The sequence below is a fragment of the Pieris napi genome, chromosome 6 (genome assembly GCF_905475465.1).
Source record: "Pieris napi chromosome 6, ilPieNapi1.2, whole genome shotgun sequence".
Classification (NCBI taxonomy): domain Eukaryota; kingdom Metazoa; phylum Arthropoda; class Insecta; order Lepidoptera; family Pieridae; genus Pieris; species Pieris napi.
In genome coordinates this window covers 1,140,759-1,262,675 of record NC_062239.1, presented here as the reverse complement: position 1 = coordinate 1,262,675, position 121,917 = coordinate 1,140,759, and the positions used below count along the sequence as shown (strand labels likewise).

General features: G+C 34.0%; 11 protein-coding genes and 2 long non-coding RNA genes across 16 annotated transcripts; 6 read left to right on the top strand and 7 right to left on the bottom strand.

Moving 5' to 3' along the window:
- Positions 1 to 9,927: 9,927 nt before the first annotated feature.
- LOC125050541 lies at positions 9,928 to 11,160 on the bottom strand. Its single transcript, XR_007117155.1, has 2 exons — positions 10,920 to 11,160; positions 9,928 to 10,756 (listed from the first exon to the last, which is right to left on the bottom strand). It is a non-coding gene; the product is annotated as an uncharacterized LOC125050541 (long non-coding RNA).
- Positions 11,161 to 11,380: 220 nt separating this feature from the next.
- LOC125050525 lies at positions 11,381 to 12,797 on the top strand. Its single transcript, XR_007117152.1, has 2 exons — positions 11,381 to 11,805; positions 11,969 to 12,797. It is a non-coding gene; the product is annotated as an uncharacterized LOC125050525 (long non-coding RNA).
- A 13,677-nt stretch (positions 12,798 to 26,474) lies between these two features.
- LOC125050443 (clotting factor G beta subunit-like) lies at positions 26,475 to 33,375 on the top strand. The gene is made up of 8 exons (XM_047650302.1): positions 26,475 to 26,699; positions 27,102 to 27,308; positions 28,221 to 28,283; positions 29,137 to 29,225; positions 30,615 to 30,800; positions 31,186 to 31,390; positions 31,756 to 31,922; positions 32,681 to 33,375. The coding sequence occupies exons 1-8, from the start codon at positions 26,645 to 26,647 to the stop codon at positions 32,858 to 32,860; spliced, it is 1,152 nt and encodes a 383-aa protein (XP_047506258.1). The 5' UTR covers positions 26,475 to 26,644; the 3' UTR covers positions 32,861 to 33,375.
- A 1,872-nt stretch (positions 33,376 to 35,247) lies between these two features.
- Positions 35,248 to 41,648, top strand: LOC125050625 (serine protease snake-like). 2 transcript variants are annotated; one of them, XM_047650583.1, is made up of 8 exons: positions 35,248 to 35,399; positions 36,516 to 36,725; positions 37,794 to 37,856; positions 38,749 to 38,840; positions 39,536 to 39,706; positions 40,089 to 40,299; positions 40,805 to 40,971; positions 41,326 to 41,648. In XM_047650583.1, exons 1-8 carry the CDS (start codon positions 35,336 to 35,338, stop codon positions 41,506 to 41,508), a joined length of 1,161 nt encoding a protein of 386 aa, XP_047506539.1. In that variant the 5' UTR covers positions 35,248 to 35,335; the 3' UTR covers positions 41,509 to 41,648. The 2 variants fall into 2 exon arrangements, with proteins under 2 accessions (XP_047506539.1, XP_047506540.1); XM_047650584.1 differs by lacking the exon at positions 36,516 to 36,725.
- Positions 41,649 to 45,749: 4,101 nt separating this feature from the next.
- Positions 45,750 to 52,319, top strand: LOC125050407 (kallikrein-11-like). Its single transcript, XM_047650251.1, has 8 exons — positions 45,750 to 45,856; positions 46,611 to 46,742; positions 47,247 to 47,309; positions 47,948 to 47,994; positions 49,255 to 49,419; positions 49,892 to 50,093; positions 51,093 to 51,247; positions 51,897 to 52,319. The coding sequence occupies exons 1-8, from the start codon at positions 45,805 to 45,807 to the stop codon at positions 52,083 to 52,085; spliced, it is 1,005 nt and encodes a 334-aa protein (XP_047506207.1). The 5' UTR covers positions 45,750 to 45,804; the 3' UTR covers positions 52,086 to 52,319.
- Positions 52,320 to 55,832: 3,513 nt separating this feature from the next.
- LOC125050360 lies at positions 55,833 to 57,609 on the top strand. The gene is made up of 4 exons (XM_047650137.1): positions 55,833 to 55,966; positions 56,584 to 56,645; positions 56,714 to 56,825; positions 57,509 to 57,609. The coding sequence occupies exons 1-4, from the start codon at positions 55,909 to 55,911 to the stop codon at positions 57,592 to 57,594; spliced, it is 318 nt and encodes a 105-aa protein (XP_047506093.1). The 5' UTR covers positions 55,833 to 55,908; the 3' UTR covers positions 57,595 to 57,609.
- Positions 57,610 to 58,959: 1,350 nt separating this feature from the next.
- Positions 58,960 to 62,446, top strand: LOC125050359 (serine protease snake-like). Its single transcript, XM_047650135.1, has 5 exons — positions 58,960 to 59,097; positions 59,457 to 59,645; positions 60,143 to 60,362; positions 61,177 to 61,334; positions 62,040 to 62,446. Exons 1-5 carry the CDS (start codon positions 59,095 to 59,097, stop codon positions 62,301 to 62,303), a joined length of 834 nt encoding a protein of 277 aa, XP_047506091.1. The 5' UTR covers positions 58,960 to 59,094; the 3' UTR covers positions 62,304 to 62,446.
- LOC125050355 (serine protease snake-like) lies at positions 62,410 to 67,177 on the bottom strand. Its single transcript, XM_047650131.1, has 9 exons — positions 67,042 to 67,177; positions 66,926 to 66,975; positions 65,996 to 66,098; positions 65,053 to 65,115; positions 64,388 to 64,482; positions 63,627 to 63,806; positions 63,263 to 63,482; positions 62,942 to 63,105; positions 62,410 to 62,647 (listed from the first exon to the last, which is right to left on the bottom strand). Exons 1-9 carry the CDS (start codon positions 67,073 to 67,075, stop codon positions 62,462 to 62,464), a joined length of 1,095 nt encoding a protein of 364 aa, XP_047506087.1. The 5' UTR covers positions 67,076 to 67,177; the 3' UTR covers positions 62,410 to 62,461.
- Positions 67,178 to 70,327: 3,150 nt separating this feature from the next.
- Positions 70,328 to 75,316, bottom strand: LOC125050353 (serine protease snake-like). 3 transcript variants are annotated; one of them, XM_047650126.1, is made up of 9 exons: positions 75,176 to 75,314; positions 75,060 to 75,109; positions 74,030 to 74,150; positions 73,490 to 73,552; positions 73,168 to 73,262; positions 71,734 to 71,913; positions 71,250 to 71,469; positions 70,927 to 71,090; positions 70,328 to 70,646 (listed from the first exon to the last, which is right to left on the bottom strand). In XM_047650126.1, the coding sequence occupies exons 1-9, from the start codon at positions 75,207 to 75,209 to the stop codon at positions 70,461 to 70,463; spliced, it is 1,113 nt and encodes a 370-aa protein (XP_047506082.1). In that variant the 5' UTR covers positions 75,210 to 75,314; the 3' UTR covers positions 70,328 to 70,460. The 3 variants fall into 3 exon arrangements, with proteins under 3 accessions (XP_047506082.1, XP_047506083.1, XP_047506085.1); XM_047650127.1 differs by having other exon boundaries at positions 74,030 to 74,132; positions 75,176 to 75,313; XM_047650129.1 differs by lacking the exon at positions 73,490 to 73,552 and having other exon boundaries at positions 75,176 to 75,316.
- A 2,895-nt stretch (positions 75,317 to 78,211) lies between these two features.
- LOC125050357 (serine protease snake-like) lies at positions 78,212 to 84,651 on the bottom strand. The gene is made up of 9 exons (XM_047650133.1): positions 84,518 to 84,651; positions 84,405 to 84,448; positions 83,910 to 84,012; positions 83,068 to 83,130; positions 81,906 to 82,000; positions 79,947 to 80,126; positions 79,456 to 79,675; positions 79,193 to 79,356; positions 78,212 to 78,447 (listed from the first exon to the last, which is right to left on the bottom strand). Exons 1-9 carry the CDS (start codon positions 84,549 to 84,551, stop codon positions 78,262 to 78,264), a joined length of 1,089 nt encoding a protein of 362 aa, XP_047506089.1. The 5' UTR covers positions 84,552 to 84,651; the 3' UTR covers positions 78,212 to 78,261.
- Positions 84,652 to 88,425: 3,774 nt separating this feature from the next.
- LOC125050358 (serine protease snake-like) lies at positions 88,426 to 93,328 on the bottom strand. The gene is made up of 9 exons (XM_047650134.1): positions 93,153 to 93,328; positions 93,037 to 93,086; positions 92,316 to 92,418; positions 91,278 to 91,340; positions 90,878 to 90,951; positions 90,050 to 90,229; positions 89,613 to 89,832; positions 89,115 to 89,278; positions 88,426 to 88,612 (listed from the first exon to the last, which is right to left on the bottom strand). Exons 1-9 carry the CDS (start codon positions 93,184 to 93,186, stop codon positions 88,427 to 88,429), a joined length of 1,074 nt encoding a protein of 357 aa, XP_047506090.1. The 5' UTR covers positions 93,187 to 93,328; the 3' UTR covers position 88,426.
- A 1,618-nt stretch (positions 93,329 to 94,946) lies between these two features.
- Positions 94,947 to 103,755, bottom strand: LOC125050354 (serine protease snake-like). The gene is made up of 9 exons (XM_047650130.1): positions 103,638 to 103,755; positions 103,534 to 103,570; positions 101,908 to 102,026; positions 101,449 to 101,511; positions 100,986 to 101,074; positions 99,177 to 99,356; positions 98,400 to 98,619; positions 96,598 to 96,761; positions 94,947 to 95,150 (listed from the first exon to the last, which is right to left on the bottom strand). The coding sequence occupies exons 1-9, from the start codon at positions 103,669 to 103,671 to the stop codon at positions 94,956 to 94,958; spliced, it is 1,101 nt and encodes a 366-aa protein (XP_047506086.1). The 5' UTR covers positions 103,672 to 103,755; the 3' UTR covers positions 94,947 to 94,955.
- A 6,358-nt stretch (positions 103,756 to 110,113) lies between these two features.
- Positions 110,114 to 120,228, bottom strand: LOC125050356 (serine protease snake-like). Its single transcript, XM_047650132.1, has 9 exons — positions 120,112 to 120,228; positions 120,010 to 120,046; positions 118,285 to 118,403; positions 117,597 to 117,659; positions 115,237 to 115,322; positions 113,865 to 114,044; positions 113,269 to 113,488; positions 111,551 to 111,714; positions 110,114 to 110,326 (listed from the first exon to the last, which is right to left on the bottom strand). The coding sequence occupies exons 1-9, from the start codon at positions 120,143 to 120,145 to the stop codon at positions 110,138 to 110,140; spliced, it is 1,092 nt and encodes a 363-aa protein (XP_047506088.1). The 5' UTR covers positions 120,146 to 120,228; the 3' UTR covers positions 110,114 to 110,137.
- Between the last annotated feature and the right edge of the window lie 1,689 nt (positions 120,229 to 121,917).

The following is a 121,917-nucleotide window of genomic DNA, read 5'->3' as shown; positions in this document are numbered from 1 at the left end:
TCGAATTGGTTCTGATATACTTCAGTGGGCAGCTGTTTCCACATAATGATGGTGCGCGGCAAAAAATTTCTTAAGAAACACTCAGTTGTGGAACGACGCAAGTCGAGGTGATACGGATGGTATTTTGCATTCTGCCTTGACGTCTGATGATGAAACTGAGCTGTAGGCATTAATCCAAACAACTCCTCTGAACACTCTTCATGATTACAGCGGTAGAAGATACAGAGGGACCTTTAAAGGTAAGGAGTATTTATATATTAGATCGTTACATATGAAATTGGCATTTTGTATGGGAAGAAAATAAAATATATTTTTTTACATAGAATATATTTACTTAATCAAAGTATGTACCATTGCTCACTAGGTAAATCATTGATCACTATACTAAAAAAAAACATTCGGACAGGAATCAATAAAATCTTTGAAGGCGGTTTCGACTGCCCCATCAGAGTAGAATTTCTAACCTTGCAAAAATTTCGAAAAAAATGGTAATCTGTTCAAGCTGAGCAAGCTTGTTCTGTTGAGCAAGGTCCGGGGAGTACGGTACGGAGTCTTAGACATACCAATTGAAGCTCCTATAATTTTGTAGCAGTCTGTTGTGCAGTGTATTATAGTGTGTGTGGTCTAGCGTTGTCGTGAGCTGCTGCACTCACACTGCACACTGCACTGGCCTAGAGGCCTTTTCCATCATGGTTTGCAGTTGCAATAGACAATAGACATCTACCGTAAGAGTCTGGCTAGATTTAAGAATGTAATAGTGAACGACCCCGGCACTAGTCCACCAAACGCTCACAAGTAGCTTTAAGCGGAGTCTTTTCGAAGAAATCTTCTAAGAATATTCTTTTTTAATCCTGTCGAGTCTAAAAGTTCTAAATTTAAATTGTAATATTTTCAAACCTTACCTCAACAAACGGTGACACCACGTCAATAGTCAATATAAAGCAAAGATGTCAAGTACTTCGAAATTCAAATACCGAAACCAAAGCCTTTATTAGACAGTATTTCATTTCTTCAAGTCTGGCCTCATCAATATTTCATTGAACGAAATGCCCAACTAGTCTAAACTCAATATAAAATACGTAGAAGGGCCAGTTGAGTTGTTTGCAGTTGCCCTGAATAATACATCGCTGACCGTTCCGTAGCAGTAACCGTGTAGACAGTTTAGCAATTCCAAAACTTTTGTACTCGCGTCGTCGCTTTTGCTCTTTTGGGGAGTGTAAAACAGATATCTATGTCATGATATGCCGGGAGCTAGGATCAAAATCAACCATTATATTTACTTAATAGTCATATAAAATCTAACATCTAAAAATATAAAAAACAAACAAAGTTAACTTCTGATAATTAAATATACTATCGTAATTGTATTAATTATTGTGACTCTGTTAAGCTTTTGATTGTATTTTAAATTTGTTGTTTCTACATATTTTTATTTATTATTATTGTTATTTTATCTTTAGATTTTAGATATAGTAACGTGTTATTTTGAGTTTTTTTTCATTACTTGTACTCTACCCTCTGTAGGTGTTTCTTTTTCATTGTTCCACTTTAGGGTTGCCTGAAAGAAATCGTTAGCGATAAGGCCGCCCATTGCCTTATAACTTTTGTGACCTGTTTTTTATTTTTGTTATGTGTATGTTTTTGATTAAGGTAATAAAGTATAAATAAATTAATAAATATACAAAATTCTCCGTTAAGTCAAATCTATAAACAAAACCTATTTATAGATTTGAGTCATTATGATTTTTCTTGATTTACTAATATTGTGGAGCAGTGTTGGCCTAGTGGTTTCGTCGTCGTAGGTTCGATCGAGGCTGATCACCTGCTTGCCTATTAAATTAACAAATGATCATGAAACAGATGCAGAAATCTGAGGCCCAGACCTAAGAAAGTTGGTACTGATACATTTTATTTTATTTTTACATTATAACTAATTGAAGGAGGTGGTAGCGGTCATGACGCAATACGTGGCCCAGGTACGCAAATTTCCGTTGTTAATGTTCTGCATAAGTTTTCTCGACATTCCAACCCGTTAAGAACCTTGTCATTAGAGACCTTGTGGATCCAGCTTACACGAAGCATGCGATGATAACACCACATCTCCAATGCTTCTAAGAGCCGGCGGGTATATTTTTCAATTGTCCAAGCTTCACAGCCGTACAGAACAATCGGCCATCTGTAAAAAATATTGAGACAGTGACATTCAAACCCGTTTTTTTAGCTACTTGCCGCGCACCACCATTATAACCATGCCTAACATTGGATATATCTCCGCAACAATTCGATTGAGGGTCTGTCATGAAAGATGCTGGTGTTTCTCTAAAGGTCTCTACCCATTACACCGTATCGTAACATGACCGTGCTATGAAAGTATGCCCACTGAACGGATCAACAGTGTCCTGTACCCGTTAGTAACGCGTATGATGACCGCATACAACCCGTACGGGACTAGTACTACGCAACAGCAGCAGTATTTATATTAAGAATGCAAAAACGCACGATATGTTAGGTACTCAATCAATTGTCGCAACCAGGCTAGTATTAAAAACGTCTAGTCTTCAAATGCAACTGTATACACGGAGCTGGCTTGGAGCCAACGCGCTCGCTTCGCAGCCTCCTCAGGTTTATGCAGACGTTTTTATTTCATCGATGTCTCTGACGTGTGATATTTATAAAAGCCTGAATATTTTTAAAACGCCTACAAACTACACAAAGTTTTATTATTTTATGACTCTTCTATCTTATCGTTGTATTTTATAGTGCTTCTCTTTTCTCTTAAAATAATTAATTTCATAAATCAGTGGTGCCTCCTCTTTTGATCGGCCTCAGATTTCTGAATCTGTTTCATGATCATTTTTAAATCTAATAGGCAAGTAGGTGATCAGCCTTCAGTGCCTGACACACGCCGTCGACTTTTGGGTCAAAGACATGTCGGTTTCCTCACGATGTTTTCCTTCACCGTTCGAGCAAATGTTAAATGCGCACATAGAAAGAAAGTTCATTGGTTCAGCCGGGGATCGAACCTACGACCTCAGGTATGAGAGTCGCGCGCTGAAGCCAGTAGACCCACACTGCTCTCTCTTTTCTCTTAAATTGCGGATAATATTTTGTTACCAGGCATACTCAGCCATATGTTGATCTATTAAGACTACCTGTTTAGTCAGATATCACAGCATTAATTGCAATTTCTATTCCATCTCTCTTATACATCGATACGATCGGGCGACCCACTTATTTAACTTTGGATTTATACAATTCAAGCGATTTTCTTACCATCCACCAATTGTTTATCTTTAAAAAATATAGTCTAGTGCACTTACGAAAGGCGTAGGAAGGACCTACCTAGTGTGTATTAAACCTCAATGAAAAACTAAATTCTCGCACCGCCAATTTTCCTATTCATCAGCTATACAATAAACGTAATGGAATCTTTAATATTTACTCTAAGTTATTAAACGAAATTAAAATAATAATTAGGTACCTAGTGGCTATGCGCACTGAACTATGAAGAAACAGAGTTACTAGTACAAGAATAATATAATCATTTTTATTTTTTTAAATTGCTAAGTACATCTCTCTTTTACACTAGAACTCGTGGAGAGTACCCATTCCATCCATCCCTTTCCAAACATTATCACAGTCATTCATTTCTTATGTCTACAAACGTTTCAAGCTATACTAACGGTCTGTTTCACAATGTACGATTAAGTTCTACATAAGTTCCAAATTAGCTATTTATTACTTATTGGTAGGATAAACACTATTGTTGCGTTTCACGACTGTCAGATAGCGCTATTCGTCACATAAAGTCCATCATAAGCTATGAGTCCGATGAATGTCAAATAGCACAATTTATCTTTCAAATAACTTATGTGTTGCATAGCTATTTGGTATTTTATCCATACATTGTGAAACAGACCCGAAAACTTTTAATTCGATTCCAGATTTGACAATTTGTGTTGCAACGTTATGACAAGTACTAAATAGTGAAGTTGCGAAATTATTCGATACGGAAATGGAATATTTTCGGATCGATTCCTCTGGTTTATAGTAGTATATCTAAACAACTACTACTTAAAAAGAAACTAAGTATATCAGAATAATTGAGTTATGACGATTAATTTTATTAAGGATCTGAGAGTTTTCTTTAATAATTGTGTGTGGAATGAATAAAAAAATGTGATCATGAAGGAACATGAAAAATATTAACTTTTTATAAAATAAAGCAGCGGTTATTAATTAATAAACAATTATGTATTTAGTTAAATAAAAATCAATAATTTAGTTTTTAATTGGCACACCAATATTATGTTTAGATAAACATAAATCGCGATTGTTTATCAATTTCTGTGTTCATCACTACACTATTATATGTGTTATCATTATTTTACAAAATTTGTTTAAGTAATGTCAAAGTCAAAATTTATTATGATTTAGACACTTATTCATATAGGTAACACAATGTACACTTATGAACGACAAAAAAGAAATACATATTAAGTGCTTCTAATTTTATATTTACTGCCAATTATTCTCAAACCAAGGGCGTAGAACGGAAGAGAAGACCTGGCGATATACTCTCCGCCATTCTTTTTTTTCTTCAGTTTTCTATTTTTCTTTATATAATATTTTAGTAACGATTGTTAAGTTACATTCCGTTGGATAAGGGGATGATGATGCACATGTCTTCCTAGACTTAGTTCAGAGGATGCACTAGCTGAAACAATGTAACTAAATTTTAAATTATAATTTAAAGAACTGTTTTAGAGAACAATATCCTGCGTAAAACACATTTTATCTTTTCAAACTACTATCTAAGATGTTCAGAGTTTACCGCTAAGGGATTTCACTTTACAACAGTCAGTTATCGCAAGATGAATCATGGAGTGACAACTATGTTGACAATCAGGAACTTCATTCCCCAAAGACCACAGTAATATTGAAATAGCTGTAGGAATAACTACAAACTCATTGAATAGTGGTCTAATAATACTTTAAGGGTCAAAGGTCACCGAAATTCAAGCGCGGTAGAATTTTTCTTTCTTCATTTTAATAATGAGTATGAATAATATGAGACAAAATGCAACGATAGGTTTAGATTTAATTGTGCTGTTACTGTTATTCAAAACGATTTTTTATATACAACAGTTTTCATAAACGGGCCGGAGGCCTGATGTTGAGTAATACCGCCGCCCATGGACACTCTCAATGCCTGGCGAGAGCGTTGCCGGCCTTTTAAGAATTGATACGCCCTTTTCTTGAACACCCTTAAATTGAATTGGTTTGGAAATATTTCAGTGGGCAGCTAGTGGTACACGGCTTACTATGGCTTGTCTTTTATTTATTTATAAAAGCTTGCCAACGCTCGGCACACTGATACATCGGTACAAGAAAAATAAAATAAAATGTTTAATGTGACAAGCACTTAAAAGCACACATTGCATACAAGAGATAATAAAAAGAAGTTGGCAAAACAATAATATAATTTATATAAATACTAAACGAAAATCGATTTTAAAGTGTGAGTCAGTGTTAACAGAATGCTCAATTTGGACATCGGTGAGTTTTCAGACAAATGTAATGATGGGATGCCTGGGATATCTACAGGGTACACGAGATTCAAAATTTGTCTTAATATATTGAATATGAATTTAAATTCATGGAACATTGCGAAAGTTTTTGTTTTTTTAATATCAAGAGTGCTTACATCACATTAGGGTAAGTCTGTAGACATCAGAGTCTGTATAATAAGTTGTATAATCTGGTAATAGATTTATAACAGAATATATTGCTATTCAACCAGCAATTAGTAACTGATCTTTGGTTAGTGTCAGATTGTCTACGTAATTCGCTAACTGAGTGACAAATTCGATAATCCCATTCAATTAAGACCTTTCCACTATTAATATTTTGTCATGAATTAAATGCATCATAAAACTTTTACAGTGAGTGTAATTATTCATACTTGTTATTCTCTGCTTCATTTAGCATCCTAAATATTTCAACTGTAACTGAACTATTTATGAAGTATCTATGTAAAGAACACACAAAACGTATAAAGGAGATAAGACTCTCTGAGAAACATTAATAGTAGCTGATTCCGCAAGAAAGGCATTTAAAATTAATGAAATATGTCTGCTACAAATACGGATAACTGAACTTCAAACAATACGTAGAACTCTATATTAGTTGCATACAATCAACGAAAAAAAAACCACCGATTTGACCAAACTTTCAATCGAAACTTGCTATTGATGCTTGAGTGTAGTGTGCGTATTCTGAAAACTTTATATAACTTCTAAAACTCTCGAAATCAGGCGCATAATGGCAATCTTAAACATGGACATAGTCAAATACCACCAAAATAGAACCTTTTACTTCTTCTTTAGTCTCCCTCTTTATTTCTGATTCTTCTTCAGTCTCGCTCTTTATTTCTGAATGTACTAATGGTGCGGTTCATCTATCTTCACTCTTCCCTATCTTCGGCAAGCCTCTACGTAGGTCTGGGTGATGGTAAGACCTGTAAGGGCGTTTTATTGATCGGTCTAGCGAGCAGCCTCGAGACGGTCATTGGTGCCCTCCACTCTGCCAGTCACAATAAGGTTTTCTGGACCTCAGCATTTAAACGCATGGAAACATGTAGAAAAAACTCAGGATCCGTTGGTAAGAAGTGTCTTAGCTGATCAGTGAATCCTAAACATGCGCCTCCACTACACCAGATCCTTAGAATTACTATTTACCAATGATATTTTTCTTAGATAAATCAATAAGAGTTTATTTTATGTTCAACGAATTGAAACAAGCTATTTAATGACCAAACTAACACAAGTAACAGAACACAGTTTATATACTCGTAATAACCGTCAGAATCTGCAGTTGAAAGTAACAAAAATATCTTTTAGGAAGTACGAAACCATAAAAATATGTTCATAAAAATGGAGTACTAAATGAGGCTTCCGAAGCAAATGTAAACAGTGCATTCGCAGCTCAAATAAAAGACCATTAGTAATATCTTCAGCGAACGTGGTCTGAATAAAAAGGTGGGGATCTTAGAGTTTTAAATGTTTGAAATGCAGCCTTTAGCTACCTTATTCCTTTTAGATAGCGAGCCATTTAGTACTTGTTTTCACTCATAATGATCCTTTTAAAGCGCGTGGTCAGTTGAATATTTTATGCGCCTTTTTACATTTCTTTTTCTGTCTAAACTAAGGATTTATGGAATTTATGGTGTCTGTATGAAATAAGTAACCTATATATGTAACGCTTTAGTCTAATTATTAAGGGAAATTAAACGATATATCATATGAGATGGACGTGTTTACTTGATTCCCTACAACGAACCTTATGTTATATCGAGGGAATTGTTGATGTATGTATTAGGTATTTTTTACGATGTAGCAAGTTTTGACAGATACTTTTTGTGTATACTGCCAAATTGTCATCAGGAAAAGCGGGTTACTGATTTTTATGTTCCATGTAAAGGATAGATTTTTTAATAGAAAAGGAAGCATACGGGCAAGAAGCATTTTAAGTAATACCACCCATGGACACTAACAAGAGAGCTCGCGGTTGCGTTGCCGGCTTTTATGAAATTGGTACGCTCTTCTCTTGAAGGACCCTGAGTAGAATTCGTTCTTAAATACTTCAGTGGGTAGATGGTTCCACATACTTCAGTGCACAGCAACAATTGGTTTAAATTACGCGCAATTGTGGAACGACGAATGTTGAGGTAATACGTACCTATAGAATTTCGTATGCCTAGACGTCCTAATGACGTAGAATGACTCTAAACACATTTAAATATCTTATGAGCTACTAGTTTAATAACTGAAGTTACCATCTTTAAAAGATTGAAGATAAATATAATTAATTAAGAAGGATACTTGCAACTTGTAACTTACATGACATATAACAAGACCAATAGACGTAAAAACTGGAAATTATTAAAACATTCGCACAACAATATCAAAGACAGAAACAGTCACCCTTAGGTACGAACAAAAACAATACAATACAGCCACCAATATTATAAAAACCCGTGCAGCGGGTTACATCTGCAATTCTAAGCGAAATTGCTCTCGACTTACCAGACATTGAATTATTCGCTAGTTATGAAATAGTCATAAACTATAACACGACAGTTTTATTAAACCGCTATCCAGTATCGCAGACTGGTGTGAAGCCGGTACATTTATTTACCTCTTAGAAGAAAGCCAATAAGGAAAAATACAAACCTATTTTTAGATCAGACACAAAAGTAACATAAAATACAACCGCAATTGAATAAACATTTAGAATACTTATAAATTAATTTTATAGCATATATCGTAACGATATAAGTCCAGAAAAAAAGAATTTAAAATCACTTATTTTCTTCGATTATGTATCTAATAATAACTATATCTTAAATAATTACTTGGAATATTTTAAATTTTATACATATATAAGACAATAGTCTGTATTTCAATAGCAAGCAAGAGGCTAAATAAAACTTTTATTTGTTTCTCTGTAAATAAAGAATGCAATTTTATTTATCGAGTAGGTTACACACTGATACAATCCTTACAAGACTAACACAATCTTACCTGTAAATAAAGAAACGACAATAAAAGTTCATTGTTATCACCTCTCGATACATATAGCTTAACTAAGTATTAAATTAATTTACAAATAAGATTAAAATACAATTCAACAATCTCAGCATATTTGTCCTTTACATCTTTGACAATGTCAGCTAGCTTGACGTGACACGACGCGGCTCACTCACGAACTAGCAGTGCGCGCGAATATTCAAATTAAAGAGATCATTCTCTTTACACATATACAATTTATTTCGTTATCGCAATAGACTATACTTAGTAATACCGGATTTCTCACAACCCCTTCAAACGCTCAATGACATACTGAGTTCGATTCTAAGATAAAAAGGAATCACCCATATAAAAAATAAAATACTTTTCAAACAACATTACTCTGTAGAAGATAATTATTCTACTATCAATAAAAGTTATGAAGTTTAAATATTAATTAAAGCCAAATAAATTATTAAACTAGCATTTAATTAAGTACACGGAATAAATTCACACTGAAATAAAACTTCACACTTCACAAGATAATAGCATAAAACTCATTATGAGATAGTTAAAATTTCATTCAAAACGGCAAAAGAATATTCAAAGAACATTACACTTAGGGTGAGATCTATAGTCCGCACTTGGACTTTACTCTGACTTAACTATCGAGCTAAGACACAGTCGGTATTTATAGAGCAAACTGCGAATCCCTCCCTAGTGTTGGCTTAGCTTAATCCCAAGTCCACGAAATCGACGACTTACCAAAAACTTTGACTATAAGCCTAACAAAAATAATGGCCTAAAATTTGCTCTACCATCATATCTTTTACTGGACTTTTTATTTTTGTCGGTTTTTAATGAACGGTGTTGCCATTTGGTATCAGAGTTCCATAGACTTTGGGAAAAATAGAATTTGAATTCAAAGAAATTTTAAATGATCTTGATAAATACCTATGAAATGCATGAAATAAAATAATTATACATTATTATGGTATCTATTGTTGTTTATTTACATTATTTATATAAGTGTTCAACCCCATTTTTGAGAGATCTTATAAATAACTGGTGTGATATCGTATCTGTCACCTGGCAGCCCTGGCATATTATAGTGACAACGAAATTCAAACTATAACCTAACCGATGACTCTCGCTTCACATCTGTTATTTTCGTTTCCCTGAATCTTCTACCATTTATTACCTGACTACCCTAAAAAATTTGAGATAGGAGTGGAACATATAAAATTAAAAAATCTGTTAGAAATAGAATTTCTTCAACAAAAATATAAATTAGTATTAGAAATATGTATTACACTCAAAAAAAGAATCAGAAAATAAATGTTTAAAATGAAACAAGTTTTGTTTTGATATTCTTTATTACCGAACAAATTACCTAGTTAAATTGTGCAATCACAGATTGCCGGAATGCTAGACCTGTAGGAGATCTTTCATTGTTTCTGTGTTACTCAACTTCTGCTGTCAGCAAGATCACCATCATCATAAGCATAGGGGATGCTTATGACTCTATATACCTATATTATGCAATACAGCACAAGCTATAATTATATATAACTAGTATATTTTGTCAATTTTGACTGTAGTCCTAGCTGTAAACATGGAAATTTCCTTTTCTACACTCCGAAAACCCTTTCAACAATATGCCTAGTTCTTATTTGAGAATAATTATAATTATTGTCAGCTCTTGTCGTTGGATATAAAAGTGTTGTTAACATGAAGTTAAGTGCCGGATAACCGCTGTCACCTACTAAAACTCCTTCTAGTTCACCATTTAGCAGCCTTGCATACGCCTGGCAGTTTCTAAATATCCTGCTGTCGTGTGAACTGCCAGGCCACCTGGTCACTATATCAAATATTTCCATATCAGGCCCTATTATTGCTTGCACATTTACAGAAAAATACCCTTTTTTATTTCTGTATGCTTCAGAGTGAGCGATACCTTTGGGTCTATTAATTTTTATATGGGTGCAGTCAATAGCTCTGATTATACTGTTTAGGTCATGGTGAGTATTAGATCTTATTAATTCTTCAAACTTCCTTTTGGCTGTGTTCATATTTCTTGGAAAATTTACAAATCTAGGAAGTAATTTACTCAACTCTGCAGAGACTTTATTTATAATTAAACAGACTGTAGATTGGCTTATTCTGTTCAGATCACCACACACCATCTGTAATGTCAATGAATTATTATTAGTTACATATATGTTATGTTTCTGAAAGTCAGAAGACAAATGTCTTCAACATATAATGTATTTAAAATCATTTGAGAATACATAGGTACCTATAATATTCAAATCGAAAAACCATACATATTTATGAACACAATATTACCTGAAAACATCCAGTTGCATTTTTATGCCTTAATGCAAAAAGTATTTGCAATTGCGGTAGGTTTGGCGATCCTCTGTTGTTATAAGGTTGCAAGTTTGTAATGATCAGTGGCAGGATCACATTTAATACCGTGTGTTTCAAAATACGGTTCCTTCTTTTGAATTCATTCTCACCGTACAGGATGGAAGGATTTTGGTTGTATTCGTTCCGAACATATACAACACTTTAGGCAAAATTTTCAATTGTTTATTAGTGTAATATATAGTGTAATTTTATTAGTGTACCCTAAGGTTAAACTATGATTTCGTATTTATAGACATTTTAACGGTTAGATTAAGCTAAGCCCAAGCTAAGACAGCAAATGTCAAAATACAAATTGATGTTTCATTTCATGCAATACTTTGTTTATTATCCTTTAAAAAAGTAAACAATAACAAATATTTAAACATCTAAAACGGTACACATATATCTTCAATTTATTGTTATTTATGTATTCATTTATTTTATTATTGCAATAACTAGAAATTTACGAGTAACCTTTAGAAAATGTATTAATTATTTAAAGATGACAATAATTTTGTTACGTAGAACGGATCGCATTGTTTTGACAACAGCAACAGAGCACTTGTATCAAATATCAACAATTGAAAATTTTGCCTAAAGTGTTGTATATGTTCGGAACGAATACAACCAAAATCCTTCCATCCTGTACGGTGAGAATGAATTCAAAAGAAGGAACCGTATTTTGAAACACACGGTATTAAATGTGATCCTGCCACTGATCATTACAAACTTGCAACCTTATAACAACAGAGGATCGCCAAACCTACCGCAATTGCAAATACTTTTTGCATTAAGGCATAAAAATGCAACTGGATGTTTTCAGGTAATATTGTGTTCATAAATATGTATGGTTTTTCGATTTGAATATTATAGGTACCTATGTATTCTCAAATGATTTTAAATACATTATATGTTGAAGACATTTGTCTTCTGACTTTCAGAAACATAACATATATGTAACTAATAATAATTCATTGACATTACAGATGGTGTGTGGTGATCTGAACAGAATAAGCCAATCTACAGTCTGTTTAATTATAAATAAAGTCTCTGCAGAGTTGAGTAAATTACTTCCTAGATTTGTAAATTTTCCAAGAAATATGAACACAGCCAAAAGGAAGTTTGAAGAATTAATAAGATCTAATACTCACCATGACCTAAACAGTATAATCAGAGCTATTGACTGCACCCATATAAAAATTAATAGACCCAAAGGTATCGCTCACTCTGAAGCATACAGAAATAAAAAAGGGTATTTTTCTGTAAATGTGCAAGCAATAATAGGGCCTGATATGGAAATATTTGATATAGTGACCAGGTGGCCTGGCAGTTCACACGACAGCAGGATATTTAGAAACTGCCAGGCGTATGCAAGGCTGCTAAATGGTGAACTAGAAGGAGTTTTAGTAGGTGACAGCGGTTATCCGGCACTTAACTTCATGTTAACAACACTTTTATATCCAACGACAAGAGCTGACAATAATTATAATTATTCTCAAATAAGAACTAGGCATATTGTTGAAAGGGTTTTCGGAGTGTAGAAAAGGAAATTTCCATGTTTACAGCTAGGACTACAGTCAAAATTGACAAAATATACTAGTTATATATAATTATAGCTTGTGCTGTATTGCATAATATAGGTATATAGAGTCATAAGCATCCCCTATGCTTATGATGATGGTGATCTTGCTGACAGCAGAAGTTGAGTAACACAGAAACAATGAAAGATCTCCTACAGGTCTAGCATTCCGGCAATCTGTGATTGCACAATTTAACTAGGTAATTTGTTCGGTAATAAAGAATATCAAAACAAAACTTGTTTCATTTTAAACATTTATTTTCTGATTCTTTTTTTGAGTGTAATACATATTTCTAATACTAATTTATATTTTTGTTGAAGAAATTCTATTTCTAACAGATTTTTTAATTTTATATGTTCCACTCCTATCTCAAATTTTTTAGGGTAGTCAGGTAATAAATGGTAGAAGATTCAGGGAAACGAAAATAACAGATGTGAAGCGAGAGTCATCGGTTAGGTTATAGTTTGAATTTCGTTGTCACTATAATATGCCAGGGCTGCCAGGTGACAGATACGATATCACACCAGTTATTTATAAGATCTCTCAAAAATGGGGTTGAACACTTATATAAATAATGTAAATAAACAACAATAGATACCATAATAATGTATAATTATTTTATTTCATGCATTTCATAGGTATTTATCAAGATCATTTAAAATTTCTTTGAATTCAAATTCTATTTTTCCCAAAGTCTATGGAACTCTGATACCAAATGGCAACACCGTTCATTAAAAACCGACAAAAATAAAAAGTCCAGTAAAAGATATGATGGTAGAGCAAATTTTAGGCCATTATTTTTGTTAGGCTTATAGTCAAAGTTTTTGGTAAGTCGTCGATTTCGTGGACTTGGGATTAAGCTAAGCCAACACTAGGGAGGGATTCGCAGTTTGCTCTATAAATACCGACTGTGTCTTAGCTCGATAGTTAAGTCAGAGTAAAGTCCAAGTGCGGACTATAGATCTCACCCTTAATGAAAGCTATTAAGTTGGCGACGGGGAAAATTACAAACCGATGTTACGAAGAAACGGCACGGAACAAACAGATACGGCCTCCTCAAATCCCAAAACTAATAAATATTCCAATGATTTGCCATCCAATTCAGGCAACGCCGAAATCTTTCCGAAGGGAATCTGATATTAGCATATGACACGGCAAAGCCGAATTTACGTTACGACCGTTTACTATGCAAATATCGTCTTTATAATGCTAATAATAGAGGTGATGATTTCAGTTTGAAGGGACAATATTTTGTAAGACAATGAGTAGCCGCAGGGCCCAATACAATGTGAGTTGTTAATGTAACATATTAAGTCTAACGTATACATTTATGTACAGCGTAGAGTTATGAAAGTGATTAGGAATTTTGTGTCAGCACAAAATAATTAATATTGGTGTACTATCTGTGGCGGTTAATAAACCACATTGCTGCTGTAATCGAATAGTAATTAGTAGGTTAATACTTATACGGACGAATTAATTTGATTAATCTAAAAGGCAAACCATTTATTTATATTATATATTATATAATAAAATTGTGTTATTAAAAAAGAGTGCGGTTGAATTATTATAACAAAACATTAATTATTTTAACGAATAATTAACGTTTTAATAAGGTAACAGTTTCGTACGATTTTTTATTAATGTAATTTAGTGTAATTAATTCTTCTAAAATATTAACATTACATTAATATTACTACTGACGAATTACAATGCCTATTAGGCAATTTGATCGTTTTCGCTAAAGTTTTGAATACTTTGGACAGGTTTAAATACTTTAATAAACTCCAACTTATATATCTTAAAATAGTCGACCTTTTCAATAGTAGAGGCGTTATGAGAGATAGACAAATATTCGTTAGCAAACCTTCTCTTATTGGAATGCTGTTTAAATAGAAACATTATCTTTGATTCTAACAAATACTATAAATACGCACAGTTCAAAAGCATTCAACATGATATTACGTAATTCCATTCACTAATCTTTCTAATCTCGTCTCATATTATAATTCCGTCCGTCTAACAATCCTTGAAAACTCAGAGCTTGTTAAATAAACTCCGTGGTAAGAAGTTTGTTCGCGACGCTTTAATTTATACGCTCGTCCTTAATTTCGTTCCGAGATCTCAATGAGACGATTTGATTAAAAATGCGAAGACAATGCAACGCTTTTCGAAGGTTCTTAGAGCCTTATATTCAATTCCTTTGGAACTGATTAATAAAATTTGATTACCGTCAGCCTGGAATGGCTTTGTTTTGCGATTGTGTTGAAATAGACAATGTTTATTGTCGATTGTTACGAAGGTTTGCTTAGTTATGTTTTATCTAATTATGTGTCTAAATTCCGTAGTTTGGTTAGCTTTCAGTCGACGCTCATTTCCTCCATCTTCTTTACTATTATTTTTAATCCTAGAACTCCCTTATCTTAAAATTTATTTAAATTCTTGGGTCATTTTAACTACATATTACACTCCTCTTATATAAGCATTTTGTAAATTCCATCTTATCCAGGGTTTAGGATAAAACTATAGCTTACTAATTTCATACCATTACCTAACACACTCTTAAAATTCATCTATACCAGCACCTCTTAACCATATCCTTTACATTTTAATGCATGTATATGATTATCAGGTTGTTTTAGAAACTAGGAATAATAATTGCGATTCGTGGACAAGATTACTTTTAAAAACAAAACTTATATTGTGTCGCGTAATGACATTTTGGTGACTATTTAATTGATAAGTTTTATTGAAATTTTTAACTTACTAACCCAATATAATTCTAGCAGAAATCGAACCCAAGACCAACCCCCTGGGTTTAATGTCATGTTTTAGCTAGTCAAAGCTTACCTTTAATTACCTTCGTTCCACAACTGAGCGTTTTAAAAGAAGTTTTTGCCACTAGCCATCACCAGCAGTATTTACGAACCAATTCGCCTTCAAGACGTACCTTTGTTTTAAGGCCGGCAACGCACTCGCGAGCCCTCTGGCATTGAGAGTGTCCATGGGATGCGGTATCACTTAACATCAGGTGAGCTTCCTGCCCGTTTGTAATAATAATATAATATGTTTTTAATTAAACTTGTTTGCCACATACAAATGTATATTTTATTTAAAAAAACATCAAATTGTTAATCTAGGTTACGACGCCACGGTCGCGGTCGGTACGTGGCAATAAAAAAATAATTCGTTATTATAACTTTATATCTTGGCATTTTGACAGATTAGCTAAAGTAAAAACCTACTTTCACCCAAATAACTTGGGAAATTGCTATGGTTTTAGCGCATCCGCGTACATACCTCAAAAGCAAGCCAAGTCTTTGAGATAAACGCACAAGAATTTTCCACATACACTAAATTTTAGACGGAATAATTCTGGCATAGTTTTCTTGACTATCTCACAGAGGGTAAGAACATAATTTGGAATTAATATCCCTTTAATTTGTCTAAATAAAATTAACTAATATATAAAATTCTCGTGTTCGTTCGTTCCCATACTCCTCCGAAGCGGCTTGACCGATTCTTATGAATTCTTTTCAGCATAGTCAGTAAGTCTAAGAATCGGCTACTATCTATCTTTCAAACCCCTAAGTGATAAGAGTTGTCACCGCCAAAAAAAAAATTTTTAAACACATTTTTTTGTTTTTATTTTTTTATGATACAGCAGGCAAAAATACATACAACCCTTAATTTTTATCTACCCTCTACGATCAACCCCTATTTTTTGTTTTAGTAGATAAGTATTTTTATTGAACTAAAAAAATGTTTCCTAGAAATATTATAGATGGCAAAACGATGTTTGCCGGGTCAGCTAGTATAAGATAAAAATTACCCAGTTAACATCGTTTCCTTATCGGGTTTTTGGGTCTGACACATTCCAGTTTCCTTACGAATTTACCCATTACTGTTCTAAATATAATTAATTACTAATTTATAATAAAACTGTGCACAGCCAGGCTTTAAAGCACGACTGATATCGATTAACTTCTAATATAAAAGAATACTGTATACGTTCTACGTAATAATACGTAGATATATTTCATCAAAATATCTTGAAGAAAAACTATGTTCTTTTTCCTTGATAAGTTCATTAGGTTGTGTGATAAAGCGGATTGCTTCAGGCGTTTCGTACCTTCGCGATATTTTATGGTCTATCAATATGAAATGTTTTTGTACGAAAGACAATCAGTGAGATGAGCAAAAAGCGTAAAATATATGAACGTTAATATTCCTTATACCTTATTCGGAAAAATCATGACTGAGAATAGTCGAAGCATTTTCGTAATTTTTTGACAAAATTTTAGATTTTTTAAATCACAAGCTTCTTTCCGCAGTTACGGACACGTGGGATTCGTATATAAATAATTTTACGCGATCACTTCAACAATAATCGTAGTTAGTCTTCAGATGACACTTTAAGTATAGATGTCAAATATCAAGTGAGTTTGACAGATGTCATGTCGGTTTACACGTCAGTGAAAGCGGTTACTCTGGAGCTACATGACCTTTATCTCATATTACAATTTACATAAGATATATAGGTCCAAATATAATAAACGTTGGTGGCGTTTGTCGTAGTAAATACCAGATTTTATACAAAAAATATCTACTACTCGCTAGCAAAAGCCATAAGATGACATTGATCTGACAATTTGTTAGAATAGAAAAACCTTCATATTTATTAACGATACTTTATATTCCAAAACACGTTCAAATAGGTTGATAGGTCCACACTAATTTAAGTATATATTATTTTTGTTGCTCATAGCAAGAAGGTTTATTTGAAAAAACGCTTTTATGATTTTTTTTAAATTCGGAAAAAGGAAAATATCGGTTTTATTAATTTAAAGCTGAACTAAGACGACAATAAAAATAAAGAAAAATATTTATAAGACTAGGAATCGGACAAGACATCTTTATACTCTTAGATAGAAAGATATACTATTTTACTAGCAGACTCGGCCAAGCGTTGCTGTGGCTAAGATTTTGTAACATTACATAGCGCCATCTGTACCAACGTACCAACGTTTGTGCCATTGTGACTGTCAAATAATAAACAAATAATTTGCAATAAAAAAATATTGCGGGTATAAATTATGATATAAGCTATCCTATCTTTTAATGTAAATATAATTGCCCACGGTGTGCCAATTTGATTGAAATCGGTTAAGTAGTTGAGGATTCCATAGCGGACAAAGAACGTGACGCGTAATCTCTATATATATAAAATTCTCGTGTCACAATGTTCGTTCCCATACTCTTCCGAAACGGCTCGACCGATTCTTACGAAATTTTTGATGCATATTCAGTAAGTCTGAGAATGGGCTACCATCTATCTTTCAAAACCCTAAGTGATAAGGGGTGTCCACCCCAAAACTTTATTTTTATTTTATAGAGAAAAAAATGTTTTTTTTTAATTTATTTATAATACACCATACAACCATTAATTTTAATCTATCATCTACGATCAACCCCTATTCTTTATTTGTTAGTTAAGAACTAAGAACTAATAACATGAGCTCTGTGCTTTATATAGAGAAAAATCACAGAAAAACCTAAAAAGTGGGTGGCATATCAAAATGTTCTATGTATGTACTAAAAAGGTAGGCTAACTAAAATCACATTAAGAAGAAACGAAGTTCTCATGGGCATCTAGTTTATATATATAATCTTTTATATAAAATTCAAAAAACGAGGACATCATAACTTGTAATATAACATTGTACATATGGATCAGCAATTTATAACGTAACTTGACGCGATCTCGTCCACAGCAAGTTAATGAAGGGACCCAAATTATGCCTGAACTGATTCCGAACAATAGAGGCAAGTCGTTAATTTACCAAGTTCGTATAATAGCGTACAAGTGTATAAGATTGATGTGCGCTGACCCCAAACTTAATATTCATCAAGTCACATACGGATTGCAAACAATGCTTGTAATAGAGGGATAAACCTATTTTATCAATGCGACAAGCAACTGTTTATTGGGTATACTCTAAATCAAAGATTGACTGTCTGTGATCAGTGTTGGCCTAGTGGCTTCAGCGTGCGACTCTCATTCCTGAAGGCGAAGGTTCGATCCCCGGCTGTGCACCAATGGACTTTCCATGTGCCCATTTAACATTCGCTCGAACGGTGAAGGAAAACATCGTGAGGAAACCGGATTGCCTTAGACCCGAAAAAGTAGACGGCGTGTGTCAGGCACAGGAGGCATATCACCTACTTGTCTATTAGATTGATTGATTGACTATTTGCTATCTCTTCGTCGGCTTAGAATGACCAAGGGTAGGCACCACCGATATTATCGCAGTGTAATACTTCAATGCCGGAAATTATACGTCGGCGTTATGCTATCAGCAAAGATATATCTTACTTGAACATTCATAAGCTGAGTGGCCCTGATGGGATCCTTGTGCTTCTTGGGTCCTGCATAAAAGCGCCTTTTTCGGTATCTGTGCTCAGTGTGCCGGAAGACCGCTTCAATTTATCGATATCGTAATAAGCGATCGCTCTAATCCGTCCTATCGCCCAATAGCCATAACTTCCTTGTTCTCCAAAATAATGAAAACCATTATTAACGGCCAGCTCCTGAGGTACTTAGAGGACCACCAGCCGATTCGCGTTTGTCAGTACAGCTTTCGGCGACCTTTTCATTTACCTTATACAGCAGACGACTACCCACTAAAGTATTTCCGAACCAATGCGACTTAGGATCCTTCAAAGAAAAGAGAGTACCAATGCGAGCCTTCTGGTAGTGAGAGTATCCATGGGCGGCGGAATTACTAAACATTGATTGTCCCCTGTTCTATTAAAAAAATACATTTCAGCGTTTTAATTACGATTCTTTAGAAAGAGTCGATTATTATACTAACACTAGCTGCACCCGCGAACTTCGTTTCTCCTTAATGTGATTTTACTTACCTCTTCAGTACATACCAACATAAATAATTTTGCTATGCTACCCCAGAGACTGTTCGGTTTTTCGGAATAAAAACTTTTTAGGTTGTTCTGTGAATTTTTCTCTAAATAAACCTCAGAGTTAAAGTCATAATTAACAAATAAAAAATAGGGGTTGATCGAAGAGGGGAGAAAATTAGGGTTGTATGTATTTTTGTATGTTGTTTCATAAAAAAATTTAAATTTAAATTTTTGTCCAAAAATAAAAATAAAATGTTAGGGGTGGAAAACCCTTACCACTTAAGGGTATGAAAAATAGAAAGTAGCTGATTCTCAGACCTACTGAATATGCATATAAAATTTGATAAAAATCGGTTAAGCCGTTTCGTAGGAGTAAGGTAAATAACATTGTGAGACGAGAATTTTATATAAAAGATAATCATTGTCCTTGTTGAAGGACTGTGTCTAAAAGTGACTGTCCTACCGGTTGCCGAACCAAATTTGGAATCGCGCTAATCAGTCAATGGTTAGATCTGTCGAGGATCCACTTAGGTACACAATCCTTAGTTCGCATCTTTGCAGCACCTAAGACTTAGATTAATTGATTGTGTATTGGTGTAATAGAGGTATATATTATTTATTTACTTTTCTTTTATTGACAGAGTTTTTTTATAACACGTGTGTGTCTGTAATAACAGAGATTAAGATATTAAATAAATGCGTAAACCGAAAACGATATTGTTTTATTCATTATGTTATAAACTGGAATTACTTGTAAGTTATGACTTATGAAACTTGAATATAATTTCTATGCTTTACGTAGGTTGCTCAAATACGTCATAGCGTTTGACGAAAGCATGGTACCGTAAACATAAAGACGCGCGAAACGTGCTACTTCGCTCGGTCAGTTTTTTATTCTGTGACGTCATCGTTACATTCATTAAAAAAAACGACCGGTTTATCATGTATAGGTCATGATTAGATGAAATCATTTTAAATAATTATGATATTTCTTTATAGTTAATCCTTCGATAATATTTGGTCATCTCAATATATTTAGTTAGTTTATTATAATATTATGGGAGTGAGAAAGGTGGAGCAAAAAAGTACTTAACTTAGCCAAAGGTAAAATTAACGCAAAAGAGGATGTCAATTTAAAAGGTAGATAGACCATATTATGGAAACAGCAGGTGCGCAGTGCGGACAGGAATGGCGGGATTTGGAGGACGCCGCACAGAATTGAAAAATAATAATTATCAAGTTTGGTAACTGTTTACTTTCCTCAAGAAAATTGTCATGGACACTTGTATCTTACCTACTCTCACAAACGGCTGCCAAACGTAGACTGGACACTACAAAAATAAAAACTAAACTAGTAGCATGCCAGAAAGTAATGGAAAGAAGCGTTCTTAAAATAAGAACAATACATAAAATTAAAAGCGAAAAAATAAGACGAAGAACAAAAGTTATAGATGCCTTACATTATGCCCTAAAACAGAAGTGGCAATGGGCGGGGCATATAGCAAGATACACCGATAACAGGTGGACCTTAAAGACAACTGTATGGAAAGGACCAAGAGGAAGAAGGAGAAGAGGTCGCGCAAAAAAAAGGTGGATAGAAGAAATAGAAGCGGTAGCAGGAAACGAATGGAGAAAGAGAGCCATAGACAGAGTCAGTTGGAAAAAGCTGGAGGAGGCCTTTACCCGTGAAGGGGTTCCGATCGACGGTACTGAAGGAAGCTATAGAATATATAATAACAAGCAAAAGGAAAGAAATATATGTATAAAAATTTAAAATAATCTAAGCTGTGTATTATAATTTGTTTTTGTCATGATTGGAAATAAAACGGGCTTTATTATTATTATTATTTATAACTGTTTACTTAAGAGCTCAGGATCGATTCATGATCCTGGTACACTGTCACAAGGGCCTAAGCCAAGTTATTATTATTATAATAGTTCATGTATTATTTGCCTATTAATTTCTTTCGTATTAATGGTCAAAGGTCGTACTTGTAGAATAACTATCCCATCTCGTGTCTCATTGAGAGGTTACAAGACTTTAAACAGTAAAAGTGATACCCACACATTTTTAAAGTTGTAATAATCACCTACACCTTAGCAGGGTATAAACAAGACTCTGGCAAATCATTAAACAAAAAGGTTTAAGAATATTTAAAAACGTTTAAGTGCTAAATCGTAGGGATTATGAATAAAAAGTTTGTTAGTCGCTAAAACTTGTCGGGCTCGCTACGCCTAAAGTTTTCTTGTTAGGTCTGACAACACTTGGAAGTTTTAACAGGGCCCTTCGCGTTTATGTGCGCCTGTTACTTTGGCAAGGGTGTATCTATTTATTGTTTGCTGATAAATTATATTTAGGGCGACCGATTTGACAAGAACACTAATACTTTTCTTTTATTTAATCTTAATATATATAAATTACGTGTCACGTTGTTTGTCCGCTATGGACTCCTAAACTACCGAACTGATATCAATCAAATTTGCACACCGTGTGCAGTGTGATCTAACTTAAAAGATAGGATAGCTTACATCTCAATTTATACCCGAAATATTATTTTATTGCAAAATATTTGTTTATTATTTGATAGTCACAATTGTAACAGATGGCGCTGTGTTGAAAGTACCAACGTTTCACATAAGCTACAATTTAATTACAAAACCACCAAAAAAGCATGGTCATGTTCCCCATGACTGGTGTTCTCCTACCGTTTCCCTTGAATAGTTTGCTACTATGTAATAATATAACAAAAACCTTAGCCACAGCAACGCTTGGCCGGTCTGCTAGTAAACATATAAAGATCAAATTTATTTTATTAAATATTCATCCTAAAATAGGAACTACAATATAACTTCAGAATAGCGTTTAATGAAGCTATTGTTTGTCAATAGTGTACGCATACAACCAATAGTTTACTAAAAATATAGTTTCTATTCTACGAGTATTAGGTACTTGTGTAAATACGTGTTTTCCAACTAAGCATGTGTATGTATCAAATTTTTCGACAGTAGATTAAGGTCAAAATAAATTAACAACATGCTCAAGAAATTCACGTAGACTCTGTAACATTATTGTTGCATTTATATAAATTACAATTTAAAGGCCGGCAATGCACACGCGAGCCCTCTGGGATTGAAAGTGTCCATGGGCGGCGGTATCACTTAACAGCAGGTGAGACTCCTGCCCGTTTGCCCGCTGTAACATAACAAAAACTTACAAGATCTTAATAATGTTGAAAATATTTCATAAAAAATGAGTCTAAATCACAATTAGAGGTGGCTGAAAATCGATGCATATATCAATATGACTAAAGATATTTTGTATAGCTGTTTACTTTCACATTTAAACATAATGTATTCGTAGATTCATGTGTTAAGCCAACACTTAACTCGAACTAATAGTTTAAAGCTTCGCACCGCGTCTGCAGTTTCAAGCTATTTCGCTCTATTAGCCAAAACTGCAACTACCTTTAGTTTAAATATACCAACATATAATAGTTTATAATGTACCGTATTGAAAAAGAGAATCACTATTAATGTCACTCTATTTACATCACAAACACAACACGATGAGCCTATTTAAATTTAATTTACAATTAGCTGAGAGCAGTTTTTCCACACAACAACATACATATTTAGGATACTCACGGGTCGGGGTTACAATCTGGATATAATGGGGAGACTGGGTTATGGGTACCAAGCAAAAGCCTGAGGCAGAAGTCTCAACTTTTGGATGTACTGCGCGCAAACTCCAACTTAGTTAGCGATGCGCTACTCACGCGAGCAATGCGTATAATAAATAGAATTTCTATCGAGGTAGACCTATTTGTTTGTACACTGGCTAAGTTCACTAGAGATGCTTGCTATATTATTAGTTACTAGCGGACCCGACAGACGTTGTCCTGTCTTAACTATGAATATTGATTTCAAATTGGTATAATGAATTAAAAAATATTTCAGAAACAAAGTGTTTATTATTCTAATGCTTTATTTTATACTTCATTCTTTGTTTGTTTTTCTGGCTCGCATATTATTATATTATCAATATAATAACTCCGATCGAAGCATTTATTTTGAATGATATTCATTTTTCTTACATTCTCTGACGATATTTGCAGCACGCATTCTGTCAATGTTGTGTTATGTCAAATGCCATAAGGTTACACCAAAAAGTTCGAATTGTATGGTGGTTAAGTATTCTTGAATTTTCTAATTTTCCGCGCAATTTTTTTCTTTTTTTCTTTTATAAGAACCTTCTCCTGGCAATTACAAACACAACAAAAAAAAATCAGACAAATCGGTCGAGCCGTTTTCATGTGATGTCGTGACAACGGAAAACGGGTTTCATTTTTATATATATAGATAACATCTAGTTATTTACATATTTACATTTTTAATAATTTTTTAATTGAAGGATTATCGGTATAGGCATTACTGTGTAGTGCTATCGCATTAGTAGTAACTTTTAAGATATAAACAATGCAGACCACATTGATGTGCGACAGCAACTTATATACGTGTTGGTCGACACGGCCGCAACAGTAGTGATTAGGGAAACAAACATAGAAATATGTATATACTGTACGGGAATTCAAACAGACGTAAATAATTATGCAACGGGTAATGTAACAATAACAATGAAAATTACCGCAAAAAGTCTAGTAATTACTGAATGCCAATGATCATGTTTTACATATTTCCGTGAAATAAAACGTCAGAAGAAGCATCAATTGACTCTGTTTAATGAGTATGTATGGTTTTATAATATTGTGAATATGTTACCGGAGTTGTATAGAAATCCTAGGAAATTTATATAATTCCGAAGCTATTTAGGAAATGTATAAAATATTGAATACATGAATGTCCTAGGAAATGTGCACAATTCCAATTAATGCTTTAATCTATACTAATAATCTAATCTATAATAATATTATAAAGAGGAAAGATTTGATTTTTTGTTTGTTTGAAATGAATAGGCTCCGAAACTACTGGACCGATTTCAAATTCTTTCACCGTTGGCAAGCTACACTATTCCTGAGTGACATAGGCTGTTTAATTTTCAAAAAAACTAAAGATGATTACTAAAACTTGAATAATCTAACCCAAGGTGTAAAAAAATAAACAAAAAACTTCCTTCAATCGCGTGCGCTGCGAAAACTACTAATGATAGAACAAAATGATGTACTACAATTTTTCAGGATACATCACTATCTATAAAAAATGTCGCGACAGCATCTCTCTATCTTTTATAGTTACGTCACAATAAGCGTCCTTTTATAATTTTTTTTTTAATACCACCGCTAGAAAAGGCTCTTTATTCGGAGGAATTGATCCTTATCAAACTAAATACCAACGTTTCACATCAACCACAATTTAATGGCATAACCACCAAAAAAGCATGGTGGATTGGTGTTCTCCTGCCTTTTCTCTTCTATATCATTTATTTTACACATTTCCGTGCGATTTTAAGAATTACACACAATTCCAAAGAATTGTATCTAATGACGGATAACATACATTTCCGTACATATACACATATATACATTGAAAATTAATTGGATCAAGTTCGTATATAAATAATTTTTATCAATTTTGTTGAGGGTAGTACATAATTGGTCATGACCAATAGCCACGTTTGATTTCACATTATCTTTTGCTTTGTCGTATCACTTAACTGGAGCCACTTGTGATTTTATTATTAATTACGCCCACAATATTATATTTTTTCGTGAGTGTTTTGTGCAGGCTGTGAACTTTTTGTGTTGTACTGAAAGAATGTATTTATAATCGGTATAACCTTTCCCATTCTACCTGCATTAATTGGTCCCTGCGACTGGCAAATATGTCTTTTTTCTTAAATTGATAAATTGTGTTTCAAGGACCACCGGCCAGTTCTTTGTGGTGCAGAGTAAATTATTAAGAGTTTACAATAATCTATTAATAATTAATATCTCTATTGATTTCAGATTACAGTATGTTTCGTTGGACATTTTTTATTTACAGAGAGCCTTGCTGTTCCTGACACTTGTCTTTTTGGGTCTAAAACGTTCTTGCTGACAACGATGTTTTCCACTACCGTACGAGCAAACACAAAAACATTGGTGACAGCTATGGTAGGTTTCATTGATGTTTGTCAATTTATTTATCGGTGACCCCAGAGCTGACACTTTCCTGGCTCAACGACCAAACTTTTTAAATTTGTTTTGATTTTCATTTTATTTATTTTTAATTATTTCTATTATTACTTTGTAGGTTAAGAAAATTGTAAATACTTGATTATAAATAAAAGGAATTTAATTATTATATATACAAGCCTTATACGTAACGTCGGATACATCCGTTATGTAATGTACGATATGTACGGAATGCTATTCTATTGTCCTTATAGGGGCATCCTATTTTTGCCCTACGATAGGAAACCAGAAATTCATTCATATTACGATGTAAGCCTAGCACGAGTCGGTACGAAAACGAACGTCAAAGTAGATCGAGAATGTGCCGCCAATTCTCAAAGTTCGTGCTGAAACGCGCGAACGAAGTTATTCCAGCCGCAAAAAATATATAGAACTTCTCGACCTACGATTCTGCCGCCTTCGGGCCGGCCCTTCACCGGTTAGACTGCTCGAAGATCCCTTTAGGTTGAGCAGTACACCATCCTTATTCCACAATGCCTTAAAGGAAATCCGGGGTTAAATTTAAGGTGACACTATATTTTTTTCAAATTAGATACATATGGCTGGCTTAAGAAATGATTAATAAAACAGAACCAGAAATGTCGGTGATTAGAGATTGACGGAACTACAAACAACTCATTTTCTTCCCTGTACATAACAAAAGGAATTCCCCGAAAACACAATAAATACTATAGATTCGGTGTAAGGTTAATCTTTGCTACGAAAGTCGACACGATAAGAAGCTCGTGCTTCGTTCGTTTAACGTCACTGCTAAACGTACACGTACGTTATACAACGCGTAAAAGGCGGGGGGGGATAAAGAGCTTTTTTTCCTTTTGAATATCCTCATACGTCATAATAATTCGTTGCCATTTCGGATAATAATACTTCCGACAAATTAGTTATATAGCGAGCAAGTTCCTTGACGATTTAGTTCCTAACAAACCACCAAAAAGATACGTTTTTCAAATTGTTATTTAAAGTGAAAGTTATGGGTGATTTTAATATGAACTTTATATGGATTTTATTATTGATTAGTTGTACAGGTGAATCTTAATTATTTCATTTTATATGTTGATTTTATTGGTTTGATGCTTTTAAATGAAATATTTTAATGAGCATTTTATCATTATAAGATATACATTAATAAAACTTAAATCAGTGTTGAGATAGAACTTACAACTTAATACTTTATAAGTTCTATAGTGTACCTCAAACTACAAGAGAACTTAAAAAAATATTCCTAAAATAAATATTTAATCTAAATACAATGTCTTCAATACAAGTTTTTTAATATCGTCATCCATATTGATTCAATAGAAAATAAGCAGGTACACGATTCCACGAACCAGAGACAAAAAATCGCTACTGTGTTTCATCAGTAATCTTCTATTTTTGTTCTATTTTAAAAGTTTCAAGCATTACCTACTACTTTTAACAAATTACAGGGTCTATGGCCGTCGTGAATAAACACCGGATCCCTTGGCTTAAAATTAGATTCAATAATAAAGAACCTTTTGAAAATTTTGCAAGTCGATATACGAACATTTTATCAGATCGAAGCCAGCTCCAGCGACCAGAAAATGGTGACCCCTGCGACAGTATCATCCCGCCACGACCAAGGTGGAATTTTGGTCAACGCATCAGTGATAAAAGTAAGATTGTTTAAAAATCTAATTAAGTATCTGTATACCAATTCTTCTCTGGATCCTGAGAGATATATAAAGCTATCTAAATATTATTGGGGGAAAAAAATCAATGGCGCTACAACCTTTTTAGGTCTGGGCCTCAGATTTCTGTATATGTTTCAAGTAATTTGTAATCTAACAGGGAAGTAGGTGATCTTCTGTGCCTGACGCACGCCGTTGACTTTTTGGGTCCAAGGCAAGCTGGTTTCCCCACGATGAATTCCTTCACCGAAAGTCAATTGGTGCACAGCTGGGGATCGAACCTACGACCTCAGGGATGAGAGTCGCACGCTGAATCCACTAGGCCAACACTGCTTCATGATTCGAAAAATATTCTCTTATAATTCCAGCTGGTGCTCGCCTTTTATGCTAGATAAGTCACATTAGTTGGACAATGCTTTAAATTATTTAAAGAATATTTTATTGATTTTTTTCCTTTCGTAAATGTTTGGTTCTTGTTATATATAATTTATGTTAACTGTAGTACGACGAAATAAATAAATGAATCTCGGTTAGATTCTCTTAACATTTATATTATTAGTTATACCATAGCGAGGTTAGGTAACTTCTTAATCAAATAAAACGCATAGTTTATCTAACAACTTTCTATTTATTTTTAGATTTAATAAGGCTTAATTGAAACTTAGATGATATTAACATTTATAGATCTCATCATCTCATCTGCAATCAGCCTCTTGGCAGTTATCAGTTTTTATAATATGATTTTGGGGTAATTAGGGAATGCAAATCCAATAATTTGTTTTGCCGCCGTAACTCGCAAACTATCACCATTCATAGATGCTGATATCATTGTATTTTTTAAAACACATCGTTGCTATGTTTACTTTTTTAATACAGTTACAAAAAAATTATTTACAGGATGCACAGAATACATGAGTGATATGATGTACCGAAATACGCTAAAAGACAGGCAAGAGAAGTGTAAGTTCCTTTATAGTAATAAACAAAAGTACGTGCGTACAAAGTACACAATATGTTAGAAGTGAAACTTCTTTGGCTAACTAATCTTTAAGTCTTGTTCATATTTATACAAATCTAAAACTTTAGATTTCCGATACTTAGAGGGAGGGAAAAAGGAAGAAATGTTAGGAATTCAATGAATTTAATTAACATTGAAATATTAAGTGTCGAAAATTAATACAAATGATTTTTTTTTTTTTAATTTTTTTTTTCGATAATAAAAACACGTGGCATAAAATAAATAATAAATAATCTTTCAAACATTAGATTAAGTTTTTACAGAATTTCATTAATTGTAATAGAATTATTACTATCATTGTTATTATGATTTATATATTTTATATATAATTATATATTTTTTGTTATTAATGGTTTCGAATCTCTTCGTTAAACCATTCAAATCAACAGGGACAAGAAAAAGATGGCGCGTAACAAATAAATGTGACGGTAAATTTTTTTCCAACGCCGATAAAGAAGTTTCACTTCAACAAGTCTATTTGCACCATTTGAAATAAAGTAGGCATGTCTCTTTTCATAACAAAAAAGAAATTCATTTTTTGGTTCTTCTCTTCCGTTCTACGCCCACGTAGAACGGTTCTACTTCAGAACTGGCATTTAATGTAAAACTAGAACCATTTAATGTACATTTCATTTTTGACGTTCACGTTGTGTTACCTATATGAATAAATGAATTTTGACTTTTAACATTTATAAATACTTCAAAGACTGCTAATTGGACTCAAAAATAAGGGGAAAAGTTCTGGACTAAGACACTATTAATTCTATTTTGTTTTTGACGTCCGAATTATTACAGGTCTGCAAAAACATGGCAAGAAACCTGGTCAAACATACATACGATTATTACACAAACATTCAACCAAACAAGGAGAATATCCACACATGGTAAGAACAAAGAATTGTATTCGCATTTTCAATGTTCTTCGTCAATTTTGATTTTTAGTCCTTAAAGTTAAGATTCTATTATGAGTTTATTAATGTAAGAGTTCATACATGTATTAATTTGCAATATTGCCGTTCAATTCGTAGAGATACAAAATGCAACTTTAGGTCTGACAAAAATATTATTAATTTATATTTCATTTGAGCTGATTGAAGGAATTATTTGAAAGTAGGTTTCTTCATCTGTTTAATATTTAATATAACACACCAAGGCATTATCCTATATTCTTTGATATGATGTAACAAGACGTTACATATCAAAGACGTCATAATGACAAAGAAATATATAAACAACAGGCCAAAACAGGAAAAACTTTAAACTATGATAAATATCATATTTTGAGTGAGTCTTTATGGAATCACCGAACAATAAAATGTTCCGTTATTCAGCTATTTAATTTTAACATATTGTAGTAACTAGTAGAGATTTCAAGATTCAGTCTTGTACGGATTTTTAAAGGTTAAGCTATGCTTTCTGTCTTATTTACCGACATTATACCTTTTTGTCGATAAAAAGTTTTACCTTCTGCGAATTATGTAGACATGTATTTGCTGGATTGCTTTATAACACTGAGGGTAATCCAATTCGACTTAGGGTCCTTCAAGAAAAGAGCGTACCAATTATTAAAAGACCGGCAACGCACTTGCGAGCCTTCTATCAGTGTGAGTGTCCATGGGCGGCGGTATCACTTAACATCCGGTGAGATTCCTGCTCATTTGCCTCCTATTACTTAAAAGCTATCACCGAATAGAACTTGACTTTAGAATAATACGATTTTAACATACGAGTGGAGAACACTTGGCTCTAAGTCGTCTAGTTTATTCACATCATCCTGAGTGCTATATTTCTCAATAACAGTACACAGACTACACTAACATTATGTAATCCAAGTTTGTTTAGATTTAGTGTTGTCTAAAACATTCTAGGCGAACTAAAAATAAATTATATGCATTCATCCTTCACATTCACGTTTATGAAGTTATACTTCTTTTGGCGCGCGGTAAAATTATGAGAGTAATTTATTACGATGCGCACACCGTCACAAAAAACCGACACCCTGAAGTTAGCATAGTCAACATTTTAACTTAAAAAATGTCCATTCTTTTAATTGTGTAGAAATAACCTTTATTGTGATATTTAAATAAACTGTATTTAACTAGATTATAGCGTTATAACTAGATAGATAGCGTTATAATAAAACTTTCAATGTATTAAATATCTTTTTTCTATTTTTAGTGTAGTTTTTTCTACAACCGTAGAATAGGGCGTAAGATAATATAAGTAAACACAATGTTTTTTTTGTACAATCAACGTGCTGTTTTGTAATATAGGCAGCTATTGGTTGGAGACGGAGGCTACGGAACAGCTGGGCATTTCTCTGCGGAGGCAGTCTCATAAGCCCGAACTTCGTCCTGACAGCAGCCCACTGTGGCTCACAATCCACCGCAGTAGTAACTAGTAAATACTTGAGGAAAGCACAACCAGATATCGTCCGATTGGGATCTACGTATATCAAGGTCAGTAAAAAGAAATACCAAAAATAATAGAGGAAACTATATAATACTGGACGTAAATAGACAACTTAATTTTTTTTTATACTATGAATCTAGTGGCTAGTTCGTAGTTGTTTTTTCACTGATATTAAAAACCTTACGAACGAAGTCCCTTTTTTTTTGATATCCGAGGTGGAAATGCATTTGCGCATCCCCTGAACAGGGGTATGTGGGACTCGACCCACGCCAAAATCTCTGCTATTCAGAGACTGGGTGAGCAATACCCACTAAAACCACCTCGAGTAGTTCCGACAAAGCCGCGTTACGGAGGCTCCGGGGTCGCTGTCGCATTCTACCGGGACCACGAACGAAGTCCCTAGATCGATTTTGACATTTGGTTTTATTACAGACACGCCGTAATCCAGAATCTGATGTAACAATCAAACAGTTCATACAACATCCGTATTGGGATCCACCCAAACATTATTACGACATAGCGCTGGTGGAGTTGGCCAAACCAGTGACGTTTTCAAAAACTGTCCAACCAGCATGTCTGCCAGGATCATTTACATCGAAATATGATGCTTATATTACTGGTTGGGGAGTTACAGATGGTACGTAGTAAATGAAAACGTCATGAATCATAAAAAATCACTTATTAATTAATTTTCTTATTAACTGACTGAATATGAAAAAAAAATTTTATCGCCTAAAAATCGTTGTTTTATAACCTATAAACATATGATGTCTACTACTTTTTATCCTTTCTTAATGATGTATTAAACATATTAGATATTTACAATCAAGTATACAGTATTTACCTACAAATTTCCTAATAAAAAGAATTAAAAAATATTAATAAGAAAATCAAAACAAATTTAAAAAGTTTGGTCCCTGTGGCAGTGTACCTTTAACGCTAGCAGCATTTCCTCGCTGTATTGCGATACTTATTCGTTTCTACATATATATTACATTTTAGAAACAGCTAAAAAACTATCACCAGTACTTCAAGCAGCAGAGGTCGACATTATAGATTCAAGTGAATGCAACACACTGCTGACTCCATTTTCAAATAGGAATTGGTGGGGTGTGATGGACCACCAGTTATGCGCAGGGAAACTCGAAGGTGGCGTTGATACTTGCCAAGTAAGTATAATCTGTAAATAATATAGTAGGTATAACTAAAAAAGGCGAATTGAAATTATTAGGTTTAGGACCAACGTATTTTTTAACCTAGGAGGAAATGCTATTTCCTCATTCCTTGCAACTCAAAGGCTTCGGGGATAAGGGACTGTACTCACACCAGGCACCCTCTATGTTCAGAGAGCCGAGTGAGCAATACCCACTACAACACTCCTTGGGTGCATTCCGCAAATGGATTTCACCTGGGTCGCTTTCGCATTCTATCGGACCTAGACCAGCCTTGCGATTCTGTAACTCACTTTTCGAATCTCACAGCGGTTTTAGCAGCGGCGGTCGCGCTCAAATCAGTCGTGAAGCAGTCCTTTTATGATTTGGCATTCTGATATACAATAAACTACAAGCTCCCTCCTTATCAGAATGCCAAATCATAAAATGACTGCTTCACGACTGATTTGAGCGCGACCGCCGCTACGAAAACCGCTGTGAGATTCGAAAAGTGAGTTACAGAATCGCAAGGCAGACACTGTTGGCGTAAACCAAAACACCTTCCTATGAAACACATATTTATTTAAGTATTGAAAATAAATGTAAAATTCGTAACAATGTTAAACAATGACAGGTATTCCCAAGAGATTATTCACGTGGAATTGGCCTAGAGGCAATACGAGTTTTGTTTTACACAACCCTGGGTGAATTTTATAAAGAATACGAGTATAATCGACGTTATCAAATATTAACCACAGCTCTATCATAATTTTTAGGGAGACTCTGGTGGACCTCTACAACTCAAGCTTCAAGAGACGAAGCATGAAGGAAGTATGCACATGGTGATTGGAGTAACATCATTCGGGTTTAAATGTGGACTCAAAGATAAGCCCGGAATATACACAAGGGTTTCTAGCTTTATGGATTGGATAGAAAGTATAGTTTGGCCACAATAACTTGGAATTAATGGTATTTCTAACTACCTTGAAATTTGTGAATTGTTAAGTGAAGTGAAGTTACTGGTTAATTTACACTCTCGAAGCCTACTTGACACTTTATTTGTTGATCGTGAAAAGATCCCTAAGTGAAGTGAGGTTATAAGATTTTTTGCGGCCATTTTGGCGAATTGTTGTCACGATGCTCAGCTTTTTTTAGGAACATGAAGTACAAACACTCAGTGTGTTAACGTTACCATACTATAGTTTTAAGGTAATATTAATCATTTATTATTGAAATTAAAATGTGATATTTATTTAAGTAATCTTGGGATAATACTTTTATTGTCTTAGCTTGAAGCAATTGCGATACACTGAATTTTGTATAAAGTAATAAATAATGATAAATTAACTGATTTAGTTTTGTTTGAACCCCGTAACCAAAGGGTTATAATAATAATAATAATATAGCCTTTAAATTCCGAAACTCTGTAATTTTATACATCTGAATTTTAATATATTTTCACTCCAGTATATCTCGGAGTTCGGTTTGCCTCTTGGCAAAGGCCTGCTCTAACCCTTTCCACTGTTCTCTATCTTTTGCGACTCTTCTCACCACGGTTGGTCGCCGCGGGAAGACCAGACCACCACCCTCTAACAAAAAAACTTAATATATATAGCATCGCTCAATACTAGGACTTTAAGAACCAAAGGGTTATTGATTTTTAAAAGTGAATTGTAAATAAAATTCATATGGTACGTGATCGACCTTCTGAATTATGGCGTCAATCTTCGGGGCTTACCAACGCAGATCTTCCTTCCCTGTACAATCCAGTGTTAACATCGTACTTAGAAAAATGAAGCTCAACCAAGCTAACATTGCTGTTAATTAGAATGTAATAAATTGCAGTTACAGTAGTCAGACCGCAAATATTTTCCTTAATGTTACCAATTTTATCTGTTAATATGATATGTGTATAATTAGTACATATGTGCATTTAATTGTTAATTACTTAAAATAAATTATATGTTACTATAAGGTAAATTAAATTATATTTGTTACAAAGGAATGTGAATATATTCAGTTAAATGTCATCAGAATTTCAACAATGGACTTGTGGTATGGCTCAATGTATGTTGTAATGTATTTTCAAAAAACTATATTATATAACCTAATCTGAACAAGAAGTAAACTTACAGTTTCTTTATCTTTTATTTGTATTTAATTTGGATACACAAAAGCATTTTCCCACGCCATTCACTATCATCCTTCCATCCGTTCCCCTTATACATTATCGTGAATATGTCATCAATATGTAATTTTTACGTATACGTTTTCCAGTACGCTTTCCGTAACGTAGGCACGATTACTTCTCCTGACAAACTCTTATAACTTCCTAGTCGCTCTAATATCCTAAGAGACGGAAGACTATTACTACTCTACTACTACTACTCAAAACTCGTGGACTTTGCACCTGACAGCTCTTTTTGTTCCGGTATATTCCTTACCACAGCTAATTACTACACTAACACAAAAACAAATTGACTTGTAATTTTCTTAAAAAGAAAATAACTTATCACTGTACGTTTGACATCTGACATAGCTTCTTAATAACTAGAAAATCTACATATATAAAAATGAAACCCGTTTTCCGTTGTCACGACATAACATGAAAACGACTTGACCGATTTGTCTGATTTTTTTTTATAATATACCTTGAAGTACGAGGATGGTTCTTACGGAGAAAAATTTAAAAAAATTGAGTGAAAAAGTCTAAAAACAACACTTTTCTATAGTCCCATACAAAATATTCGTAATAATACTTAAAAGTCAATTTGAACTTTAATACCATATCATAAAGTTCAAATGTTAGTGGAGGGGTTCCGGGAAGGTAAATTTTTATTTTTTGACATAATGTATTTGTTGTCTTTTCAATTTTCTTTTTTTTATGTTACTAGCTGGACCGGTGTCCCGAATAGCAGAATAAGTATTTTAAACAAATAAAGAATCCTGTTAGGCGGTACGATGTTCGCCAGGCCAGCTAGTAATTGATAAACAATCAGATATCGCTGCGGAAGTAACCATACATCAATAGTTAAGGCTCAGTTATAAATGTTACTGGGGCTATTGTTGAGTTGAGGTCTTATAATATTCTAATCCTAATTATTTAATGAATTGAGAATATTATGATAACATTATATTATTTAAAGCAATTTTCCCCAAACATTATGATACTTGAAATGGGATTGTTTAGAATCGATTAAAAAATAATTATGTTTTGAAATACTAGCGATAACAGTGTTTATTATTTTTTTCCGCAAACACGTTATTTATAATAGTGTAATATATGGAAATACGGACCTTAGAATTTAAACGAGTATTATTATAATTAGTCAGCCATTTTATGATAAAATGTCAGAAGAGTTACAGATGTTCAGACGACATTACGTATTAGAGCAATTTTTCCTTAATCGAATCGAATTTTTGTTAATAAAATGTTTTTGTGTTTTAGAATAAATATTGTATGGATTTTGGTGGGTGTTGTAATACATAGTACGGGTAAGCATTGGATATATAACTTATTAATAAGACATAATAAACAAATATGTTTTTATATATTTTTTTTTTCAATATCGTTCCTTTATTATGTATATGTTAAAGGTTACTGTTAGACTCGTGAGCACAAACATTTAATGTGCAAAAATTTTGTTAAGTCAATATTTGTCACCGTTATTAATAAAAAGCGCTCACTTGGTATTTCTATACTAATATAATATTATAAAGAGGAAAGATTTGATTTTTTGTTTGTTTGAAATGAATAGGCTCCGAAACTACTGAACCGATTTCAAAAATTCTTTCACCGTTGGCAAGCTACACTATTCCCGAGTGACATAGGCTTTGTTAAATTTTCAAAAAAATTAGGGATGCTTACTAAAACTTGAATAATCTAACCCAAGGTGTAAAAAATAAACAAAAAACTTCCTTCAATCGCGTGCGCTGCGAAAACTATTAATGATAGAACAAAATGGTGTATTTCAATTTTCAGGACACATCACTATCTATAAAAAACAGCATGTCTCTATCTTTTATAGTTACGTCATAATAAGCGTCCTTTTATTATTATTTTTTTATTAAAATACCACCGCTAGAAAAGGCTCTTTATTCGTACCTAGGTATTGATCCTAATCAAAATAAATACCAACGTTTCACATAAGCTACAATTTAATGGCATAACCACCAAAAAAGCATTGTGGATTGGTGTTCTCCTACCGTTTCTCTTGAATAGTTTATTACTATGTAATATAACAAAAATCTTAGCCACAGCAACGCTGGGCCGAGTTTACTAGTATAATAAAAATTGTATTACGATGACAGACATATTTAAGGCACAAATAAGACTCTTACTGCCCGGATTCCTTAAAAAAAATCCAATCATAAATTACGAATTAAGTAATGGATATAGATACGTATCAAGGAAAGGGAACTAGGTATTGTAACAAAAATAATAATATTGCCTTATAATGAAAGTGCAGTGGCCCGCGTAGCTAATAAGGGATATTCAGTTCTTATGTTTAATTTCTGGGAAAACAAAAATCATCATGGCCCAAACACACAAGAGGGTCCAAACATAAATGCTCTGGCGTCCACATTTTTAATTTATTTTTACCTACACAGGGTTATTTGGCGTTCTCCACGAATACAAGCCATTTCGGAAGAGATATTCAAACGGAACATTATCTGAGGAAGTTCAAATTACCTTTAAAGTGAATACAAATGATACCACAGATAGAAATATCAAAAAACCAGTAAATATAGACCCATGTACCACTTTCATCCCGGTAAAACCACGGTTCTCAATAAATGGTGCCAGGATCAGTGATTTGAGTAGGTTTGCTTTATTTAAATCAGTGTAAAATAATAGATTAATATTAAGCACAAATATCATATGAGCAGTGTTGGCCTAGTGGTTTAAGCGTGCGACTTTCATCCCTGAGGTCGCGGGTTCGATCCCCGGCTGTGCACCAATGGACTATCTATGATAGTAAGATATATATTACTATCTATGCGCATTTAACATTCGCTCGAACGGTGAAGGGAAATATCGTGAGGAAACCGACTTGCGTTAGACCCTAAAAGTCGACGACGTGTGTCAGGCATAGAAAGATCACCTACTTGCCTATTTGATTGACAAATGATAATGATACAGAACTCTGAGGCCTAACTTAAAAAGGTTTGATTCACTGATTTATTTTTTATTTATCATAAATTGCAATAAAAATTACAATATTGTATTGGGGCAAGAGGCAGACGGATATCTGTTGATATTTTATAAGGCATAAATAAATAAAACACTATCGGGAATCAAAACTAGGAACTCCAGGCGACGGGTTATTGGTCCGAGCTAAACTAAGCTTAGATGTAATCAGACAGTGGCGGATTTGCCTTGGGCGGCAAATTTGGGAACCCATTTTTTTGCTACCTCATAGAAATCAAAAATTCAGCAGCAAACTTTGTCCAACCCCCCAACCAGTAATCGACCTCGGTGCCATCAGTGTACTTTGTATGAGCGAGATGGCAGAAAGTGTATTTCCCTCTTCCCTCTTGCCCCTAGGTTCATACCTATACATGTCAGTCAATACTACTGCTGGGGCTGCGGACTGGATGGTTTATGTACAATTTTGTGCTAATACATCAAACCAAAAGATTATTTTACGTGCACTGAAATTTGTGGATTTAAAAATAATCCGGGACAATACAATTGTAGAGGCAAGGGCGGTAAAAATTTCACAGCCTAGTGTACCTTGTAAATTTGTAAATCCGCCACTGTAATCAGAACTAAGAACTACTAAATGCATGCATGTAATTAGATAATAGACACCGTCTTATAAAGACAATCGGATGTCATTTAAAAATGTTAAGTGATCCATTAACAATTAAAAATTATTTTGACAGAATGCGCAGAGTACATGGTAGATTTGGTTAATCGTGAAACGATTAGGGACAGAGAAGAAAGATGTAAGTATATATATTTGTATTACCCAGTGCCAATCTCAGGTGATCAGCATATCTGCCCTGCGATTCTGTAACTCACTTTTCGAACTCACACAGCGGTTTTCAGAGCGGCGGTCGCGCTCAAATCTGTCGTAAAGTAGTCATTTTACGAGTTCGAAAAGTGAGTTACAGAATCGCAAGGCAGCACTGTTTATTGATTATATTTGTGCTTAACTACAATTGAAATTTTTCAAAAATTAATATTTTTTTTTATCTTTTAAATTTAGATCAGTTTGGCCTGAATCTAAATTTTGTTTTTTGAATATTATATTTGAGTACCTTACTCGGATACTTAGCTCGTAAACTAAATTTCGTAAGTGTTTGTATGTTTGTCTACAAATTTTTGAAAGTAACTTTATGACATGGATCCAGGCATTTCTAGGCTTTTTTTAATAGAACGGGGGGCAAACGGCTAGGAGGCTAACCTGTTATTAAGTGATACCGCCGCCCATGGACACTCTCAATGCCAGAGGGCTCGCGAGTGCGTTGCCGGCCTTTTAAGAATTGGTACGCTCTTTTCTTGATACTGTACTTCCTAAGGTTCGCTCTCGCTTCCTAATGCTCTACAGCATCACATGTAAACACGTCCATCTCGTATGATATCTCGTGTAATAATTAGAATACATTTCTTCTAAAGACTAAAGCGTTACATTTACGTATGTTATATGTCATTTGTTTGTCACTGACACCATAGTAGGTATTTGAAGGCGGTTTAATTTTATAAATTAAATTTACTTTAAATAATTTTCATCAATGGAAATCGAAATAAATTGCTTTAATCTTTGAAACTGATGAACGAAGTTTTTATTCCCTCTCACTGTTTTTATTTTGTACGAAATATCTTGTCTCATTCCAGGCATGATAAAGCGAGGTCAGAAACCTTCCGAAGTACCCACTCGAGTAATAATAAGCAAGTATTCAACCAAGCAGGGTGATTATCCACACATGGTACGTAAGATTCTCTAAACTAGAAACATTTAGTTAATTATAATATTTGACACTTAGAGATAGCCTGTAATATGTGTTTTTTTTTAATTTCTTTATATGCAATTCCATGCTCAAATAGAAATATAGCTGGTGATTCGCCGCCTCTGTGGGTTTGAGAGCGCGATCCTCTCACATGACAGTTCCGGTGAAACTGTACTCTTAGGTAGAAGGCTAAAGCGAAAAGTGGTAATTTCGCCTTAGTAATTCCCTTGATAGTTGTATTCTCGGAACCTTTAGATCAGTGTTTCCCAACGTGGGGCCCACGCCCCACATGGGGGCAGTTTAGGCATTGTTAAGGGGACAATTCGATTTTTTTTTAAATAATTATTTGTAATTTCAGTTTTTCACTATACTATGTTTTATAATCTACTTACTACTTTCTTTACTTTCGCTAACCATTTTCAAGTAATTTTTTCCTAAAACCTATCATTTAAGATACTTAAGTGAGCAATTCAATTTTAAATATTAAAATTTATGTATGTTACTTAGACGCATAGGAATTTTAGGAAAGCTATGGGAATAAATATGTTGGGAAACACTCCTTTAGATTCAGTAACTAAAACAACCTGTAGACATATATTGTATTGTATTGCACAAATAGAAACAGAAAAAATACCAGAAACTTTTGTGACTCACCACAATTTATGGTCTTTCAGGCAGCAATTGGGTGGAAAATAAAAGAGATGAACCAATGGGCATTCCTCTGTGGAGGCTCTTTGATAAGCCCTAGTTTTGTATTAACTGCTGCGCATTGCTCTAAAACTATCAACAGGGAACTGGAGAGTCCAGGTCCAGACATTGTTAGACTGGGCACAAGGGATATAGAGGTATTGTAAGTTATTTTTGGATATTTGTAAAATTCTCAACAACATACAGAAATAAAAATCCAATGATGAATACATACCATCTATATCAAACAAAGAAGTCTTATGACAGCCTTATAACCTACGCATATTTCTGCTCTATGCAACAAGACGTGTTGTCAACCCTATCTCTACTTCTTGGATCACATTTTATGTGAATTATTTGTTATTTTGCTTTTTCAAATTAACGAACGCATAGTTCTACAATACTCAGATCACTGTCGGCCTGGTTTGCGACTCTCAATCTGAGCTCTATTTTTATAAATTAGTCTTCTTGGTTAAGCCTAAATTGTTCTCAAGCACTTGTCTAAAAATCGGTAGTTGATACGTAACGGTATTTTTTCAGAATTCAAAATTCGAATTACCCGTGGATATCAATATCAAGAAATTTATTACAAACCCGTATTGGAAGTCTCCTGTGAAATATTTTGATATAGCACTAGTGCAGCTTGTTGCTGAAGTGGAATTCTCTAAACTCATCCAACCTGCCTGTCTTGAGGGAAAATATTTTACGTCCCGGCATCAAGTAACCGTTTCCGGTTGGGGTATTACGAACGGTGAGGGAAATTGTTTATTGATAAAATTATTGTTTAGGCTCTATCTACCATGATCATCAAAATTAAATCAGTAACACTGTATTCACCAAAGTACTAACATATCGTCTTTCAACACAGCGTAGCACAATTTGATAGAAAGAGACGAGGATATAAATCTTGCTATAAATTAAGGAATTGTACTGGTGACCCGAACTAAATAATATAATTGGGGAATAACTCAAAGCGGATGTTTAAATTTCCTTTCTTAGTTATTATTAATGAAAGCTAGTCAATAACAATTAAAATCAATACGTAGCTCATGAAAAGCTGTTACAATAGCTAAGTTTACAGGCCATTTAAAATGCACCTTGTTCTCAGACGAATAGCCAAGAAACTTAGTTTTTTTTGTTTCCAGTGTTTACATACTCGTACAAAATCATATTGGAATTTGGTGTGGCCCTACCACAACACCACTTTAATTGAATAAACATCCTTTATTAATTAATATTTTAATTAATCATTTCAGAAAAGTCTTCAAAACCATCATCAGAAGTACAGGCAGGCAATGTGGACATAATTGAATCAAAGTACTGTGATTTCCTACTGATGGTGTATCGGGACAGGAACTGGGGTGGTCTGATGGACAACCAGATGTGTGCAGGAAATATTAATGGAGGAGTCGATACATGCCAAGTGAGAAATTAAAATAAATGTGTTCAGTTAACAATTCACCGAGGCCCTGGTAGAATGCGAGAGCGACCCCGGAGCCTCTGCAACGCAGCTTTGTAGGAACTACTCGAGGTGGTTTTAGTGGGTATTGCTCACCCAGTCTCTGAATAGCAGATATTCTGGTGTGGGTCGTGTCCTACATACCCCTTTAACTTTCGGGGGCAGGGAATACCCAAACGTATGTCCACCTCGGATACTAAAAAAAAGCCCCCCAAGTAAGAACGATATGATTTAAAAAAATTCTATTTGATCATAGACTACGGGCGTTTCATATTGCAGTACATATTTCCTTGAGTGAATATAAAATATTTATTACAGGGAGATTCGGGCGGACCACTACAAGTAAAGATAAAAGATACTAAATACGAAGGATCTATGCATATGATTATTGGTGTGACGTCATTTGGGCATAAGTGTGGAAGGAAGGACCTGCCTGGAGTATATACAAAAATCTCTCCGTTCCTTGATTGGATTGAAAGTGTTGTGTGGCCAAAATTGTAATGTTTGATCGTGTTATCATTAACATGTCTTATAATGGATATGGCTACAGCTATTATGTATCATCCAACTGTGTGATTAAATACTATGTAGTATTATGTATGTGTTGCATTAACATTTACTTATAAAAATGTATGAATAAATGTTGTTTTAAATACCACGAATTCATATCCACGACAATAACGGTGAAAACTTAATATGAGAAATATTAAGTTTAAAAAAAACAATGCCGCTACAACCTTTTTAGGTCTAGGCCTCAGATTTTTGTAGCTGTTACGTGATCGTTTGTCTATCTAATAGGCTAGTAGGTGATCAGCTACTTATACGTAGTCGACTTTTTGAGACTAAGGCAAGTCGGTTTCCTATCGATGTTTCCCTTCACCGTTCGAGCGAATGTTAAATGCGCACATAGATAGAAAGTCCATTAGTGCACAGCTTGAGGATCGAACCTACGTCCTTAGGGATGAGCGTCGCACGCTGAAGCCACTAGGCTGACACTGTATATTCCTAGATTATTACCCCTTCAAACTGCATTATCCCAAATCAATCAATAAACGAAATAACCGGATTAAGTCTTCGATATTAATATTATTAAACAATTTTGTGACGCTACAACCATTTACAGGTTCTGCAAATTTGACTCCAATTCAGGTCGGTTTTCTCACGATGTATTCCTTCACTGTAACAGCAAGAGTTATTTGCACATGAAGAGTTTAGATAGAGAGATATCCGTATAAAATGAAATTAAAAATTTACATTTACTATTTCTATAAATAACGATGGCAGTACAAAATTAATCGGATAGTAAAAATTGTATTATTTGATAGAATTTGATTTGATTATTCAATATCGCCTTCGACACCGATTCAACGATTACAGCGGTCATGTCATTCTTTGACGATACCATTTTTGGAACGAAGTTCCTTATCGCGCGTTGTGAAAGGGGGCTAGACGGAAAAAATTCTTACGAAAAGTTGTCACGACACTTTTTTGCTATTTGCTATTGCACCGGTTCTCGTCCGATCACCAAAGTTAAGCAACGCCGGGCGAGGTCAGTACTTGGATGGGTGACCGCCTGGAAACACCTCGTGATGTTGGCTTTTTCTTTTTCTTTTCGTAGGGACAAGAAATTAAAATTATATTTGGAATCTCTTAACTAAATTAGTCGTAGTAAACGTACACCAGAATCCCTGTACAATAAATTCGGGGTCCCTAGTTTCCTTGCAAAATGCAATACCTTTAAAAAATAAATTAATCGAAAGGAACTTCGTTCCGTCCGGGTGTCCCTTGACACCTCTCAAGTTTTTTATAGTACGATTGGTCTTTAACCTCAAAATAGGCTTCAGTTTCCGTAATTACCTCGTCATCAGCGCAGGCGAACAGTTAAACAATGATGTGTAATTTTGCTATATTGTCTCTTCACCATAAATGGACTTTCATTATACATATATTAGTCATAATGAAACCATGAATTATCTAAACTAATTAATTCATGACAATTTAGTATTAGGACCTTTTTAGACAAAAGTACTTATAGCTTAGAGTTTGTACGCAACTCTCAACGACAGAAGATAATTAGAGAAGATAGAAGAGTTCTAACTTACTTTGGTCATATCGCCCTTTGCCAACTAGATACTATGGACAACCTGGTTGCTTTTTTATGATATGATATATATTTATGATATGGGCCTTTACAGCTCACCTCGGGCTGTTTTTGGCTCACTGGAATGACGAAGTGCGAAGTAAAGGTCCACGCCTTCCCCGGTGAAGGCGATTGGTTACCCTAATCTGAAGGTGGTTTTTAATTTGTCGTTAGCTACGGCTACGGATCATCTGGATCCGTTAGGACATGTACAAGCTGGTTGTCGTCGGCAAGGTGGAATGCAAAAGGCCGCGTGGCTGATCGCCAACGCACTGTCACGATTCTCACGGGTCTGGTGTAGAGATATCACTAGCATATAAATACATGCCGCATTGCTGTAAAATATAAATAAATTATTGAAACAATGAAACAATGACGTATTTTGCTATATTTACCTTAATTTTGTGGCTTTAGTCGTAGTGCAACCTTGAGTAATTATCCACACCAATTAATTAGTGGCTATCTAGTATTAGAACCTTTTTTGACAAAAGTACTTCTGCCTCTTTTCATCATAGTGTTAACATAATTTAACGAAAAGAGACGAAATATTATCCGATGGAATTATACTGATTTATGTTTAAGGGCACATGTTTTGGCGTAGACATGCTGTAAAAAAATGCGTGCGTACAAAGTACACATGTCTGAAGTGAAACTTCTTTGGCAAACTGATTTTTAACTCTTGTTCATATTTATACAAATCTAAAACTTAGGATTTCCGAGACTTAGAGGGAGGGAAAAAGGAAGATATGTTATCAATTTTTATTCAAAAATAAAGTGCTGTGTGAAAATTAACATTCAATCGCTCTACGCATCCAAATTTTTGTCACAATTTCAAAATATTTCATAATACTGCAGCTATATTTAAAACAAATCTAGGCAAAGCCCAGGAGTAGGAAAACAATTGAAATATAATTTTGTTTTTAGTGTTAAGGTTTTCCTTAATTTATGCCCAAGTTGTACTAAAATATAAAGTACCAATTGATTGTATTAAACATTTTATTTATTCATTATTTATAAAAGAAACAAAAGGAATGCCCAGATTTATAAATCGAATAGATTTCTGCTTTTACATGAAAAAACAACTCTGGACTATATTTTTCTTGAATGAATAGGTTTATCTTGTAATATTGTGTTCAATCAAGTGTGTGTAAAAATGAGATAAGAATAACTTCTTTACGATGTAAAGAAGTTATGTACATGAGTACAAAGGCGACGTCGTGTCAACTTTTATCGAGATGTCAAAATATATTTTTGTAATTTTAAAACGCAACGAAACGGATTTTTCCAAAAAACTATGTACATATATTTTTGTTATATTACCTGCATTAATGTGAAACCTATTTAGGCGTGGTTTTCCAACATTATTTTCTTGTGAATTCAATGTTCATATTTTAAAAAGAAATGTTTAAAGAACTTTATTTCTCATTACAAAAATTATTTTTTATTTACATGTGAAATTTAATATTATATACGAACGAGATACATGTCGCCATCAGCTAGCCCAATTTTAGTCTAATGGGCTCATTCTGAAGTGTATCTTTATTTTTAAGTATTTGTACTTCTTTGTATAGGAGCAGAGTAGCATCTTCATCTGGCTGCCTATCTGAAAAACCTCTTAAGAAAACCCACATGATACCTAAAAATCGACGTGTGTCAGGCACAAAAGACCCGGTAAACATTTTCAGCAACTCCTTGGAGACCTTTCGGCGAGTCGTTTTAGAAACCTTGCCGTGTTTATTATTATTTTCTTGATTCCTACATAATTATGTATTTGCAGTGTATATGCGCGGATGGTTAGTGAAGCCATGCGACTTCTTCTATACTAAGTGTCCCCCTCGTGAGTTATGTACTGCAAAATTGAGGGCTACTCGATTTTGAGGGAGTTGCATGGATCTGGTTAGCGCTGCGCCTTCTTGCGAACTTAACTTCTCATGTTATTTTCACACATGTATATCCTCTCTATAAATAATAATATAATATAACATATTTTCATAAGTATCTTATTGTCCTCCTTGTTCGTGATGCATGAGATCAAATATAAAAAGACTGAGGCGATCTCCAGTCGATCGGCGAGTCTTTTGAGAAAAACTTAAATGATCACCAATTCTTTTATTTGGGTCGCAAATCCAGCGTAGTGAGTGTAATTGGATAAGGATAAGTATAATTTTTAAATTGGGAATCATTAATTATAATTAAATAGTCATTTAAAACAAATTTATCTTAAGGGTTTATTGTGATTCAATCTTCAATAGTATATCATGATAACAACAATTTAAACTCAAAGAGTGACGATTTTTTTAAGCGTTTACCTAGAATGATCAGTTCGTTCATTAGATTGAAAAATTAGTTATGTTTAGGTATCACACTAATAATTTTTTTTTTAATCTCATTAATGTGAAATAAAATTTTAATTTTCTGTTTATTGTAGTCTTAAAAATATTTTATAATTAATAAAAGGATAAAAAACTATAATACTAAAATACATACACTTATATATTATATTATGTATCCTTATATATCCTTTTATGTCAAAATATCTAATTAAGGTAAAATAATTTTCTATATAACAAGGGCTTATAACAAGTAATGACTCAGTGAACATCCGAAACTATAACAATTGAACGTGTTTTGAAAATTAACTTTGGATTATAATAAATATGGAGACTTTGTTACAATTGTCTTTGGTGATTTTAATATTGTGTCATTCAGGTAAATATGAAACCGAATTCCTACATTATATGTTGTTTATCCTTTTGTTTTATAATTTCTTTTATTCTTTATTTGTTTCGGCCATATTTAAATGGCTACTTAATAATAATTGTACTTTTTTCTACTTCGGTATGTGGGGACAACAGTATGTATATGTACAATTAAATTTAAAAAAAAACTTTAAATTTATTTAATAAAGTTTATCTATTTATGTACTTCTATATTCTTCTATATTTATGTTTTTATTAAAATTAATAACAATAAAACTATGTCGTATCTCATAGCTATAATAAAGTATGTGTTGAAGTTATAGCTAAGCCGACATTCAGATTTTAATATTAATTTATTTAAAATAATAAAATCAGTGGCGCTACAACCCTTTTTAAGTCTGGGCCTCAGATTTCTGTATCTGTATGAATCTAATAGGCGAGTAGATGATCAGCCTCCTGTGCCTGCCACACGCCGTCGACTTTTTGGGTCTAAGGCAAGCCGGTTTCTTTACGATGTTTTCCTTCAACGTACGAGCGAGTGTTAGCGCACATAGACAGAAAAAACATTGATGCACAAACGGTAATCGAACCTACGACCTCAGGGATGAGAGTCGCAAGCTGAAGCTACTAGGCCAACGCTGGTTTTTTTTTGTATTTACAAACCTTTATTCTTTATAACGATAAGATGTTCACTAACGTAGTACGTATATAGTCATACTTATAATTACAATTATTTTATTACAACATACATTATTTATTTGTAGTATTGACAGAAACAAAAATAAAGAGGTTTCCCAGGAACGTACCCAGTAGATTTGAATCTTTGGATATATGCAATTATGAAATTCCATCAAAAATCAATTTTCACAGCAACCACCATTCAATAAGTATTCGAAGTAAGTATTATTATTAATTATTAAATTGACGACTCATTGGTCTAGTGGTTAGTACCCCTGACTGCGAATCCATGGGTCCTGGGTTCGATCCCCGGCTGAGACGAACATCGATGTGATGAGCATTTGGTGTTGTGCTTAGGTCTTGGGTGTTTCAATATGTATTTATATGTCTAATATCTATAATATGTATCTATATCCGTTGCCTAGTACCCATAACACAAGCTTCACCAGCTTAGCATGGGACTAGGTCAATTGGTGTGAATTGTCTTAAAAAAAAAAAAAATTACCACTTCCATCCTTATAATTATTAAAACTCCACAATCGGACTCGCGTGCCTGCGCGCAGTGAGTATCCATGGAAATATCACTTCATATATAGGCCCGATTGTTTCTGGTATATCATTACTAAAATTGATAGATAATGAGTTTAATTAATGGTTATATACTCATGTGATCTGCCTCCAAAGCGATTTCATTGTGATACTAATTATTACGTTTTTTATAGAATGTGGCGAATATGTAGCAGAGGTTGATCTGCGTGAGCGACAACGAGAATTTAATAAGAAATGTAAGTGTATTAAAATTAAAATAAATCAGTGGCGGTACAACCTCTTTCGGTCTTGGCCTCAGATTTCTGAATCTGTTTCATGATGATTATAAAATCTAATAGGCTAGTAGGTGATCAGCCTCCAGTGCCTTAAACACGCCGTCGAGTTTTTGGGTCTAAAACATGTCGGTCTCCTCACGATGTTTTCCTTCACCGTTCGAGCAAATGTTAAATGCGCACATAGAAAGAAAGTCCATTGGTGCACAGCCGGGGATCGAACCTACGACCTCAGGTATGAGAGTCGCACGCTGAAGCCTCAAGGCCAACACTGCTAACTGTTTCAAAATTACTGTTTATATACCATGTAGGTAAACTAAGTGCACTTATGAACGTCAAAAAGAAGTTAAATTAATTGTAAATTTACATTTACTACCAGTTCGCAAGTCAAGGGCGTAGAGCGGGCATGAAGAACTGGCAAGAAACTTTCCGCCACTCTTTTTAATCGCCAAGTATTGAGTCATACAAATTGTTTGAACTGGATTAACCAAAGTAACAATAAAAATTTACGGTCAATTGTCTCGATCAGAACATTTCCTGATAATCCAAGCATTCCCTGGCAAATTTTTAATAGATCTAAATGTCCCATTATTAATTTTAAGGTAAGAATCAGTGGACAGTTGAATCTACGCCGGAATATTCTCATATGGTAAGTCTCATTTATTTATTAAGAAAATTATTAAAATGTCACTATCGATAATAACCTGAAAAAACTCACATACACATCCAAATTACTACATATTTATCCGTTTTTATATATTTTTATTGGGCGAATCACAGAAGATGTTAGTTACCAATTTTCAAAATTATGTAGGTACTTAGTGCGACTAACACTCTTATTCTTAGCCAAATTAAGCTTAATACATTAAAAAACCAGAATAATTTTAATTCCTTTAAGCCTAGTGGATAGGCGCTCGAGTCTAAAGTTTGGGATCGCAAGCTCGAAAATCAGCACACTGTGTAGTTCTATAGCGCAATGAAGTGAAGGCATGTGAGAATTCAGCTTATCCAAGACTCAAACCAGTGCTATGCCCAGAAGTAGAGACTTATCCAAATAAAAATCACCAATGAAACATATATAAAAATCTTAGGCCAATTTGAGTCAGTGAAAATTTCAGTTGGTCGTGTCAATGATTTTCTATTATATTTCCGTATGTGAATGCACTATGTATAAAAATCCCTTCGGAATTATCGCCTCTGCGCAGATGATCAAGGAAAAAGGCATGTTACACTCAACACATTATGCAATCTGTTTTTGATTGTAATTAACGGTAAAAGATATTTATTCCTGATTACGAAAAAAATAACTTACACAAGAAAAGATAAAATACTATAGAAAATCGTAAGCTACTTCAGATTTTCATACAAGAATCAGCACAAAATAAGTAAATACTAATATGATCAATTTTATGATAAAGTCCCTAAAATAGAGCTTTGTATCTCCTATAAAATTAAAATTAAATTTTACTATAAAAAATTCGTTATAATGTGTAAGAATTGGGAACCCTCATGGCTCAACCCTGTGGCCTGATACAGATCATCCATAACAAATACTTAAAACTTAATAGCAATTTCCATAACAATTTTTTTTATTTTCAATTACAATTTTTTTACTGTTTATAATAGGCGTGAGTGCATAAGTGAGTGTGTGGGTGCAAGTGACTGAATTAGTGAATGTAATGTGTAACAACATCAAGCGTAATATGATTTGTAGGTCCTCACAATCTCAAACTCTTCTAATGATGTTTTTATATGGCAGTGAGGTCAAACTACTATGTTGGCACCAATTTTTGGATCTGATACATTCATATCACGTTACAAACATAGCATCTATTTGCGTACATGCGTGATTATGAATTCTACTAAACAAACACTTTTTCTTTACTTTATTATATAAAAATGATTACAGGCAGCAGTTGGTTTAAAAACTGGGAGGGGCAGTTTCAAATTGCAATGTGCCGGGGCCCTCATCAGCCCCAACTTTGTATTGACAGCTTTCACCTGCTACATGCATCCAAACAAAAACCTAAAAGTCTCACCAAATATTGTCAGACTTGGCACTCCAAATATAAAGGTAATATTTATAAATATTATATAAACTTAATTTAATGACAACTGTTATGCTCTTAATAAAATTCGAGGACCTTCATCGGGATTAAACATCGATTTAATTATTTATTGTATTATGTTGATTTTGGATTCCTTGCTTTTTCAGTTCCATAAAAATAAAAATAAAACAAATAAGACGATATTTGTACGGTAGGCACAGATTTTTTGCGTCATCTGTTCACGTTTTTGACACTCTTAAAGTAAGAAGGCTCGCGAGTGCGTTGCCAACGTTTTAATGGCAATGGAATGGCATGAATGCTGATTACCTGATGTATGAAGATAAATCATCGATTAAACAATCGAAATGTGATGATAATTTTTGTCTACTGGGTAAATGCAAGGTCATTTCCCCATATTAAATGCATAAATGGGATTATAAAATAATTTAGAATAATAGTATATATAATAGCTGTGTCATGTATATGTAAACATTTCAGAAACAACACCAAACGGCTGTAAATATAGGAATTAAACACATCATAAAACATCCAATGCAGAAAGACATTTATAATGATCTGGCCCTCGTTGAACTTAGCAATGCTGTAAAATTCTCAAAGTACATCCAGCCGGTATGCTTATCAACTGTTGCGGAGATTTCCCATCGGCCTATATCTGTAACTGGATGGAACTTTAGGAGTAGTAAGTTATTTAATAATTATAACTCACTATGGCCTGCGCCAGTTAATGAAAATCCATAGACAACACGTAGAATCCACTAAAATATCTGATTATCAAAAACCATAATTTTCAGCTTCAACGCCATCGTTTTGTTGTTGTTGGCGGAATATAATATTATAAAAAGCACACTTCAGTCAACTTTACATCGGCAGTCTCAATATTATTTAGTATCATTATTATTATGTAGGTAGACTAGCAGTGTTGGTTTGAAGTGGCTTACACTCGCATTTCTAAGGTCGTAGGTTCATGCCCCGGCTGTGCAACAATGGCCTTTTTTCTATTTGCGAATTTAACGTGAAGGGAAACAACGTGAGGAAACCGGCTTGTGTTAGACCCAAACTGCTTGCTTCTAGATTGACAAATGATCATGAAACAGATACAAAAATGTACCCAGACCTAAAAAGGTTGTAGCTCCACTGTATATCTGTTTAGATGAGAATGTAAAACAAAAAACCGATCGTGAATTGTGTGTCTTGTGTGGATTGGACAACTGGACCAATACAATCAAACGAAACGTGTGTGCTCATTTGTCTTAATAAGTTCTTAACTGAGTATGATTCCTTACAACAATAATCAGGCCATTATCAATGTGTATAATCTACAACAAATACATAGTAAACATGTCAATGTATGTGTCATCTATCAGTTGTCTATCAGGCCAGCTATAGGAATAGCTGGTCTGATAGACGACTCGTGTCGTAATTTTTATCTGTGAGGACTTTCATGACACGAAGTTTAAATTTAACTATTATAAGTTTGCCTTCGTTTAAAGACCATTCTAAATCTGTTAAAATTATATTCAAGCCGAGATATTTACCAAGCCTTCATTTGAAGGATCTGTACCAGGAAATTAGAGAACAAACATTAAAGTTTTAAAGAGCATTATCTTAATTAAATTCAAGATATTAAATAGACTAGGCAAGAATACATTAAGAAAGATAAATTTTTTTACATTTTCAGGTAAAAATATATACAAACCATTTAACTCTACATTGCAGTCGGCCAGCATAAGTAAATTTGATAAAAATTGTTTTGCAAAGGAAACTAAAACAAACTTTAACCAGAAAATGTTTTGCTCTGATAATATAAATATAGATGGGATCGCATCTTGTCCGGTAAGTCATGCATTTAACAATACCAAAGACTATTTTGATTATCATTAGTAGCTAACACCTGGAGGTAAAATTTGTCATCTGACGTTGAGGTCAAATTCAGAATTCCATTGGTTGTACAATTACATCCGAGTCAATTATTTGTATGAGAAACTAGCAAACTCGGCGAACTCCGTTTCGCCACCAGATGGCTTCGTTTTATGTAGCATTTCGTTTGGCGATCCCGCTTTTCTGTTGAAATTTTTCCTGAATTTTCTTTGCTATAAACCTCACGGAGCCCGAGACCATTCCAACTAATGCAAAACCGTGGAAATCGGTTTATGCGTTCTGGAGTTATAGCGTCAGGAAGGAAACCCAACTTATTTTTATATAGTAGATATTAGTTTTGCGTGAAACCAATAGTAATTTAATTTTTTAGACCTTTATCCTTGAAGTCGGTTTTTGTCAGAAATATTCTGTGACATTAGATTTTTGCATAATGTAGCCATCCTTCTGACTGTGCTACTGCTGTATTTTTTGAAAAAGGGTCTACACGTAGTAGTTTTTCATTAAAAGCTTCGCTACTCAAACTTTATGGGTTTTGCATATTGTTCATCCCTCACTACAAAAGATCTAAAAGTGATTTCTCTATTTTTAACTTACTTTTTTTCAGAGCAAATGCGGCAGTACTTTACAAATTAATTTGAATGTTAGTAAAAATGAAGGTGCTTTATATAAACTATTGGCGATTATACCTCCGCAAAATAATAAAAATTCAGCAGATACATGTAAATCTAATGAGGTGGTATATATTGAAATAAAGCCATATCTAAATTGGATTGAGCAAAACGTGTGGCCCTAATAGTTTAAGTGAAATGTTTGACGATAGATTCATTATTTCTCCGATGTACGTAGTAATAAATGAGGAACGTCACTGTTATAAGACTAGTACTATTCGATAAATAAATATAGAAGTACAAATAGAAGTAAAAACTAAACTAAAACTAACTACTTTAGTAATAATTAAGTGAACATGATACCATGTTTAAACTATAATGACTTAGGTAGCTGTAACTGTAAATATTAATGTAGTAAACTTCAGAATATATTTTATTGGAAATTATATTGTGTTTTATTTTAATAAAATATCGCAATCATCAAGAAAATCCAAAACCATCAGGAAACCATGGATAACCTATTCTCTGAAATGTGTGAGACCTTAAGATATTCTACACAAAGATAGATAAGATATTCCACTAGAAAAGATCCCAAATATTTTGAACTACTGGAAAGTATATAAAATATTGAAACTTCTGCAACTATATTCTATGGAACCTAAAAGATTCACGAAAAAGGCACGATTACGCAGAAACCCTATGGGAGTAAAGAGTATCTGTCACATCGGCCCAAAGGGGTGTTCCAACAATGTCAAGTAATCTCCGATTCCGTGGTATTAGTGAATAAAGCTAACAACTTTTTTACAAATATATTCAATAGCTCAGCTGAAAAGACTATCACATACACACATCTAAGGAACAATTAGCAAAAAATATATAAAATCCAATCCATCCAAGTGATCCAATTTGATACATCATTCAGACGTTGAAGAAATACGTGCTACTGTTAGACTTACTGTTAAACTTAAGGCCAACTCAAAAAGCCAATCTAGCGGCTCTTTTAGCCTATCTATGCATCCTTATAATCTTAAGTAGCAGCTATGAAGCTACCTAATGTAACTCCAATCTCTCAGTCTGGAAACAGGATGTAAGTTTCAAATTACAGACCAACATCCCTATTTCCAGTTATAGCCAAGATCCTAAAACGAATAGCGACCATGTGGCGACTCTCATTTCTGGAAATACAATTACTCTTTTTTGACAACTAATTCGGGTTGAGGAAACAAAGATTAACTAAAGACACTGTCACTATTCTCACTGAGTTTATGAGTGAGAAATTGGATATAAGAAATCGGTGTCTTTTTAGACCTTGCAAAAGCTTTTGACACGGTCTCTAATTGTATCTTAATTTGTAGAATGGAATTAAGTAAGAGGGGTAGCTTTGCAATTGTTTAAATATTAGGTATATATGAACAGTGCAATCTGCCACTAGACAATGGAATACTTTACTCATATGGAAAGTACTAAATATGTACACCATATAACTTAAGAAAAGCACATCGATGCTGTCTTCTAGGATCAGAAAGCTAATATGATAAACTTATTTTAATTCACAGAGGACGATGTTATTAGAATAATGTACTCGGCAGTTTGTCAGTCTACTGTCTTCCTGCATGGGGAGGAATGGCTGAATCTACACTTATTAAGTTGGAACATGCAAAAAGAACAATTCCTACAGTAGCCCATCGCAAATCGTATATCCTACAGTCAAACTCCACCGAGAAACAAAAACCTTTTCATTAAAAAATCTATTTATCTTGGCCACCTGTTTATGACAAACTCCATGGACTTTTCAGTTCAGATACAGCTAAGATTCTAAGATTACGAAATCATCTGACTGTGTTTGGACAACACATTTTTGGATTAAAATAAAATCTCCCGATTGGATTATGGATTTTTCGATACTCTAACTATCCAGATTTGGATTACGATTCTACAGAAGCTTTACTACATGTGTTGTCATTACTCAGAGGTTGCAAAATCTAACCCAGCTTATAACAACTGTCAGCTATACATACATTCAACTACATACTCATACACTTACTCATACTTAATTTCATACACGGTTTATTGTTGCATTATATTTAGCATTAAGAGTACTTTTTATTGAAAAAATAATTTCAAACATAACTTATAGTCACAACCATATTTTATTATGAAGTTTATTATTATTATTAATCATTCAATTCTTAAAAGTCCAGCAACACAGTTCGCTAGCCTCCTGGCAATGTCCGGCGGCGGTATCACTTAATAACAGATGAGCCTATGGCTCTCCGTTAGTTTAGTTAGATAGTGATATCACAACTTTACCAATTTCATACAAAATATATCTGAGGATGACCTTGCTAGAGCAAATCTAATGCATAATACGTAAATTGTAACCTGTTTACAAGGTCATCGTAAAACGTCAAGACGATTTTAACTGCTCAAAGATAAACAACTTAATGCCAATAAAATTGTATTTAAATATATATTTGTTTTAATTATAAGTTTACATTGTAAAGTGTCAGTAATTAAAATTTTACGGTATGAATACAATTATTTTTTACTATATAAAATGCGATCTCTATCCCACTATATAAATTATTTTAATTGTATGGTTTAATAGTCTTATGTCACTTTATAATTGGCGTTCTAACGCCTAAGCTCCGAACCACTAAGGAATACTCTAACTGCCCTTTTTGAAGTTATACTTCTTTAGGCTTAAAAATTGATGAGAGTGAAATTTAACGATGCGCGCGCAACGTGACACAAAATTAACAGAATGAAGTTGCCCACGGAAGATGCTACGGCATTGGACATAATTTAAAAACATTCGAATAATAATAAAATTTTAATTAATGTAACACTTAATGTAAGAGAATAATAATAAATTTATTTAATTTTTCAAATGTAAACTGAACTTCATTGACTACGTATAATGACTCCTTTTCCAGTCTTTGATTATTTAATTGTAATTAATTTTTGCATGCAATCAAAAACTATTTTTAATAATGCCAAAGTAGTATAACTTCTTACGCGCGTACATAAGTACACGCACCCTTTTTTTATAAACATTACGATTCTAACAGAAGATGTCATAATATTCAAGCAAGTAGGATGCCAGAAAGCGCTCATAAATAATTATTCTAGTAGTCCATTCAAGAATGGATGTCCAATCAACCAAAAAAATGGAGTCCGAGGATAGGTCAGCGCAGCTAGGACAGACCTGGTGAGGCTGGAAGGCGTTGAATGCACGGAGAACCGGTTGTAAAGTTAGGGGAGTGGGCTATATCCAGCAGTGGACGTCAACAGGCTGAAACTACGTCATCGAAATCACCAACGTATCTAAAACTGTTTATGAACCTACTTTTGAGAGTTATGTTATTTTAAATACATATTTACAATACTCATAATATACACAGGCAGGAAAATTGTTTTATCAATTAGGACAACAGTTGTATTATAACGTCATCCATATAAGGAAGAATGCATTTTATGAGCTAATAATAGCATATAATCGTATGCAACGGAAAAAATGTGTTATTCAATGTAAATATGTGCACTTAGATGTCATATTTGCATAAACAATGACCGGCGTTGTTCGTCAGTTTAGGGCTGAGGAAGTGAAGAGTAATACGGATCACACGTTTCGTTAGGTTGTGATTGGTAAAACGATAATAGATGGTGTCGCAATTTTGTCATTGGACTAAATAATCCTTATGTACATAATATAGTTTAATGCTTGTAACATTTAACTCATTCGATTCCCAGCGAAACAATAAGTCTATTGATAATTAAAGAAGGCTGATCTGTATTTGGGTTAACACTCGATTGCTTTAAAAAAAAATTGTTTATAAAAATATAATTATTGAATTAACACAGCTTACATGGATCTCTAAATAATAACACTTTATTTATTAGCTAACTTTACTTAAGTATCTAAGTAAACTACAGATTTTCCTTATAACAAATGTGCGGTCACCGACAATGCTCGCTTGTGGTTAATTAAATAATAATTATTTAATCATGCTCTATAAACTGTTTCTACTAACTTTAGTATGTTTAATTAGTGTGTGTAATGGAGGTAGGTTGTCACCAAAAATTACAGTTCCAATTCCATTATTCTCAAAAATAAAAAATTGCCTTTATCCGAGAATGTATCCTACGTACGTAAGTACGTTCAAATTAAATTACATTCCAGTCCATGACATTATGTTTAACATAAGTACTTGACCTCCGACGGAGTCTCTCCAAATTTTTGTCTCTTATCCTCGCCACTATTTTCCAATCCTTCCCTGCTATCGCTTTTATTCCATCTTCCCAGTGGGTGTCCTTTTTTTATATATACATGCCCCCAGTAACTTCCGATAGCAATAGCGATACAGGTCCCGAAATTTTTTGTGTATTTCGATTCAGTTGCTTGGGATTGCGTGATACAGGAACTCAAAAAAGGCTCCGTTCTAAATAATCAACGCGAAATTTTTACTTTTTCTCCATTTAATTGTATATTTGTAAAATACGGTGTATGGCCGGAATTCGCCGCAACACTTCGTGTTTTTAAAATTATATATCTTTAACTGTATCGCTGTAACTCATATCTGGTAAACAATCATTTAGAAAAATCGTTAAGTCGTATATAATATCTAGTCACTATATAATACTACATGTCACTTTAATACTATCTACATATTTCTTTTTCAGAAGTTGATACCCTTGATTTTTCAAATAGTGATTTAGAGAGTATCATTTTGGAGGCATTAAAGGTAACACACTTTTTAATTATGAGAACCTCAATTTGTAATTTGTTTAATAATTATTATTTTATAATCAGAACAATGAAACTCTATCATCGGACTTTTCAAATGCAACAGATGAAGTATGCAAGCCTTTAGTATCCGTCAAGCCAGATTTCAATAGGCCAGGGCAAAGCATAAGTGAAACAAGTATGTATTTGTTTACATTACCTCTTTAATTAAATATGCATTAAAACTTCTTATGTATCGTTCCGTCAAATTTCGTAAATTTTCAAGAGTATACATAGGTTTTTTGAAATACCTTAACTAACCAAGAAAGTCATTTGAACGCACGATCCATGACGCCTAAACCGAGGAAAAGCATATAAGGCTAGTGGAGACTAAATACTAAGCATATTTATTGCTGAGCATTGTTGGCCTAGTGGCTTCAGCGTGGGACTCTCATCCCTGAGGTCGTAGGTTCGATCCCCGGCGGTGCACCAATGGACTTCCTTTCTATGTGCGCATTTAACATTCGCTCGAACGGTGAAGGAAAACATCGTAAGGACACCGACATGTCTTAGACCCAAAAAGTCGACGACGTGTGTCAGGCAAGGCTGATCACCTACTTGGCTATTAGATTGAAAAATGACGATGAAACAGATTCAGAAATCTGAGGCCCAGACCGAAAGAGGTTGTAGCGCCTCTGATTTATTTTATTTTTATTTATTTATTATGGAAACATAAATCTGTATTAACGGGTTACTTAGGATCTATGTTGTTGGATGTTTAATGACTTAATTAACTCAATGGCAAGCTCCGCGGAGGTGCGGGAAGGAGGTACTGGTCTCCATTCTTATGATCTCTTAAAAAATATCGTATTATCGTTTCAGAATGCTTGCAATACATGTGGGAAGTGAAAAACTTAAAAGATCAAGACAAAGCAAGTTGTAAGTTTATTTTCGTTAAATACACGTAAATTTTGCTTATATGTAGCGTCTATTGCCTCCGTAGTTCAGTTGTCACGTCGTTTCGCTGTTTGATTATATTCCGTAAATAATAGGTTCAATAATAATACAAGTAATATTGACTTAAGTTTAAAAGAACACTTAAAGAATTATTTGTAATACTGTATTTACAATTTTCTTAACCTACAGAATAATAATGATAATAAAATTAAAACATATTTAATTTTATTATCGTTCCCTGTGGCAGTGTACCTTTAACGATGGCAGCATTTCCTCGCTGTATTACGATACTTATTTGTTGAGCGAGGCGAGCACCAGCTCTAGAGTCACCGGTACCATCTGCCAGGCGCCAACTTAAAGTTGGAGGAGAGACTCTTATTTGATCCGTTTATTATTTTCCGCCTGCTCAGCGGTCGCCCTAGCATTTTTTGTTTTTTGCTTGTCCGAGGCAGGTGAGACGGGGCAAACGTCTCCTCACAAGTAGCATCCCATACCAAAGCCCGTCCCACATTCCAACTTCCAAGGGATCCAAGACATCCCATCCGGCCGCTTGCCATACTTACTTACTTGGAATAATTTGATTTGTAATTGAAAATTGTTTGGACTTGCTTCATTATTTCACTTTTCAGTTTAATTTGTTCTGAAGTAAACAAGAATAAAACGTGATAATTTATTATTTATTAATAACTAGCTGACCTGGCTAACTTCGTTCCGCCCTACAACCTTATAATATCGTTGTTACTTTAATTTAACTTATTTTAGGATTTCATTAATGTTAAGTATTACATTAATACAACTCTTTTGCAAATACAGAAATGTTTTATTGCTTGCCATTGCGAAAGAAGAATGGCAGTTTTACACATTAGGCATCTTCTCTCTAGCGTCAATATGGCGATACTGCAGGTTAAGCACTTTCTGATATCCAACATCTTTTGATCAGGATCAAAGCATGGTTATGCATCTCTTCATTCACCTCAAGATCGGAATTTCTTGAACTGACACGAATTCGACGTAAAATGATGCGTAGTTTTGTCAACAGATGGCACCATATGGTTTTTGCATTCGTTAAATTAATTAATTAATTTATTGTTATTCGATAACTTATCCGATATTTTATTGCTTATTCTGCTATTCGGGACGGAAACAAATCCAACAAATCAAAAACCATGGCAATCGGTCCAGCCGTTCTCGAGTTATAAGTGTTGTAACAAACACGACTTTCTTTTATATATATAGATATTTATTTATTATATACGTTAATAATTTATATACGTGAGATGTGAGTTTTAGTATTTTCAATTGTAATTTCAACTGAAGTGTATTTTTAATACGTGACAACTATTTTATACTAAATCAAACTTTTATTAACACATTAAGGGGAATTTATTTTTTCAGGCCGCGTTTATCTCATATCTCAAATAAAGCGCGGTGTAATTCCTGAAATATTAATATTTGTTCCTCCATCAGTCATATTTGGTGGAAGGGATGCTAAACCCGCTGAATTCCCACATATGGTACGTACTTAATTGGGAGTAATTAATTTATATGCGATTTTAAGAAGAGAATCAAATCTTACTGCAACTTTTGTATTTTGTACAAAAACCACATTCGCTACAACTATATCTGGTTTTAATATTTTAATGACAATTAAATCTCGGAAGTCTCGGAAATCTAAAGTTTTAGATTTGTATAAAATGAACAAGACTTAAAAATTAGTTTGCCAAAGAAGTTTTACTTCTGACATGTGTACTTTGTACGCACGCACTTTTTTTAAACTATTTCTAATGAACATAATCAATGGTTATTTTTGTTCTTACTTACCGGGAATGAAGCCAAACTACCATAGCTAGACTGTATTATTTTTTATTACCAGGGAGCCATAGGATGGCGAGCAAAAGATGAACCAAAGTGGCATTTTAAATGTGGAGGATCATTGATAAGTGAAAAATTTGTTGTAACCGCTGCCCATTGCACTTGGCTTTCATTACATAATCATCATGACGTCAGTGCTAATGCACCGGAAGTTGTGCGATTTGGTGTAGAAAATATACAGGATGACGAGGTTGTATTAAGCTATTAGTACTACTAGTGTTATAATGTTATTAAATTCATTGTTAATGTCACAGCAATTGTTTACGAATGTGTCTAGTACTAAAACATATTTTCACACTTAATCTATGAAACTTTAGTATTCATACAGATACCGGCAAACGTCTTGAGCATTAAACAAGGGAGTGGGGGAAAGTTTGCGCATCGCAAAGGAACGTGGACGCAGCGAGAGACACAAACGTCAACTGATTTACCAACGCGATCGACACGTCACTCTACCGCCCGCCGCAATGATACCTAAAAATCGCTTCTGCGCAGACTTTGTTCAAGATGTTTGCCGGTATCTGTACAGGCATTTGGAAAATAATTACTGAATTGAAACGGTGCCGGCAACTCAATTATATAAACTACTTCATAAGTCTTTCTTTCGATTCCTTTAGATATAGAAAAAATTGAATATTCATTTGTTAATTTTTTTTTTAACAAACATTCAACGTTTTCGTTTTTCAGTTTAATTTATACGGAAAACCTATAGACGTGATAATTAAAAATATAATTAGACACCCGCGGTATAGGCCCCCTCGGAAGTATTTTGATATAGCGTTATTGGAGTTAGACAGCGAGGTCAAGTTTAGCCTCCAAGTACATCCCGCCTGCTTGTGGACGAAGCCATCAACGCGTGAACTTGGTACTAGAAGTATCCTCACCGGTTGGGGTCTCACAGAACATGGTTAGTAGTCAAAGTGTATAACTCAATCTCAAAATATCTTTATTCAAGTAGGTAACTAAGTACACTTTTGAAATAAGATCTAAGTATAAGAAATATCTAAATATAAGATCAGTAAAGCCTAATTATAAGCTGTATTTCTGTATACAACTTCACTTGCAATACAATGTGTATGTAATTAATAATAATAATAATAATAATCTTTATTTTCTTCTCTCACATATACATACAAGGTTATTATGATTAGACTAAGATGATAACATTAGGAAGTGTATGTGAGAGACTGGTCTCTGTAACAGGAGACCTGAGTGACAGATAGCCAGCCTCTCCACCACCGGACCGGAACACGTACAATCATGTCATGGTCATAAGATACAATAGAAGAAAATAAGTATTAAGTGCTAAAAGAAAACATTGCAAACGGAGTCGTAAAAATAAATTTGGTGTGTGTTTGTGTGTGTGTGTGTATGTTTGTGTGTGCGTTCGTGGGTGTGTGTATATGTGTGGGGGAATGGGTGTGTTACAGAATAACAGTTATTAAATCTTCTGTTTCATCATAACTCAACGTCTTCAGCCAAGTAGTAACCATTTTTTTACATTCATATTTAGATAGAGGGTAAATGTTATTTTTTTCATTTAATTCATTATACAAGTAACAGCCTAGGAAACCAAAGAATCTTTGTGAGAAAGAAGTTGTCCATTTTAGTTATTAGTAATTATTGTGTACTTGTCAAATTCCTTGTTATTATGATTGAATCATCAACACAAAGCCACAAACACAGTTTCGTTAGCCCATATATAAATATTTTTATTGCAGGAAAACCATCAACAGTCCTTCAGGTTGCTGCGGTGGATGTGTTGAATACTAAAAAGTGTAACTCCCTCTTGCACAGCTCCTGGAATAGAAACTGGCATGGTTTTGCTAAGCATCAGTTATGTGCTGGCAATTTAACTGGAAATGTTGACACATGTCAGGTATTTTAGTAATCTTGGTAAAATTTGGTTCAAATTTTCACAACAGTTACATTTATTCATACGTTACCCGGCATTGCCAGGCATGGAAATCATGCAACAACACTGGTGAGATCTTGGTTGGCTTTTTATGGCTTTTAAGTATTGATGCAATTTTTGAAGTTATACTTCTTTAGGCCCGTTATGAAAAATTGATGAGAGTGAATTTTTACACAAAATTAACAGAATGAAGTTGCCCACGAAAGATGCTACGGCATTGGACATAATTTAAAAACAACATTCGAATAATAATAGAATTTATGTTACACTTAATGTAAGAGAATAATAATAAATATTTATTTATTTAATTTTTAATGTAAACTTAACTTTATTGACTATAATGACTCATTTTCCAGTCTTTGATTATTTAATTGTAATTAATTATTTGCATGCAATCAAAAACTATTTTTAATAATGCCAAAGAAGTATAACTTCTTACGCGCGTACACGTACCCTTTTTTTTCAAACGTCAATTTGAATAAAAAAATAAATTTAGCGTTACATTAATTTGTTCTTTTCTAAAGGCAAAAGTGAACGAAGTGTATAGGGATCTGTTTGAGACACAATTATCACCAATAATCATATATCTCCATTCAACATGGTTAAGGAACGCACTATACTACGACCTTAATTATTTGACCATGAAATCATCAATAAATTAAATTTCAGGGTGATTCAGGAGGTCCTATACAAGTGAAGATAGAATCTGGATCGAATTCGTCTATAAATATGGTAGTTGGCGTGACTTCATTTGGGATCAATTGTGGACAAAAGAATCGACCCGGAGTTTATACAAAAGTTTCAAACTTCATAAAATGGATAGAAAATAACGTATGGAATAAGAACGTTACGGAAACCAAGGAAATTAAAGTGATGCCATCACTTTTTAAGAGGAAGAATGTGACTTTGAGTGGTGGTCGGGTGACATTTTAACCAAATAATCTGTGCCATAAGAAAGAGAAGGAAAGACAAAACAAAGGAAAAACAAATATACCGCTGCTTAATATATTTTTGGCGAGTTAATAAGAATAACACATAATTAAATTCAAATTGTTTTTATTAAATAAATAGCACAATTTGTTTTTTTTTTATCATAACCCTCTCCAGACCACATCTTCTATCCAGTCAATAAAGCTGGCGACCCTTGTGTATATCCCAGGAACATTTTTCTGAGCACAGCCAGCACCAAAGGATGTGATTCCAATAATGTAGTGCATTGACCCCTGTGACTTTACTGGTAAAGGTATCTTTACCTGCAGAGGTCCACCTGAGTCACCCTAAAAAAAAATTATTCATTTAAATACGCTCTTAAATACGATGTATTTTTACAGACCAATAATACTTTGTATATTGAAGAATGAAGCCGTCTATGTATAACATATGTTTATTTCCGTTTTAATATCATTATAGCTTTAATAAAGAAACAAACCAAGGCCAGGGCTGTGGTAGCTTTATAAAACCTAACCTTGATTTTCAAAAGTGCATTATGATTCATCACCACTCCATAAATCACAGATTAACACACGTAATTTATCAGACGTGCATGTTGCAAAAAGAGACTCAGTCCGTACCTGACAAGCGTCGACACCTCCAGCTAATTTTCCAGCACAAAGCTGATGCAAGTCTACCCCCCTCCAGTGGCGATTAAAATGGAGTCGAAGTAAACTTTGACATTCGTCTGAATCAATAATGTCGACATCCGCAGCTTGTAACTCTGGGGATGTCTTTTTTCCACCTGGAATTAAAAACAGAAAATAAACAAAAGAATCACCTTATTTACAGAAATATGATTCATCTCTTATGATAACGCTCCTTTTCTTTCAGTTAAATTATAAGCTTATAATTAATGAGGTTTTAATTGAGGCAATACCTGTAAGATGTCTCTGACTTACTTGTTTCTATGACACCCCATCCTGTAAGTGTTGCCTTTGTTCCAAGTGGACTTGTGTCGTATTTGGTCCATAGACAAGCTGGTTGTACTACTTTTGTGAATGTAACCTCAGTCGTTACTTCAATAATTGCAATATCAAAGTATTTCTTGGGCGCACTGTAGTTTGGATGTTTTACAATTCTTTTGATTTTCACATCTTGTGGGTTGACGCCATTTGAAAACTAAATAATACAATATATTGTATTTACATAAGCGAGTACAACCGATTTAAATTATGCTTCTATTAATTAATTTTTAATTCTGTTGAACCAAATTTCGAGTTAATTAATTAAATAAATAAAAAATGGTCACTTCGTCTTACTTACAACATCTACAATATTCTTATCTCCTAGTCTTACAATCTCTGGTTCATAGTTCGCCACACTAGTGTCACGTGGAGATAGTTTAGAGCAGTGAGCAGCAGTGAGCAGGAATTTCGAACTGATTAAGGTACTGCCGCACTTAAATATCCAAGTCCCAACAGCAGCTTTCCATCCTAGTGCACCCTAAAAAATCAGTATAACACTGAAATAATTGTAGTTTCACTAGTCTTATTTTTATTTTATTTATTCAAAAACTTATAAAAACCAAACTTGGTTTTAATAAGTTTTTAGTATATCAAGTAAAACACAGAATATAGAAAGAATAGAATAATTCAGTCGAAGTTAGATCATCATTATAAATTCTACATTTATCGTTGTATTTCTTAAAGCTCTTTCTATTGATATATAGTCGTCCCTTCATTGCGTCATTCGTCATTTTATAAACTGACTGGAAGTTAAATCATATTATATATAAAGCATTTATGTTTTGTTAACGAGTAGTTTCAAAAATGAAATTTGCAACGCTCCTAAGTTATAAATATTTGTTTTTAACATGTGACCATAACTGTTGTCAAAGAGCCGGGAAAAGTTGGTATCTACCTGCTACTATTATCTACGTTTTCACTCGGCCTACCGGGCGCGCGGCGGACAGTTATACGTGGCAAAAAAAAAATATCATCAAAATTAAAAAAGTTATCACTAGTTCACCAACTCAACTTTATATAAAATAATAATTCTAAATAATGCAAGTAAAAATTACATACCATGTGGGGAAATTCACCTGGAGTGGTGGGTCGACCAGCAATCACATAAGGAACTGCAGGTATACCACGTTGATTTTTTTTTATCCACTCTGAACCTTAAAATTAATTATTAATTCCTTTAATTTTACCAAAATATGTATGGAAATATTATTCCCTAAACTATATTCAAATCTTCTCGTTCAGTTAAAAAAAACATGCAACGAATATATATAAAAAAAACAGTGGCGCAACAACCTCTTTAGGTCATGGCCTCAGATTTTGGAATCTGTTTCATGATCATTTTTAAATCTAATAGGCAAGTATTTGATCAGCCTCCTGTGCCTGACACACGCCGTCGACTTTTTGGGTCTAAGACATGTCGGTTTCCTCACGATGTTTTCCTTCACCGTTCGAGCGAATGTTAAATGCGCACATAGAAAGATAGTCCAATTGTGCACCGAAGGGGATCGAACCTACGACCTCAGGTGTGAGAGTCGCACGCTGATAATATATTTAAAACAACATTCATAAAAACTAAGTCTAACTGCAGTCTTTTATCTAAAGTACCCCCTCGTCTCTTTCGGTCAAATTGTGTTTACAATGTGACGGAATAAACAGATAAGTACCTACTTTAGTTTAAACGGTAAACTATTTTTTTAAATAACGGTTTGAGTTAATTTACTTACAATTAGCAATTCTTGTTATGTCGTCCTGCCTTTTCTTTGTCTCCCAAATGTATTCATAACACTCTGAAATTTGAATTCATTTAAATATTGATAAATTCAATATTGATTCTAAAAATAAAATAAAGTCCTCGCTTACAACGAGCGTTTGTTTTCTTTCTGATTCATATGACATGCAAAGTTCCTTGTAGATACTCGTATAAATGTTATAGACATCGATGTGACGTCACATCATGAGGATAACGTAAGGTTGGCTTTTTCTTTAAATGGTACAAATCTAAAGCAGGGTCCACACCGCTTTAGATTTGTACCATCACCAGGGCTATCCCAGCATAGTGTGGACCCTGCTTTAAATAACGGACTAAAAAGCCTTGCACCTATTAAAACGAAACAGTGATTATTTACCGGGGATTGAATTGTGGTTTCTCAAAGTTACGCTTTTTATGCGTTAACCAGAAAAGAAATAAAAAAGAGGAAAAAACTTTACTATACGCATTCTATTTATAAAACGTTACGATGTGGGGGGGGGGGGGGTGAATTACGCGTTATTGTTAATACTATTTTCGACTTCCCAGTACTTTACACCACATAATTTTAAGTTTTAGGTATAAAGAGTCACTGGGTGGTCACGAAACGTTAAAACGTTGTACCCAATAGTGTTACGGCGCGTTACATGGGGAGGGGGGGTGTCAATAATCTCCAAAAATTGCGTGACGTAATACTTGCACGCTCCCTAATGTGAGTTTTGAAATGTTAGTGATTAAAGATGAAAGGACCTCGGAAGGAAAATAAGCGTGTTGCAGAATTATAAGAAGTGATGGGAAATATATTCGAGATGTATTTAGTATTCTAGTTCTATTAAGAAAGGCATGATAACATTAATGAATAAAATGAATGTGCAGACATATATTTAATCAAATAGAAGTGATATGCCATAAAAACTTACTTTCTTCACTAATCCTTCGACCAGGCGCTGAGAAGTCAGGCTTAGGTGGTGCGGTTTTTTTACATGGATTTTCGGATTCATCAGCTCGTGCTTTTCTAGTAATCTGAAAGTATATTTGTGTCTATAAATCGTTTATAAATTTTTAAGCAACTTCAGACAAATATGGTTTATATTATAAAATTATTCGAGAATTATATTATAGACTATTGAAGCTTCTAAACAAGCTAAATTTCGTAAGGGTTTACAGTTTGTCCACAAATATCCGAAGAGCCATTTTGATCTCCTTTATTCTAATTAAGTTTTTCGAACTAAAAGTTTTTGAGATGCGATATAGGACATGTATATATTAAATATTTTATTTATTTTTAATTTTATTGATAAAAGCTAACGCTCTGCACACTGATACATTGGTAAAAATCCATATTCTGCAATTCTTAATGTGACAAGCACTAATAGGCAAACATGACATACACGAAGAGATAATACAAATATTAAACAAAACAATTAAAATTACAAAAACTAAACGAAAATCTAAATTTAATACAAGTACGTCTTTTAAAGTCTTAAAGTTTATTACGTTTCCCTATAAATATCCCGTGCCCAACATAATATAGTATAACAGATAGAGAGTAATGTTATTTAAACTTCTTAATTTGCCTTAATACTAATATTTTGATATTAAATTGTTTTATATACTTATTGTTAAAGGTGAAATACACTTGTATTAAATTTGGGAGAATTTAATTAAGTTTTGAATTTCCAATTATAAAAAAAATAAATTTATGTCACAAAGTACTTAACTTCCAAAAGAAATTATGCTATTCCATGAATTAGATACCTCATGTTACGCAACATTTTAAAAATGTATCTTAAAGAAGTGAGCCTAGAACCCCTTAATAATGTGCAATATATATAGTAATAAATACATACTTGTCCCAAACTTGTATTTAATATGTTGGAGCCGGTCACGACATATATAACTGGAAAAACATCATAAATCAGAACACTGATCTCACATTATTACACTTCTTATTAAATAAACAAACCTTCAAACAACATTATTACTATTAATATTTTCATTTTCGCAATTTTAATCAAATTCACTTATTTATTTGCTATGTTCCAATGCAATAGCTATGCTACCGTACACTGGTGTGAACTGAAAGTAACATAGCATTGGGTTGTACTATAATAACAATCTACAGCGGTGATGCCCCGAACGATGGAATACTTTATAAAAACCTGTTTTATTGATAATAAAAGTACGCGCTGACCGAGAGAATTTATAAATAAAGGTTTAAAAAGGGCTTAAGGACAGTTGTAATATAAAAGCGCATACCAATCAATTCTAAATGTTAGTCTTGGTAGTAATCAAAGAGACCTTTAGTTTTTCATTCATTCATAAATAATATAACAATCTCGTTTCTAAGAATGTCCAATAGATGTACATCACTTACTCGTTATAGCCAAAGGCTTAAGGCCAGTTGTAATATAAAAGCGCATACCAATCAATTCTAAATTTTAGTCTTGGTAGTAATCAAGAAGCCCTTTAGTTTTTCATTCATTCATAAATAATATAACAATCTCGTTTCTAAGAATGTCCAATAGATGTACATCACTTACTCGTTATAGCCAAAGGCTTAAGGCCAGTTGTAATATAAAAGCGCATACCAATCAATTCTAAATTTTAGTCTTGGTAGTAATCAAAGAGACCTTTAGTTTTTCGTTCATTCATAAATAATATAACAATCTCGTTTCTGAGAATGTCCAATAGATCGACGTCACTTCCTTATAGGTAATAGTTGTGCCAATTAGTTTTAATAACACTAGTCAGTTTTTTGTTAGTCCAGCAACCGCAACTTCGCTACCCATAATTTTATGTTAGTTGTAAATTCTCGTTTTACAATTGACTGTTAGCTACGAACAAAGAGTTTCATTTATTTGAAAATCCCGATTTATGTTTTGTGTTTATAATAAAATCAAATAATATCAAAATCATTCATTTATTTAGGTAACACAATGTACACTTATGGAACTCAAAAAGAAATACATATTAAATGCTTCTAATTTTACATTTACTGCCAGTTCCTAAATCAAGAGCATGGAACGGAAGAGAAAAACTGGTAATAAACTCTCCGCCACTCTTTTTAATCGCCAAGTTTTTTTTGTTTTACACGATGTTTGTAAGGAGCTGCACCTCATTACACCATGTTCCACATGACATCTTAAGTAATTAATAATAATTAAATAAATTAAAAACAAAGATTTGTCTTCTATCAGCAGGAGGCATGGTGAAATAGGAGCACGCACTTACATTCTCGTGGGAACAACACGCAAATACATAGTTCGAAATATATGGTAGGACCATTTAAAATATTGTTATATATACTTTATATATTTAAACCACCGAAACTTTTAAATAGATTAATTGGAAGATTTTTTTATGAGTATGAGAGAATGGAACTATATACATGACCGCCCTCTAGGGCCTGAGCAGGCTCTCACTGTGATACTTGTCTCATAAAGTGGATATTTACAGATACAAACACCCACAAACATTATAAGACTGTGTACATTCATAATAATTTAAACTTTAAATTTAAACGTTTACAGATTTAAAAAAACGTTTAAACGGTTAAAAAGACTTTAAATAATCCTACTGCATAAAATTGATATACATAGTACCTATATATAAAAATTAGTTTCAACCGACATCAGAAAAGCCGAATTATTAAATCGACGACTTATGTAAATCTGCAATTGGATATTTTAAACTTGCTTTAATATCGATTTATTTATATATATACATAATAGCCGCACCAAGCCACTCATAAGGAAAAAGAAAAGAAACTAGTTACACAAACTGGCACATGTGTAGCCTTGATAAAAGGTGCGGGCGGTTTCTTTTGCTATATTTACATGCACACTGCCACTCTGTGCAATAAAATATAGCAAAAGAACCTAGTGATAACAGAATGTCCTTCCTATAATTAGATGGGCATTGGGCAGTTCGAAAAAATATCAAGGTGATCGATATTACAAGGCCCTGCAACAGAATTTACCGCACGCATATTTATTACGTAATCCTACAGCTAACATAAATTATATATAACAAAAAACAATTATACTTAAAATGTAGCATAATATGATGCATAATTCATTAATAAAAACGTTCAATTTTTAAGTTCAAACGCGCTTTATTAATGTTCTTACGAATTTCAACTAGTCAATATATACGCCGTAGGTTGGCATCTATCTTAAGACGGTCTTGTTCTCTATAGGGCAAAAATTTGATATCAGGTTCTTTGAAGGTATGAGGAATACGTATCCACGATACTCTAGGTCACCTTCCAATTTACGCTAAAATAACCCATTTCCTGCTTCGTATAACACAGCGGCCTCTTGAACTTTAAGATCTAGGGGCAGTAGTCCCGCGAAGATCAAGGTGGAGTATGGTAAGCTCTATAGAGCTTCAGCGCAAAACCTTGTTGCACTGAATTTAATGGCTTCCAAATACCTAGCTTTTTAGTGGCTGGAGCCCAAACTGCCGCCGCATATAGGATCTGCTCGATGACAGCTGTATAAATAATGTGAATAACGCCTAAACCCCAGCCAATTCTCGCCGCCCTTGCTTATTGTTTGTAAATATATGTTTCTTTTCTGCATATATTGGATATATTATGTTTATTAAATCTCAATTTAAGACCGAGAATGAAACCAAGTATTTTTATTTCATTTGTCAAATTTTATTTATTTTAGGTATAATCATAGCTTGAGTTTTTTGTGGAGCAATTTATCTATTTTTAGTACCTCAGTCTATTACATAAGCAGGGCTTGACAGTAGACAAGACTTTTTTTCATCTCTGCCAGCAATCCAGAGTATTGGCCACCAGGGCCTGATAAAGGCTTCCTCTATTTCCAAAGAAACTATCGTTATCAGGTTTTTCGTGTTCATTTTGTCTCGTATTGGTTAAATAAGGTAAATACTGGCATAGCTCATATTTGACGCATCGCTGTGCTAATTGCAAGTTGTTACTTATAATGGACCGGTTTGTTTAAGGAAAACTGTTTTTAAATGTCAAATACTAATTCACATTGATAATTCAAAACGATGCCAATATTACGAAGTATTTGTGGGTTACCCATCCATGACTTTATATAAAAGTTTGATATTTCATAAAATGGACAGAAAATAACGTATGGAATAATAATGTTACGGAAACCAAGGAAATTAAAGTGATGCCATCACTTTTTAAGAGGAAGAATGTGACGTTGAGTGGTGGTCGGGTGACATTTTAACCAAGTAATCTGTGCCGTAAGAGAAAGATAAAGAAAGAAGAAATGTAATTTAATTTCATAAAAAAGATACCGCTACTTAAAACATTCCTGGCGAGTTTATAAGAATAACACATAATAAAATTCAAATTGTTTTTTTAAATAAATACCACATTTGTTTTTTTTTTAATTATAACCCTCTCCACACCACATCTTCTATCCAGTCAATAAAGCTGGCGACCCTTGTATATATCCCAGGAATGTTTTTCTGAGCACAGCCAACACCAAAGGATGTGATTCCAATAATGTAGTGCATTGACCCCTGTGACTTTACTGGTATAGGTATCTTTACCTGCAGAGGTCCACCTGAGTCACCCTGAAAAAAAAACTTTCATATAAATGACTCTTAAATACGATGTATTTTTACAGACAATTACCAATAATACTTTGTGTATTGAAGAATGAAGCAGTTTCTACTATAACATATGTTTATTTCCGTTTTAATATCATTAAAGCTTTAATAAAGAAACAAACCAAGGCCAGGGCTGAAGTAGCTTTTATGTAACTCCATAAATCACAGGTGTGTGATTCACATTGTTTTATTAAACACGTTATTTATCGGACGTCCTTGCTGCAAAAAGAGACTAACTACATACCTGACAAGCATCGACACCTCCTGCTAATTTTCCAGCACAAAGCTGATGCAAGTCTACCCCCCTCCAGTGGCGATTAAAATGAAGTTGAAGTAAATTTTGACATTCGTCTGAATCAATAATGTCGACATCCGCAGCTTGTACCTCTGGGGATGTCTTTCTTCCACCTGGAATTAAAAACAGAAAATAAACGCAAGAATCTCCTTATGTACAACATATGATTCATCTTTCATGGTCTAAATCTCCTTTTCTTTGAGTTAAATTATCTACAAGATTTTAAATACTCTCATGTGGTTCTATTAAATCCTGTAGGATATCTGACTAACCTGATTCCACTACACCCCATCCTGTAAGTGTCGCCTTTGTTCCAAGTTGGCTGGAATCGTAGTTGGTCCATAGACAAGCTGGTTGAACTAGTTTTGTGAATTTAACCTCAGATGTTACCTCAATAATTGCAATATCAAAATATTTCATGGGCGGGCTGAAGTTCGGATGTTTTACAATTCTTTTGATTTTCACATCTTGTGGTTTGACGCCATTTGAATACTAAATAATAATATTGAATTTACATTAGCGAGTACAACCAATTTAAATTAAACTTCTTTAACGCTTACGAACTTGAATTTTTTATATTATTTACACAACGTAACGTGATCTTAGCGATAAAGTTCAGTAGTTGTAATTTTTTTAACGAGTACATTATAAATACATTTATTTATTAAAAATAATAATTAATTTTTAATTCTGTTTAATCAAATTTAGAGTAAATTCATTAAACTAAAATAAAAATGGTCACTTCGTCTTACTTACAACATCTACAATATTCTTATCTCCTAGTCTTACAATCTCTGGTTCATAGTTCGCCACACTAGTGTCACGTGGAGATAGTTTAGAGCAGTGAGCAGCAGTGAGCAGGAATTTCGAACTGATTAAGGTACTGCCGCACTTAAATATCCAAGTCCCAACAGCAGCTTTCCATCCTAGTGCACCCTAAAAAATCAGTATAACACTGAAATTTAAGTTAACTTAAACTGAAATTATAAAAACCAAACTTGATTTTAATAAGTTTTAAGTATATCAAGTAAAACACAGAATATAGAAAGAATAGAATAATTCAGTCGAAGTTAGATCATCATTATAAATTCTACATTTATCGTTGTATTTCTTAAAGCTCTTTCTATTGATATATAGTCGTCCCTTCATTGCGTCAATCTTTGAAATATTTTTGCTAAACTAAAACATTGTTCTTCTGTTGGTGCCTTTCAATTATTTGTCGGCCGTGAGACTCGTGAAGCCAGTCTTGTCCCGTGCCAGCCCTGCGATTCTATAACTCACTTCACGAACTCACACAGCGGTTTTCGCATCGGCGGTCGCTCTCAAATCAGTCGTGAAGCAGTCATTTTATGATTTGGCATTCTGATAAACAATAAACTACAAGCTCCCACCTTTTCAGAATGCCAAATCATAAAATGACTGCTTCACGACTGATTTGAGAGCGACCGCCGATGCCAAAACCGCTGTGTGAGTTCGTGAAGTGAGTTACAGAATCGCAGGGCTGATGCAGAAACTCTTCCGCAATCCCAATATGCGCCATCTCACTAATATTATTAAGCTATGATTTTTTCCTTCTACTGACTTGCAGATTACCGTGGGTTTTATCCATTATAATTATTTGAAGGCCGTGGAGGCGGTCATGGCAACACGTACCTCGTAACCTAGGTACGAAATTTTCTGTTGTTTGATGATCTGCATAAGTTTATTCGACATTCCAACTCGCTTAAGAACTTTCTAGATTGTAAACTTCTGGATCTGCCCAAAACAATGCATTCTAATAATATTTTCATAAACGTAAAGTAACCAATCTATTTGAGAGATCATATCATTTGTTCTCTGTAATTCAATACAATAATAAGAAATTTATTTTTTAAACTGACTGGAAGTAACACACTTTAAATAATATTATATATACCTACAGCTTTTATATTTTGTTAACGAGATGTTTCAATAATCAAATTTGCAACGCTGCTACGTTATAAATATTTGTTTTTAACCTGTGACCATAACTGTTGTCAAAGAGCCGGGAAAAATTGGTATCTATCTACCTATCTACGTATCTATCTATCTACGGCCTCTTTTTCTTCGGCCGGGCGCGGCGGACAAATACTCGTACGTTATCAGTGGTTTCACCAGCTCGACTTTGTATAAAATTATTAATTCTAAACAATGCAAGTAAAAATAACATACCATGTGGGGAAATTCACCTGGCGTGGTGGGTCGACCACCAACCGCATAATGAACGAAAGGTTTATACCGTGCATGGTTTCTTTTCCACTCTGAACCTTTAAATTAATTATTGATTGCTTTAATTTTAGCAAAATATGTAAGGAAATATATTTAAAACAACATTCATAAAAACTAAATCAGTCTAATTGCACTCTTTTATCTAAAGTACACTTCCGTCTCTTTCGGTCTAATTGTGTTTACGTTGTGACGAAAGAAACAGATAAATACTTTAGTTAAAACGGTAAACTATTTTTTAAATAAGGGTTTGGGTTACTTCACTTACATTTAGCAGTTCTTGTTAGGTCGTCATCTCTTTTCTTTGTCTCCCAAATGTATTCATAACACTCTGAAATTTGAATTCATTTTAATATTGATAAATTCAATATTAATTCTAAAAATAAAATAAAGTCCTCGCTTACATCGAGCGTTTGTTTTCTATCTGGTTCATATAAAGGACATGCAAAGTTCCTTGCAGATACTCGTATAAATGTTATAGACATCGATGTGACGTCACATCATGAGGATAACGTAAGGTTGGCTTTTTCTTTAAATGGTACAAAACTAAAAAAGCGTGGCACCTATTTATTCGAAACACTGATTATTTACCAGGGTCTGAATTGGAGATTTTAAAGTTACGCTTTCTATGAGTTAACTAATAAGCCAGTAGGCGATAAGTGTAACAGAATTATAAGAAGGGATGGGAAATATATTCGAGATGTATCCAGTCTTCTAGTTCCATTAAAATAGGCATGATAACATAAATAGTAAAATGAATGGGCAGATATAATTAATCAAATAGAAGTGATATGCCATAGAAACGTACTTGCTTCACTAATCCTTCGACCAGGCGCTGAGAAGTCAGGCTTAGGTAGTGCGGTACTGTTACATGGATTTTCGGATTCATCAGCTCGTGCTTTTCTTGTATTCTGAAAGTATATTTTTGTCTATAAAACGTTTATACATTTTTAAGCAACTCCAAAAATGTTTGTTTATATTATAAAATTATTCGAGAATTATAGTATATTGAAGCTTCTAAGCAAGCTAAATTTCGTAATGATTTACTGTTTGTGAACAAATTTCCGAAGAGTAATGTTGATCTTCTTTATTCTAATTAATTTTTTCGAACTAAACTCTTTTGAGATTCGAGTATCACCGCACTTTAGGAGATGTAAATAAATATAATATACGTAAGTCATTTAAAGTCTTAAAGTTCATTATTTTTCCCTATAAATATCCCGTGCACAATATTATATGGTATATCTAATATTTAAGAGTAGGTATTTTTATTTTAAACTTCTTAATTTGCCTTTGTAGAAATATTTTACGATTTAATTGTGTTATAACGTTATTTTTAGGTGAAATACACTTGTAATAAATTAAAGAGAATTTCATTAAGTTTTGAATTTTCAATTATTAACAAACACAAAGTACCTTACTTTCAAAAGAAATTATGCGGTTTTATGAATTAGATATCTTAAATTAACGCAACATTTCAAAGAAGTCCCTCAAACCTAGAAAGAACCCCTTAATAACTTTACTATATCTCTATTTATAAAATTCTCGTGTCACAATGTTCGTTCCCATACTCCACCGAAACGGCTCAGCCGATTCTTATGAAATTTTTAATCATATTCAGTAAGTCTGAGAATCAGCTACTATTTATCTTTCAAACCCCTAAGTGATAAAGGTGTTTTTTTTTGTAATAAAAAAAAATCAATCCTCTAAGATCAACCTCTATTTTTTATTGTAGTAGATAGTTATTTTTATTGAACTAAAAACTGTTTCCTAGAAATAATATACATGGCAAAACAACGTTTGCCGGCTCAGCTAGTATAATATAAAATTATACATACTTGTCCCAATCTTGTATTTAATATGTTGGAGCCGGTCACGACATATATTACTGAAAATGAATCATAAAACAGATCACTAATCTCACATTATTACATTTCTTATTAAATAAACAAACCTTCAAGCAACATTAATACTATTAATAGTTTCATTTTCACAATTTTAATGAAACTCAGACATTTATTTGCTATGTTGCGATGCAATAGCAATGCTACTGTACAGTGTCGTCAACTGAAAGTAACATAACACATTGTAACTACAGCGGTTATACCCCAAACGATGGAATAATTTAAGAAAACCTGTTTTATAAAATAAAAGTTCGCGCTGACATTAAAGAATTTATAAATAAAGGTTTAAAAAAGGCTTAAGGATAGTTGTAATTTAAAAGCGCATACCAATCAATTCTAAACTTTAGTCTTGGTAGTAATAAAGGAGCCCTTTAGTTTTTCATTCATTCATAAATTATAATATAACATTCTCGTTTCTGAGAATGTCAAACAGGTCGACATCAGTTATTCGTTAACAGATGTGTGACTTAGTTGTAATAATTTAAGTCAGTTTTTTGTTAGTCCAGCAAGCGCAACCTCGCTATTCCTAATTTTATGTTACTTATAAATTCTTGTTTTAACAAAACTCTTAGCTTCGAACAAAGTGTTTCATTTATTTGAACATCCCTCGAACAACCACCACCGAAATTAACTCGAGGCATGACTTTGAACATCCTCTCCCGATTTAGTTTTTATGTTTATAATCAAATCAAATCAAAATCATTCATTTATTTAGGTAACACAATGTACACTTAAGAACGTCAAAAAGAAATACATATTAAATGCTTCTTATTTTACATTTATTGCCAGTTCCCAAATCAAGAGCATAGAATGGAAGAGAAAAACTTGCAATAAACTCTCTGCCACTCTTTCTAATCGCCAAGTTTTTTTTTTACACGATGTTTGTAAGGAGCTGCAACCATTACACCATGTCCACATGACATCTTAAGTAATTAATAGTTAATTAATAATAATTAAATACATTAAAAACAAAGATTTGTCCTCTATCAGCAGGAGGCATGGTTAAATAGGAGCACGCACTTACATTCTCGTGGGAACAACACGCAAATACATAGTCGAAATATAAAGTAGGACCATTTAAAATATTGTAATATGTATATACATACTTTATATATTTAAACCACCGAAGCTTTTACAAAGATTAATTGGAAGATTTTTTAACTTTTTTATGAGTTATCAAAAGAATGGAACTATTAAAATGGATCTGCTAAACAATTAAAGTAAGGCTCAAAACTGAAACGGCTTTTATTCTAATATTTTACAAACAGATCAATGCCACTGTATCATTGGTCTTTTCAAATGAAATACATATGTAAGCCTTAAGTATACGTCAAGCCTGTATTATTGTGAATGTGAAGACTACGTGGATCATTGTTTTTTATTTATTGAATCCTTTTCTCAGTTTTAGTCATAGTCTGACAGTTTGAGTAATTTTTGCGGCCTACCCAAATGTCTTGTCTTTGGACTTGACAGGTCCACTCAATCTGTGTGGTTCTTTCCTCAAAAGACCATTTCAGACAACAATCTACATGGTCTTCACATAATCTTGTTAGTTATGTCTGGACTTTAAAAGAGACTGTGACCTCTGAGTTTGTTTCGGCGTTTCTTCTCAGAGTAGTCAGATAGGAAACGTCGATCTCATCTAGTTTAAAAAAAAAAAATGTTTGACGTGTAAAAGTGTTTGTAAAAACCTACTTACAGAAATAAATCATTTATCATTTAGCCAGATTTCGATAGACTAGGTCAAAGCCTAAGGCCTACAACGCACTAGCGGCTGGCCGCGATGCAGTAGGCCGTGGTATATACGGTCTGCCGTAGCGGCATGCCGTATTCCCGCTAACCATCCCTATTGCGGTCCTATTGCGGTCTGCCGCAATCGTCACTCATCAGTGCTTCTTGAAATATTACAAATTCAAATTTAATGACGTGGAATAAGTGATACATGTATCTTATGTTCCATAATAAACATATTTTATATTTTTATTTTTTACTCTTTTAAAATAGGTTTAAAATACTTTGTTTACATTTGTTAAATAATTATATGTGATGACGTAGGTAGGACGGCTAACCGCGCCGAGTGCGTGGAGGGGACGCGGCGCGCCGCATCATTCAACCGGTGCGGCTCGTCGCAGCTCCAGAACAACCGGAGCGGTTGACGGTTGTCCGCAAATCAGCGCGTCGTTATCGTGCGGTTTCATGTAATAATCGATGTGCGGCCTACCGCAGCGGCACACCGCATCGCGGCCAGCCGCTAGTGCGTTGTAGGCCTAAGTGAAACGAGTATATATTTGTTTGTATAGCGCATTACTATCTAAACAACCTTACCTTACATAAATGTTTAAAGAACTTTATTTCTCATTACAAAAATTATTTTTTATTTACATGAGAAATTTAATATTAAGTATATACGAACGAGATACACGTCGCCATCAGCTAGCCCAATTTTAGTCTAATGGGCCCATTCTAATGTGTATCTTTAATGCCCTTTTGAACTGATCAATCACGCTAATGTTACGAACCTTAGACGGCAACCGATTAAACAATTGCACAATTGCATAACCTTATCAATAATCCAGTATTGCTCCATGGAATAAGGTACCCTGTTTTATTCATGCGTGCATCTAAGCACGTCTTAATTGCTGACAAGGTAATGGCCAACACTGATTTGTGTCTTGTGATTCCGTAAAATAAATGATATAAACGTTGCACACATACGAAACGTATGTAAGACAGGTTGATCAAAAGAAGTGGAGCTAACAACCTTTACTCAATTTGATTAAAAAATTAAATTTTGCGTTACATTTGTACACGATCTGTACTTTCCAAAAGTCAAAATGGAATAAAAAGAATCCGGAATTTATACAAAAGTTTCAAATTTCATAGAATGGATAGAGAATAACGTTTGGAATAATAATGTTACGGAAACCAAGGAAACTAAAGTGATGCCATCGCTGTTTAAGAGGAAGAATGTGATTTGGAGTGGTGGTCGGGTGACACGATAAAGAAAGAAGAAATTTAATTTAATTTCATAAAAAAGATACCGCTACTTAATATATTCCTGGCGAGTTTATAAGAATAACACACAATTAAATTTAAATTGTTTTTATTAACTAAATACTACTATTGGTTTTTTAAATCATAACCCTCTCCACACCACATCTTCTATCCAGTCAATAAAGCTGGCGACCCTTGTATATATCCCAGGAATGTTTGGCTGAGCACAGCCAATACCAAAGGATGTGATTCCAATAATGTAGTGCATTGACCCTTGTGACTTTACTGGTATAGGTATCTTTACCTGCAGAGGTCCACCTGAGTCACCCTGAAAAAAAATTATATATAATTTATTTAAATCGCTCTTAGAAACTATGTATTTTATAGACAATTACCAATAGAACTTTGTATATTGGAGAATGAAACAATTTCTGCCTTAATATTAGTTTATTTCCGTTTTAATATCTGGCTGGTCGTACTTGAATTCGTATACGTGGTGATGTTAGTTATTTCGACTATGTATTTGCGTGTTGCTTCCACGAGAATGTAAGTGGTTGCTCCTATTTCACAGTGCCTTCTGCCGATAGAGGACAAATCTTTGTTTTTAATTTATTTTATTATTATTTTTTTACTTAAGATGTCATGTGGAACATGGTGTAATGGTTGCAACTCCTTACAAACGTTGTTTAAAACAAAAAACTTGACGATTAAAAAGAGTGGCGGAGAGTTTATTGCCAGATCTTGTCTTCCGTTCTACGCCCTTGATTTGAGAACTAGCAGTAAATGTAAAATTTGAAGCTTTTAATGTTACATATTTCTATTTTGACGTTCATAAGTGTACATTGTGTTACCTATATGAATAAATGATTTTTTACTTTTTGACTTGTATAGCTTTAATCAAGAAACAAACGAAGGTGAAGGCTGTAGTAGCTTTATAAAACCTAACCTTGATTTTCAAAAGTGCATTATGATTCATCACCACTCCATAAATCTCCGGTGAGTGATTCACATTGTTTTAATAAACACGTTATTTATCGGACGTCCATGCTGCAAAAAGAGACTCATTCCATTACCTGACAAGCGTCGACACCGCCTGCTAATTTTCCAGCACAAAGCTGATGCAAGTCTAACCCTCTCCAGAGGCGATTAGAATAGAATCGAAGTAAATTTTGACATTCGTCTGAATCAATGATGTCGACATCCGCTGCTTGTAACTCTGGGGATGTCACCTTTCTACCTGGAATTAAAAACAGAAAATAAACGGAACGGAAATATTTACAACAAATATGATCTGAATCTCCTTTTCTTAAAGTTAGGTAGAATGTCTTTGACTTACTAGATTCTATGACACCCCATCCTGTAAGTGTTGCCTTTGTTCCTAGTGGGCTTGTATCGTAGTTGGTCCATAGACAAGCTGGTTGCACTAGCTTTGTGAATATAACCTCAGTCGTTACTTCAATAATTGCAATATCAAAGTATTTCTTGGGCGGGCTGAAGTTTGGATGTTTTACAATTCTTTTGATTTTCACATCTTGTGGGTAGACGCCATTTGAATACTGAAATAATATTGGCTTTAGTGACTTTTAGACCAATTTAAATCAAACTTCTTTAAAGCATATGTGAACGTAAATTTGATACATTATTTACGAGTACAAAACGTTCCGTGTCATTTTCAGAAATCTTGGTTTACGACAAAGACAGTGGTTGTAAAAAAACTTAAAATTTAAAAATACATATTAAAATAACAATTAATTTTTAATTCTGTTTAATCAAATTTCGTGTTAACAATTTAACTTAAAATAAAAATAGTTACATCGTCTTACTTACAACATCAACAATATTCTTATCTCCTAGTCTTACAATCTCTGGTTCATAGTTCGCCACACTGGTGTCACGTGGAGATGTTTTAGAGCAGTGAGCAGCAGTGAGTAGGAATTTCGAACTGATTAAGGAACTGCCGCATTTAAATATCCAGGTTCCAACGGCAGCTTTCCATCCTACAGCACCCTAAAAAATCAGTTCTACACTGAAATAATTGTGGTTTCACCCAATGTCTATAAACACGGTTTATATAAAAATATGTATAAATTTAATTTATTTAATCAAAAACCTACAAAAACCAAACATGGTTTTAATCAATTTTAGTATATAAAGTAAAACATGTAAAACACAGTTTAATAAAATACTGAAACTTTCCCTAAATCTCTTCAGAATATTGAAAAAACAGAATAATTCAGTCGAAGTTTTATCGTTATATTTTCCAAATCTCTTTCTTTCGTCAATCTTTGAAATATTTTTGCAAAAATCACTAAATCATTGTTCTTCTTTTGGTGCGTCTCAATTATTTGTTGGCCGTCAGTCTTGTGATGCCGTCAAATTGTCTTGTCCTGTGCCAGATGCAGCAACTCTTCCGCAATCGCAATACCCGTCCGATCCCTAACGTTATGAAGCCATGATTTTTTTCCTTTACAAACATGCCGCTTACCGTGGATTTTACCCATTATAATTATTTAAAGGAGGTGGTAGCGGTCATAGCCCAATACGTAACCCAGGTCTTAAATTTTCAGTTTTTTGATGATCTGCATAAGTTTTTTCGACATTCCGACACGCTTGAGAACTTTCTAGATCTGCCCAAAACTAAGCATACGACGATAGCACCACATCTGAAATGTTTCTAAGCGCTGGCGGGTATATTATTTTACTGTCCAAGCTTCACAGCTGTGCAGAACATTTGGATGTAATAAATTAAAACTCGGACGCGGAGTATAATGTTCAAGTGACAGCACAGAACATTCTTCATTTTGTTGAAAGATCCTCACGAAATTTCAAATCGAGGCCTAATTTCCTGATCAGGATTTTACTCGTTTGTAACGCAATTTCCCAACTACGTGCATTACCGCACTTGTTCCAAGGATTTTTTAACTACAGACTGGTTAGGTTTTAAAGTGTCGTTTCGATATGACCATCATCTGTTGCACTATTTCATTAAAAGTTAGACCGTCTCTCAATAATAGTTTCTGTAACTCTAATAATATTCTTGTTTTCTGTAATTCAAAACAATACATGTACCGTCATATTTCTGGGTTGGATTCATAAATTTCCATAAGAAGTTTATTTTATAAACTTCAAAAATGAAATTTGCAATGCTCCTTAGTTATAAATATTTGTTTTCAACATGTGACGATAACTGTTGTCAAAGAGTCGGGAAAAGTTGGTATCTACTTGCTACTATTAAGGTTCCGTTAAACAATCTACGTTTTCACTCGGCCTACACACCGGCGCGGCGGACAGTTATACTCGTACATGGCCAAAAAATAATATCATGAAAATATTAAATAGTTATCAGTGGTGTCACCAGCTCAACTTTATATAAAACTAGCAGACTCAGCCAAGCGTTGCTGTGGCTAAGGTTTTTGTTATATTACATAGTAGTAAACTATTCAAAGAAAATGGCAGGAAAACAACAGTCATGGGGATCACCATGCTTTTTTGGTGGCTATGCCATTAAATTGTAGCTTATGTGAAACGTTGGTACTTTCAACACAGCGCCATCTGTTAGAATTGTGTCAAATAATAAACAAATAATTTGCAATAAAATTACATTGCGGGTATAAATTGAGATGTAAGCTATCCTATCTTTTAAGTTGGATCAAACTACACACGGTGTGCAAATTTGATTGATATCGGATCGGTAGTTTAGGAGTCCATCGCGGACAAACAACGTGACACGTAATTTATATATATTAAGATTATTAATTCTAAATAATGCAAGTAAAAATTACATACCATGTGGGGAAATTCTCCTGGTGTGGTGGGTCGACCACCAACCACATAATGAACGGTAGGTCTACCACGTTGATTTTTTCTTGTCCACTCTGAACCTTTAAATTAATTATAAATTGCTTTAATTTTAGCAAAATCTGTAAGGAAATATTATTCCCTAAACTATATTCATATCTTCGCGTTCAGTTAAAAAAACACGCAACGAGTATATTTAATATATTTAAAACAACATTCATAAAAACTAAATCAGTCTAATTGCACTCTTTTACTAAAGTACCGTTTCGTCTCTTTCGGCCAAATTGTGTTGTGACGGAATAAACAGATAAGTACTTTAGTTAAAACGGTGTTGGCGACTCATATGTAGAAAGGAATAGATTATTATAAGTTAGTGTTAGTGACTATATATACAATATAAATTAAGTAGATATGAGCTATAAGAAAAATAAGAATATTGTTAGTAGCTCATAAGTAGAAATTAAGTATATATAAATAAGTTAGGTAAAAATATGTTAAGAAAAATATAGTTAAATAAATTAATTATATGCTTCGCCGAATAAAAGGGTCGCGTAGCTCTCGTCACGGTATACGCGCACAGATGGCTGTAAGCGCAGCTCTCGTCGCGGTATACTATCGGAGTACTTAAGCTCGGCGAGATTTACGCAAAATCCTCTTTTTCCTCCGCAACGAACTGGGACCCAAGAATAATCGGCGAAGCAAGAAACAAGAACAAGGCGCAGTTTCATTTCAAGACAACATCCTACAATTACGCACTAGCAGGGGTGCGTGGGTTAAGGCGGTGCCAGCGATACGTCGAACCGTCTTGACAAAACGTACGAAGTCAAACCCCACCGGTATTCAAAGCCGCGCCGAGGTTACTTTGGTTACTGCACGGGTGTTCTCAAACAAACATCTAAACGTCTAATCCCGTGCAGGCCCGAGTCTCTGAGGCGACGTCGGGATTGGCTAGAACAGTAGTACGTACGAAGTCAAACCCCACCGGTATTCAAAGCCGCACCGAGGTACCGTGGTTACTGCACGGGTGTTCTCAAACGAACATCTAAACGTATAATCCTGTGCAGGCCTGAGTCTCTGAGGTGTCGTGGGGGTTGGCATCAACAAACGGTAAACTATTTTTTTAAATAAGGGGTTGAGTTACTTCACTTACATTTAGCAGTTCTTGTTAGGTCGTCATCTCTTTTCTTTGTCTCCCAAATGTATTCATAACACTCTGAAAATTTACTTCATTTTAATAGCTATAAATTTAAGAAATGTATTAAATAAAAGCTTTGTAAATAGGCTTACTATAGGTAAAGTTAGTGATTATCTAGTAGATAAAAGGGCCTGGGAATAGTGCTAGACAGGCTTCTTCTAATTAATTTGTTTTATAATAAGTTTTGTTTGCCATAGTCATTTTGTATGATGATTTGCTATTTTAAAAGAGTAACGAGGGTTTTTTCCGCCGGATTTTACGCCGGATGTCTACCGATTCAAATTTAATGACGTGGAATTAGTGATACCTGTATTTTATATTCCATAATAAATATATTTCATTAATTTATTATTTATTTTATAGATAAAACAAAGTATTTGTATTTCCTTAATTTTATCTAAGTACCCTCGTGACGCCTGAATCATATAAAGGAAATAGAAAGTCCCTTGTCATAGTCATGTCACATCATGAGGATAACGCAAGTTTCTTTTTTAAACGGTACAAATTTACAACATAAATAAATCCAAAATAACTGACTTAAAAGCTTAGAACCTATCAACCCGAAATAATTATGGTTTCCCCGGGGATCGTTCCTGGATTTCCAAGTAACACTTTTTGTGCTTAAACCAATAAGCCATTACGTGATAAGTGTAACAGAATTATAAGAAGTGATGGGAATTATATTCGAGATGTATCCAGTCTTCTAGTTCTATTAAAATAGGCAAGATAACATTAATAATAAAATGTATATGCAGATATAATTAATCAAATAGAAGTGATATGCCATAGAAACGTACTTGCTTCACTAATCCTTCGACCAGGCGCTGAGAAGTCAGGCTTAGGTGGTACGGTACTGTTACATGGATTTTCGGATTCATCGGCTCGTGCTTTTCTTGTATTCTGAAAGTATATTTTTGTCTATACAACGTTTATACATTTTTAAGCAACTCCGAAAAATTATGGTTATACCTATTCGAGAATTATGGTCTATCGAAGCTTCTAAGCTAGCTAAATTTTTGAAGGATTTGCAGTTTGTCTCCATATTTCCTGAACTCTAAGAGTCATGTTGATCTCCTTTAATCTAATTTAGTGTTTCTAACTTAGGGAACACGGTTATACAGTTTAGTAGTTTTTGAGATAAGGATTTCACCGCACTTTAGTACATGTATAATGTATAAATATAATATACGAAAGCCTTAAAGTTTGTTATTTCTCTAAATCAATTCCGTACTCTATACTATACTATAATATAGTATACTTGTAGTAGATATTTAATATAAATAGATACATACTTGTCCCAAACTCCTATTTAATTGGGAGCCGGTCACGTACATTACTGAAAACAAATCATAAATCAATCAACACTATTCTCACATAATTTACACTACTTTTTAAATAAACAAACCTTCAAATAACGTTAATATAATTAATACTTTCATTTTCACAATTTTTAATTAAACTCTCTATATCTGTCGCTATGCAATAGTTATGATACCACACACTGGCGTCAACTAAAAGTAACATAGCATTGTAACTATAATAACATAGTCTACAGCGGTGATGCCCCGAACGGTGGAAACTTACCTAATGAAAACCTGTTTATTTGATAATAAAAGTACGTAGACCTTAGAGAATTTATAAATAAAGGTCAAAAAAAGCTTTAGGTCAGTTGTAATTTAAAAGCGCATACTAAACAATTGCACAATGTTAATTTTGGTAGCAATAAATGAGCCCTTTAGTTCTTCAGTCATTCATAAATCTCTATATATATAAAATTCTCGTGTCACAATGTTCGTTCCCATACTCCTCCGAAACGACTCGACCGATTCTTATGAAATTTTTTACGCATATTCAGTAAGTCTAAGAATCGGCTACTATCTATATTTCAAAACCCTGAGTGATGAGAGGCGTCCACCCCAAAAAAAATATTGTTATTTTACCGACATTTTTTTTTTGTTTTTATTTTTTTATGAAGCAGCATATAAAAATACATAGTTATTTTTATTGAACTAAAAAAATGTTTCCTAGGAATAATATACATGGCAAAACGACGTTTGCCGGGAGAATGTTATATTATAACCAGCTAGTTATAATATAACATTCTCGTTTCGGAATGTGCAATAGGTCGATATCACTTATATATTCGTTATAGTTAACAGGTCACTGAGCTGAAGGAAGCCATAAATACCTCAAGTTACAGTTTTTTGTTAGTCCAGCATCACAACCCCACTACCCCTAATTTTATTTATTTATTTACACTTCGTTGCTAAAAAAAAAAAAAAAAAACACAATACATAAAAATTATAAGGGATGCAACGGGCGGCCTTATCGCTTTTAAGCGATCTCTTCTCTTCCTTACTTTTTTTATAAGTTCTTTAGATAATGGAACTACGTATATATACATGAGCGCCCCTTGGAGCTTGAACAAGCTCTCACTGTACTCACACACTTATCTCTCAAATTTTAATTAATTTTTAAGTGGGTATTTACAGATACAACCGCCCACAAACTTTAGACGACTTTAGTTTTAGGCCAGGGTGATGCTTTAAATAATCCGACTTTAAACAATTTATATAATACTAATGAATAAACACTAGTTTCAACCGACTTTAAAAAAGACGATTAAGCTGATTATAAATTCAACGACTATTGTAAGTCTACAATTGCAAACTTAGGTATATAATAATGATCAGCTATATATTTATTATTTGTAGCCACACCAAGGCACACATGAGAAAAAAAAAGAAACAAGTTACACAAACTGGAATCAATTTGTGGCCTCGATAAAAGGTGCGGACGGCTCCTATTTAATCGGCTATATTAATGGCCACGCTGTGCACGTTAATATAGGAAATGAACCTAAGAGAATGATAACCCTACCTATAATCGGATGGACGAATATGGGCGATCTTGCTGATTTTGCCGATTGCACATTCTTGTCATCCTGTTTAGTTGAGCGTAAAACCCTAAGTTAGTGGAGATAAAAAATGAATCCGATTATTTGCGACGTCTCAAAGCTTTACAAACAGAAATATAGAATACTAGCTGCCCCCGCGAACGTTCATTTCTCCTTAATGTGATTTTACTTAGCCTACCTTTTTAGTACATACCAACATGGATCATTTTGCTATGTTACCCCAGAGACTGTTCAGTTTTCCGGAATAAAAACTTTCTAGGTTGTTTTGTGATTTTTTCTATATATAAACCTCAGAGTTCAAGTCATAATTAACAAATGAAAAATAGGGGTTGATCGTAGAGGGGTGAAAATTAAGGGTTGTCTGTATTTTTGTATGCAGTATGATAAGAGAATAGAAAAAAAATGTCTAAAAAGTAAAACTAAACATTTAGGGGTGGACCACGCTTATCATTTAGGGGTTTGAAAGATATTTAGTAACCGATTCTCAAACTTACTGAATATGCATTAAAAAATTCATAAGAATCGATCGAGCCGTTTCGGAGGAGTATGGGAACGAACATTGTGACACGAGAATTTTATATATTAGATATAAAAGAAACATAGGAACCCTACGACAATTTAGTATATTAGCATTAAGTAGTACTGCTGTAGACCATGACTATACGAAGGATTTTTCCCAAGGTAGTCTTTAAAAGAATTCTGCCAAAAAGTGCCAAACGTTCGCAGCCTTTCCTGTAGTCCTATGAGGAGGGTTTCACATAACACTACGTATGGCAAAGTGTAATACAGCAGTCATAGTACAAGATTTCTTAAAAGCTTAGCAGTTGCGTAAAATGAAACACCAAGCGTTTTGAAGATTTTCCTGGTTAAAAGCCAGCCTTATTGTTTGCTGTGGTATTAGTAATGGTGGCAATGATGGGGGACAGAAGTTCGATTCAACTTGGCAAGAGCATAGTGTAGATTAAACTACAAATGTAAAAGTTAAACTCCAATCATTATTTATATAAAAAACAATTTCGTATCATCTAGGAATAACTTCCACGAAAAATAAATACTAGTTTAACGCATCGCTATACTAATTACAAGTATCGTTAATAATAGACCGGTTTCTTTAAGGAAAATTATTTTAAATGTCAAATACTAATTCACATGGATTATTCAAACAGTGCAAGTTTTGAATAAAACATCTTTAGTCACGCCATCCAGATTAAAAGTAAAACGAGTATGTATTTGTTTGGGTAGCGCATTACCTGTTTCTACTTTAATAAGTACTGTTCCATCTAATAAGCTACCCTGTTTTATTCAAGCATGCATCTGAGCACGTCTTAATTGCTGACAAAGAAAGTGATTTTGTGCCAACACTGCTTTTGTGTCTTGTGATTCCATTGAATAAATTTGACTTTTTGACTTTTGACTACTAACTATATGATTTTAGTTTAATGACTTAGTTACGTCTATCACAAGCCCCACCCGTGCCTCCATTTGTAGATTTCTAATATCTCTTAATAAATATCATTAAAGAATGCTTTCAATACCTACATATCGTCGGCTTGTTAGGCACAAGGAATACTTTTCTATCCAGGTTGGTAGACTGGTAACCTGCTGCAGCAAGTCTTCTAGACTCCTACTATAGGCACCAGCCTCACACGGCAAGCGAAAGACGAACCAATTTGGCATTTTAAATGTGGAGGATCATTAACAAGTGAAACATTTCTTGTAGCCGCTGCCCATTGCACTGCGCTTTCATCATCATTATGACGTTAGAACTAATACACCGGAAGTGGTGCATATAATGTTTTCAAGTATTATTTACGTTTTAATTTATTGCTATAGCCGCTAGATTTGGTGTAGAAAAAAAAAGATAAGGATGTATTAATGCCTACTAATGGCAATGGGCCTACCTTGCCCAAGCATATACGATTGGATTACCACATTTTCGTATATGTTATTAAAGTTCGTTGTTGTTTTTGTCGCAGTTTTTAAATGTTTTTAGTATTGATTCCCGTCGGAGGTCTAAAAAAACAAGTTCTATAATTACTTTTATTAAAATAAAACTTATAATGTAATTACAAACTGTAGCAGCTGGATGCTGCGCACGTTTGGCTTCTTACAAATCTAAATTCTAAGTAACTTATACTAAAGTACCCCACGGTTTTCATAACACCGAGTAAGCCCAATTTGCCAGCATGGAAACTGATATGAATCACAGCATGATGAATGTGACTTTGAGTAGTGGAGGATGGATTATATTTTAACCAAATAATCTGTGGCATAAGAGACAGAGAAACGAAAAAGATATTTCCTTACATAACAAAAATACCGCTGCTAGTTTACAAGCATAATTGATTCAAAACGTTTTTATAAAAGAATACCTAAACTAAAATAGTTTCCTTTTAATCATGACCCTCTCCAGACCACATCTTCTATCCAGTCAATAAAGCTGGAGACCCTTGTGTATATCCCAGGAATGTTTTTCTGAGCACATCCAACACCAAAGGATGTGATTCCAATGACGTAGTGAAGTGAACCCTGTGACTTTACTGGTAAAGGTATCTTTACCTGCAAAGGTCCACCTGAGTCCCCCTGAAATAAATGTTATATATCAAAAAATATAAAACACTGTTTGTTTACATTCGACAACAAACAAATATGGTGGCGCGTGACATATTCCGGTTCAACCAATCAGCGCGCGAGGTGCGTACCGTTTCGCAATTTGACGGTTGCACTTCGATAGATTACAATCTACCTAATAATAATACGTTAAATTGTAAGCAGTACATTGAAGTTCACAATCTCGCGAGATAGATTACAATCTAACGGTATTTACAATTTTACGGTGACATATATAAATCGCAGAAAATAAAGTTATTACAACTAAAATCTTACGATGGTCAATTCCCTTTATTTAATAGTTTTTTAAAGAAACAACAACAAACCAAGTATCCAGGATTGTAGTAGCTTTATAAATTATAAAACCTTACCTTGAATTTTCAAAAGTGCACTATGACTTTGCCACTCAATAAATCACAGGTTTATAACACGTAATTAATCAGACGTCCATTGCAAAAAGAGACTCAGTCCATACCTGACAAGCGTCGACACCTCCTGCTAATTTTCCAGCACAAAGCTGATGCGAGTCTACCCCACACCAGAGGCGGTTAAAATAGAGTCGAAGTAAACGTTCACATTCGTCTGAATTAATAATGTCGACATCCGCAGCTTGTAACTCTGGGGATATCTCTCTTCCACCTGGAATTAGAAAACAGAAAATAAACGGAAGAATCTTCTTATGATTTACAACAAATATGATTTATCTCTAATGATTACGCTACTTTTGTTTTAGTTAAGTTTTAAAAATATTCTTATGAGGCTTTAGTAATTCCCGTAAGTTATTACTTGTTTCTATGACTTACTTGTTTCTATGACTTACTTGTTTCAATGACTTACTTGTTTCTATGACTTACTTGTTTCTATGACTTACTTTTTTCTATGACTTACTTGTTTCTATGACTTACTTGTTTCTATGACTTATTTGTTTCTATGACTTACTTGTTTCTATGACTTACTTTTTTCTATGACTTACTTGTTTCTACTACACCCCATCCTGTAAGTGTTGCCTTTGTTCCCAGTTGGCTTGTATCGTCGTTGGTCCATAGACAAGCTGGTTGTACTAGCTTTGTGAATATAACCTCAGTCGTTACTTCAATAATTGCAATATCAAAGTATTTCTTGGGCGGGTCGAAGTTTGGATGTTTTACAAGTCTTTTGATTTTTACATCTTGAGGAAAGACGCCCCTTGAATACTGAATAATAATAGTATATAAAATTATTTGCTTTAACGAGTATTACAATTTAAAATTAGTCTAAATATTTTTTTTATTTCATTTACACAACGTTCCGAGTGATCTTCAGCAATCTTGGTTACCGCGAAAGTTGTCAGTAGTTGTAAAAAAAAATGAATAGATTTTTAATTCTGTTGGATCAAATGTAAAATGAAAATAGTTACATCGTCTTACTTACAACATCAGCAATATTCTTATCACCTAGTCTTACGATCTCCGGTTCATTGCGTGCCACACTGGTGTCACGTGGAGATACTTTAGAGCAGTGAGCAGCAGTGAGCAGGAATTTCGAACTGATTAAGGAACTGCCGCACTTAAAGATCCAAGTCCCAACAGCAGCTTTCCATCCTACAGCACCCTAAAAAATCAGTGTTACATTGATGTAATTGAAGTTTTTCTTCTTGACTTATTGCCAACCACTTCTAATATTATTCTATTATTATTTGGCCGTGTTGGCCGTTTTTTCAGAATTCACTTCATTCTTATATTCTGTTTTCCGGATAAATTTGATATCTACTTACTAGTATTAAGGACTCCAAAAAAGTACATTGTTTCTTTCCATTTTTCGTCATCATTTCTTGAAGTAGGGAGAATGGAAAAAATATATGGTGGAGTTGAGTAGTTTATGTATTCATTTTGAAAGAGCGATACATGATTTAAATTAGTTCGCTTGATAGAAAAAAAATATCCAAGCATAGCTAATTTTTGACACTTCATTTCAAGTAATCCATTTCAGAAAAAAAATTAGTAAAATTACATTAATTTAATGTTTTACATAACTAATTGTTATTACGCGCCGGCGCACTTCAGTGCTTCAGCTCTCCACTGCGCGGCGTTCCGCAATTCGTGCTGGGATAGGGCCTTGAAGTTACGTTACACAATCTACGTTTTCAATCGGTCTAGCCTAGCAGATATTCGTGGCCACCAATTCATATCATCAAAATGTAGTTACCAAATTATTATATACACAATTGAAAAGTAATAAACGCAAGTAAAAATGTCATACCATGTGGGGAAATTCACCTGGTGATGTGCGTCGACCACCAATTGCATGTCTGCCTGGGTGTCTCTTTTTCCAACCTTTAAATTATTAATTATATGCTATAATTATACCAAAAAGATGCAAGGAAATGTTATTCCTTAAACTATTTTCATATCTTCTGGGTCACTAGAAAAATACAAGCAACGAAATCTTCAAATCTGGTTACATTCATTAAACTAGTAATATTGACAGTTATTAATCAAATAGATTGTTAAGTCGTTAAAGTATATAGATAGTAGTCAGATAACATATTACTTATTTAAAACAACATTCAAACTAAATCAGTCTAACTGCCTCTTTTATCTCTATCTCTCTTTCTCTTTAGTTAAAATAGTAAATTCAAAAATTTTGAAAAGGTACCTACAATTAGTAATTCTGGTTGAGTTGTCCTCTCGATTCTTCATCTCCCACATGTATTCATAACACTCTAAAATTTGAACTTAATTAAAATCTCCATAAATTAATTATTAATTCTATAGTTAAAATAAAATCCTCTGTGGAGTGATTGTTTTCCTTAATCGACGCACGCGACACCTGATTCATAAAATGACATGGAAAGTCCCTTGTAAATGTTATAGACATCGAAGTGATGTTATATCACGAGGATAACGTAAGGTCGTTTTCTTCTTTAAATGGTACAAAACTACAAAATAAATAAATCTTCTACTAAAAAGCCTCAATCAACCCGAAATAATTATACAGGGTGGCCAAAAAGTCGTGGATCAAACGCAAATAGGGGATAGATGAGGAAAGAAGAAATCTTCCTAGAAAGATATTAGAGCGACTCATGGCCGTGTGTCATACCTTTTCAGAATTCCTATTAAATGCGCCAAAACTTTTAATACAGGATCACTTTTCGGTAGAGTAATTTTTTTTCACAGTGGGGTCCGAAGTAAACAAAAAGTTATGATTTGAAAAAAATGTATATTGTATAACTTAATATTATCTTCAATACACTCAATAAACAACTATCAATAGTATGTCTAACGCAGGAACTCATTAGTAATGTACAGAAAAACATACAGGACGTAGATATTTTCGAATTTTAATAAGAATTAGTAAAAAATCAATTTGCTCATAAAAACGCAAAATAAATTATAACTCTGCAGGGGTTGAGCTTAGAGACCTCTCGTAGAACAATTTTTTGCAGCTGATGACCTCATCTATCCCCTATTCGCGTTTGGTCCACGATTTATGACCACCCTGTATATCCTGGATCTCAAAGTTACACTTTTTGTACGTTAACAAATAAGCCATTAGGCGATAAGTAGCAGAATTATAAGAAGTGATGGGAAATATATTTGAGATGTATCTAGTCTTCTAGTTCTATTAAAAGAGTAAATACAAATTAATGTACATATTATATTTAATCAAAGTGGAGTGATATGACATAGAAACTTACTTGCTTCACTAATCCTTCGACCAGGCGCTGAGAAGTCAGGCTTAGGTGGTGCGATATAGTTACACGGATTTGCGGATTTAACAGCTCGTGCATTTCTTGTAATCTGAATGTATATTTATGTTTATGAAACGTATAAATCATCTTCCTAAAAATTGAAGTTTTTGTTTGATATTTATGTAGGTATAAGATATTATTGAACATTTAACAATCGTTCGTACGGTTAAGGAAAACATCGTGAAGAAACCGGAATACCTTAGACCCAAGAAGTCGACGGTGTGTTTCAGGTACAGAAGGTTGATCACCTACTTGCTTATTAGATGATCATGGAGCAGATACAGATTTTTGAGGCCCAGACTTAAAATTTTATATTATTAGAATTGGCATATATTTGGGAATTTTGATCTCTTTAGGCTTTCAAACAAGTGTGCTAAATTTCGTAAGTGTTTGCATGGTCATAGATTTCCAGGAAACTAAGAGTCAAGGAACCTTTGTAAAATTTAGTTATATTCAAACTTAAGGAAAAGTCTGTAGTTAAATAAAATCAGGTTTTGTAGTTTTTACGATATGGGCATCATCGCACTGTCATACTTGTATAATATAGATATGTATTTTTTTCTAACAAGTTCATTAAATTCAGCGTATTATTACGTTTTCTATACATAGTGCATTGCATGATATACCTAGTATAGTAGATATTTAAGAGTAATAATAAAATACATACTTGTCCCAAACTTGTATTTAATATGTTGGAGCCGGTCACGACATATATTACTGGAAAGAAATCATATATCATAACACTGATCACACATAATTACACTTATTATTAAATAAACAAACCTTCAAAAAACGTTAACGCTATTATTACTTTCATTTTCACAATTATAATCAAACTCAGATATTAATTTGCTTAGATTTCGCGTTGAATTTGTTACCATACACTGGAGTCAACTGAGAACAGTTTAGCATTGTATTTACTATACGTATGATATACAGCGGTGGTGCCCCGAATGATGGAAGCATGACAATTATCTTACCAAAACCTGTTTTATTGATAGTAAATAACGTGTTGACCTTAGAGATTTTTTTTTATTTCGTATTCCTGCGCTATCATAAATTATACAACAAAAACAATTATACTACAAAAACATATATGGCAGAAAATAATAAACTGTACAAATATGTCTTTCCTCCAACTTCGATTTTGTTCGGATTGGAGTGGAGACTCTTGGGCCGTGGGATTCAAGTGCACAGGCGCTTATTAAAGATTTAAGTTGGCGCCTAGTAGATAGTACCGGTGACCTGGTACATTCCTAGCTCAACGAATAAGTATCACAATACAGCGAGTAAATGCTGCCAGCGTTGAAGGTACACTGCCACAGGGACCAAACTTTTTAAATTTGTTTTGATTTTCTTTTTAATTATTACTTTGTAGGTTAAGAAAATTGTTAATACTGTATACTTGATTGTATATATGAAATATGTTTAGTAGAAATACTATTAAATATTATACTAAACATATAACCAAAGACGGAATACATAATGTATAAAAGGTTCAAATATTTACGAAATCATCAATAAAATGTATTAAACACGTAATATATAATCCAGCAGAGCTGTTTGATGGTGTGAAAGTGATAATTATGATGCAGGTGATTAAGCGCTATGGATGAAGCAATTCCTATTACTCCCTAAAAGCTTATTCCGAGATAGCATAAACAAGTCAAGGCTTGAATATTGGTAGGTCCGGGCTGCTCGGGTGAAAACTGAGTTTTTTGCATGTTATTATGCTTATAAGTCAGTTGTTATTTGTATTCAAAATATTATATAGTAACTACTACTCTACTACTTGACTTCAATTTGAAGCCCAACGTTGCTATTATTATCATTGCAGGCGCTTTTAAAATTTAAGTTTATAATAATTATCATTTTCAGAAATTTCCTTTTTTGTGAGTTCTTTAGTGAGTGGAATTATATGACTGGCCCTTGGGGCCTGAATATATTTAGATATGAGAGACCCACAAAATTAGTGAGTCTTTCGTATTCATCATTTAAACTATGAATAAAACGTTCTAGGGGCATCCCTTTTAAGATTCCGACCTTATAAAATCGATGTAATAATAATATAAACTACTTTTTACCGAATTGAAAACGCCAATAGAGGTGGTAACGAGTATTAACTCGACGTCTATTATAACTCTACTATTCAAAACTTACGTATGTAATTTGAAAATTATGATCAACTATATAGAAAAAAAAACTTTTTTTTAACTTGTTTTAATATCTTATGAGCAGTGTTGGCTGAGTGGCTTCAGAGACCTTCATTTCTGAGGTCGTAGGTTCGATCCCCGGCTGTGCACTAATGTACCTATCTATGTGCGCATTTAATATTCGCTTGAAGTGAAGGAAAACATCGTGAAGAACTTGCTGCTTCTTAACTATAGCTCCCCGGATATAGAAATACTTCAAGACTGCCAAAGAATATTAATTATTACTAAAAATAACATACATAAAAATATTACACATGTCCAACTAAGTTACCAGACCAGTTTATTTTTGACGCCAAGAAAAAGTTGCTTAAGGATAATATTTTTTTAGGTGATTTAGAAAAACATCAAGTCAAATCAAAACGTAATTGCTTTATTAAAGTCCTTTCCACACTACGTCTTCTATCCAGTCAACAAAACTGGCTATTCTTGTATACACTCCGGGGTGGTTAGCATTAGCGCAGCCTATTCCAAAAGATGTTACTCCTACTAGATAATTAATACCGTTAGGTATCAACGGATTGGCCTTCGCTAATTTATATTTTACTTGGAGTGGTCCACCGGAATCACCCTGTAATTTTAGAATTGAACACATTACGTACGTACATAAACAAAATTTGTATTTAGCTCTTAGGGCGTCCATAAATTACGTGAGGTGTTTTTTAAATTTTCTGTATATCGGTTGATTCGTTCGAGAGTTATCGAAAACGAAAAATTTCGAAAAAAGAGTTTTTTTGGAATTACTTCGAAATTCCTTGTTCGATCGATTTAAACTTCTATGAAAACCAAACTATGCCGCGTAAAAATCAGTTCATTTATTCAAAAGTTATTGTGGTTTGAAAATTCAAGAAACAGTGTTCTATCAGACAACAAAATAAGTGAAATGTATGGAGTTAGCGGGAAGTTGCAGAGATAGCCTGTAGGGTCAACCGTTTTCCTATTGTTTTTCAATTCGAAAAAAAATTGCGTGATATTTGCTGAGACCCCCACTCTCTCCAACGTAAGATTAAATGAGATTTGACTAGACCCCCTCCCCCCATTAAATAACTCACGTAATTTATGGACGCCCCCTTAAATGGTAATCTTTCTAACTCTAAACAAAGTCAATAAAACTCTGGGGTAAAGTAAAAGCAATCACAAATATTGTATAGCAGCTGTGTACTGTGTAGGAGCTATTGCTTCTTAAAATAAATCTATATATATTAAAATGAATTTGTTAGTCTCGCTAAAACTAGAAAACGGCTGGACCGATTTGGCTAAGTCCAGAGAAGATTTAAGCAGTAGAAAACATAAAAAATAAGTAAAGACGATTAAATTTTCCAATAAAATCTGTTCCTATTGTGTTTTCCTATGTACTTTTAGGGCCGGTCACATTGGCCGCATTTGTGATGGTCAAAAAGACCCTTACTTGGAAGGGCCCAGTGGGAAGAAGAAAGAGAGGATGCCCACCGAAAACTTGGGAATATGAAATAAAAGGGATAGCGGGAAAAAACTGGAAAATAGTCGCAATAAATATATATATATATATATATAATAAATAGGGATAAGTGGAAGAATCTGGAAGAGGCATTCACTCCTTCGGAGGTCGAGTACAAGTGTAAAACTTAAAAGACATGGACTTACTGTAGTTATAGTGTACTCGAATAAAGGCTATTTTTTTTAAATTATTATGTCTTTTTAGAAATAAAGAAGTGTCACTTGGATGTCATATGTGGTGTGTTTCATGGCAGTAGTTTGAGGTTGTCTTTGGTCTGTTTTAAAATATATGTAGGTGATACGAAGTTCATGAGTTCATCTAGTAATTTATACATATGGCGAGGATCAGAGAAAAGTAGCCTCCACTCCGCCGTAGGTCGTGTACTAATGTTAAACATAATGACATGAAGCTTATGTAATCCTGATTATGTAGTACACGAATACAGTCTATATTTATTTATACATACATATATAGAAAGAGATTTCAGGTCATTCACTAGTAAAGTAAAACTCGCCACCATGCATAACCAAATATAGCGAACCTTGCAAGCATCTGCACCACCAGCAAGTTTCCCAGCACACAGTTGATGCGCATCTAGTCCTCGCCACTGTCTATTTCTGTATTTAGCTAAGAGTTGGTCACAATGTTTTGAATCTATGAAGTCGAGCAACACCGCTTGCAACTCTGGTGACGTTTTTTTTCCAGCTATAAAATTATAATATGTATAAATAATAGTTTAAAAAAAACTAAAAAACACGCTTTTAAAGCACATCAAACTATTATTGTGAAAAAGCGTGGGTTGCTCTAGTGACGAAAAATATGGCACAGAGCGCCTCACGCATTTTCACAATAATACCAGTATTTTTTGTTCATTACCATTTTCAGCCTAAATTAGGAATTATTTTTCACTTTTTAGTTTGATGTGCTTTAAAAGCGTGTTTTTTAGTTTTTTTAAACTATTATTTATTATTTATTTTTTGGTTAATTTTTTTTTATTTATTTTTTCGGATTATTGCATTGTCATCGATCTTTGACAGGTGCGCAAAATTCTGTCCGTTTAAAGTGGGTCAAAATCGAGTCCAAAGGAGTCGGTTACATACATACAGGTGAAGCTAATATAAAGCGTGTAAAAATCTAAGAGAAATTACGACAGAGCTATACACAGCCTGAATCTTTGCTGGTACTTATTCCGGTTAAAATTAAATCAGTGGCGCTACAACCTCTAGGTCTAGGCCTCAGATTTCTGAATCTGTTTCATGATCATTTTTCAATCTAATAGGCGAGCAGGTGATCAGCCTCCTGTGCCTGACACACGCCGTTGACTTTTTGGGGCTAAGACATGTCGGTTTCCTCATGATGTTTTCCTTCACCGTTCGAGCGATTGTTAAATGCGCACATAGAAGAAAGTCCATTGGTGCACAGCCGGGGATCGAACCTACGACCACAGAGATGAGAGTCGCACGCTGAAGCCACTAGGCCAACACTGCTCCAGTACAGAATAGGAATTCTTATTCTCAAGTATATTGATAGGATTATTATATTACACTGATTCTTATAGACCACTAACACTATTTCTCTTAAAATTGTATACATGAAATAAAATAAGCGTATATAAATCAGGCGGTATATATTCTGATTAACAATATCAATTTGTTTACATATTTTCAGAAATGGGGAGATTAATTGGAAACCTTCACTAAAAAGCCTCACAGATACCAAGAAATGTGAAATTTACACAGACAACATAATAATAAATGTATTTATTAAAATACATTTATTATTATGTTGTCTGTGTAAAGTAGCTTTACATTAGTAAAGCTACGGTTTCCTAGAAAAGCGGTGCCGTTATCTAACGGCCGTAATGTAACGTTGGGTGACGTCAACTATACGTTGTCTATAAATAACATCGGATTGGGTTTTCTAGAGAACGTTGTGTCACCCTAACGTCAAATAGCGGTGCTGTAATTTGCATGACGGCCGGCATAGCGGTGACAAACAGTAGTTCAACGTTATTCGCGTGTAGCGGTGCCCATATTTAATTAATACAATGAGTGGAAACGTGACTTGGACGAGCGAAAATGATTGTTTTTTTGCATCATATTAAAAAGTAAAGACGGCCGTTATTAACAACCGTAAAATGACGGCCGTTAGTTAACAGCACCTCTTTTCTAGGAAATCTAAGCTTAAGTATTTGAAATAATAGGATTTGATTAATAATAATACTCAGTCAATGATTTTTGTCCTAGACTGCTTTCGGAAGTTTTGTATGGCGTTTATGACGGACTGTGTATCAATGATTACTATATATTATGTATATAAGATACGAGAAAGTAACAAACTAACCTGTTTCAGTAACACCCCACCCAGTGATAATGGCTTCTTTACCAAGCTTTTGAATATCAAAAGCTGTCCAAAGGCACGCAGGTTGTATGAGTTTCGAAAACTTTACTTTTTCCATTAACTCTATAATGGCAATATCGAAATATTTCTGCAGCGGATTAAAGTTCGGGTGTTTAACAATTCTTTTGATTTTTACGTCATATGGATCAAGGCCGTTAGTATACTGTAAACAAACAAATGCTAAAATTGTTTTTTTGTCGCAGCTATGGCGTTTGTTTTGAATGTCTATTTTTTATATTCGTTTAAGAAATCTCATAGTAGTCGCTGAAAGTAAAGTTGTTTACCTTACAAAAACACGCACAGTTATTGTGATTAATAAATCAGTGGCGCTACAACGTCTTTAGGTCTTGGCCTCAGATTTCTAAATCTGTTTCATGATCATTTTTAAATCTAATAGGCAAGTAGGTAATCAGCCTCCAGTGCCTGACACACGCCGTCGACGTTTTCGGTCTAAGACATGTCGCTTTTCTCTCTATGTTTTCCTTCACCGTTCGAGCAAAAAGAAACGCTGTAGAAAGTCCATTGGTGCACAGCCGGCGATCGAACGTACGACCTCAGGTATGATAGTCGCACGCTGAAGCCACGAGGCCAACACTGCTCTCAGTTATTGTGATTGGATAAACTAATATAATGCTGGAGAGAAGTACATGAATAGAAACCATGTACTAGGATAGCATCAAACACTGGTTATAGATCCTTGATTTTTGATAAGTAACTTACCACATCCGCTATATTTTTATCCCCAAGTCTTACGATTTCTGGGACAGGATTGGCCACACTGGTGTCTCGAGCAGGTACTCTAGAGCAGTGAGCAGCGGTCAGCAGGAATTTATAGCTAATCAAGGAACTTGCGCACTTGAATATCCACGTTCCGACAGTGGCTCTCCATCCTATAGCGCCCTGTGTACAAACATGTCCATTGCACACCCTTTACCCCGAATAAGCTATACCTGCACCCCTCTGACGCAACAGCATTATAAAGGAAACGGACAACACACGTCGATAGCTTAGATCGGAAACCTTAAATCGGCCCGGTCATATACTTACATACATTACATAAGAGTAAAATTAACTATTTTTTAAATTAATGAATTAATAATTAATCCTTTAAATTTCTTCTGTACAAACATTACCTGTCCACATCGTATCCCTAACTTTCGTAATACCTATTAACTGACGTGAGACAGTTCTTAAATTAAATTATTATGATTCATGTGCACTTTTTAGTTTTTATTTTTCATGTATCGTTTATTAGTTTAGTTTGTTTTTTATTACTGTTTAATATCTTTTTTTTTCTTAATAACTATATGTACTATGTATTTTTGCAGTTCTTGCCTATCTTATCTATTTTTTTTTTAACTTTTCTCAGTGATTGCCTGGAAGAGATCGCTCGAAAGCGATAAGGCCGCCAGTGGCCTTCCTTTACATTTAATTATGTTAAATTTTTATATTGTAATGCAACAAAGTGTAAATAAATAAAATATAGATTACTAGCTGACCTTGCAAACGTCGTTTTGCCATGTATATTATTTCTAGGAAACATTTTTTTAGTTCAATAATAATAACTATCTACTATAATAAAAAATAGGGGTTGATCGTAGAGGGGTGACAATTAAGGGTTGTATGTATATTTGTATGCTGTATCATAATAAAATAGAAACAAAAAGTTTTGTCTAATAAATAAAAATGAAACCTAGATGTTTTCCGATTCTCAGACTTACTGAATATGCATAAAAAATTTCATAAGAATAGGTCGAGCCGTTTCGGATGAGTATAGGAACGAACATTGTGACACGAGAATTCTATAAATTAGAAATGAATAGTCTTAATTAAATTCAATAGTTGTAATAGTTTAATTAAAGTAATTTTGAAATAACATTCGTAGCGTTTACAAATACTCTATATAATTGGCATTATGTACATATACGAATATTAATAAGCTTTCTGGCGTATTATATCATTGAAGAACTCATGACCATATCGATTTAGAAGACATATTTTTTATTACAATTAACATTATTTAAAATCGTATTATGACTTCATAAATATATCATTATCACAAAAAACATTTCGTTCTCGTCTATAACAAAACGGAAAAGAAGAAGAAAATTTCATGGTACAAAAAGTGACTATTGTAATCGGAATCGCAAAAACCTTTTTATTTCAAACTTAACAATTCTTAGTATGTGCGATTTAATGAATATTTTTTGTTGTCATAACATACAACACTACATAACATCTTTACTTAAATAATTGTTAACAAACAGGACAATATCATTATATATATATATATCCAGAATCTTGATCATTACTTGGAGAAATTGTATCGTAATTTGCAGAAGTTTAGATAACCAGTATTTCTTAAAGGACAGATTTTTTGCAAACGAGCAGGAGGCTCACCTGATGTTAGTGATACAGCCCATAGACACTCTCTCTGCCAGCTCGCAAGTGCGTTGTCAGCCCTTAAGTTTTAACAGATAACAGATGTGTTCATGTTGATACATAATTAATTTAGGTTTTAAAGCATACCATATGTGGAAACTCTCCAGGCTTAGTGTTACGTCCTCCGATACCACCTCCAGAAACAACGTCGTCGTTCCTGTGTTGCCATGTGTAACCTTAAACAAAAAAAACTCAAACTCAAAATATCATTATTAAAAAAGTTAAATTAATTGTAAATTTACATTTACTACCAGTTCGCAAGTCAAGGGCGTAGAGCGGGCAAAAAGAACTGGCAAGAAACTTTCCCCCACTCTTTTTAATCGCTATGTTTTGAGTCATACAAATTGTTTAAACTGAAGCAAAACAATCCCAAGGATTAGGATCATTTAAGTATTTGTCAAATTTATAAAAAGCTTTATTGATTAATTTACGTTTAACGAGGGCTTTGAATTTATTTAGTGTTAACTCTCTAATTTTGAATTTTTCTACAGAAGTGTCTGTTAGCACTGTCCGAATTTGATGGTCACCCCGAGATATGTGTGATACTTACAGTGAAGGTGTTGTAATTGGTTCTGCTCTTGGCGCTTCATATCCCAGAAATGTTCTATACATTCTGAAATAAAATATTATACTTAAAAGAAAATGTGTTAAAGCATTTTCTATATAGAATTCTTCATCTCTATAGGTAATAGGATACTTCTTTAATAACAAAGTGTGTTTCTTCTTATATATACTGTATTTGTGTAAAAATTCCTTTATAAATAATAAGGTAAATAAACCTTATTAAATACGCTGATCGCATAAAAGCACACATTTTCTTTCAATTATCATGTATCATCTTATTTTCAACATAAAATATATAGTATATAAAAACTAGAGGATTTTTCTCGTGGTTTTCACTCGATTGAACTTATATGAAAAGTATATCGATTTCATGTATACTGCTCTTAAGGCCCAGAAATATTAAATATTTAACAAATACATAATTTAAAATGATTTTAATACTCACTAGCTGCGCTGAGTCTTACACCAGGTTTGGAGAAGTTGGGCTTTGGCGATGCCGTGTAGTTACAAGGATTTGCATAGTACTCTGGAGATCCAAATACTATTTGCCGTTTCACTCTTCCACTATATACAATTAAAGTTAGTGTGAATAGTGGCCTAAGCCAACACGGTGATTGAAAACATCGTGAGGAAACCGGCATGGCTTCGATCCAAAAAGTTCAGAAGAACAATCACTTAGAAACGACAAATCAAGACCACCAGTTTTCTTTTTTAGTGATATATCCTGTTTGCGAAGCCAAGTTACATTTTGGGTCACTGTGATTGTAGTAGGGGAGCCCACGATGCTAAATGGGAATTTACTCGAGCGTCATAGAGCCCTCTTAGGTTGCGATGCTTAGATAATTATTAGAAAAACAAACAAAATAATGGTTGCTTGGAAGAGATCGCTCGAAAGCGATAAGGCCGCCAGTTGCTCTCCTTTTTATTTAATTATGTCAATTGTGCTATATTCATGTATATGCAACGAAGTGTTAATAAATAAATAAAACATTTTATAATGTATACCTTTTCATCCTTTCAAAAAAAAAGTAAAAAAAACTGTGCCGTGGACATAGTCGAGCGCGTCAAATATTGCATCCATAAATAGTGCATCCATGTCCTACGTATTTATAATAATGTACGTATGTTAATCTGATTGTTTTTGCATGGTTGGGGTGGTCGTACGTAAGGGTTAAAAATGAAAAAAAAAACCGATTTCGTCAGATTTTCTAAGGGGGTGTTAAGTGAACCTACAAAAAAGCTCTCATCTAATTATCTGACGATTTGGATGTGACGCAAATTCGCGGTCATTAAAAGAATGTGCAAAACAAATCGCCATTTTGACATACACAAGCGCGTCAGATTAAGATATATATGGTTAATCTGTATCTCCTAGATGTGCTGTCTCATAATCTGACGATTATCTGGAGGGATTCGCCTAATCTGACAATTAAATGTTTTTTTTAAATCATTGTACTTAATTGATTGATCCTTTATCCTTCACGGACGGCCATATATATTATGGTAAAGGTGCTTAACCGGCTCATATTTGGTTAAGGTACTTAACCGGATACAAGGTATTTCCCTGTATATAAATCTGCCACTGTCGTAAATCCAGAAATCCCATCTTGGGCTCCGTAGCTATTGTGAGGTATTTGCATTGTATATTGGTAGAATCAATATAATTTTAAATTTGGTAATAATAATTAATTTCATTTAGACAAAAGAGGTTATATGTAGATCTAAAATGTAATGACGCTACTGCCTCGGGATCATGTGTCCATAAATGTAGTTTCTAGTGTTATCAAGAGCAGTCAAAGCAATTTTCTTCTCTATGGAATTTGACATATTTGATAGCACTCAAGGAGAAATTGAGACTTGGACTAAATACGAATTAGAAAATTCGGCCTTATTGAACTTGTTTTACGAAGAGTCGGGGGCCACAGATTAAAATATAAAGACAGCTACAACACTACATTTATTACAATCTAAAATTATAAAATCGATCCGTTACAACTGTAATTCATAATTTTGTTTAAGATAAGTATATTTTACCAAACAATCATAAAGTAGATATTTATTTTAAACTTACTTTGATGTTTTCTCTGAACCTTCCGTCAAGCCCGCCACTGTAAATTATGTAAAAGTTAAACACAGCTCTAAACATGAATTTAATAATACACAAAGTTATGTCACCTAGAAGTAAAATCCACGATAGTCTAGGTTTCATTATTTATCATGTGGATCGACTAATACGAACGATGAGCTTAGAATTTAAATACTGGACTAACATATATTTGACGCACCTCTGTACTTATTACCAGTCAATGCTAACAATATACCGGTTTCTTTAAGGAAAAATATTGTTAAAAATTATACAGAGTCAGACGTCAAAGCAGAATACGAAATTTAACCCGTATCACCTCAACATCCGTCGTTCCACAACTGAGCGATTTGTGAAACCAGCTGTCCACTGAAGTATTTCCGAACCAATTCGATATAGGGTCCTTCATGAAAAGAGCGTACCAATTCTTAAAAGGCCGGTAACGCACTCGCGATCCCTCTGGCATTGAGAGTCCATAGGCGGTGATCCTAACATCAGGTGAGCCTCCTGCCCGTTTGCCTCCTGCGACCTAAAAAACACTTTTTCGCACCACAATATGTGTGAATGTGTTGCATTCAGGTATCATTAAAAAAAAATGTATTTAATTAAAAGCTATATTCTATATGATATAAGTTAATGGTAGGGCATTACATAAAGGGATCACCTAAATTAATAAATGAGTTACATAGATTAATCTTGACTAAAAGTCAAAATCTAAATTATAATTATTAATATCTAAATTATGATTTTTTGGACACAAGTGAGCCTCCTGCCCGATTGCCCATTGTAAAATATATATACTATTTCTCAATGATACTTTAAATCAGTTTAAATATAACGAAGTACTTGTGGTTTAGCTAGTAATGTACTCTGCGACTACTGAACTGAAATATTTGAATTCTTGTACAAGTTAAACAGCAACATTATTGTTGAGTGACACCGACTAAATTAAATGTAATTAATAAGATCATGACTCGCAACAGCTAGTTTTGCAATAGCGATTATAATTTTGCCACAAATAAAATGATGATACACAAGTGTTAGTAAAATCAAAAGCAAATAAATGTATAATTGACGTTGATATCCTGTCAAAAAATTAAAGCAATACTGACATCTTTGTTAGTTGACTTATAGCGCCTGGAATGTTTTTTTTATAACTGTATACTCATTGTTTTAGTGCTGTGTGTACAAAATACGATTGATGTCATTTATTTTACAAGTAATATGATTTTGCAATCAACATGCAAGTTCCGGCAATAACGGTGATAACCTGATACCATGAATGGCGCTAAGAAAGTGTTCTCGACTATGGATATATTATACAGCTTTTCGACCTAAGCCACTAGGCGTCGGGCTAGTCAGAGGTTCCACTGTTCGAGAATCATTCCTTTAGGCTTTAGGTTGCAGGAACAGCAACAACCTTCTTCCAAAATTTGTACATAAGCAAAGATTACTTAAGAAATTACTTCCACAGATTCGTTACAATATTTTAATAATGCTTTCTTCAGTAAGGAACAAATCCAATGCCAACTTAAACTGTATAGAAAATTTAGATGCAGTCTTAGAACAAAAATCCTTTTAAAATAACAAACGTAGTTCCTTAGTGGAAAATAATTGAGTACATTTGTCACTTTCGTCGACGTACAAGCAGCCATTTAAAACCACGACAGTTTAAATTGTTATAAATAAATTAAGGGGAGTAGGAGCACTGCTACGTGATTGGAAAGATGATGTGTGCTCTTACATGTAATCGCAACTATGAGATGAATTTTTCTTTTCTTTATCAGCGTTACGAAACCGATGTAGTTATTGTAGTAATTGAATCAACGTTTCTTCCTTGGTAATATAAAATAATAATGGTATATATAGCATGTAGCCTTTCTAAATAAATGGAATATGTTATTTCCTGAGATTAGCGCTTTAACCACACAAATAAATCTTAATTTCGCAATTCCTGTATAGTTTATACTAATTAACATAGTACCTACTAATAATAATAAAAAAGGGTGCGTGTACTTATGTACGCGCGTAAGAAGTTATACTTCTTTGGAATTATTAAAAATAGTTTTTGATTGCATGCAAATAATTAGTTACAATTAAATAATCAAAGACTGGAAAAGGAGTCATTATAGTCAATAAAGTTCAGTTTACATTTGAAAATAAAATAAATAAATATTTATTATTATTCTCTTACATTAAGTGTAACATAAATTCTATTATTATTCGAATGTTGTTTTTAAATAATGTCCAATGCCGTAGCATCTTCCGTGGGCAACTTCATTGTGTTAATTTTGTGTCACGGTGCGCGCGCATAATAAAATTTCACTGTCATCAATTTTTCATAACACGCCTAAAGAAATATAACTTCAAAAATAGAAACTTTAAAAGATTGATCCCTGTGGCAGTGTATATTAACGCTAGCAGCATTTCCTCGCTGTATTGCGATTCTTATTCGTTGACCGAGTAAAGTACCAGCTCTGGGGTCAATGGTACCATCTGCTGCTAACTTAAATCTTTAATTGGCGCCTGTGCACTTGAACATCATGGACCAATAGTAACTACTCCAAAGGTAACAAAATCAAAGTTGGAGGAACGACTCATACATTTGAGCCGCGCCAGCTGTTTTGCTTGTCCGAGGGACAAAATTAAATTTAAACCTATATATTTGTAGGTTTGTAATTAATTTACTCAATCCTTTGAAATTTCTTACACAAATAAGTGACCTACACGTGCCAGGACAGGCCGCTAGTTTACAATAAATGAAATTAAGAAATTCGTTTTTCAAGGACAAAAATTTCCACTTCAATTTAAAAATACAGCATAGCACTACAATTTCCGTAGAAACTAGAATATTCTCAAAGCTACGTGACTTTTAAAAACATAAGAGTTCGTTGTAGAGCTTAAGGTAATCTTCTATTCTAGGAAACTATATGGTTCGGAGACGGATCCAAGTGGGGCTGATTCGGCCAATTCGTTTGGGTATGTAGAAAGAATATTATCTAAGTTGTCTGCGATTATATTGAGAGATGAATTTCAATTCTCACTTAAAATGATTTCTTCTTCCCCTGTTACAGGAAATTCCTCTATAATATAGTACTTTAATTGTTTTGCATGTAGGTATATTTTTAGTTAAATGTAAGTATATTTTTTTTACCTTGAATATATTTAATTATATGTAATATGTTGCCTTTTAAAATTATAATTAGTATTATTAATGGTATGTTAGACTATTTATTTACTGTGAGCAGTCTTTACCTAGTGGTTAAAGGTGCAATGCCAACCCAGAGGTCATGCGTTTGGTTCCTCGTTCATAATATAATTCAATTATTGTGCTGTGCAGTGTGCATGTTACTAATATACGTATATTATAAAATGTCAAAGCACTATTGTTATCTGCCCTGCGATTCTGTAACTCACTTTTCGAACTCACACAGCGGAGTTCGAAAAGTGAGTTACAGAATCGCAGGGCTGTATAATGTATATAAATAACATAACCAATACTGGTTGAATTTTAGAAAATTTAATAAGTACATATAGTAATAAGTTATAATGCTAGATGATGGTGGAAATCTGATAACAAAATGCCAACTATTAAAAAGATGTGGGCTTAAAGTATTAAATTCATGTAACTATTAAAGTTGCAAATTACATTTTCTAAACGCTGTGATAACATTATGATACAAATCATACGATACGTATACAACTTACGCACAAAACAATTTAGCATGATTATTGATTCTCACTCGTGAAATCCCATAGCTGTCAGAAGCTATCGGCTCACACTCTGTTTTGATTTTCAGTCGCTCTTCAGTTTCTAAGACGTTTTTGGTGGCATAGGTTTCATCTTTCCAATACGGCCGCTAACACTAGACACTGCCAGAGGGCTCGCGAGTGCGTTACCGGCCTTTCAAGAAAATATTATTGAAAGTGTGTTGTTTCATATGTTTTTTTACAGGTTTGACTCTATTTCTATCTATATATTTTTTATATAATAGGGCGGCAAACGAGCTTGCGGGACGCCCAAAAAGGGCAGTCATCGCAGCCCATAGACACCCATTTTTAGTGGGTGCGTTGCCGGCCTTTGACATTATATTTTATAGTCTGCACACCTGACAAAACGTACAAGCCACGTAGAAAAAATATTTTTAAAAATTCTAAAGAACCATATTATTTACATACTTGACAAAAAAGCTCGAAAAGTGAAGTTAGTATGTAAATTTAGTCATCAACATGCGTTTCGTGGAAAAATGCAAATCAAAAGGGAATTTCGGTTACCCTTTTATGTTAGAACTTGATTTTGGGATGTTAATGTTGATATTTATTTTAAGCGATTCAAGCACTAGAGCGTGATGGTGTTCTGACCGGAGAATAAATCATTTTTACTGGCAATACAAAATATAAAACAAATATTATGTTCATTTTTTTTTATATATATTAAGTTATATTATATATAAAAAATAAAATAAACCAGTGGCGCTACAACCTTTATAGTTCTGGGTCTCAGATTTCTGAATCTGTTTCATGATCATTTGTCAATCTAATAGGCAAGTAGGTGATCAGCATCCACGACACACGCCATTGGCTTTTCCTCACGATGTTTTCCTACGCCATTCGAGCGAATGTTAAATCCGCACATACAAAGAAAGTCCATTGGTACACAGCCTGGGATCAAACCTACAACTTCTGGGATGAGAGTTGCACGCTGAAGCCACTTGGCCAACATTGCTCTTATAACTAGGTATGTTGTGTTAAAGATAACTTTTCTATGCAACTCATGCTTGCTTTTCATCACCTCATGATAAATATGTATGTCACACACAGAAATGATCTCCTGTTTGTGTAGAAATGGTTGTAGCGTTCGAACGTTATAATTTCAGGAGGTAGTTCAGAAAGTAACGCGCGCTTTAGTGTGTAAAAAATCTGTATTGGAATCGATTACACAGACATCAAAAGCAAGAGAAGTTCATCTTTGGTAACATGTACCAACATTCTTTTATAATATAAAGGTTAGTCAATAATGCGGGAATTTATATTTAATTCGATTTCCTCAACTTTCCCATAAAAGCCACAAACCGCAACTTCAGAGGGGCAAATGTGTTCGTTGAGGCTAAGTAAAAAGTTTTTAATGCTGTAAATAAGCAAGGTGCGAATATAAAACAAAAGACACAAGACGCAAAGTTCCGTTCGATTGTAATGGGTCAAACTGACGCTGTTGACTACTAGATTCAAACAACGCGCACAATCGTTTCGTCTTTTTTTTATAAAACAGGGGAACAACGTGCAGGAGGCTCAGCTGATGTTAAGTGATACCGCCGCCTGTGGACGCTCTTAATGCCAAAGCTCTCGCGAGTGCTTTGTCAGCCTTTTAAGAATTCGTTTGGAAATACTTCTGTAGGGAGCTGGTTCCAGATAGTGGTGGTGCGCGGCAGAAACTACCTACCTTTGTATCTATGAAATATGTTTAGTAGAAATATTATACTAAACATATAACCAAAGACGGAATACATAATGCATAAAAGGTTCAAATATTTACGAAATCATCAATAAAATGTATTAAATACGTAATATCTAATCCGGCAGTGCTGTTAGATGGTGTGAAAGTGATAATTATGATGCAGGTGATTTTGCGCTATGAATGAAGCAATTCCTATTATTCCTATTCCCTAAAAGCTTATTCCGAGATAGCACAAACAAATCAAGGCTTGAATATTGTTATGTCCGGGCTGCTCGGGTCAACGCTGAGTTTTTTGCATGTTGTTATGCTTATATGTCAGTTGTTTTTTGTATTCAAAATATTATATTATAGTAACTACTACTCTACTACTCGAATCCCGACGTTGCTATTATTTTCATCGCAGGCGCTTTTAAAATTTAAGTTTATAATTACCATTTTCAGAAATTTCCTTTTTTGTGAGTTCTTTAGTGAGTGGAATTATATGAGTGGCCCTTGGGGCCTGAATATATTTAGATATGAGAGACCCACAAAATTAGTGAGTCTTTCGTATTCATCATTTAAACTAAGAATAAAACGTTCTAGGGGCATCCCTTTTAACATTCCGACTTTATAAAATCGATGTAATAATAATATAAACTACTTTTTACCGAATTAAAACGTCAATAGAAGTGGTTATTAACTCCACATCTATTATAACTCTACTATTCAAAACTTACGTATGTAAATTGAAAATTATGATCAACTATATAGAAAATAAAATCATATTTTAAACTTGCTTTAATATCTTATGAGCAGTGTTGGCTTAGTGGCTTCAGAATGCGACCTTCATCCCTGAGGTCATAGGTTCGATGCCCGGCTGTGCAGTAATGTACCTATCTATGTGCGCATTTAATATTCGCTTGAAGTGAAGGAAAACATCGTGAAGAACTTGATGCTCCTTAACTATAGCTCCCCGGATATAGAAATACTTCAAGACTATTAATTATTACGAAAAATAACATACATAAAAATATAACACATGTCCAACTAAGTTACCAGACCAGTTTATTTATGACGCCAAGAAAAAGTTGCTTAATGATAATATTTTTTTAGGTGATTTAGAAAAACATCAAGTCAAATCAAAACGTAATTGCTTTATTAAAGTCCTTTCCACACTACGTCTTCTATCCAGCCAACAAAACTGGCTATTCTTGTATACACTCCGGGGTGGTTAGCATTAGCGCAGCCTATTCCAAAAGATGTGACTCCTACTAGATAATGAATACCGTTAGGTATCAACGGATGGGCATTCGCTAATTTTACTTGGAGTGGTCCACCGGAATCACCCTGTAATTTTAGAATTTAACATCAAACACATTATGTACATACATAAACAAAATTTGTATTTAGCTCTTAGGGCGTCCATAAATTACGTGAGGTGTTTTTTAAACTTTCTGTATATCGGTTCATTCGTTCGAGAGTTATCGAAAACGAAAAATTTTCGAAAAAAGAGTTTTTTTGGAATTACTTCGAAATTCCTCGTTCGATCGATTTAAACTTAAATATCCTTTATGGGGTTTCTAAAACTGCGTCGAATGCCACCAACCGCGTAAAAATCATTTCATTTATTCAAAAGTTATTGCGGTTTTGAAAATTCTAAAAATAGTGTTTTATCAGACAACAAAATAAGTGAAATGTATGGAGTTAGCGGGAAGTTGCAGAGATAGCCTGTAGGGTCAACCGTTTTCCTATTGTTTTTCAATTCGAAAAAAAAATGCGTGATATTTGCCGAGATCCCCACTCTCTCCAACGTAAGATTAAATGACATTTGACTCGACCCCTCCCCCCATTAAATAACTCACGTAATTTATGGACGCCCCCTTAAATGGTAATCTTTCTAACTCTAAACAAAGTCAATAAAACTCTAGGGTCAAGTAAAAGCAATCACAAATATTGTATAGCAGCTGTGTAGGAGCTATTGCTTCTTAAAATAAATCTATATATAATAAAATTAATTTGTTAGTCTCGCTAAAACTCGAAAACGGCTGAACCGATTTGGCTATTTTTGGTCTTGAATTATTTGTGGTAGTCCAGAGAAGTGGAAAACATAAATAATAAGTAATGAAAAATAATAGAAACGACAATTAAATTTTCCAATAAAATCTGTTCCTATTGTTTGTTCCTATGTCTTTTTAGAAATAAAGAAGTGTCACTTGGATGTCATATATACCTTCAGAAATGTGTGTTTCATGGCTGTGGTTTGAGGTTGTCTTTGGTCTGTTTTAAAAATGTTGTATTACGTTTTGACACAAATATGTAGGTGCTACGAAGTTCATCAGTTCGTCTAGTAATTTATACATATGGCGAGGATCAGAGACAAGTAGCCTCCACTCCACCGGAGATCGTGTACTAATGTTAAACATAATGACATGAAGCTTATCTAATCCTAATTATATAGTACTCGAATACAATCTATATTTATTTATATATACATACATATATAGGAAGAGATTTCAGGTCATTTACTAGTAAAGTAAAACTCGCCACCATGCATAACCAAATATAGCGAACCTTGCAAGCATCTGCACCACCAGCTAGTTTCCCAGCACACAGTTGATGCGCATCTAGTCCTCGCCACTGTCTATTTCTGTATTTAGCTAAGAGTTGGTCACACTGTTTTGAATCTATGAAGTCGAGCAACACCGCTTGCAACTCTGGTGACGTTTTTTTTCCAGCTATAATATTATAATGTGTTAAATCTAAGAGAAATTACGACAGAGCTATACACAGCCTGAATCCTAGCTGGCACTTATTCCGGTAAAAATTAAATCAGTGGCGCTACAACCTCTAGGTCTGGGCCTCAGATTTCTGAATCTATTTCATGATCATTTTTCAATCTAATAGGCAAGCAGGTGATCAGCCTCCTGTGCCTGACACACGCCGTCGATTTTTTGAGTCTAAGACACGTCGGTTTCCTCACGATGTTTCCTTCACGGTTCGAGCGAATGTTTAATGCGCACATAGAAGAAAGTCAATTGGTGCCGAGCCGGGGATCGAACCCACGACCTCAGGGATGAGAGTCGCATGCTGAAGCCACTAGGCCAACACTGCTCCAGTACAGAATAGGAATCCTTTTTGATAGGATTATTATATTACACTGATTCTACTAACATCAGTTCTCTTAAAATTGTATACATGAAATAAAATAAATCAGGCTGTATATATGCCGATTAATAATATCTATTTGTTTATATAATATACTAGCATACTCGGCCAAGCGTTGCTGTGGCTAAGGTTTTTGTTATATTACATAGTAGTATACTATTCAAGGGGAACGGTAGGAGAACACCAGCCATGGGGATCACCATGCTTTATTGGTGGTTATCCCATTAAATTGTAGCTTATGTGAAACGTTGGTACTTTCCACACAGCGCCATCTGTTAGAATTGTGACTATCAAATAATAAACAAATATTTTGCAATAAAATAATATTGCGGGTATAAATTGAGATGTAAGCTATCCTATCTTTTAAGTTGGATCAAACTACACACGGTGTGCAAATTTGATTGATATCGATTCGGTAGTTTAGGAGTCCATAGCGGACAAACAACGTGACACGTAAATTATATATATTAAGATAATTTTTTTTTTTTTTCGCAGTGGCATAATGAAGACAGTAATGGGGGAGATTAATTGGAAACCTTCACTAAAAAAGCCACACAGATACCAAGAAATGTGATAACATAATAATAAATGTATTTTAATGTAAGTATCTGAAATAATAGGGTTTGATTAATAATAATACTCATTGAATGATTTTTGTCCTTGACTGCTTGGAGTTTTTCATTGCGTTTATGACAGACTGTGTATTAATGATTACTATATATTATATAAGACTAGCAGACTCGGCCGAGAGTTGCTGTGGCTAAGTTTTTTGCTATATTATATAGTAGTCAATTGTTACGTAGTAAAGGGAAACGGTAGGAGAACACCAATCATGGCAACCGCCATGCTTTTTTTGTGGTTATGCCATTAAATTGTAACGTATGTGAAACGTTGGTACTTTCAACACAGCGCCATCTGTTAGAATTGTGACTGTCAAATAATTTGCAATAAAATAATATTGCGGCTATAAATTAAGCTATAAGGTATCCTATCTTTTAAGTTAGATCAAACTGCACACGGTGTGGAAATTTGATTGATATCGGTTCGGTAGTTTAGGAGTCCATAGCGGACAAACAACGTGACGCGTAATTTATATATATTAAGATTTAAACAAACAAACTAACCTGTTTCAGTAACACCCCACCCAGTGATAATGGCTTCTTTACCAAGCTTTCGAATATCAAAAGCTGTCCAAAGGCACGCAGGTTGTATGAGGTTCGAAAACTTTACTTTTTCCATTAACTCTATAATGGCAATATCAAAATATTTCTGCAGCGGATTAAAGTTCGGGTGTTTAACAATTCTTTTGATTTTTACGTCATATGGATCAAGGCCGTTAGTATACTGTAAATAAACAAATGCTAAAATTGTTTATTTGTCGCAGCTATGGCGTTTGTTTTGAATAGTTGAATGTCTATTTTTTATATTCGTTTAAAAAATCTCATAGTAGTCGCTGAAAGTAAAGCCCTGGTTTACCTTACAAAAACATGCACAGTTATTGCAAACGCTAAAGAAAGTCCATTGGTGCACAGCCGGGGATCGAACCTACGACCTCAGGTATTAGAGTTGCACGCTGAAGCCACGAGGCCAACACTGCTCTCAGTTATTGTGATTGGATAAACTAATATAATGCTGGAGAGAAATACATGGATAGAAATCATGTACTAGGATAGCATCAAACACTGGTTATAGATCCTTGATCCTATTATTAATAACTTACCACATCCGCTATATTTTTATCCCCAAGTCTTACGATTTCTGGGACAGGATTGGCCACACTGGTGTCTCGAGCAGGTACTCTAGAGCAGTGAGCAGCGGTCAGCAGGAATTTGTTGCTAATCAAGGAACTTGCGCACTTGAATATCCACGTTCCGACAGTGGCTCTCCATCCTAAAGCGCCCTGTGTACAAACATGTTACATATCCATTGCGCCCCCTTTACCCCGAATAAGCAATACCTCCTGTGACGCAACAGCATTATAAAAGGAAATGGACAACACACGTCGATAGCTTCGATCGGAAACCTTATATCGGCCCGGTCATATCCTCACATACATTACATAAGAGTAAAATTAATTATTAAATTAAATTTTTATATTGTAAAGCAACAAAGTGTAGATAAAAAATAAAATAAAATATAGATTACTAGCTGAACTTGCAAACGTTGTTTTGCCATTTATATTATTTCTAGGAAACATTTTTTTAGTTCAATAAAAATAACTATCTGCTATAACAAAAAATATGGGTTGATCGTCGAGGGGTGATAATTAAGATTTGTGTGTATGTATTTTTGTATGCTGTATCATGATAAAATAAAAACAAAAAGTATTGTCTAAAAAAAATTCTATATATTAGAATTGATTGTGCACCTCGATCGGGCCGATTCAATTGTCTTAAATAAATTCAATAGTTGTAATAGTTTAATTAAAGTAATTTAAATATATTTTGGTTTTTTTTTGCTGTCCCTACTTAATTACATTCGTAGCGTTTACAAATATTCTATAGAATTGGCATTATATATGATTGATTATTTATAAGTTTTCTCGCGTATCATATCATTGAAGAACTCATGACCATATCGATTTAGAAGACTTAATTTTTTTATTACAATTAACATTATTTAAAACTTCCTTAAAATCTGGTGATCACGAAAAAACAAGATACGAAACATACGATTTATAGTGCTAACATCGTAAGGTAGAAATTCCATGGTACAAGCAGTGACTATTGTAATCGCTCAAACTTAACAATTCTTAGTAATGTGCGATTAAATAAATATTATTTGTCTGATAGCGATCCTTTCCATCTCCAATGACAATAATATCATTATCTATGTATCCAGAATCTTTCTGGATGATTACTTGGAGAAATTGTATCGTAATTTGCAGAAGTTTAGATATCCAGTATTTCTTATAGGACAATTTTTTTTTTGGTAAACGGGCAGGAGGCTCATCAGATGGTAAGTGATACAGCAGCCCATAGACACTCTCACTGCCAGCTCCCAAGTGCGCATTCAGCCCTTGACTTTTGGTACGCTCTGGATAACAGATGTGTTCGTGTTGATAAATAATTAATTTAGGTTTTAAAGCATACCATATGTGGAAACTCTCCAGGCTCAGTGTTACGTCCTCCGATACCAGCTCCATAACCAACGTCGTTCCTGTGTTGCCATGTGTAGCCTTAAACATAAAAAAAACTCAAACTCAAAATATCATTATTAAAAAAGTTAAATTAATTGTAAATTTACATTTACTACCAGTTCGCAAGTCAAGGGCGTAGAGCGGGCAAGAAGAACTGGCAAGAAATTTTCCCCCACTCTTTTTAATCGCTAAGTTATGAGTCATACAAATTGTTTGTACTGGAGCAAAACAATACAAAGGATTAGGATCATTTAAGTATTTGTCAAGTTTATAAGAAGCTTTATTGATAAATTGATTTCTAACAAGGACTTTGAATTTATTTAGTGATAACTCTCTAATTTCGCTTGGGAATTTGTTGTTAAAACGAATACAATTTCCATATGAGGAGTGGTACATCTTCTGGAGCCTGGTTGTTCGTACACTCAAATTAGTTCTATTTCGCGTATTAAACTGGTGAAAGTCACCATTAGTTTTATGGTAGCTGTACACACTCGGCGAGACAGCCCGAGACAGGCCGAGGGCGAGAGTGTACAGTAGAGCTCTCGTCTCGCCTCGCTTCCTCGCAGTCGGTCTCGCCTCTCTCGGTCGCCTGTCGGTTTTTTGCGCACGAGTCAAAGGGTCTCGCGAGTAAAACGAGAGCGACCTGTACACACTCGTTCAATCACTTGCTCGATGACTGTGGTTGTGACAGGACGTATCGCACAATGTGGTCTAACGAACGCGAATTAGAGTTTTTGGAGTGTTACCAAAGGGAATCGTTGTTATGGAATCCGAAGGATGTAGGACACAAAAATAAACAATCTCTACATGATGCTTGGATGCGAATAAGCCGGCCGATGGATATCCCAATTGAGGAACTAAAGAAAAAGCGAGATTCACTCATGGTTACGTACCGTGGACGTAACTTTATGAACCTAATTACCTATTTCTGTTGCGGTGCATAGTAACCATCCACCATCTTCTTCTTCGCCATGGCTTCGTAATTTTTTTTTATGGTAAACGTGAAGAAAATTATAATAACTTATTGCACAAAGACAAACAGCAGCAGCGGTTTCCACGTCCATTATTAACGGTGTTTTAAATACAAATAACGTAACGAGTGTGTACAGGCTGCGCTCTTCTCTCGGTCCTCTCGGTCGAGACTCTCGGCGAGAGGCTCTCGCCGAGTGTGTACAGCCACCATCAAAATCGTTTATATTGACCAGATAGTGTCATAATATTGAATTCCTTAAACTTAATAATTGTTATTCCAATTATAACAGCATCGTCTACTTGTCTTAGTAAGTACTGAATCAATAAATTGCCTATAAAATACACATGATAATTTAAATATGAAAAGAAATGAAAAATCCTTTATTATTTAGCCAAAGTAAATTAACTCCGTCCATCCGTCTTTATAAGTACCTCGATTGTTAAAAATATAATTTATCCATAAATACAGTAACATAGTGAATAGTAATAAACGTCAATAAAAAAGTTAAGAAGTTTGGAGTGTAGTGTTAGTCTAATGTTATTATCTACTTTGAGTGCCTTCAAATCCGACAGACAGTATGTAACACTTCATTGAGAAAACATTGTCTTTGTCTGAACGATTTAAACATATAAGGCTTATTAAGCGAGTACGCAGCTTTTATAAACATTCGAGTCTGTCAAATTATCTAAACTGGAAAAAAAAAGAAAATTAAAACACATTTAAAAAGTTTGGTCACTGTGACAGCGTATCTTTATCGCTGGCAACATTTCCTCGCTGTATTGCGATACTTATTTACTTTCCTCGCTCAACGAATAAGTAAAAAAATAAAATAAATAGGCAAGCAGGTGATTTGCCTCCAGTGTCTGACACACGCCGTCGACTTTTTGGGTCTAAGACATATCGGTTTCCTCACGATGTTTTCCTTCACCGTTTCTAGCGAACGTTAAATGCGCACATAAAAATAAAATCAATTGGTCCAAATTCCACAGCCGGGGATCCAACCTACGACCTCAGGGATGAGAGTCGCACGCTGAAGCCACTAGGACGACACTGCTCGAATAAGTATGACTAAAAATAATATATATTTTCTTATTTCGACACCGGTTTTCGAAATACGTTTCTAAATCATAGCAACTTATTTAACTTTTGTATTCATGTATTTTGGCACCAAACACCAACTCACGTTGTTCTTTGGCCACATAACAGAAAACCTTAGACTTTTACCTCAATATGACTTACGTATCTGATTTCACAATCTTACACATTTTGACGTACAGAAGTGTATGTTAGCACTGTCTCGACTTTGATGGTCACCCCGAGACAACATGTGTGATACTTACAGTGAAGCCGTTGTAATTGGTTCTGATCTTGGCGCTTCATATCCCAGAAATGTTCTATACATTCTGAAACAAAATATTATTCTTAAATGAAAAAAAGTTCAAGCATTTTCTATATAGGATACTTCTTGAATTACAATGTGTGTATCTTTTTATATATCCTGTATTTGTGTAGAAAATCCTTTATAAATAAACCTTATTAAATACGCTGATCACATAAAAGACACATTTTCTTTTAATTATCATGTATCATCTTATTTTCATCATAAAATATATCTAATATATAAAATTCTCGTGTCACAGTTTTCGTTGCCATACGCCTCCGAAACGGCTTGACCGATTTTGATGAAATTTTTTGTGCTTATCCGGTATCTATGAGAATCGGCCAACATCTATTTTTCATCCCCCTAAATGTTAGGGGTAGTCCACCCCTAATTGATTTTTTAGACAAAATTTTTAATTTCTATTTTTTTATGATACAGCATTAAAAATACATACAACCCCTAACTTTCACCCCTCTACGATCAACCCCTATTTTTTTATAATAAATGATATGGCAAAACGACGTTTGCCCAGTCAGCTAGTAGTATATAAAACTAGAGGATTTTTCGATTTCATTTACACTGCTCCTCAGGCCCAGAAATATGAAATATTTAACAAATACATAATTCAAACTGATTTTAATACTCACTAGCTGCGCTGAGTCTTACACCAGTTTTGGAGAAGTTGGGCTTTGGCGATGCGGTGTAGTTACAAGGATTTGCGTAGTACTCTGGAGATCCAAATACTATTTGTTGTTTCACTCTTCCACTATGAATGATAAAGTTTGTGTGAACAGTGGCCTTAGCCAACACGGTGATAAAAAACATCGTGAGGAAGCCGGTATGGCTTAGATCCAAAAAGTTCAGAACTTGGTTTGGTGGTTTTGTTTTGTCGTTTCTAAGTAAGTGATTGTCCACTTACTTAGAAACGACAAAACAAAACCACCAGTTTTTCTTTTATGTGACAATTGATGTATCCTGTTTGCGAAGCCAAGTTACATTTTGGGTCAATTTATTTGTAGTAGGGGAGCCCACGATGCTAAAATCTAAATGGGGATTAACTCGAGCGTTATAGAGACTCTTGGGTTGCGAAGCTTAGATAATTATAAGAAAAAATGTAATATAATGTATACCTTTTCATCTGTGGGGGGAGCGGCTATAGACTTTCAAAAATGAAAAAAAATTTGTGCCATGGACATAGACGAGCGCGTCAGATATTGAGAGCATCCATGTCCTACGTATTTATAATAATGTACGTATGTTAATATGATTGTTTGCATGGTGGGGGTACGTAAGGGTTGAAAATGAAAAAAAAAATCGAGTGCGTCAGATTTTCTAAGGGAATGTTAAGTGAACCTAAAAAAAGCTCTCATCTAATTATCTGACGATTTGCATGTGACAGAAACTCGCAGTCACTAAAAGAATGTGGAAAAAAAATCACCATTTTGACATACTCAAGCGCGTCCGATTAAGATATATGTTATATATGGTTCATCTCCTAGATGTGCTGCCTCATAATCTGCCGATTATCTGGAGGGATTCACCTAATATGACAATTAAAAACGAAAAAAAAGGGTGCGTGTACTTATGTACACGCGTAAGAAGTTATACTTCTTTGGCATTATTAAAAATAGTTTTGGATTGCATGCAAATAATTAATTACAATTAAATAATCAAAGACTGGAAAAGGAGTCATTATAAAGTCAAATATCTTCAAAAATATCTTTTTAAATCATTGTACTGAATTAATTGATCCTTTATCCTTGACTGGTGGCCATACGAGGCTCATATTAGGTAAAGGTACTTAACTGGATACAAGGTATCTCCTTGTATATAGATCTGCCACGCTGTAGTAAATCCCGAAATCCCCTCTTGGGCTCCCCAGCTATTGTGAGGTATTTGCATTGTATATTGGTAGAATTAATATAATTTTAAATTTGGCAATATTAATTAATAACATTTAGAATAAAAAGGTTATATATAGATCTAAAATATTGTAACGCTACTACTACCTCGGGATCAAGTGTGCATGGACAAATCACAAATAAATCTTGTTTCTAGTTTAATCAAGAGCAGTCATAGCAATTTTCTTCTCTATGGAATTTGACATATTTCAATTTACCAAGGAGAAATCGAGACTAAGATACGAATTAGAAAATGGACTGTACGATATCGCTTGCAGTTTGGTTCGGCCTTTATGAACGTTTTACGAAGAGTCGGGGGCCACAGATTAAAATATAAAGACAGCTACAACACTATATTTATTACAATCTAAAATTATAAAATCGATCCGTTACAACTGTAATTCATAATTTTGTTTAAGATAAGTATATTTTAACAAACAATCATAAAGTAGATATTTATTTTAAACTTACTTTGAAGTTTTTCTTGCACCATCCGTCAAGCCCGCCACTGTAAATAATGTAAAAGTTAAACACAGCTCAAAACATTATTTAATAATAACAAACTTATATCACCTAGAAGTAAAATCCACGATAGTCTAGGTTTCATTATTTATCATGTGGAGAGACTTGTAATAGTGCGAACGATGAGCTTACAATTTAAATATTGGACTAACATATATTTGACGCACCGCTGTACTTATTACCAGTCGATGCTAACAATATACCGGTTTCTTTAAGGAAAAATCTTGTTGAATATTATACAGAGTCAGACGTCAAAGCAGAATATGAAATTTAACCCGTATCACCTCAACGTCCGTCGTTCCACAACTGAGCGATTTGTGAAACCAGCTAACCAATTCGATATAGGGTCCTTCAAGAAAAGAGCGTACCAATTCTTAAAAGGCCGGTAACGCACTCGCGATCCCTCTGGCATTGAGTCCATCCTAAGATCAGACGAGCTTCCTGCCCGTTTGCCTCCTGCTACATAAAAAAACACTTTTTCGCACCACAATGTGTGAATGCACACATTACACATGGTACATTCAGGTATCATTAAAAAATAAAACAAAACATGTATTTAATATAAAGCTATATTCTATATGCTATAAGTGAATGGTCCCTACCATTATTACATTACATTAAATTACATAAAGGGATCAAACAAGGGACAATAAAAGTCAAAATCTTATTTTAACACAGCCAAATATCTAAATTATCATTATTGTACACAAGTGAGCCTCCTGCCCGATTGCCCATTGAAAAAAAATATATACTATTTCTCATTGATACTTTAAATCGGTGTAAATATTACGAAGTACTTGTGGTTTAGCTAGTAATGTACTCTGCAACTACTGAACTAAAATATTTGAATTCTTGTACTAGTTAAAGAACAACTTATTTAAATGTAATTAATGAGATCATTACTCGCTCCAGCTAGTTTTGCAATAGCGAATATATTTTTGCCACATTAAAATGATGGTACACAAGTATCAGTAAAATCAAAAGCAAATAAATGTATTGACATTGATATCCTGTCCAACACTCAAAGCAAAACTGACATCTTTGACAGTTGACTTATAGCGCCTGGAGCTAATGTTTTTTTTTTATATTTCTTTTAGTGCTGTGTGTACAAAATACGATTTATTTCATTTGTTTAACAAGTAATATGATTTTGTAATCAACATACAAATTCCATAGTTACACATTAATATCATTGTTGATGCCAACCCCCACGACACCTCAGAGACTCAGGCCTGCACAGGATTATACGTTTAGATGTTCGTTTGAGAACACCCGTGCAGTAACCAAAGTACCTCGGTGCGGCTTTGGTATACCGGTGGGGTTTGACTTCGTACGTACTACTATTGTAGCCAATCCCGACGTCGCCTCAGAGACTCGGGCCTGCACGGGATTAGACGTTTAGATGTTCGTTTGAGAACACCCGTGCAGTAACCAAAGTAACCTCGGCGCGGCTTTGAATACCGGTGGGGTTTGACTACGTACGTTTTGTCAAGACGGTTCGACGTATCGCTGGCACCGCCTCAACCCACGCACCCCTGCTAGTGCGTAATTGTAGATGTTGTCTTGAAATGAAACTGCGCCTTGTTCTTGTTTCTTGCTTCGCCGATTATTCTTGGGTCCCAGTTCGTTGCGGAGGAAAAAGAGGATTTTGCGTAGATCTCACCGAGCTTAAGTACTCAAACAGTATACCGCGACGAGAGCTGCGCTTACAGAAATCTGCGCGCGTATACCGCGACGAGAGCTACGCGACCCTTTTATTCGGCGAAGCATTTTATTAATTTATTTTACTGTATTTTTCCCTTAAATTATTTACATATTTTTATCTAACTTATTTATACTTAATTTCTACTTATGAGC

Excerpts from the sequence above, each read along its gene's own strand:
- LOC125050443 (XM_047650302.1), top strand. The coding sequence starts at position 26,645 with ATGGGTGATTTTAATATGAACTTTATATGGATTTTATTATTGATTAGT. Across the intron at positions 28,284-29,136 it reads AAAAGACAGGCAAGAGAAGT|GTCTGCAAAAACATGGCAAG; the intron begins GTAAGTTCCTTT and ends GAATTATTACAG. Across the intron at positions 31,923-32,680 it reads GTGGCGTTGATACTTGCCAA|GGAGACTCTGGTGGACCTCT; the intron begins GTAAGTATAATC and ends CATAATTTTTAG.
- LOC125050625 (XM_047650583.1), top strand. The coding sequence starts at position 35,336 with ATGTTTTTGTGTTTTAGAATAAATATTGTATGGATTTTGGTGGGTGTT. Across the intron at positions 38,841-39,535 it reads AGGGTGATTATCCACACATG|GCAGCAATTGGGTGGAAAAT; the intron begins GTACGTAAGATT and ends ATGGTCTTTCAG. Across the intron at positions 39,707-40,088 it reads TGGGCACAAGGGATATAGAG|AATTCAAAATTCGAATTACC; the intron begins GTATTGTAAGTT and ends GTATTTTTTCAG.
- LOC125050407 (XM_047650251.1), top strand. The coding sequence starts at position 45,805 with ATGGAGACTTTGTTACAATTGTCTTTGGTGATTTTAATATTGTGTCAT. Across the intron at positions 50,094-51,092 it reads TGGATGGAACTTTAGGAGTA|GTAAAAATATATACAAACCA; the intron begins GTAAGTTATTTA and ends TTACATTTTCAG. Across the intron at positions 51,248-51,896 it reads ATGGGATCGCATCTTGTCCG|AGCAAATGCGGCAGTACTTT; the intron begins GTAAGTCATGCA and ends ACTTTTTTTCAG.
- LOC125050360 (XM_047650137.1), top strand. The coding sequence starts at position 55,909 with ATGCTCTATAAACTGTTTCTACTAACTTTAGTATGTTTAATTAGTGTG. Across the intron at positions 56,646-56,713 it reads TCATTTTGGAGGCATTAAAG|AACAATGAAACTCTATCATC; the intron begins GTAACACACTTT and ends TTTTATAATCAG. Across the intron at positions 56,826-57,508 it reads GCAAAGCATAAGTGAAACAA|AATGCTTGCAATACATGTGG; the intron begins GTATGTATTTGT and ends TTATCGTTTCAG.
- LOC125050359 (XM_047650135.1), top strand. Across the intron at positions 59,646-60,142 it reads AAAATATACAGGATGACGAG|TTTAATTTATACGGAAAACC; the intron begins GTTGTATTAAGC and ends TTCGTTTTTCAG. Across the intron at positions 60,363-61,176 it reads TTGGGGTCTCACAGAACATG|GAAAACCATCAACAGTCCTT; the intron begins GTTAGTAGTCAA and ends TTTTTATTGCAG.
- LOC125050355 (XM_047650131.1), bottom strand. The coding sequence starts at position 67,075 with ATGAAAATATTAATAGTAATAATGTTGTTTGAAG. Across the intron at positions 63,807-64,387 it reads CAGGTGAATTTCCCCACATG|GGTGCACTAGGATGGAAAGC; the intron begins GTATGTAATTTT and ends CTGATTTTTTAG. Across the intron at positions 63,483-63,626 it reads ATAAGAATATTGTAGATGTT|TTTTCAAATGGCGTCAACCC; the intron begins GTAAGTAAGACG and ends TGTATTATTTAG.
- LOC125050353 (XM_047650126.1), bottom strand. The coding sequence starts at position 75,209 with ATGAAACTATTAATAGTATTAATGTTGCTTGAAG. Across the intron at positions 75,110-75,175 it reads AGTATTAATGTTGCTTGAAG|TAATATATGTCGTGACCGGC; the intron begins GTTTGTTTATTT and ends ATTCATTTTCAG. Across the intron at positions 71,914-73,167 it reads CAGGTGAATTTCCCCACATG|GGTGCACTAGGATGGAAAGC; the intron begins GTATGTTATTTT and ends CTGATTTTTTAG.
- LOC125050357 (XM_047650133.1), bottom strand. The coding sequence starts at position 84,551 with ATGAAAGTATTAATTATATTAACGTTATTTGAAG. Across the intron at positions 80,127-81,905 it reads CAGGAGAATTTCCCCACATG|GGTGCTGTAGGATGGAAAGC; the intron begins GTATGTAATTTT and ends CTGATTTTTTAG. Across the intron at positions 78,448-79,192 it reads GCGGTGTCGACGCTTGTCAG|GGTGACTCAGGTGGACCTCT; the intron begins GTAATGGAATGA and ends ATTTTTTTTCAG.
- LOC125050358 (XM_047650134.1), bottom strand. The coding sequence starts at position 93,186 with ATGAAAGTAATAATAGCGTTAACGTTTTTTGAAG. Across the intron at positions 91,341-92,315 it reads TCGAAGGATTAGTGAAGCAA|AGTGTTATGAATACATGTGG; the intron begins GTAAGTTTCTAT and ends TTCAAATTTTAG. Across the intron at positions 90,230-90,877 it reads CAGGTGAATTTCCCCACATG|GGTGCTGTAGGATGGAAAGC; the intron begins GTATGACATTTT and ends CTGATTTTTTAG.
- LOC125050354 (XM_047650130.1), bottom strand. The coding sequence starts at position 103,671 with ATGAAACCTAGACTATCGTGGATTTTACTTCTAG. Across the intron at positions 99,357-100,985 it reads CTGGAGAGTTTCCACATATG|GGCGCTATAGGATGGAGAGC; the intron begins GTATGCTTTAAA and ends GTTTGTACACAG. Across the intron at positions 95,151-96,597 it reads GTGGTGCAGATGCTTGCAAG|GGTGATTCCGGTGGACCACT; the intron begins GTTCGCTATATT and ends CTAAAATTACAG.
- LOC125050356 (XM_047650132.1), bottom strand. The coding sequence starts at position 120,145 with ATGAAACCTAGACTATCGTGGATTTTACTTCTAG. Across the intron at positions 120,047-120,111 it reads ATCGTGGATTTTACTTCTAG|TGGCGGGCTTGACGGATGGT; the intron begins GTGATATAAGTT and ends CATTATTTACAG. Across the intron at positions 110,327-111,550 it reads GTGGTGCAGATGCTTGCAAG|GGTGATTCCGGTGGACCACT; the intron begins GTTCGCTATATT and ends CTAAAATTACAG.